Source organism: Eleutherodactylus coqui, chromosome 2 (genome assembly GCF_035609145.1).
Source record: "Eleutherodactylus coqui strain aEleCoq1 chromosome 2, aEleCoq1.hap1, whole genome shotgun sequence".
NCBI classification, from domain to species: Eukaryota; Metazoa; Chordata; class Amphibia; order Anura; family Eleutherodactylidae; genus Eleutherodactylus; species Eleutherodactylus coqui.
Window position 1 is genome coordinate 291,344,339 of NC_089838.1, and position 144,179 is coordinate 291,488,517.

General features: G+C 46.1%; 1 protein-coding gene across 1 annotated transcript; it reads right to left on the reverse strand.

Moving 5' to 3' along the window:
• Nucleotides 1-226: 226 nt before the first annotated feature.
• LOC136610194 (adhesion G protein-coupled receptor E1-like) lies at nt 227-70,632 on the reverse strand. Its single transcript, XM_066589436.1, has 14 exons — nt 70,569-70,632; nt 69,561-69,628; nt 63,538-63,621; nt 56,048-56,216; nt 55,288-55,398; nt 55,017-55,204; nt 27,125-27,292; nt 12,233-12,427; nt 5,661-5,896; nt 5,006-5,066; nt 4,818-4,909; nt 3,401-3,569; nt 3,217-3,286; nt 227-603 (listed from the first exon to the last, which is right to left on the reverse strand). The coding sequence occupies exons 1-14, from the start codon at nt 70,630-70,632 to the stop codon at nt 503-505; spliced, it is 1,776 nt and encodes a 591-aa protein (XP_066445533.1). The 3' UTR covers nt 227-502.
• Nucleotides 70,633-144,179: the final 73,547 nt, after the last annotated feature.

Consider the following 144,179-nt stretch of genomic DNA (forward strand, 5'->3'; position numbering starts at 1 on the left):
TTAACCAATCCTGTATGAGCACAATAACTCTTTTTGTTTACTCCTCTTTTGTGATGTAACGTTTGTCCATAAAAGCGTTTGTATTCCTTTGAATAAATTAGAAGGGTATTGGAGCCTGACGGATAACATCAGTCAGTTCAAATACATTATCATGCATGATGCTTCTCATTATAACCAATTTGGAGCAGACTAGTGGAATCTTCTGGAATATGATTTATTCCCATAACAACCTATTGGAACGTATTGATGATATGAGTGTACAAACAACATAATGCAAGTAAAAGTTAATGTGCGCATGTTCTGTACAGATGGAGGATGATCTGCTGAATCATTTCCTTTGGTGGACCCAATTCTGACACAGCTTCCCTGTCTTCACCAACATAATACCAGCTGAGATGAATCCAATTTTGTTCTTGTCTCTGTTAAGGTGGTAATTTGTTTTGGGCGCCCTAATGTCTTAATATTGTTCATGCAGGCCTCGGAGGACTTGAAACTATAATTTTCATGTGCATGGTGCAGAAGAGTTGAGTACATTCATTCTCGTAATTCCTTGTTCTCCCAACTGCATGAAGGCTCTTCTTTTGAGGACTTTGAGACTTGACTCTGTAAAAAAATTGTCACAATTCATTACTGGGTAATCTGGGTAACTACAACAATGTATATGTAATAATGTAAAATATATTATAGGCTAGTGGTATATATACAAAATGGACACAAACAGGGAGAGTCCTGTCAGTCAACCGAGCTGGGCAGAGAAAGGCCTTATGACTCCAAAATTCGTTTTGAGTGGATTTTCAAAGTATGTTTCAGAATATGGGCCCTTTTACATGGAATGCCTATTTTCCAGTCTATGGGTGGATCGTGCAAAACTGAACAAGAATTGTTTAGTGTAAACGCTGCAGACTGAATGACGAATAATAATTTGTTTGCTTATCATTCATCGTTCAGTTCATGCTGACGTAAAAGTCAAAGGATGATCGGCCGGTGTAAACAGGCAATCATTCATCTATGAATGACTGCCTGTGTACTATGAATGGACGTGGGCGGGCCAGACGAGATCTCCAGGGTGCTGCGCCTCCATTCACTAAAGGGTCATCATTATTCCTGAGCGAAAGGACCCTAAGGCACACATGCCTGCTATGCTGTGTCCATGATGCCCGTGGTTAGGACAGCATAAACCTATAATGACAGGTTCACCTTAACCCCTTAAGGACATAGTCATTTTTTATTCATTTTCTTTTTTCTTTCTCTATTTTAAAATAATCTGAACTCTTTTATTAATGCATCAACAGAGCTGTATGAGGGCTTGCTTTTTGTGTGACGAATTGTATTTTTCAATAGTACTATTTAATGTACCATATAATGTGCTGGAAAACCTATTAAAAATTCTAAGTGGAGTGAAATGGAAAAAATAGTGCAATTCCACCATCTTGAGGGGGGGGGGGGTTGTCTCTACAGTGTGCACACTACAGCACAAATGACATGATAGACATCGTTGTGTGAGGACTCGTTTTTGCGAGATCTACTGTAGTTTTTATTTGTATTTTGGAGTACATATAACTTTTTGATGGCTTTTTGTTTCCTTTTTTTTCTTTTGAGAAAGGGTGAGGGAAAAAAGCGCAATTCTGGCATTGTTTATTTTTTTCTGAGGATATTCACCGTGCAGAGTGCTCACCTTTTAGGTGTTTTTGGGTGCTATGCATCCCCCGACCTACTCACCCCCTAGGTGTCTCCCCACACTTTTTAGGTGCTCTCCTTAAGGAGACACAACACCCCTCCTGACCCGAGTAATTTAAGTGTAACTTTGATAGATCAGACTTTTATGGATGCAGTGATACCAAATATGTTTTTGAGTTTTCTTTAGATTTTTTTATTATAAGTATGGCAAAAGTTTTTTTTTCAAAACTTTTATTATCTTTTATTTTCTTAAATAATTAATAAAACTTTTTTAAACTGATTTTTACATGTTACTTTTAGGCCCTATAGGGGTCATGAACTTTCGATGGTTTGATCACTCCTACAGTATGATGTAATACCAAAGTATTACATTATGCCACAATATGACAGGCAATCTGCAATGGCAGCCCTGGGGTTTTTCAGAAAGCCCCAGATGCCAAGGCAACTGAACAGCACCCCACAATCTCAATGCTCATCACGGGGGGCCATTTGGGACCACCAAACTCCGATCGGGGTGTTTAAAGGGTTAACAAATGTGATCAGCGAGAGTGCTGATCGCAGCTGTTGTGGACAGGTGTCAGCTGTAAGAAACTGTATGTCATGGAGCATTAAGAGGTTAAAGAGGACCCTTCAGCTCTCCATAATATCATTGATTGGACCGTGTCAGTGCAAGGACATACCCCATTGACAAGAGGAATAGTAACAGTTAGTATTTGATTTATTCATACATTTTCTGTAGTAATAACAGAGGAACTGCATAGCACAGCATTATAAAAGTAGTGCTTCAGAATTCCTATTTCATAGAGTTATCCAGTTGCATGTTATTGATTGTCTATCCACAAAATAGGCTATCAATAGTAGTTTGGCAGGACTCCACCACCGAGGACTTCCACAGAACAGCTGTTCACTGGATTGGGGCGCCTGTACACTCAGCTGTTTTCCGCAGGAGGCAGACAGCTCCATTCCCACTGCAGTGGTCAGACTTGGTATTACATGCAGAGCTCCTATTCACTTCAATAGGAACTTTGGTTGTAATACCAAGCCTAGCCACTGCAGTGGGAATGAAGCTGTCTGCTTCCTGCAGAAATCAGCTCAGTGCACAAGCACATTGCGCCAGCGATCAGCGAACCTCTGTCAATCTATTATTAATGGCCTATCCTGAGGGTAGACCATCAATAGTTTACAACTGGAGAACCCTGAAAAAAAGTATAGCATAAATAAATGCCAGAAACCTTGATGGAAGCAGACAATGCAAGGTATTTAGTGAGTATTTGAATTAGGAGGGAAAAGGCACAAAAATGTAAAAACTAATTTTTGAGTCTGGAATATATAATTAGGGTTGTATGGGTAAGGTGACCCTTATAGGATGTGCTGAACACAATTTATGGGACATGAGATTATGGGATAAATTAATGCAGGAGACTCTGTAACTATGAAAATCTAGCTAGAAAACACTAATGCTATACCTCAGCATAGAGTAAGATGTTAGACAATACTAAGACTTACCTGTTTTATAGTCATGGGTATGGTACTACCTACCAGACGCGGTCTCCGACACGGGCTGCTTAGAGTAAAGCCTGCGGTATGCTCTGCTGTACTGTTCCCGTACCTAGAAGTAAAGGTAAGAAGAACAGAGTTATTTTCAGTATCCCTGATTGAGGGAAGCATATTGTGATAATATTGGAAAGACAGTGGAAATAGCGGGTGATGAAAGTCACATGACCTGGTGGTTGAGTAGACAATGTACAATGAAGAGGTACACTCCTTGGAGACTGTTGCAGATGGTGAAGACATAAGACGTAATAATTGATCCAGATCCGAACTGAAAAAAGCCAATGATCCATGTACAGCCTAGTATGAAGAGCTGGGAAAAGGCCTTGAACGTCAATAAGCTGCGGGAAGGAAAGGGTTACATTGTGCTGTTATATTGTCTGACTTTAACCCTGAAAATTAACCCTTAATTGGCATTACTCTGTATCACACAACCTTTTCATGTGAACTTCGAGCACCACCTGACTTGAGTACTCGTTTTTTATATCTTTCCACCCACATGAATATGCCCCAGACCTATGCCCTTGCCTAATTTACTTCAGTTCCATAAAATTTTATCCAAATTATATTAGGGGGTCAGCATAAATATTAATATATAAATAGAGATGAGCGAGTATACTCGCTAAGGCACATTACTCGAGCGAGTAGTGCCTTAGCCAAGTATCTCCCCGCTCGTCTCTAAAGATTCGGGGGCCGACGCGGATGACAGGTGAGTTGCGGCAGGGAGCGCAGGGGGGGGGGGATAGATCTCCCCTCCGTTCCTCCCCGCTCTCCCCCGCCGCTCCCCGCCGGCCCCCGAATCTTTAGAGACGAGCGGGGAGATACTCGGCTAAGCCACTACTAGCTCGAGTAATGTGCCTTAGCGAGTATATTCGCTCATCTCTATATATAAAGAACGCTCACCTCCATGACAAGTCTGTGCTTCCTCATGTTTCCTTTGCTACGATAGTTTTCATTCAATCATGGAAGTGTTTCATGTCCACCGTCACTCGATCCAATGGGCCATTCATTTCAGAAAAATAAATACAGTAATTCTTGGGAGCTTGGACTTCGTGAAAAACACCTTCCATGCTTTATTATAAAATGTGCTCAGCACATCATGGTTACTATGTGCCTAGTACCCATGATGTACTGAGCACATCTTATAATAAAGCATGGAAGCTGTTTTTCACGAAGTCCAACCTCCCAATAATTATTTCTTTTTCGGAAACGGTCAGCATGAATAAATCGCTGAAACCTTCCCATTACTGTATAGCACAGTGATGTCCACAGTTAGGGCAGCCTCACACAAGTGTATTTTTGCACATATTACTGTACTTTTCATGCTTACAGGGCCAGTTAACATGGGCGCTGGACACTCCTGCGCCATGATTTTATTTAGCCTACTGAGCTTCAGATGTGTTCTTTTTCCTAAGGAATTGCACAGCGTATTGACTGCGCTGATATGAAGATAGCCTAAAATGTCAAGTTGACATTTCCTACATCTATACTTATATATTTGGTAACCTTATAGCCAAAATTGGAACTTTCCCACTAGTGACTTCTGACTGGCATCCAACCAGATTTTATTTTTTCCATCTTGGACTCACCGGGTATGTTTTAAAGTGGAGACATTAGAGTTTAGAGATGACAACTTCTTCCTAAGGAGCCAGAATGTGAGGATCAAGAGAATGAAATTGACCTAACGAAAGAGTCATAGAGAAGAAGTAGGGAGTGATATATGTGAGTGATCAAGGTATACCAGGAGGGGATGCTGAGGCTGATACTATATACTCACAACGATAAACATGCAGACCGGACCAAGGAAACTCCAGACATAATCAATTTTGAGCCAGCAACTAAAGGCAAAAAAGAAGAAAAACCCAAGTGGTCATCATAAGTTTTTCATTAAAGAAACCCTTTAGTCCTGGACAAACCAAGATGGCCGCACAACTTCTTGGACTACCCAACACTCTGCATTAGTAGTTTAAGACACTATATGCTGTGATGATTGGCCGACCTTGCTCATATGAGCAGCACTGACCAATCATCGCAGTGTCTTAGACTACCAATAGACGGTGTGCATCAGGTAGTCAGAGAATTTGTGCTGCCATCTTGGCTTGTCTAGGGCCAGAGAGGTGCTTTACTTCACCTGTCTTGTCTAATACAATGCAATTCTAATGAGTTTTCCCAGGAAGGGTCACCAGAGAAGATGGTAAAAAGACAACTCTAGTACGGCACTCTGGGGTAGGGTGAACTAAGATCACCTTGAATTAATAGTCACTTCATAGCCTCTTCAGCAGTTAAGTTTTAAAGAATCTACCCCATCTATAGTTTTAGTGGTCTCATCAGGGCTTTGCAAGCTTCAGCTATTACCCAGTTGACCACTGGAGGTATTTAGGAGGGTTATTGGCTTTACTGAACCTAAATTTTGATTTGATGATGGAACTTACTGTGTCTCCTCTCCATACATATCTGGATGTATTGATGCCGAGACAATTATTATAATAGAGGGTATTCCAAATCCAACCAGGCAGACATATGGGAAATGAGAGCGTTGAGAGTTCATATAATTCAGAGCTTGTAGGTTTCGGACAGTCAAAAAGAGAAGGATGCTTTCAAGAGACATCCAGCAGAATGCACAGAGGAAGAAGAATTCCAGACTGCCTGCAATCACCGAACAGAGGATCTGAAATAAAGATAATAGGGACGAGAGAGGGAAAAATGAAATCCGAATGAGGTTTAAATCAAGCTTAGATAAGAATGTGTGAGATCTTAATAGGCTTTTCCAGAATTAAGATATTGATAATCTTACCTCAGGATAGGTCATCAATATCAAATCGGACCCCATCGATCAGCTGTTTGAAGTGGCTGCAGCACTCGTGTGTGCAAAGGCAACTTCACTGCATATCAGACCCAGCACTGTACATGGTATAGCACCTCAAGTCAATTAACAATCATAGAATAGTAGAGTTGGAAGGGACCTCCAGTGTCATCAGGTCCAACCCTCTGCTCAGTGCAAGATTCACTAGATCATCCCAGACAGATATTTGTCTAGCCTTTGTTTGAAGACTTCCATTGAAGGAGAACTCACGACCTCCCATAGTAACCTGTTTGACTAATTAATCACTTTTACTGTCTGCAAGTTTTTTCTAATATCTAATCTGTGTCTGCTCCCTTTCAGTTTCATCGTGCAAATGCGAATAGGCCTGATCCCTCTGCACTGTGACAGCCCTTCAGATATTTGTAGACAGCTATTAAGTCTTCTCTCTGCCTTATTTTTTGCAAGCTAAACATTCCCAGATCCTTTAACCCTTCTTCATAGGACATGATTTGCAGAATGCTCACCATCCTAGTAACTCTTCTCTGAATTTGCTCCAGTTTGTCTATGTCTTTTTGAGGCTTCTTTCACATGAGAACATATCGGCCGGCCTTTTCATGGCCGGCCAATATGCGCTGTGATCTGATGCATTGGATTCCAATGCATCAGATCACATGGGCGTATTTGTGAGACGTAAAAACACCTGGCCAAGCCAATATAGCGTTGGGAGTTTTTACGTCAGATCCAAAACATAGTTCTGGAACCTTGTTTTGGTCCGGATGTCACAGTGCTTGAGGGGATTCAAAGAAGGGCAACTAAACTAATACATGGAATGACGGGACTGGAATACCCAGAGAGGGTATCCAAATTGAGATTATTTACTCTAGAAAAAAGACTGCTAAGGGGTGATCAAATAACTATGTATAAATACATGAAGGGACAATACAACGATCTCTCCCAAGATCTGTTTACACCCAGGACCACGACGGTAACAAGAGGACATCCGCTACGATTAGAGGAAAGTAGGTTTCATCACCAACATAGAAGAGGATTCTTTACTGTAAGAGCAGTTAGACTGTGGAACTCTCTGCCGGAGGAAGTGGTGATGGCAAAATCCATAGAGGAGTTTAAAAGGGGACTTGATGTCTTTCTGGAGAGGAAAGACATTATAAGATATAAATCTTAGGTTAATTGTCAATCCGGGTATACAGGCAAGTAGGAACTATTAGGGGTTGATCCAGGGAACAGTCTGATTGCCATTAGGGAGTCGGGAAGGAATTTTTTCCCCAAAATGGCTAATTGGCTTCTGCCCTTGGGGTTTTTTGCGTTCCTCTGGATAAACACAGGAGGATAGACAGGCTGGACTAGATGGACATTGTCTTCATTCAGCCTTACATACTATGTTACTATGGAATACGTCAGCCGCTGCATGGGCTCCAATGGGAGCCCATGGCAGCGGCCGTAAGTAAGAGGGAGTTTAGCAGTGTGGCTGCTAAGCTCCCTCCCTCTGTTCTCCTCCCCCCATGCAGGCTCACCTGTCTTCCTCCCCGCTCGTTCAGTGCAATGGGAGGGGGTGGGACAATGGTGGGGCCAAGTGCCGGTCTGCCCCGCCTCCTCCCATTGATGCTATTGACGAGGGGCAGGGTGAGGGGCGGAGCTAAGCATTCACCCTCTCCCCGCCCCTTGTCCATAGCCATCAATGGGAGGAGGTGGGGTGGACTGGCGCGTGGCTCCACCCTGTCCTGCCCCCTCCCATTGCACAGAAAGAGCGGGGAGAAGACAGGTGAGCCTGCGATGGGGAGGGAAAATGGGCGATGGCCTGGTGAGCTCGGTGCATTTGCACAGGCCTCACCAGGCAATCTGAACGGGCGCACAAACGTTTGATTTGTACATCCGTTCACCAAATATTTTTCAACCGTTGTAGAGTATATCCGCTCATGTGAAAGAAGCCTTAAAGTGCTGTGCCCAGAACTGGACACAGTATTTCAGATGAGGTTTGACTAAGAAGGAGTAGAGAGGAATAATTACCTTAAGTGATCTAGACTCTCTACTTCTCTTAATACATCCCAGAATTGTGTTTGCCTTTTTTGCTGCATCACATTGTTGACTCATGTTCAGTCTATGATCTATTAGTATATCTAAGTCTTTTTCACATGTGCTGCTGCTTAGCCCAATTCTTCCCATTCTGTATGTGCTTTTTTCATTTGTAGTGCACAGATGTAGGACTTTGCATTTCTCCTTGTTAAATACCATTCTGTTAGTCGCCGCCCACTGTTCAAGTTTTTCTAGAACTTTTTGAATACTCTCTCTTCCCTAGTGTTATCTATCCCTCCTAGCTTTGTGTTATTGGCAAATTTGATCAGTTTTCCATCAATTCCCTCCTCCAGATGATTTATAAAAAGGTTGCACAACACTGGGCCTAGGACAGAGCCTTGTGGTACCCCACCTGATACATTCTTCCAATTGGATGTGCAGCCATTTATGACCACTCTGAGTACGATCACTCAGACAGTTGTGAATCCACCTATTAAATACCTATTTAATCCCATATTTGGTCATTTTTTCAATAAGGATAAAATCTTCAAATAAAATGAGAAAAGTACCTCACCTTAAATCTTGCTTGTTAGTTTGTCTGTTTATCAGCGCAGAGAAGTTATACTAACATTCACAATACCATTCGGTCATATGGTTCACATGAATTGATGATAGTAGATACGTGGAAATATGAACATACAGAGTACTTTCTCTGCTTTTATTCTTTATTCATGCTTGCACAGTCAGGTACATAATAGAAGAATGCGTCTCACCTTGAACAAGGCTGTGGAAGCTGAAACGCGTTCTTCTATTATGTACCTGACTGTGCAAGCATGAATAAAGAATAAAAGCAGAGAATGTACTCCGTATGTTCATATTCCAACGTATCTACTTTCAATAAGGATAGTATGAGATACTTTGTCAAATGCCTAACTAAAGTCAAGATATACTATATCCACCGCATTTCCCTGATCAACCCAGTCAGTGATTCTGTCAGAGAAGAAAATTAGATTTGTTTGCCTTGACTTGTTTGTTACAAACCCATGCTGTATCTGGTTAATTACTCCATTCTTTATCCAAGTACTTGTATACATGCTGTTTAATAATTTGTTCAAAGATTTTTCCTAGTATGGAAGTCAGGCTCACAGGCCTGCAGTTTCCTGGATCCACCTTCTTCCCTTGTTTGAAGATAGGGACAACATTTGCCCTTTTCCAATCTTCTGGGACTTCTCCTGTTCTCCAGGAATTTTCAAAGATTATGGTGAGTGGCTCAGCAATTACCTCTTCTGCTTCCTTTAGTATTCTAGGATGTAATTCATCTGGACCTTGAGACTTGAATTCATTTAAGTTAGCTAAGTGTTCCCTCACAATCCCTCGGCTTATAGATAGCCTGCATTCTTTTATTCCCCCCAAATCACAGGGAGGATCAGTTGATGTTCCATCTACTGTCTGAGAGAAAACAGATACAAAATAGGAATTTAAAAGTTTGGCCTTCTCACCATCATTCTTAACCAATTCACCATTTTCATCTTGTAAGCATCCAATAGCATATTTGACTTTTCTTTTGACATACCACCCAAATCCTTTTTTAATGCTTTTGGCCTCAGTTGCAAGCATCAATTCATTATTAGCTTTAGCTTTTCTGACACTATCCCTACAGTTTCTGCAGACTGCATTATATTCTTCTTTAGATATCTCCTCTCTTTCCATTTGATAAACATACTTTTCTTTGTTTTTAACATGTGTACAAGTTCTGTGTTCCTCCATCCTGGTCTCTTTAAATGTTTCCCATTCTTTCTTCTTTTAGGGATTGTTAATGATTGTGCTTTGAGAATCTCATTTTACAATATTTCCCAACCTTCTTGGACATTTCTGTCCTTAAGAACATCCAGCCATTGAATTCTTCCTACCCACTTTCTGAGTTCATTAAAATCTGTCTTTCTGAAATCCAACATTGACGTTTGAGTTTTCTCAGGTCTTCCTCCCCTTTTTTTCCAAAATTCAAGGAAAGCATGATCACTGCCTCCTAAGGTCCCGGTCACCCTTACTTCCTCTACCATTTCCTCCCTGTTGTTAAGAATTATGTCTTCATTACCTTTTGGAAAATAAAGTTGTCAGCAAGAGCGGATAAGAATTTGTTGGATCCATTAATTTTACCTAAGAGAGGTTCCCCACAAATGTCTTGATAGTTAAAATCTGCCAAGAGCACTATGTCATGCTTTTTGAGAGCCATCTGATGTAGAAAGAATTCATCCATATCTTCTGCTTGACCAGGCGGTCTATAATAAATGCCCACAGTGGTGTCCTTTCTGTTGTTCTCTCCTTGTATTCTTACCCAAACAGTGTCTACAGAACTACCTTGGTCTGAAGCTTGAATCTCTGTAGAGGTGGATGTTTTCCTAACATACAACGCAATACCTCCTCCCCCTTTTTTTAGGTCTGTTTCTTATAAATAAGTTGTATTCTTCAAGCCCTGTGTTCCAATCATGTGCATCATTCCTTCAAGTTTCTGTGATGCTTATGACATCATATTTCATGTTTGTTTCCCATGCTCTGTGCATTTGTGTAGAAACATTTTAGTTTGTGATTGGTGTCTCTTGCTCCTCTACTTTCCTTCTGTTCTTTTTTTCCACTTCTAATAGCAAGGTTCTCAAATGTATTAATTAGCTGTATATTTTTACCTGGCCTTTCACTTCCCATCCCATATTGTTCTAATGTAAATCTCTCCTAATAATTGAAGCAAGGCACCCACCAAATATATGCTTACCTGTCTTTGTAAGGTACAACCCGTCTCTAGCAAGCAGTCCATCATATAGGTAAATCACTCCATGGTCTAGAAATTCAAAACTTTGCTGACGCACCATCGACGTAGCCAGTTGTTCACCTCTAGAATCCTGTTCCATCTTATTCCATGGCAATCCACTGGGAGGATGGATGAGAAGATCACCAGTGCTTCTAGTTCCTTCACCTTCTTTCCAAGGTCTTTAAAGTCTCTGCAGATAGTTGCAAGGTCCTTTTTTGCCGTGTCATTTGTCCCTCATCGTATTCGTAGGAATAATGGTGGTGTTCTGTAGAACTGAAGAGTCTTAACAGTCTATTAGACACATCTTTGATTTGTGCACCTGGAAGGCATCACACCTCTCGTGAGGTGTCAGGTCTGCAGACGGCGGCCTCTGTTTCTCTCAATAGGGAATCCCCCACAACCACCACTCTCCTTTTCTTCTTTACAACAGCACTTCTTTTTCTCTATTCAAGAGGACTCTGTGTGCTTACTACGCAGTTCTTTGTGTAAGAGTCATTTCTTGCTGTACCTCTTTCTCCTCTGCTCTGTTCTTTTTGGGTACAGTCATTTCTTGCTGTATCTTTCTACTCGGCTTTGTTCTTTTTTGGTAGAGTCATTTCTCCTTCTGCTCAGGAACCAGTACCAGATCCCCCTACATGAGAACCTGGTGCTGGTTCATGAGCAGCATGGGTGCTGGTTGACTCCTGATCCACCTGCTTCTTTGGGTCACATGCTTTCATTCTTCTGCTTCTGCAGGTACACTGGACATGTCTTTTCCTTTAACATTTTGAAGACTTTCTTCTACTCTGTCAAGGAAATCTTTACTTTCCTTAATTAATTTCAATGTAGCTATTCTCTCTTGAAGACTATGCACCTTTTCCTGCGGTAGAGACAAAAGCTTACATTTCTGGCATCTCAAGTCTGAGCTGCTCTTAGGTAGCATGGCTGATGAATGTAATGTCACACGTCTGAGAAGATGCCTTTTCAAACATCTGAATGGTGGAGGTCCCAGGCAGTAGAACCCCACCAATCAGATATCTTAGTCCCAGAAAACCCTTTTAAGATCTTTAGGATTGTTCAGTGTTAGCAAAAGGTTGTCCAGCATTAGGAAAACATGGCTGCTTTCTTCTGTTTGTGTCTGGTATTGCAGCTCAGTTCCATTGAAATGAATGGTCTAAGTTGAATACAACACACAACCAATGGACTGGCCTGGCATTCTTTTTGGAAGACCTCAGCCATGTTTTTCTAATCCTGAAAACCTCTTCAAAGTAACTATAAACAGACAATAAACTGATGTCTTACTGAGACCTGAAGGAGAAAAAACTGTGACACCACGATTGTTTGAAGAAAACTTGCACAAATTCAAAAATAGTTGAAACCATAGTTACCTTATTTGAGGTTTGTTGAAGACCCACCAAGACGAGAAGTTGGCCCAAGAAGAGACATACACAAAGAACTGTTAGGACAGAAGTGTGAGCACTTCTCAATGACTGACAGAGGATGAAGGTGAGAAAAGAAAGACACAAGCAGACAAGAGATAAACTGAGACCAATAACAGAGAGAAGTTTTAAGCCAACATCCTCCTGTAATTGAGAAAACAACAAGGGGTTAGACATGGCAGTACAAGCTACAGTACTCCACCTGATACGGAGAATTGTACTTAAACAGCCTTGCAAATGCTGGTCATCTATTCTGTAGGACATTATATCATTTTCCTATGTGTTCATCATATTATAATGAGTTTATCGACTCCAAGTAGTACATGATTTATACTTGACATATATGATCTTCAACTAGATCATGTGTGAGGGCTCAGTCACACGGGCGCATCGGCGCACGTGTTACTGCAGCTAGCAGACGGCCATACCTGAAGACGGACGTGTCTCTGCAGCGCCGGGAGGAAGAACATGTGACTGGCTTCATTGCCAGTCATGTGTTCTTTCATCAGCGCTGCAGAGAGACGTCCGTCTTCAGGTACGGCTGTTCTCTAACTGTCAGTCACACGGACACATCGGCGCCGGTGTACGGGTGCCGATGCGCCCATGTGACTGAGCCCTAAGAGTGGTGTTAGTCCTTATTTGAAAATATTTCTATATATTTTGAACCTCATATGTGGTAATTTTTTTAGCTCATGAATTCTTACTAGAAGGACATGTACATTGTTTTTATCAACTATAATAATAAGCTGACCATAAACATAGGATAGGTGGTGAAGGATTATTAAATCCCCAGTTCAGATTACATATACTTGGGTGATTTGGCTAAGGAAGTATTTTAAAGGTAAACAAAAAAAGGTGGCCCTATGAGAAGACAAGAGAATGATTGGTTGGTCATGCTGGAGGGTCTATCCAAGGATAAAACTTACAGTTCCTGGGTGCCCTACCTTCCTGGTGCATTTATGGTGTCTTAATAAGTGGCGGAGAGTCGTCTCAGAAACCAGGGACCAACCAGGTAGACTCCCTATAGCTATGCCCCTGGATCCTGTACCCCATTACATATTATTTAGAGATGAGCGAGCACCAAAATGCTCGGGTGCTCGTTACTCGGAATGAAATTATCGCGATGCTCGAGGGTTCGTTTCGAGTAACGAACCCCATTGAAGTCAATGAGTGACCCGAGCATTTTTGTATTTCGCCGATGCTCGCTAAGGTTTTCATGTGTGAAAATCTGGGCAATTCAAGAAAGTGATGGGAACGACACAGCAACGGATAGGGCAGGCGAGGGGCTACATGTTGGGCTGCATCTCAAGTTCCCAGGTCCCACTATTAAGCCACAATAGCGGCAAGAGTGCCCCCCCCTCCCAACAATTTTTACTTCTGAAAAGCCCTCATTAGCAATGCATACCTTAGCTAAGCACCACACTACCTCCAACAAAGCACAATCACTGCCTGCATGACACTCCGCTGCCACTTCTCCTGGGTTACATGCTGCCCAACCCCCCTGCCCCCCCCCCCCGCACGACGCAGTGTCCACAGCGCACACCAAACTGTCCCTGCCCAGCCTTCAGCTGCCCTCATGCCACGCCACCCTCATGTCCATTTATAAGTGCGTCTGCCACAGGAAAAGCAGGCACACACTGCAGAGGGTTGGCACGGCTAGGCAGCGACCCTCTTTAAAAGGGGCGGGGCGATAGTCCACAATGCTGTACAGGAGCAATGAGAAATGCAATCCTGTGCCACCTCCATCTGGAGTTGCACACGTGGGCATAGCAATGGGGAACGTATGTGCCACACACTATTCATTCTGTCAAGGTGTCTGCATGCCCCAGTCAGACCGCGTTTTTTTATAAATAGTCACAGGCAGGAACAACTCCGCAATAGGAATTCCGTGTGCACCCACAGCATGGGTGGCTCCCTGGAACCCACCGGTGGTACATAAATAAATCCCATTGCAGTGCCCATCACAGCTGAGGTAATGTCGTGGTTAATGCAGGTGGGCTTCGGCCCACACTGCATGCCCCAGTCAGATTGGGGTTCTTTACAAGTGGACAGATGTAGGTTAAACTCCGTGTGCACCTACAGCATGGGTGGCTCCCTGGAACCCACCGGCGGTACATAAATATATCCCATTGCATTGCCCATCACAGCTGAGGTAATGTCGTGGTTAATGCAGGTGGGCTTCGGCCCACACTGCATGCCCCAGTCAGACTGGGGTTCTTTACAAGTGAACAGATGTAGTAACAACTCCCTGTGGACCCACAGCATGGGTGGGTGCCAGGAAGCCACCGGCGGTACATAAATATATCCCATTGCATTGCCCAACACAGCTGAGGTAATGTCGTGCTTAAAGGAGATGTCCCGAGGCAGCAAGTGGGTCTATACACTTCTGTATGGCCATAATAATGCACTTTGTAATGTACATTGTGCATTAATTATGAGCCATACAGAAGTTATAAAAAGTTTTATACTTACCTGCTCCGTTGCTAGCGTCCTCGTCTCCATGGAGCCGACTAATTTTTGGCCTCCGATGGCCAAATTAGCCGCGCTTGCGCAGTCCGGGTCTTCAGCAGTCTTCTATGGAGCCGCTCGTGCCAGAGAGCGGCTCCGTGTAGCTCCGCCCCGTCACGTGCCGATTCCAGCCAATCAGGAGGCTGGAATCGGCAGTGGACCGCACAGAAGAGCTGCGGTCCACGAAGGTAGAAGATCCCGGCGGCCATCTTCAGCAGGTGAGTATGAAGACGCCGGACCGCCGGGATTCAGGTAAGCGCTGTGCGGGTGGTTTTTTTAACCCCTGCATCGGGGTTGTCTCGCGCCGAACGGGGGGGGGGGTTAAAAAAAAAAAAACCCCGTTTCGGCGCGGGACATCTCCTTTAATGCAGGTGGGCTTCGGCCCACACTGCATGCCCCAGTCAGACTGGGGTTCTTTACAAGTGGACAGATGTAGGTTAAACTCCGTGTGCACCTACAGCATGGGTGGCTCCCTGGAACCCACCGGTGGTACATAAATAAATCCCATTGCAGTGCCCATCACAGCTGAGGTAATGTCGTGGTTAATGCAGGTGGGCTTCGGCCCACACTGCATGCCCCAGTCAGACTGGGGTTCTTTACAAGTGGACAGATGTAGTAACAACTCCCTGTGGACCCACAGCATGGGTGGGTGCCAGGAAGCCACCGGCGGTACATAAATATATCCCATTGCAGTGCCCTACTCAGCAGAGCTAACGTCAGATACAATACAGGTGGGCTTCGGCCCACACTGCATGCCCCAGTCAGATTGGTAATATGTACCTTAACAGTAACCTCGTTGGTGGTAATGTGGTGGTGACTGCGGACCTAGTAGCGCGGTTTTATGTAGTTGGTTTTCGGAATGTGGCCATGATTAAGTGGGCCGTGGCGGGGGGATGGTGGTGGTGCTCTCTTGTTGTGTCGTTAAAGGGGAAATTCTTGGACTGCCACCAGACGGACCAATGCAAAGGTATTTGCCAAGAATGTTTTCATTGTTGGAGGAGGAGGGGGATGTTTTGGAGGCACTATGTGTCCTCTCCACGTGTCCGTGGTTATATGCACCTTAACAGTAACAGCGTTGGTGGGAAATGGCCTCGCCACCATCATGTCTTTGTGAAGCCTCTGTTTCCACACCCCAGTGACATACCATTAGCTGCGGTATAGGCAGAGCCCAGAATTATTAACATTTCAGCGGTAGCATTAGGACAGGCCCCACTAACATATCACTAGCAGCAGTATAGGGGGAGCGCAGTCTTAGTTCCATTTCAGTAATAGTAGCACTCAAGACAAGCCCCAGTAACAATTCCCATTGCAGCAGTTTAGGGAGATAACAGTCTCTTTCACATTTCAGTAGCTGCATGTTACGGCACTCTGCCCCCCAGAGCGCCAGGTGGGGTGCCCTGATCTTCCCGCACCCCACTGTCCCTGCCTACTTGCCTCGGTCCTGGCTAACCCCAGGCGGACAACTGGGCGGCGGTCCCTGCGCTGGCTAGGGACCTGGCGACTACCTAGATGGAACTACTAACAGGGGACAGAGTGCCGACAGAAGAGGCAGGTGGAAGAAACCAACAAAACTTAAAAGCAGAGTACGTCTGGAGATGGAGCTCACAGGTAAACAGACAGGCTACTGAGGAGCAACTAGCACAGACTGGAACAGACCTGACTAGAGGCTAGCAGAACCAATAACTGGCAGTGAGCTCAGGTCACTGCCAGCCTTTTAACTAAAAGCCTCCGCCCAGGGGCGGAGAGTGGGAGGAGCTGACTCTCCCACTGTTGCATAAGGAAGGTGGAGGAGAGCGGGCGGCACCCTACGGGCGGACACGCCCACGCTGCTGCACGCTGGCTGCTCCACGCCGCTGCACGCTGGCTGCTCCACGCCGCTGCACGCTGGCTGCTCCCCGCCGCCGGGGGAGCCCCGACAGCAGAGCTCTGGGACGCCGGAGCCGACATCGGAGCGCCGCGCGCCGGCCGTGGGAACCAGCGCCGCCCTGCATGGTAACATTACCCCCCCTCTGACGGGGGACCTCCGGGCCCCCGGAAACTCGACCAGGCTTATACGGAAAACGACGGTGGAACCGCCGTACCAACACGGGAGCGTGAACATCACGTGCGGCCACCCAGGAGTGATCTTCTGGTCGAAACCCCTTCCAGGCCACCAAATATTGTAGGGTTCCTCGACACCGACGAGAATCCAGTATCTCCTGGACCTCGTATTCAACTTCATCCCGGACCAGGGTGGGCGGAGGGGGACCGGAGGTGGGCATCACCGAAGGGACAAAAGGTTTCAATAGCGACTTATGGAATACCCTGTGAACCCTCCATGTGGGTGGCAGCCCCAGCTCGTAGGCGAGAGGGTTCACCACACGTGTGATGGCAAACGGCCCTACGTAACGTGGCGCCAGCTTCAAGGACGGAACCCGCAATTTGAGATTTTTAGAAGACAGGTATACCTTCTGTCCCACCCTGTAAGGTTCAGACACAGACAGACTCTTCCCACTACGCAACTGCATACGGGCCCCCGCTGCCTCCAAGTTCCTCTGTACCTCTTTCCATACCCCCTGAAGCGTATCTGTGGTGACATCCGCTGCAGGACAGACCGACGGGGTAGGGACTGCTGTAAGGAATCGAGGATGCTGACTGTATACACAAAAAAATGGAGACACCCCAGTGGAAGAACAACGGCGGTTGTTTAGTGCAAACTCTGCCAAGGGCAGGAACTCTGCCCACTGATGAGCCTTTTCGCTAGCAAACAACCGTAAATATTGCACTAAATCTTGGTTCTTCCGCTCAGTCTGACCATTAGTCTGCGGGTGGAACGCTGAAGAGAAGGAAAGCGACGTTCCCAGGTTTCTGCAGAAGGCACACCAAAACTGCGACACAAACTGAACCCCGCGATCAGATACAATATTTTGGGGAACCCCATGTAGGCGAATTATTTCCTTTACAAAAATCGTGGCGAATTCTTTTGCCGAGGGTAGCTTTTTTAACGCCACAAAATGTGCCATCTTGGAGAACCGGTCGACCACCACTAAGATAGTGGTGCACTTCTGGGATTCTGGAAGGTCAGTGATGAAATCTACTGATAGGTGCGACCATGGGGTGGAAGGAACCGGTAGCGGTCTCAGAGGACCCTCCGGAGGACGCCGCCGACTCTTATTGCGAGCACAGACCGAGCAACCCCTCACAAAGTTGCGGATCTCCTGAGACATGCCTGGCCACCAGAAGTGTCTGGGACAAAGCTCCAGGGTCCCCTGGAACCCTGGATGCCCGTCGAGAACCGACGAGTGAGACTCATCCATGACTCTAGGGCGTAGGGTCTCAGGCACAAACCATCTGCCCTCCGGCACCCCCGAAGGAGCGTCCTGCTGAGCATCCTGTAGTTGAGGGACGAAGTTAGACTCCACAACTGCCACCACCACGCCGGGGGCTAAGATATTCTCGGGAGTCATGGTCTCACTATCCGGTACCCCGAAACTCCGTGACAGGGCGTCCGCCTTCACGTTCTTCTCTCCTGGGATATATGTCACGACGAAATTAAACCTGGCGAAGAACAGCGCCCACCTGGCTTGACGAGCTGTGAGTCTTTTAGCATTGGCGAGATATACCAGATTCTTGTGATCAGTATATACGGTAATTGGGTGTCTAGCACCCTCAAGATGGTGTCGCCACTCTTCCAGGGCCCATTTGATAGCCAATAGTTCGCGGTTACCCACGTCGTAGTTGCGCTCTGCTGAATTGAACTTCCGCGAAAAGAACGCACATGGGCTATACCCAGACCTCCCACTGACTTCCTGCGACAATACTGCTCCTGTCCCCACTTCAGACGCGTCTACCTCAATAAAAAAGGGTAGTTGTGCGTCCGGCTGTATTAGCACCGGGGCAGTCGTGAATGCCTTTTTTAGACGGCTAAAGGCCTCAAGGGCTGCAGGCGACCACTTACCCAAGTTGGCCCCCTTCTTAGTCAGGTCGGTCAGAGGTTGAGCAATAACTGAGTAATTCCTAATGAATTTGCGGTAAAAATTTGCAAAACCTAAGAACCGCTGAAGAGCCTTGAGGTTGTCTGGTCTGACCCATTGGGAGATTGCTGCTACTTTATCAGACTCCATCTGAATCTCTGTGGGTGAGATTACATAACCAAGGAAGGATACTTGTTTAGAACCAAACATACATTTCTCTAACTTGACGAAAAGTTGATACTCGCGCAAACGGGTCAGGACCAACCTCAGGTGCCGCACATGTGAGTCCCAGTCAGGCGAGTACACCAGAATGTCGTCAAGATAGATGACCAGAAATACCCCCAGAAAGTCGTGGAAGACCGCGTTCATAAAACCCTGAAACACAGCGGGGGCATTACAAAGTCCAAAAGGCATGACCAGACATTCAAAATGTCCTAACGGGGTGTTGAACGCCGTCTTCCATTCATCTCCCTCTCTAATGCGAATTAAATTGTAAGCCCCCCGCAAGTCCAGTTTGGAGAACCAGTGGGCCCCTACCACCTGATTCAACAAGTCAGGAATTAGGGGCAAGGAGCACTGGTTCTTCACAGTGATTTTATTCAGGGCCCGATAATCCACACAAGGCCTTAGTGTCCCGTCCTTCTTCTCTACAAAGAAGAGACCCGCCCCGGCGGGGGACCTGGACGGCCGGATATGCCGGTTGGCCAGAGCCTCCGAGACATAGGACTTGAGGGCTTCATGCTCACGGCCTGACAAATTGAAAATGGCTCCCTTAGGGATGGGGCTGTCGGGAATCAGATCAATACCACAGTCCCACTCCCTATGAGGAGGCAGAGCCTTAGACAGTTTTTTGGAGAATACATCCTGAAAGTCTGACAAATACTCCGGAATGAGCACCGTATCTGCGGAGCACACAGCTATGGTAGACAGGTGGTCATGACAGGATGATCCCCAATGAGTCAATTCCCGGGTGGACCAATCAAATTGGGGATTGTGCAGTGCCAACCAGGGCATACCAAGCACCACATTAACCGACATTTTCTCCATAACCAGGAAGGACAGTTCTTCCGAGTGGAGGATCCCCACCGTGAACTGTAATCTTGGGGTCCTCCATCGTACCAGGCCTGTAGAGAGGGGGTAGCATCGATACTGGTAAAATGAATTGGCGTCTTCAGCGCCACAAATTCCGCTATCAGAGTACGGACAAAACACAGACTTATCAAGTTGGCGGCTGCTCCAGAATCAATAAACGCCCGCCCTGATCGGGAAAAATCCCGGAATTTAACATGACACGGTACCAAAAGTTTAGGAAGTACCTGAAGTCCTAGGCGATCCTCCCTGCAATCGCCTAGGACTCGGAGTTTTCCGCCGGTTCCGGCTGCGAGCGTTGAGCCCTCAGTGGGCAGGTTATCACCCGGTGTCCAGCTTTCCCGCAGTAGAGGCAGAGACGGTGCAACAAACGGATCCGGCGTCGCTCTTTGGGGTCCAGCGGATCCACCTCCATCGGCTCGGACACAGGGACTGGTAAGGAGGAAGAGGGACCAGGACAACCGACCTCCCTGACTCTACGGGTTTGCCTGTCCTGCTTCCTAGACCTGAGCCTCCTGTCTGCCTTCACTGCTAGCTCCATAGCCTCCCTTAAGGACCCGGGAACGGGATGGGAAATTAACAGGTCTTTAACTGCGTCCGAGAGGCCCTGCAGAAAAACGTCTTTCAGCGCGCTATCGTTCCATGCCGTTTCCCCCGCATAGCGTCTGAAGTTGGAGCAATAATCCTCCACACAAGCCGACCCCTGCCGCAGCGCCAACAACCGCGAAACCGCCAACCCTGCTCGGTCCGGTTCATCGAAGATACCCCCGAGTTCCTGAAAAAAGGAGTCCACAGACTGCAGGCAGGAGGAACCCTCGGGGATGGAAAAGGCCCATGTCTGGGCAGAGCCCCGCAGCAGGGACATTATCAGCCCGACCCTCTGAGCCTCTGACCCGGAAGAACGGGGACGCATCCGAAAAAACAGGCGGCACGCCTGTCGGAAAACAAAAAACTTGTTCCTCTCCCCAGAAAACGCCTCGGGAAGAGGGCACTTGGGTTCGGGGCTGGTTGCGGCGTCCGATCCCTGCAACACCCCCCGCTGCTCCTGGGCCACCATGCGGGCAGATAAATCCTGGATCACAGGCCCCAGGGCCTGCAGCTGGTTTGTGAGGGAACTGATTGCCTCCATGACAAACGGATTTTAAGGGCCACTTATTATGTTACGGCACTCTGCCCCCCAGAGCGCCAGGTGGGGTGCCCTGATCTTCCCGCACCCCACTGTCCCTGCCTACTTGCCTCGGTCCTGGCTAACCCCAGGCGGACAACTGGGCGGCGGTCCCTGCGCTGGCTAGGGACCTGGCGACTACCTAGATGGAACTACTAACAGGGGACAGAGTGCCGACAGAAGAGGCAGGTGGAAGAAACCAACAAAACTTAAAAGCAGAGTACGTCTGGAGATGGAGCTCACAGGTAAACAGACAGGCTACTGAGGAGCAACTAGCACAGACTGGAACAGACCTGACTAGAGGCTAGCAGAACCAATAACTGGCAGTGAGCTCAGGTCACTGCCAGCCTTTTAACTAAAAGCCTCCGCCCAGGGGCGGAGAGTGGGAGGAGCCGACTCTCCCACTGTTGCATAAGGAAGGTGGAGGAGAGCGGGCGGCACCCTACGGGCGGACACGCCCACGCCGCTGCACGCTGGCTGCTCCACGCCGCTGCACGCTGGCTGCTCCACGCCGCTGCACGCTGGCTGCTCCCCGCCGCCGGGGGAGCCCCGACAGCAGAGCTCTGGGACGCCGGAGCCGACATCGGAGCGCCGCGCGCCGGCCGTGGGAACCAGCGCCGCCCTGCATGGTAACACTGCAGTATAGACAAGGCCCCAGTTACATTTATGTAGCTAAAGTGTAGGCCAACCCCACACACCTTTCTGTGCCATGAGTGCAGGCGAAGAACATAGAAATTACAATGATTACACTGTTGGTGAGGGCCCAAAAAAATTGGTGTAGCAACAGTACTAATGTACCTCAGAAAAAATTGGCCATGCCCAACCAAGATGGCAGGTGAAACCCATTAATCGCTTTGGTTAATGTGGCTTAAGTGGTAACTAGGCCTGGAAGCAGCCCAGTTTAACGAAAAATTGGTTCAAGTTAAAGTTTCATCGCTTGTAAGAGCATTGAAGCGTATAAAAATTGTTTGGAAAAATTATATGAGTGAGCCTTGTGGCCCAAAGAAAAATTGCCCGTTCGGCGTGATTACGTGAGGTTTCAGGAGGAGGAGGAGGAATATTATACACAGATTGATGAAGCAGAAATGTCCCCGTTTTGGATGGTGATACAGAACGATGCTTCCATCCGCGGGTGCAGCCTACGTATTGCTTAGGTATCGCTGCTGTCCGCTGGTGGGGAAGAGAAGTCTGGGGAAATCCAGGCTTTGTTCATCTTGATGAGTGTAAGCCTGTCGGCACTGTCGGTTGACAGGCGTGTACACTTCTCTGTGATGATTCCCCCAGCCGCACTAAACACCCTCTCTGACAAGACGCTAGCCGCGGGACAAGCAAGCACCTCCAGGGCATACAGCGCGAGTTCAGGCCACATGTCCAGCTTCGACACCCAGAAGTTGTAGGTGGCAGAGGCGTCACGGAGGACGGTCGTGCGATCGGCTACGTACTCCCTCACCATCCTTTTACAGTGCTCCCGCCAACTCAGCCTTGACTGGGGAGCGGTGACACAGTCTTGGTGGGGAGCCATAAAGCTGTCCAGGGCCTTAAAGAGTGTTGCAGTGCCTGTGCTGAACATGCTGCTCGATCTCCGCACCTCCCCTGCTACCTGGCCCTCGGAACTGCGCCTTCTGCCACTAGCGCTGTCGGATGGGAATTTTACCATCAGCTTGTCCGCCAGGGTCCTGTGGTATAGCAACACTCTTGAACCCCTTTCCTCTTCGGGAATGAGAGTGGAAAGGTTCTCCTTATACCGTGGGTCGAGCAGTGTGTACACCCAGTAATCCGTAGTGGCCAGAATGCGTGCAACGTGAGGGTCACGAGAAAGGCATCCTAACATGAAGTCAGCCATGTGTGCCAGGGTACCTGTACGCAACACATGGCTGTCTTCACTAGGAAGATCACTTTCAGGATCCTCCTCCTCCTCCTCCTCCTCCTCAGGCCATACACGCTGAAACGATGACAGGCAAGCAGCATGGGTACCGTCAGCAGTGGGCCAAGCTGTCTCTTCCCCCTCCTCCTCATCCTCCTCATGCTCCTCCTCCTCCTCAACGCGCTGAGATATAGACAGGAGGGTGCTCTGACTATCCAGCGACATACTGTCTTCCCCCGCCTCCGTTTCCGAGCGCAAAGCGTCTGCCTTTATGCTTTGCAGGGAACTTCTCAAGAGGCATAGCAGAGGGATGGTGACGCTAATGATTGCAGCATCGCCGCTCACCACCTGGGTAGACTCCTCAAACTTTCCAAGGACCTGGCAGATGTCTGCCAACCAGGCCCACTCTTCTGAAAATAATTGAGGAGGCTGACTCCCACTGCGCCGCCCATGTTGGAGTTGGTATTCCACTATAGCTCTACGCTGCTCATAGAGCCTGGCCAACATGTGGAGCGTAGAGTTCCACCGTGTGGGCACGTCGCACAGCAGTCGGTGCACTGGCAGATTAAACCGATGTTGCAGGGTGGCAGCGTCCGTGTGGGACTTGCGGAAATGTGCGCAGAGCCAGCGCACCTTTACGAGCAGGTCTGACAAGCGTGGGTAGCTTTTCAGAAAGCGCTGAACCACCAAATTAAAGACGTGGGCCAGGCATGGCACGTGCGTGAGGCTGCCGAGCTGCAGAGCCGCCACCAGGTTACGGCCGTTGTCACACACGACCATGCCCGGTTGGAGGCTCAGCGGCGCAAGCCAGCGGTCGGTCTGCTCTGTTAGACCCCGCAGCAGTTCGTGGGCCGTGTGCCTCTTATCTCCTAAGCTGAGTAGTTTCAGCACGGCCTGCTGACGCTTGCCCACGGCTGTGCTGCCATGCCGCGCGACACCGACTGCTGGCGACGTCCTGCTGCTGCTGACACATCTAGATTGCGAAGCAGAGGTTGAGGAGGAGGAGGAGGATGCTTTAGTGGACGAAGCATACACCGCTGAACATACCACCACCGGGCTGGGGCTCGCAATTCTGGGGGTGGGTAGGACGTGAGCGGTCCCAGGCTCTGACTGTCCCAGCCTCCACTAAATTCACCCAATGTGCCGTCAGGGAGATGTAGTGGCCCTGCCCCCCTGTGCTTGTCCACGTGTCCGTTGTTAAGTGGACCTTGGCTGTAACCGCGTTGGTGAGGGCGCGTACAATGTTGCGGGAGACGTGGTCATGCAGGGCTGTCATGGCACATCGGGAAAAGTAGTGGCGACTGGGAACTGAGTAGCGCGGGGCCGCCGCCGCCATCATACTTTTGAAGGACTCCGTTTCCACAACTCTATACGGCAGCATCTCAAGGCTGATAAATTTGGCTATGTGGACGGTTAACGCTTGAGCGTGCGGGTGCGTGGCGGCGTACTTGCGCTTGCGCTCCAACACTTGTGCTAGCGACGGCTGGACGGTGCGGTGCGAGACATTGGTGGATGGGGCCGAGGACAGCGGAGGTGAGGGTGTGGGTGCAGGCCAGGAGATGGTAGTGCCAGTGTCCTGAGAGGGGGGTTGGATCTCAGTGGCAGGTTGGGACACAGGGGGAGAGGCAGCGGTGCAAACCGGAGGCGGTGAACGGCCTTCGTCCCACCTTGTGGGGTGCTTGGCCATCATATGTCTGCGCATGGTGGTGGTGGTGAGGCTGTTGGTGGTGGCTCCCCGGCTGATCTTGGCGCGACAAAGGTTGCACACCACTGTTCGTCGGTCGTCAGGCGTCTCTGTGAAAAGCTGCCAGACCTTAGAGCACCTCGGCCTCTACAGGGTGGCATCGCGCGAGGGTGCGCTTTGGGAAACAGTTGGTGGATTATTCGGTCTGGCCCTGCCTCTACCCCTGGACACCGCACTGCCTCTTGCAACCTGCCCTGCTGCTGCCCTTGCCTCCCCCTCTGAAGACCTGTCCTGAGTAGGCGTTGCACACCAGGTGGGGTCAGTCACCTCATCGTCCTGCTACTCTTCCTCCGAATCCTCTGTGCGCTCCTCCCTCGGACTAACTGCCCTTACTACTACCTCACCGATAGACAACTGTGTCTCATCGTCATCGTCCTCCTCACCCACTGAAAGGTCTTGAGACAGTTGCCGGAAGTCCCCAGCCTCATCCCCCGGACCCCGGGAACTTTCCAATGGTTGGGCATCAGTGACGATAAACTCCTCTGGTGGGAGAGGAACCACTGCTGCCCAATCTGAGCAGGGGCCCGAGAACAGTTCCTGGGAGTCTTCCCGCTCTTAGCATGTGTCATTGTAGTGGAGTGAGGAGGCTGGGAGGAAGGAGGAGCAGCAGCCAGAGGATTCGGATTTGCAGCACTGGACTGCGCAGAACTGTGGGTGGATGATAGCTTGCTCGAAGCACTTTCTGCCATCCATGACAGGACCTGCTCACACTGCTCATTTTCTAATAAAGGTCTCCCGCGTGGACCCATTAATTGTGCGATGAATGTAGGGACGCCAGAAACGTGCCTCTCCTAATCGTGCAGCAGTTGGCTGTGATACACCTGGATCAGGAGCTCGGCCAGTGCCCACACCCTCACTTGGGCCTACGCGTCCTCGGCCGCATCCACTTCCTCTAGGCCTACCCCTACCCCTCAGCATGCTGTATTACCAGTGATTTCCCAGGAAATCCAGGAAATAAATTGGCGCAAGCCTGCAGGCCAAATAGAATTTTTGCCCTTTTTTTTAAAGGAAAGGCACACTGACTATATTCAATCAATAATAAATGTGTTCTGTGGCCCTGCTGTGTGTCATAGAAGTGCAGTGTTATTAACTGCAGCAGAGCGGTGATTTCCCAGCCAGGAAATAAATTGGCGCAAGCCTGCTGTTAAACTTAGCTGGCTGCGTATGATTTTTTTACGTTCTCCACCCACCACACACGTACCCAGAACGCTGAGGACTGTCAGAGGCAGGTCAAATAGAATTTTTCCCTTTTTTTTAAAGGAAAGGCCCACTGACTATAATTAATCAATAATAAATGTGTTCTGTGGCCCTGCTGTGTGTCACAGAAGTGCAGTGTTATTAACTGCAGCAGAGCGGTGATTTCCCAGCCAGGAAATAAATTGGCGCAAGCCTGCAGGCCAAATAGAATTTTTCCCTTTTTTTTTAAAGGAAAGGCCCACTGACTATATTCAGTCAATAACAAATGTGTTCTGTGGCCCTGCTGTGTGTCACAGAAGTGCAGTGTTATTAACTGCAGCAGAGCGGTGATTTCCCAGCCAGGAAATAAATTGGCGCAAGCCTGCTGTTAAACTTAGCTGGCTGCGTATGATTTTTTTACGTTCTCCACCCACCACACACGTACCCAGAACGCTGAGGACTGTCAGAGGCAGGCCAAATAGAATTTTTCCCTTTTTTTTTTTAAGGAAAGGCCCACTGACTATATTCAATCAATAATATATGTCTTCTGGCCCTGCCTACACAATTCTGTCCCTGTAGTATTACCGCAGGGCGCAATGCTCTGCACGGCCGATTTGGAAAAAAAAAAATCTGCAACACTGCTAACAGCAGCCTGCACAGTACTGCACACGGTTAAATGTGGCCCTAAGAAGGACCGTTGGGGTTCTTGAAGCCTACACTCACTCCTAACACTCTCCCTGCCTAACCACCACTTCTGTCCCTGTAGTATTACTGCAGGGCGCAATGCTCTGCACGGCCAATTTTGAAAAAAAAAAAAAGTGCAACACTGCTATCAGCAGCCTCCACAGTACTGCACACGGTTAAATGTGGCCCTAAGAAGGACCGTTGGGGTTCTTGAAGCCTACACTCACTCCTAACGCTCTCCCTACAGCAGCTCCAGCATGATAGCACTTTCCCTCAGCTAAGTCACAACGCATCTGAGGCGAGCCGCGGGAGGGGCCGATTTTTATACTCGGGTGACACCTGATCTCGCCAGCCACTCACTGCAGGGGGGTGGTATAGGGCTGGAACGTCACAGGGGGAAGTTGTAATGCCTTCCCTGTCTTTCTATTGGCCAGAAAAGCGTGCTAACGTCTCAGAGATGAAAGTGAAAGTAACCCGAACATCGCGTGGTGCTCGTTAAGAGTAACGAGCATCCCGAACACCCTAATATTCGCCCGAGCATCAAGCTCGGACGAGTACATTCGCTCATCTCTAATATTATTGTCTGATTTCCAAGGTCAGCCAAATTACTTCTATATAGGATTAAATAGGTAATGAGTCAACATCATATGTACTTCACCTGAATTTTAGTGGGTGCCATGATGACAGCAAAGGTGGAGAGATGTGTGCAGATACAACGTGTGCGGTTCTCTCCGTTTAACTGCTTAGTTCTACAACCATGGGTTGACCAAACTTCCTTTTTTATGTCATAAAATACACACCGCAAATCGTGGAATGGTTTTACAGCCTATATGTGAAAATAGATGTAAAAGGTTAGACAATTTTTTTTAAATCTCACAACTGTTATTAGTGGATTATAGTTCGATAATAGTCAGGAAAATAATTTTAGTGCACCAGATACATATGTACGGAACTTCGTTGTACAGCAAGAGTTTAGACATAGGCCCAGTTAATATATGTAGCTACTGAGGGGACCTTTGCCTCTTTTCTATGGATTGCATGAACCTCCACAAGTGATACTTTTGCTCCCATTCAATGACCACAGCTAGCTCCAAGACAGAGAATCCTTTCCTCATTGCAATATCAGCATGTTGTCCTGTCCAGACTATTAAGATACCAACACCAATTACACTGGTCAACATGATTCTTCAGAAGAAAACTAAATACTGATTCTAGTGCAGTTTTATGTCCTGAATTCAAATATGTAATCGGAATTTATCCATCAGACATAGTTTTTTTTACAGTCTCTTTCATTTTTTCCAAACTTTAGTGTTCTTTAAAGCATGCCAAGGGATGAATTAATTTTATATTTTCTGTTTTAAATAATGTGTACTCAGAAAACTATCTTCTGTTATGCAAGCTTATTCTTGTTCAGACATGTTTCAATATATTTAGATTCTGTTTGCTACAGTAAGCAGACCGTCAGTAGTGAACTTGTGAGTCAGTCAACATAAGTATTTGTTTCTCTTAGGCTGCCTGCAGGTGGGCGGAAATTCTGCGGCGGGATTTCCCGCAGAATTTCCGCCCCTGGAAGCTGCCATAGGATTGCGTTAACAAACTCAATCCTAGGCAGATGGCCGCGATTTGGCTGCGCGAAATATCGCGCAGCATGCTCTATTTCTGTCCGGCCCCCGGCTCCGCTCTGCACATGTGCCAGCTGCCCAGCAGCCGGCACATAAAAGAGACGGGGCCGCAGGATCAGGTGAGTGACACGCTGCTCTCTGCAGACGCTCGGGTCGGGTCCCGCTGCGAGAATTCTCGCAGCCAGATCCAACCCGGTCGTCTGCAGGCGGCCTTAAGACGTAGTGTTTTGTGCTGTATATTGTTCTTTTTTATTTTATTTTATTAGTTTTGGAAAAGTTTCAATATGCCAAGAAAGTGTGTTAGTCATCTAGACACTTTCTGCTAGGTGGGTAGTGAAATAACCTTCCACTATCGGAAGCGAAATTTCACACCACTTGTAGAAAAGTATTATAAACTTTATTTTGGGTGTAAAGTTGGCAATTTTGATAAACACTGGGCCACAAATATATGCTGTGTATCATGTGTTAGGCTTCTCACTGGATGGAAAAATGGTACACCCTATGTCATTTGCAATTCCAATGATTTAGAAGGAACAGAAGGACCATTCAACTGATTGTTATGCTTGCTTTGTTTAACTAATATTGAGGAATCACATCTAAAACAAAATATACAATTACCTATCCCAATTTGCCATCTGTAATGAGGCCTGTATTACATAGTGAAGAGTATCCTGTACCAAAATGTCCAGATTTTATGACCTTACGGAATAGTCCTGACTCTGACTCAACTCATACTGAAGAAGAGACAAGAGAAGTGCTCCTACATTCGAAGTAAGTTGTTCATCAGAACCCCACTTTTTAACTTATTCACCCATTCGAGATTTAAACTTGTCTAAACAACAATCTAAACTTTTATGTTCCAGGCTTAAAGATTGAAATCTACTCCGCAAAGTTACAAGGATATGCATTTATCGTGGTCGCCATAGTGAATTCAAGGACTACGCCTCTAAAGAGAATAGTGTCATTTCTTTGGAATAATGTTTGTTCAGTCATAGAGGGTCTTGGAAATCAACACCAGCCAAATGAGTGGGGATTGTTCATAGACTCGTCAAAAGTTAGTTTGAAGGCTGTACTTCTGCATAATGGCAATGAATTGCCATTAATACCTGTGACGCATGCAACTGATATGAAAGAGATATATGAAAATATGAAACTACTGTTAGAGAAAATCCAGTATACAAAATCTGGAATATCTGTGGAGACTTGAAGGTAATAGCGTTATTGCTGGGTTTGCAACTTGGATATACTAAATTATGCTGCTTCTTGTGTGAATGGGACAGCAGGGATAGGAAGCCTCACTACATTAGGAAACAATGGCCTAAACGTGAATCTCTTCTTCCTGGGCACAAAAATGTGTCAAATACCCTGTTAGTGAATCCTGAAAAAGTAATATTACCCCCCCCCCCCTTCATATAAAACTGGAACTAATGAAATAATTTGTGAAAGCAATTGATAAAAACTCTGCTGCATTTAAACATTTGAAATCTACATTTCCCAAAGTTAGTGATGCAAAACTGAAGAATGGAATTTTTATAGGACCACAAATAAGATCACTTATATTGCATGATGAAAAGTTTGGGAAACTGTTAAATCCACTAGAAAAAGCAGCGTGGAAATCATTTAAGAATATCCGTTGTGGTTTTCTTGGAAATCATAAAGCAGAGAACTGCTGTGAAATAGTGAGGGAATTCATACAAAGCCATGGGATGCAACATGTCTTTAAAAATTTATTTCTTGGACTCCCACCTAGACTTCTTCTTCTCTTGGGGCTGTCAGTGAGGAAACATGGTGAGCATTTTCATCAGCAGATTTCTATGATGGAAAAGAGGTACCAAGGCAAATGGAGATCCAGTATGTTGGCTTGACTAATGCTGGACTAGGAAGAGAGACATCCCAAAGCAAAATATAGCCGGAAATAATCATTTACAACTTCTTAGGTAAGCCAAAATGAGGTACATATTTATCATTTAGTACTATTTTGATAAAACTTTAAACATGTGTCACAAAAAAACCCTGCCTGAAGGGAAAAATCTGAAAGCATATTTGAACTCAGGATGAAAAATATTCTTAGATTCAGTTAATTTTGTTCTTGTGAAAGAAAAAAGGTTTTATTTTGTTGACCAGGGTTATTTATGATCACCTACAGGAGATCCTCATTGAAGACCATCTAAATGCTCTGGGCTAAATTGGACAGTTGTTCCATGTGATTATACGTCAAACATGAGGGCAGGCTTTAATTTAAAAGTAATTAAGCATTAAGGCTCATGTAGTGTACACGAGCGAGTTATGGCTCTGTTCAACCCCAGAGTTCTGAGGAGCCGTAGTACGGCACCCCTAGACTTTTAAGTGGGCCTTCTGAACCTTTCCTGACATTTATGTAATGTTTGCATTGGACATTGCCGCACAAAAAATTGGTGCAGTAAGAAATTCAACAGGCGACGTAAGGGGGTCACATTGTAGAAATACAACTTAATTAACGCAGAGGTTCACAGGCCTATTAGTTACAGTTTCTTGGTGGTTACACTACTTGACACCTCACTTGTCAGTTTGGCCAATATTTGCTTGCACTTTACTTACACTGACAAAGAAAGACTATGCTTGTTGGTTACACTTTAAATGGTGGTGTTGGACTCTGGATTCACACAGTGGGTGGGTCAGTTGTGTCTAAGCTTGTGGTGTGGGCGATATTCATCCACCTGTGATCGGTACAGAGTTCCCCTGAAATGGTGATTCGCCACTCGGTATTAAATCACAGAATCAGTCGTGAGGAGCACTGGCAGTTTCACGATCGGATATTCCTTACTAAGGTGTTGTTCCTAGCTCACAAAACGATAGCCTTACGCTGGATGTATAGGCGTTCCCTAACGCTCTCAATATGGCAAAATTTTGTTAATTCCACTTTGCCGTATGACAACACAGTCTTTAAAAATAAAAAATACCTTGGAAAATTCCATAAGGTGTGGGGGAGGTGGTGTGGCTTGACAGACACAACTTCCACACAGGTTTATTGAATAGAGCTGTATCTAGGACTGGTCGATATTGTACTTATATGTTGGTTGTAAACAATGTACCTGTGTAATTCTCCCTAAGCTTGAAAAAATGATGACGTATGCTAAGTTTTCTATTCATATACTGTATGGTATATTGTTCAATAAAATTAGTTTAAAAAAAATAAATCACAGGATCTCGCTAGTGGCCTCTTGGTAGCTTGCACTCTTCTTCACAACTCACTTGTCAGTTTGTGCATTATTATTTGGCTTGCCATATTCTCAGAGCCTTCCATGATCAGCAATTCACCAGCTGTGCCTGATTCCTCTTTTGATAAGGCATAAAGCTCTTTTCTTGCAACAGCAGCTCTCCTCTCTTCCAAGCTGCTGGTCATATCCCCTCAATCAGCGTCACCCCACGTCAGACTATAGTGGTGCTAACAAACTTGTATAAGTAGACTAAGCTTCTCTCCTGCTAAAGATGTATTACAGTGTCTGGACACATATTGCATCCGACCCTATGTGCACTGTAAGTGGGATCCAACAATAGGTATGTTTCTACGTTAGGAAGTCAGGCGGCAGCAGAGGCAGGTGACGGTAATTCAGGGTGGTTTATTGCCAAACTCTCAATCATAAACAAAACACAGGCTTTCTCCAGCCATATAATGTCCATAAGGCACACAAAAAAAACAGTCCTTGCAATTTTATGCAGAGATTCTCACCCAACCCTTCTCCTCAGGGTTTAGCTTCCCTCAGCTCCCCAGGTTAACTCCACCGGGTTTCCAGGGACTCTGCGCAAAGTCTGATCTCACTTTGGTCTGGCTGAACACACTCTGCAACCATTTCTCTCTTACTGTGCTTTCCTGCTCCTTTTTCAATTAGGTTTCAGCCTTGTTCCAGGTTCAGGTACTTCCTGGACTGGAATATACGTGTGACCCGGACAGCCCCTATCTCATGCAAACTCCGGAGTTATGTCCCAGAGTCTAGTGACCTCCGTGGTATATACACACCCTCCAGGACTTTCCCCCTTACTCCACTACAGCACACATACATAGCATGCATATAGTTGGCATAGTAGAATAATTATCACAATACTTTTTTAAGTTGCAGTGTCCTGTTAATATAAACAGCTTACTCAAGTCCTGGGTTTATGGGTATGACCCAGAAACCAAGTTGCAGTCATCACAATGGAAGCATCCAACATTCCTAAGGCCAAAAAAAGCATGTCAGGTTTGCAATAATGTCAAAGTCATGCTGATCATCTTCTTTGACTCCAGTGGCATAGTTCATCATGAGTAGCACCACAAGGCACAACCATCACTTACAAGTACTAGCAATCGGTTCTACGTTGCCTTCTAGTGCTGTGAGAGACAAGCAGCCGGACCTGTGGGCAGTGGACAATTGGCAGCTCCATCATGATAATGTGCCTTCCCATTCTTCACATTTGATACAGAGTTTCCTGGTCAAACACAACACACCTGTGCTTCGTCAGACTCCCTACTCTCCCGACATGGCTCCATGTGACTTCTGGCTTTTCCCTAAGCTGAAAATGCCTCTGAAAGGAACCAGATTTCAGTCCAGACATCATGCTGAATGCAATGGACCAGCTACGTGCCATCTCAAAAGAAAAGTTTCAGCACTGCTTCCGACAGTGGCAGAAGCATTGGGAGAAGAGTGTGGCTGCCAAGGGGACTACTTTGAAGGAAATTAGTGTAAGATTTTTGTATCTGAATACAATTTTTTTTTAATGGATAAAGGTTGTATACACCCCTCATATACTTGGCATTGCCCAGATTACTCATCTATTTTGTAAATTTGTAAAAATCCTGGGGAAAGGTAACTAAGATCTCTTGTGGGATACCTAACCTTGCACTTGTTGTTGGAAATCTACTTTCTTCAACTATAGATGTGGCACCAAATGATGTAATCTGGAAACGTGCGTTTTATCTTCTTAAGTGCTTTAGGAAGTGCTTTGATTCTGAAGTAGTTCCAGATATATAAGAAAGAAGATCCTGTGGTGGCGTTTTTCGAGAGGTGGAAGTTTAACATTTCCACTCCTACAATACCTTTCAAGAGGCTCCACTTAAGATTTCTTGGCATGACAGTGGCTAGATATGTGCTCCACGGGGAATATTTATTTCTCCCATTTTCATATTTTGCATTTATGTTCAGAACAGGTCCCTACTAGAGATGAGCAAGCACCCAAATGCTCGGGTACTCGTTATTCGAGTCGAGCTTTTCGTAGAATTCGAGAGCTCTACTCGAGTAACGAACCCCATTGACTACAATGGGAGACTCGATTTTTTTTGTATGTGGGCTGCCGGATGCCAACCTTTTTTTTTTGGTTCGTGTGTGTTCTCTCTCTCTCAGCCAAAAAATTTGCTATTGACGTGCGCTGCGTCACAGCGGGGAGGGGCAAAAAACTGGGTCGGGGTCGAAGACGGCGTGATGCTCGTTCGAGTAGCGAGCACCATCGAGTATGCTAATACTCGAACGAGCATCAAGCTCGGAAGAGTACGTTCGCTCAACTCTAGTCCCTACCCATATGCGGATTGACATCACGACAATAAACATCTTCCTCTCCCTGACTCTGCAGGTAGCCTCTTACTGGGGATTAACATTTCCTAACTTCATAGGTAGCACCCTAAATGTAGGCCGCCAATTACTACTGTGCAACACTGAGCTAGGTCATGGTCTTTCACTGAGAGGAGCAGCCGTGCCACCGTGATAACCATCTTTTCGCTGCCCCCACCTCAGTCTGGCCCTTTCTAGATGGAGCCAGATCAGGAGAAGAGTATGCTCTATACCCAGTGGCTATAAGCTTTTTCTGATACTTGGCAGCCATCAGTAACTGCTGCAAGCAGAGTTAGTTCTGATTGCAGCAGTTAACTCTATGTGCCGTAGCCAAAGATAACCACGTGTCTAAACAGGCAGCAGTAGAGGGGGGACCCATTTCCACACACTATCGGTAGCCCCCACATCCTGATTAGAGGATGCTGATGGGCTACCATGGCAGCCCAGAGCCTACTACAGCTCATAGGGCTACTATGCAAAGATGTCTGTCAAGCCCTGCAGGAGGCAAAATAAAAAATCATTATGTACGGTAATACTAAAGTATTGCAGTATATAGTACAAGTCAGGTTTCCTGTGGGGACTAAATAAAAGGGAAGTCAAAAAAGATTTTATAAAGTTTTTTAACAGTTAAAAAAAGTTAAATGCCAAAAATACCCCTTTTCCTATTTAAAAAACCCACATATTTGGTATCGCTGTGTACATAGAAGTCCAAACTATTAATCCCTTAGTGACCAAGTCTGTTTTTGCCTTAATGACGAGGCCAAATTTGGGAAATCTGGCATGTGTCACTTTAACATAGAATAACTCCGTAAAGGTTTTGCATATCCAAGTGATTCTAATATTGTTTTTTTGCCACATATTGTACTTGATTTTGTTGGTAAAAATAGACCGATAGAATTTGTGTATGATTATTTTTTCACATTTTCAACTGCAATATCTCAAATATGTGCAAACATACAGTACAAATTGTTGATAAGATATATATTCCTATCTGTTTACTTTACTCTGGAAGCACATTGGGAAAACAGTAGGCTTTTTTAAACTATTTAGGACACGTACAAATTTAACATTAATTATTAACATTTTGAGGAACATTTTGTTTTCCTACACCAAGCCAAGATTGCAAAGGCTCATAGGTGTCAGAATGATAGATACCCCCACAAATGACTGCATTAAAAAAAATCCCCTTAAACCCCTAGTTTATTCACTGATGGGTGTCATGAGTATTTTGATCCCACAGTTGTTTTCAAGAGTTAATGCAGTTTAGGGGAGAAAAAATAAAATGTCATATTTTTTCTATAGTGCACATAAAAATGAGGATTTTCACCCCATAATGGACATTTGTCCTGTGTTCAGAAAACATACTCATTGTGTCCCTAATCTTATGTCTGTATGCACAATGGGGCTCAAATGATAAAAAAAGAAATGGGGAAAAAAGAAAAAAAAGGGTCATGTCATTAAGGGGTTGAATAATGTACTAACTTCCTTCTCTGGGTCATTATGATGCAGGGATACCACATGTGAAATTTTATTTTTAATTTTTTACAAAGCAAAGGGAGACAAGAGTTTTTGTTTTTATTTTTTTTTAAATAATTTTTTAACTTTTTTTTTTGTCCCTCTAGGTGACTTCCACAGAGACCCATCAGGACCCCCTGATCCCATTCCGGGGGTCCAATGGTGACAGTCCTTTACATGCTGCAGTCACATAGACTGCAGCATTTAAAGGGTTAACACAGCAGAGATTGGAGGTTTTCTCTGATGTCTGCTGTAAGCCAAGCACCAGATCTCTCTGCCACAAAGACCATCGGCTTGCTTCTGACTAGGCCTGTAATTCAGGGAACACCCATTGGATTTCAGGGCACAACTGAATAAATTCCTGGCCCCATTGCTCACTTGTAGCTCACATGAAACTGCCAAAATGGTAGAACTCCCCCACAAGTGACCCCATTTTGAAATGTAGACCCTTTAGCCCATTTATCTAGGTGTGTACTTAGCATTCTGAATCCACATTTTTGTGCAAAAATTATTACAAAACAAGTGAAAATAAACAAAATCAATTTGTTTTTCACAAATTTGTCACTTTTATAACAGTTTTCTTTCTATCAGGCAGGAAAAACAGATTTTATAGCACTAGTTCTTCTGTGTTTACCAAAACCCTTATTATAACCCCAATCTGCTTACAAGACACATGGCTAGGCCTATAATGGAGGGAAGACCCATTGGATTTCAGGGCATAACTGAAAAAAGGTCAGGCCCTATTGCACACTTATGCAGAAAAAAATTGACTCTCTAAAAAGACCGCCTCCCTTTTATTTGGCATTCTCTATATATTAGATAAAATTAATAATGTAAGATTGTGTGCTATGTATCAAAATGGGTAATTATGGAGGCCTGGTTGGGATGGGCACATGAGGCAATAAAATCGGGTTTCCTTCCTCTCATGCTTGCTGCAAACCCGGCACTTTTTTGGGAGGTATTTTTTTATCTCAGTGGCAGTGATGGGGAGTAAAAAGTGACAGTGTGTGTGCCTTCATGCCTCCTTTTACTGGAGGCCTACTAGATAATAGCAATCACAGGCCTGGGGACCGCTCATCGCGGTCCACAGTGACAGCTCCAGACTTTCAGCTACCTCCAGCAGCCAATAGCAGGGAGCTGTCACATACACGGACCCCGAGGCTTTACTCTGCAGGGCTGACGTGTTTTCACGGCCCTTTAGATTAAAGCCCAGACACCCAGGACGTGAAAACACGTATGGATGGTCACTAAGGGGTTAAAATACAACATTTATTATGCATGGTGAGGATCGTAAACAAGAAAGGATGGAATGCCAGGATTGTGATTTTTTTTTAAATCCAAAAATGTGAATAAAAAATGATCAAATGGATATATGCACCCCAAAACACATATAAAGCTAATAAAAACTACAGCTCACTCCTCAAAAAACGAGCCCTCACACAGCCCAATCAGAGAAAAAATAGAAAGTTAATGGTCTCAGACTGTGATGAAGGAAAGCAATTTTTGTTTAAGAAAAAATATATTTGCATTGTTATTCATTATAAAAATGTATTTGTTTTTTTTTTTAAACACAAAAACATAAAAAATAATAAATTCTAGAGATGAGCGAGCACCAAAATGCTCGGGTGCTCGTTGCTCGAGTCGAACTTTCCGCAATGCTCGAGGGTTCGTTTCGAGTAACGAATCCCATTGAAGTCAATGGTCGACTCGAGCATTTTTGTATATCACCGATGCTCCGCTAAGGTTTTCATTTGTGCAAATCTGCAAAACCCACGAAAGTGATGGAAACGACACAGATACGGATAGGGCAGGTGAGGGGCAACATGCTGGGCTGCATTTCAGGTTCCCAGGTCCCACTATTAAGCCACAATAGCGGCAAGAGTGCCCCCGCCCCCTAACAATTTTTACTTCGGACAAACCCTCATTAGTAAGGCACACCTTAGCTAAGCACCACACTACCTCTAACCAAGCACAATCACTGCCTGCGGGACACACCCCTGCCTCTTCTCCTGGGTTACATGCTGCCCAACCCCCCCACACGACCCAGCGTCCACAGCGCACACCAAACTGTCCCTGCGGAGCCTTCAGCTGCCCTCATGCCACACGCTGGCCTCATAGCCACACCACCCTCTTGTCTATTTATAAGTGTGTCTGCGATCAGGAGGAACCGGAGGCAGACACTGCAGAGGGATGGCAGGGCCAGGCAGCAACCCTCTGTAAAAGGGGCGGGGCGATAGCCCACAATGCTGTACAGAAGCAATGAGAAATCCAATCCTGTGCCACCTCCGTCAGAAGCTGCAAACGTGGGCATAGCAATGGGGAATCCATGTGCCCACACAGTATTCATTCTGTCAAGGTGTCGCATAGCTCAATCGACACTGCAAGGGGAAAGCCGTCTGTGCTCTGCCCCCTACCCAAGTCAGTCAGTGTCTTTATGCCAGACAGGTCAAACACCGCAATGGGAACTAAGTTTGCACCAACAGCATAGGTGGGTCCTAGGAAACCAAAGACATGAACAAAACATTGATCTGAGCGGTCAAACATGGCAGATTTGCACCGCGCCCACGACATAGGCCTCGGCCCACAGCTTCAGCAATCCTAGGCAGGAAGCGGACTTTCACTGCACCCAGGACATAGGCCCCTGCACAAACCCACAGCAATTGCGGGCCTACAGCGGACTCCAATGCTAGCGTAGCTGTGCACGTCTCATTAGCGCTGTATTGCTCCTGTAGTTTGTCCCAATGCAGTGCCCTTAGATAGTAGAGCTAACGTCAGATTAAATACAGGTGGGCTTCGGCCCACACTGCATGCCCCAGTCAGACTGGTTTTTTTTATAAATAGTCACAGGCAGGTACAACTCCGCAATGGGAATTCCGTGTGCACCCACAGCATGGGTGGCTCCCTGGAACCCACCGGCGGTACATAAATACATCCCATTGCAGTGCCCTGGACAGCAGAGCTAACGTCAGATTAAATACAGGTGGGCTTCGGCCCACACTGCAGGCCCCAGTCAGACTGGGGTTTTTATAAGTAGACACAGGCAGGTACAACTCCTTGTGGACCGACAGCATGGGTGGGTCCCAGGAAGCCACCGGCGGTACATAAAAAAATCCCATTGCCCTGCACAGCTGAGGTAACATCAGATAAAATGCAGGTGGGCTTCGGCCAACACTGCATGCCCCAGTCTGACTGGGGTTTTTAATACATAAACATAGGCAGGTACAAATCCCCTATGTGAAGTCCCTGTGGACCGACAGCATGGGTGGCTCCCTGGAACCCACCTGCGGTACATAAATAGATCCCATTGCAGTGCCCTGGACAGCAGAGCTAATGTCAGATTAAATACAGGTAGGCTGCGGCCCACACTGCAGACCCCAGTCAGACTGGGTTTTTTTATAAGTCGACACAGGCAGGTACCACTCCCTAATGTGAAGTCCGTGTGGACCGACAGCATGGGTGGGTCCCAGGAAGCCACCGGCGGTACATAAATAAAACCCATTGCATTGCCCTGCACAGCTGAGGTAACGTCAGATAAAATACAGGTGGGCTTTGGCCCACACTGCATGTACTAGTCAGACCGGGGTTTTTAATACATAAACACAGGCAGGTACAAATCCCTAATGTGAAGTCCCTGTGGACCCACAGCATGGGTGGCTCCCTGGAACCCACCGACAGTACATAACTATATCCCATTGCAGTGCCCTGGACAGCAGAGCTAACGTCAGATTACATACAGGTGGGCTTCGGCCCACACTGCATGCCCTAGTCAGACTGGGTAAATTTGTTTTGGGCCATGTACCTGGAACACCGCGATGGGAACACTTAGTGCACCCATAGTATGCACCGACCCCTGTAATACTCCTGTAGCTAAGGTATACGCACACCCCACTAACAGTTATGTTGCAGAAGTCTAGGGAGACCGTATTAACACTTCTGTAGTGTTAATAGACGGACCCCAGTTACATTTCAGTAGCTGCAGTATAGGCAGAGCACAGTATCAGTTACATTTCAGTAGTAACGGTATCGACATACCCCTGTAACATTTCCGTTACAGCAGTATAGGCAGAGCCCAGTATTAGTGGGATTTCAGTAGTAACAGTATAGACAGATTGACAACACCTATGTGGAAAAGCTAGTATTTTCTAAGACAAGAGAGGGGCATTTGATTGCAATGAAAAAGATACTCAAGGTACTGAAAGTCTGCACTCCTTCTCATCTCAAGCTGGAAAATGGAAAGGCTACATTCCTATGGTTTCCGTTGTCCATTTCATTTACAGCAGTATTGACAGACCCCAATAACATTTCAGTAGTAGTAACAGTATAGACACACCCCTTTAACATTTCCGTTGCAGCAGTGTAGGCTGAGCCCAGTAACATTTCATTTGCAGCAGTATTGACAGAGTGCAGTAATTTTTCAGTTGTAGTAACAGTATAGACAGACCCGCAGATTCACATTTCCCTGGCAGCAGTGTAGGGAGAGCATATTTTTCTTAACATTTCAGTAGTAGCAGTATAGTCAGACCCCAGTAACATTAACGTAGAAGCAGTATGGACAAAGCAGCAATTCACAATTCCCTTGCAGCAGTGTAGGGAGAGTACAGCATTTGTTACATTTCAGTAGTAGCAGTATAGTCAGACCCCAGTAACATTTACGTACAAGCAGTATGGACAAAGCAGCAGATTCACAATTCCCTTGCAGCAGTGTAGGGAGAGCACAGCATTTGTAACATTTCAGTAGTAGCAGTATAGACAGGCCCCAGTAACATTTACATAGAAGCAGTATGGACAAAGCAGCAGAAAAACATTTCCCCGCCAGCAGTGTAGGGAGAGCTTAGTATTTGTAACATTTCAGTGATAGCAGTATAGACAGACCCCAGTAACATTTACGTACAAGCATTATGGAAAAAGCAGCAGATTCACATTTCCCTGGCAGCAGTGTAGGGAGAGTACAGCATTTGTAACACTTCAGTAGTAGCAGTATAGACAGGCCCCAGTAACATTTACGTAGAAGCAGTCTGGGAAAAGCAGCAGAAAAACATTTCATTGGCGGCAGTGTAGGGAGAGTACAGCATTTGTAACACATCAGTAGTAGCAGTATAGACAGGCCCCAGTAACAAACGTAGAAGCAGTATGGGAAAAGCAGCAGAAAAACATTTCCCTGGCAGCAGTGTTGTTACGGCACTCTGACTCCCGAGCGCCAGGTGGGGTGCCCTGAACTTCCCGCACCCCACTGTCCCTGCCTACTTGCCTCGGCCCTGGCTAATCCCAGGTGGACAACTGGACGGCGGTTCCTGCGCTGGCTAGGGACCTGGCGACTGACAAGAGAAGCTAACTGATGGGGGGACAGAGTGCCGACAGAGAGGCAGATGGAAAAGACCAACAGAACAAACAAAGCTACAGGCAGGCGGAAGGAAACTGACTGGCAAACTAGGGCTAGCTGAGAGTAGCTGCAGACGGACTAGCTAGTAGCAGACAGAATCAGAACAGACTGACTAAAAGGCACACTAGAAAGAGACTGACTAGCAACTAGTAATGACTGAGACAGACTAGACTAGAGGCTAACAGAACCAATAACTGACAGTGAGCTCAGGTCACTGCCAGCCTTATAAACAAAAGACTCCGCCCCGGGGCGGAGAGTGGGAGGAGCCAGCTCCCCCACTACTGCACAAGAGAGGTGGAGGAGTGCGGGCGGACACGCCCACGCCGTCGCACACCAGCCGTTCCACGTCGCTGGGAGAGCCCCGACGTCAGGGCTCCAGGACGCCGGAGCCAACGCCGGGGTGGCGCGCGCTGACCGCGGGACCCTGCGCTACCCTGCATGGTAACAAGTGTAGGGAGAGTACAGCATTTGTTACATTTCAGTAGTAGCAGTATAGTCAGACCCCAGTAACATTTACGTACAAGCAGTATGGACAAAGCAGCAGATTCACATTTCCCTTGCAGCAGTGTAGGGAGAGCACAGCATTCGTAACATTTCAGTAGTAGCAGTATAGACAGGCCACAGTAACATTTACGAAGAAGCAGTATGGGCAAAGCAGCAGAAAAACATTTCCCCGCCAGCAGTGTAGGGAGAGCTTAGTATTTGTAACATTTCAGTAGTAGCAGTATAGACAGGCCCCAGTAACATTAACGTAGAAGCAGTATGGGCAAAGCAGCAGAAAAATATTTCCCTGGCAGCAGTGTAGGGAGAGCTTAGTATTTGTAACACTTCAGTAGTAGCAGTATAGACAGGCCCCAGTAACATTATCGTAGAAGCAGTATGGGCAAAGCAGCAGAAAAACATTTCCCTGGCAGCAGTGTAGGGAGAGCTTAGTATTTGTAACATTTCAGTAGTAGCAGTATAGTCAGACCCCAGTAACATTTACGTAGAAGCAGTATGGGCAGAGCCCAGTATTACCGTGTTTCCCCGAAAATAAGGCACCCCCGAAAGTAAGAAACATAAAGAAATTTGCAGAAATCGCAAATATAAGGCACACCCCGATAATAAGGCATACTAAAGTGTGCAGGCAAGTCGAGAGGCCTGTCCCCTGCTGCCATCCCCGTTGTCTCCTACCTCCTCCTGTGCTTGTATGAGTGTGCTGTTGTGAGCTCCCCTTGCTGGCTGGAAAACTCCATACTGTCGTTCTGTTGCTGCTGTACATGTCTGTTGTGATGAGCTCCCCCTAGTGGCCGGAAGCTGCAATACCATCCCTGCTTACAAGAGGAACTGTCTGCAGACAGGTACGTTACTTAAATTACAGCCCTTATTTTTTTTTATTGCTCTGTGTGTGAGTCAGGCAACCATATGTGTGATTCCTAAGGCTGGGTTCTCACAGAGTGTATTTCCAGCCTTAGGGGGTGAGCATTACAGTCTCCAGACAGTGTGTGGGAGACAGGTACTTTACAGCTTTTATTTTTTGTGGCCCTGTATGTGAGTCAGGCAAATTTTCTGTGCCAGAAGATGATGACATGACTGTCATTGAGTAATTTTTGCTTTGTTTTCACAGTTTGTCTAGCTATATTGGTTTGTGGTGACAGTATATACGGTAATAAATGTTCATTTTTTTTGTTAAACAATAAATGGGAATTCTTCTTCATTGAAAAATAAGACACCCCCTGAAAATAAGACATAGCGCATATTTGGGAGCAAAAATTAATATAAGACGCGTCTTATTTTCGGGGAAACAGGGTAGTTACATTTCTGTTATAGCAGTATAGACATGCCCCACTAACATTTCCGTTGAAGCAGTATGGGCAGAGCCCAGTATTAGTAATATTACAGTAGTAACAGTATACACCAACCAAGGTAACATTTCAGGAGCAGAAATATCGGCAGACCGAAGTAACATTTCTGTTGCTGAAGTATAGTCAGACCCCTGTAGCATTACTGTGGCAGAAGTATAGGTAGGCATAACAGAATTACATTTCTGTAGCAAAAGTGTAGGCCAACCCCAGACACAGTGGTGTAGCATGAGTGCAGGCGAAGCCCATAAAAATTACTTGGATTACATTGTAGGCGAGGGCCCGCAAAATTAGTGTACCGACAGTACAAATGTACCCCACAAAAAATTGCCTATGCCCAACCCAGAGGGCAGGTGAAACCCATTAATCGCTTAGCGTACTGTGGCTTAATTTTTATCTAGGCCTGGAGGCAGCCCAGTCAAAATAACAATTGGTTCAGGTGGAAGTTTCAATGCTTTGATATGAAGCTGGGGACCCCAGAAACTGTCCTCTCTCCTACTCCCGCAGCAGCCGGCTGTGATTCGCCTGGACCAGGAACTCGGCCTATACCCACACCCTCACTTGGAACTCCGCGTCCTCACCCTCGTCCACGTCCTCTACCCCTACCCTTCAGCATGGTGGATTAAGAATCGAGCAGACACTGAGCGATATGAAATTTTTTTTGAATTATTGCCGCGCAGTTGGTGCCTGCCAACGGTTATACAACGCAAAAAGAAGCCTGAGCTAAATTATAAGGAAGGATGCAAGCAGGACTAGCTGTGCACTATGCAGATGAGATTCACCTGCAGCTGACTGGTAACACAGAGCGGAGAAAAATGTTTGTGCTTTTTAAACGTGCACTTGGAGGCAGAGAGCGCTTACGTTACACTAACTGCCCCAAGCAAAAAATGACACTAAAGGCTGAACTGAGGCCTTGCAGTGCACTATGCAGTAGAGATTCACCTCAAGTCCCACAGGCCACGCAGTAATGTGCACTGGGTTACAAGCAGACATACAAAAGGATTCCTTTTTTAAAATTACTTTTTCTGCAATGCAATGCAGGCAATTGAGCGTGTATTGGACTTTCCTCTATGGCTGTCTGGCACCGTACACAGCTGACTGGTAACACAGAGCGGTGTAAAAAATTTGTGGTTTCTTGGCGTACACTTGGAGGCAGATAGCGCTGATGTTACGCTAAGTGCGGACAGAAAAATATTTAAATGAAGGCTGCACGCAGGCCTTGCTGTGCACTATGCAGTTTGGATGGACGTGAAGTCCCACAGGCCACGCAGGCAAATGCACTGGGTCACTGGTAGCCGTAAAAAGGATTTCGTTTTTAAATTTCCTTTTTTTTCTATGCAATGCAGGCTGAGGCTATGCAGTGTGTATTGCACTTTCAATCTATGGGTGTCAGACACACCGTGCACTTGTAAGACAGCTGGCGTGTAAGATAGAGCGGTGTAAAAAATTTGTGGTTTCTTGGCGTACACTTAGAGGCAGACAGCGCTGACGTTACACTAACTGCTAACTGAAAAATATTTACATGAAGGCTGCATGCAGGCTCTGCTGTGCAATACTGAGGTACTACAACTCCCAGCAACCACAGAGTTAAATGCACACGGTCACAGGTAGCCCTAAGAAGGACCGTTGGGGTTCTTGTAGACAAGATTCTACACTACCACTGTCCCTGCCTGACCAATACTGCCCCTATACTCAAGTACAGACTGCAGCCTGAGAACGCTATAGCCTGCACGCCCGATATATATAAAAAAAAAATTGTGCAAAACTGCTCACAGCCGCCACAACAGTAATGCACTAGGTGAGCTGTGGCCCTAAGAAGGACCGTTGGGGTTCTTGAAGACGCTAACACTCTCCCTATAGCAGCAGCAGCACTTTCCCTATACTCTCCCAGTGTGCGTCTGAGGAGAGCCGCGGGCGGGCCCACTTTAAATACTCGGCAGTCACTTGATCTCGCCAGCCATTCACTGCAGGGGGGTGGGATAGGGCTGGAACGTCACAGGAGGAAGTTGTAATGCCTTCCCTTTGTTTCTATTGGCCAGAAAATGGCGCAAATTTCTCAGGGAAGGAAATGTAATTGACTCGAGTGCCGCGTGGTGCTCGTCTCGAGTAACGAGTGTCTCGAACACACTAATACTCGAACGAGCATCAAGCTAGGACGAGTACGCTCGCTCATCTCTAATAAATTCAGTATCACCATAATCGTACTGACCCACAGAACAAAGTTCATATGTCATTTCTACTGCACTATGAACGCTTTATAAGCTAAATCCATCAAAAATGGTGCTCTAAGGGGGTTCCACCAGAAAGACCTGTTAATGCTTAGGTCCACGATTAACTCCTCAATAGAGATGAGCGAACACCAAAATGTTCGGGTGCTCGTTATTCGGAACGAACTTCCCGCGATGCTCGAGGGTTCGTTTCGAACAACGAACCCCATTGAAGTCAATGGGCGACCAGAGCATTTTTGTATTTCGCCGATGCTCGCTAAGGTTTTCATGTGTGAAAATCTGGGCAATTCAAGAAAGTGATGGGAATGACACAGAAACGGATAGGGCAGGCGAGGGGCTACATGTTGGGCTGCATCTCAAGTTCACAGGTCCCACTATTAAGCCACAATACCGGCAAGAGTGGGCCCCCCCCCCTCCCAACAACTTTTACTTCTGAAAAGCCCTCATTAGCATGGCATACCTTTGCTAAGCACCACACTAGCTACAACAAAGCACAATCACTGCCTGGATGACACTCCGCTGCCACTTCTCCTGGGTTACATGCTGACCAACCGCCCCCCCTCCCCCCCACAGCGCACACCAAAGTGTCCCTGCGCAGCCTTCAGCTGCCCTCATGCCACGCCACACTCATGTCTATTTAGAAGTGCGTCTGCCATGAGGAGGAACCGCAGGCACACACTGCAGAGGGTTGGCACGGCTAGGCAGCGACCCTCTTTAAAAGTGGCGGGGCGATAGCCCACAATGCTGTACAGAAGCAATGAGAAATAGAATCCTGTGCCACCGCCATCAGGAGCTGCACACGTAGGCATAGCAATGGGGAACCTATGTGCCACACACTGTTCATTCTGTCAAGGTGTCTGCATGCCCCAGTTAGACCGGGCTTTTTAATTCATAGACACAGGCAGGTACAACTCCCTATTGTGAAGTCCCTGTGGACCGACAGCATGGGTGGGTGCCAGGAAGCCACCGGCGGTACATAGAAATATCCCATTGCATTGCCCAACACAGCTGAGGTAGTAATGTCGTGCGTAATGCAGGTGGGCTTCGGCCCACACTGCATGCCCCAGTCAGACTGGGGTTCTTTACAAGTGTACAGATGTATTAAAAACTCCGTGTGCACCTACAGCATGGGTGGCTCCCTGGAACCCACCGGCGGTACACAAAAATATCCCATTGCATTGCCCAACACAGCTGAGGTAGTAATGTTGTGTGTAATACAGGTGGGCTTCGGCCCACACTGCATGCCCCAGTCAGACTGGGGTTCTTTAGAAGTGGACACATGTAGGTTAAACTCCCTGTGGACCCACTGCCTGGGTGGGTGCCAGGAAGCCACCGGCGGTACATAGAAATATCCCATTGCATTGCCCAACACAGCTGAGGTAGTAATGTCGTGCGTAATACAGGTGGGCTTCGGCCCACACTGCATGCCCCAGTCAGACTGGGGTTCTTTACAAGTGTACAGATGTATTAAAAACTCCGTGTGCACCTACAGCATGGGTGGCTCCCTGGAACCCACCGGCGGTACACAAAAATATCCCATTGCATTGCCCAACACAGCTGAGGTAGTAATGTCATGCATAATGCAGGTGGGCTTCGGCCCACACTACATGCCCCAGTCAGACTGGGGTTCTTTAGAAGTGGACACATGTAGGTTAAACTCCCTGTGGACCCACTGCCTGGGTGGGTGCCAGGAAGCCACCGGCGGTACATAGAAATATCCCATTGCATTGCCCAACACAGCTGAGATAGTAATGTCGTGCGTAATACAGGTGGGCTTCGGCCCACACTGCATGCCCCAGTCAGACTGGGGTTCTTTACAAGTGTACAGATGTATTAAAAACTCCGTGTGCACCTACAGCATGGGTGGCTCCCTGGAACCCACCGGCGGTACACAAAAATATCCCATTGCATTGCCCAACACAGCTGAGGTAACGTCAGCTGGAATGCAGGTGGGCTAAAAATTAATTTGATTACACTGTAGGCGAGGGCCCACAAAAATTGCTGTATCAACAGTACTAATGTACATCCCAAAAATTGGCCATGGCCAGCCAAGAGGGCAGGTGAAACCCATTAATCGCTTTGGTTAATGTGGCTTAAGTGGTAACTAGGCCTGGAGGCAGCCCAGTATAACGAAAAATTGGTTCAAGTTACAGTTCCAACGCTTTTAAGCGCATTGAAACTTATAAAAATTGTTCAGAAAAATTATTTGAGTGAGCCTTGTGGCCCTAAGAAAAATTGCCCGTTCAGCGTGATTACGTGAGGTTTCAGGAGGAGGAGCAGGAGGAGGAGGAGGAATATTAGACACAGATTGATGAAGCAGAAATGTCCCCGTTTCGGATGGTGAGAGAGAACGTAGCTTCCATCCGCGGGTGCAGCCTACGTATTGCTTACGTATCGCTGCTGTCCGCTGGTGGAGAACAGAAGTCTGGGGAAATCCAGCCTTTGTTCATCTTGATGAGTGTTAGCCTGTCGGCACTGTCGGTTGACAAGCGGCTACGCTTATCTGTGATGATTCCCCCAGCCGCACTAAACACCCTCTCCGACAAGACGCTAGCCGCAGGACAAGCAAGCACCTCCAGGGCATACAGCGCTAGTTCAGGCCACGTGTCCAGCTTCGACACCCAGTAGTTGTAGGGGGCAGAGGCGTCACCAAGGATGGTCGTGCGATCCGCTACGTACTCCCTCACCATCCTTTTACAGTGCTCCCGCCGACTCAGCCGTGACTGGGGAGCGGTGACACAGTCTTGGTGGGGAGCCATAAAGCTGGCCAGGCCCCTAAAGACTGTTGCACTGCCTGGGATGTACATGCTGCTCGATCTACGCACATCCCCTGCTACCTTGCCCTCGGTACTGCGCCTTCTGCCACTAGCGCTGTCGGCTGGGAATTTTACCATCAGCTTGTCCGCAAGGGTCCTGTGGTATAGCAACACTCTCGAACCCCTTTCCTCTTCGGGAATCAGAGTGGGCAGGTTCTCCTTATACCGTAGATCGAGCAGTGTGTACACCCAGTAATCCGTCGTGGCCAGAATGCGTGCAACGCAAGGGTCACGAGAAAGGCATCCTAACATGAAGTCAGCCATGTGTGCCAGGGTACCTGTACGCAACACATGGCTGTCTTCACTAGGAAGATCACTTTCAGGATCCTCCTCCTCCTCCTCCTCCTCAGGCCATACACGCTGAAAGGATGACAGGCAATCAGCCGGTGTACCGTCAGCAGCGGCCCAAGCTGTCGCTTCCCCCTCCTCCTCATCCTCCTCATGCTCCTCCTCCTCCTGTACGCGCTGAGAAATAGACAGGAGGGTGCCCTGACTATCCAGTGGCATACTGTCTTCCCCCGCCCCCGTTTCCGAGCGCAAAGCAGCTGCCTTTATGCTTTGCAGGGAATTTCTCAAGATGCATAGCAGAGGAATGGTGACGCTAATGATTGTAGCATCGCCGCTCACCACCTGGGTAGACTCCTCAAAATTACCAAGGACATGGCAGATGTCTGCCAACCATGCCCACTCTTCTGAAAGGAATTGAGGAGGCTGACTCCCACTGCGCCGCCCATGTTGGAGTTGGTATTCGACTATAGCTCTACGTTGTTCATAGAGCCTGGCCAACATGTGGAGCGTAGAGTTCCACTGTGTGGGCACGTCGCACAGCAGTCGGTGCACTGGCAGCTTAAAGTGATGTTGCAGGGTGCGCAGGGTGGCAGCGTCCGTGTGGGACCTGCGAAAATGTGCGCAGAGCCGGCGCGCCTTTACGAGCAGGTCTGACAAGCGTGGGTAGCTTTTCAGAAAGCGCTGAACCACCAAATTAAAGACGTGGGCCAGGCATGGCACGTGCGTGAGGCTGCCGAGCTGCAGAGCCACCACCAGGTTACGGCCGTTGTCACACACGACCATGCCCGGTTGGAGGCTCAGCGGCGCAAGCCAGCGGTCGGTCTGCTGTGTCAGACCCTGCAGCAGTTCGTGGGCCGTGTGCCTCTTATCGCCTAAGCTGAGTAGTTTCAGCACGGCCTGCTGACGCTTGCCCACCGCTGTGCTGCCACACCGCGCGACACCGACTGCTGGCGACATGCTGCTGCTAACACATCTTGATTGCGAGACAGAGGAGGAGGAGGAGGAGGGTGCTTTAGTGGAGGAAGCATACACCTCCGCAGATACCACCACCGAGCTGGGGCCCGCAATTCTGGGGGTGGGTAGGACATGAGCGGTCCCAGGCTCTGACTCTGTCCCAGCCTCCACTAAATTCACCCAATGTGCCGTCAGGGAGATGTAGTGGCCCTGCCCGCCTGTGCTTGTCCACGTGTCCGTAGTTAAGTGGACCGTCAGGAATAAGGAAATAGTGACTGGCAGCATTCAGCAATGTAGAAAAATACAAGATTTATTTCCCCATTACAAAAATTACGGCAACGTTTCGGTCGTAATAGACCTTCCTCAAGCCAATGAGGAAGGTCTATTACGACCGAAACGTTGCCGTAATTTTTGTAATGGGGAAATAAATCTTGTATTTTTCTACATTGCTGAATGCTGCCAGTCACTATTTCCTTATTCCTGACTGCACCCTTGGAGCCTCTCTGGTTTAGGCTTCCTGACTGGCTTTTGCACACTGTTTTGCCTGGCTCTATGTGAGGATATATGCTGTGCTGCTGGGAACCTCTTTTTTCTACTTAGTTAAGTGGACCGTGGCAGTAACCGCGTTGGTGAGGGCGCGTACAATGTTGCGGGAGACGTGGTCATGCAGGGCTGGGACGGCACATCGGGAAAAGTAGTGGCGACTGGGAACTGAGTAGCGCGGGGCCGCCGCCTCCATGATACTTTTGAAGGACTCCGTTTCCACAACCCTATACGGCAGCATCTCAAGGCTGATGAATTTTGCTATGCGGACGGTTAACGTTTGAGCGTGCGGGTGCGTGGCGGCGTACTTGCGCTTGCGCTCCAACAGTTGCGCAAGCGACGGCTGGACGGTGCGCTGAACTACACTGCTGGATGGGGCCGAGGACAGCGGAGGTGAGGGTGTGGGTGCAGGCCAGGAGACGGTAGTGCCTGTGTCCTGAGAGGGGGGTTGCATCTCAGTGGCAGGTTGGGGCACAGGGGGAGAGGCAGGGGTGCAAACCGGAGGCGCTGAACGGCCTTCGTCCCACCTTGCGGGGTGCTTGGCCATCATATGTCTGCGCATGGTGGTGGTGGTGAGGCTGTTGGTGTTGGCTCCCCGGCTGAGCTTTGCGCGACAAAGGTTGCACACCACTGTTCGTCGGTCGTCAGGCGTCTCTGTGAAAAACTGCCAGACCTTAGAGCACCTCGGCCTCTGCAGGGTGGCATGGCGCGAGGGGGCGCTTTGGGAAACACTTGGTGGATTATTCGGTCTGGCCCTGCCTCTACCCCTGGCCACCGCACTGCCTCTTGCAACCTGCCCTGCTGATGCCCTTGACTCCCCCTCTGAAGACCTGTCCTCCTGAGTAAGCGTTGCACACCAGGTGGGGTCAGTCACCTCATCGTCCTGCTGCTCTTCCTCGGAATCCTCTGTGCGCTGCTCCCTCGGACTTACTGCCCTTACTACTACCTCACTGCAAGACAACTGTGTCTGATCGTCATCGTCCTCCTCACCCACAGAAAGTTGTTGAGACAGTTGGCGGAAGTCCCCAGCCTCTTCCCCCGGACCCCGGGAACTTTCGAATGGTTGGGCATCAGTGACGATAAACTCCTCTGGTGGGAGAGGAACCGCTGCTGCCCAATCTAAGCAGGGGCCCGAGAACAGTTCCTGGGAGTGTTTCCGCTCCTGAGCAGGTGTTATTGTAGTGGAGTGAGGAGGCTGGGAGGAAGGAGGAGCAGCAGACAGAGGATTCGGATTGGCAGCAGTGGACGGCGCAGAACTGCGGGTAGACGATAGGTTGCTCGAAGCACTTTCTGCCATCCAGGACAGGACCTGCTCACACTGCTCATTTTCTAATAACCGTCTCCCGCGTGGACCCATTAATTGGGCGATGAATGTGGGGACACCAGAAACGTGCCTCTCTCCTAATCGCGCAGCAGTCGGCTGCGACACACCTGGATCAGGAGCTTGGCCTGTGCCCACACCCTGACTTGGCCCTCCGCGTCCTCGGCCGCGTCCACGTCCTCTAGGCCTACCCCTACCCCTCAGCATGCTGTATTACCAGTGATTTGATTTCACAGGCAGCTAATAAATTGGCGCAAGACTGCAGGCCAAATATAATTTTTTCCCTTTTTTGAAAACGAAAGGCCCCACTGCCTCTAGTGAATGAATAATCTAAGTTTAATAACTGTGCTGTTTTCCTGCTAATGTGTCACAGAACGTGAGGGTAGCAGAGTTATTAACTGTGGCAGAGCAGGTATTTTTTTTCCCAATTAAGGAAAGCAAATGGCGAAGCCAGGAGTAAAACGTAGCTGGGTGCGTCTGATTTTTACAGGTTGCACACGCAGCCGACACGTGTCCACCGCCCTTAGGACGGACAGAGGCAGGACAAATAGAAATATTTTCACTTGTTTTACAAGCAAAAGGCAGCACTGCGTATATTCAATGAATAATAACTGTGTTGTGGCCCTGCCTATACAATTCTTTCCCTGCAGTATCAATGGAGGGTGGAATGCTCTGCAGAGGCGATTTTGAGAAGCAAAAAAAAATGCAGCACAGCTAACAGCAGCCTGGACAGTACTGCACACGGATAAATATGGCCCTAGAAAGGACCTTTGAGGTTCTTGAAGGCTACACTCACTCCTAACACTCTCCCTACCTATGCAGCACTTCTGTCCCTAATGCCGGGTGCAATGCTCTGCAGAGCCGATTTTGAGAAAAAAAAAATTGCCACTGCTAACAGCAGCCAACACACAGCTATCAGTGGCCCTAATAAGGACCTTTGGGGGGTCTTGAAGCCTACACTAACTACCAATTCTTTCCCTACAGCAGCTCCGGTACAAACAGCACTGTCCCTCATCTAACTCACACGGCATCTGAGGCGAACCGCGGGAGGGGCCGACTTTTATGTTCGGGTGACACCTGATCTTCCCAGCCACTCACAGCAGGGGGGTGGTATAGGGCTTGAACGTCACAGGGGGAAGTTGTAATGCCTTCCTGTCTTTCAATTGGCCAAAAAAAGCGCGCTAACGTCTCAGGGAAGGAAGTGAAAGTAACCAGAACACCGCATGGTGTTCGTTACGAATAACGAACATCCCGAACACCCTAATATTCGCACGAATATCAAGCTCGGAAGAACACGTTCGCTCATCTCTACTCCTCAATCATCGCATTGGGAAACAGAGTTGACAATGTAGACCACATAGAATCCAAAATAACGGAGTCTTATCAAGTCCATTCTTCAGCAGTAATGGTACGACAAGGGCTGTCCGCTGCCCCATCATTGTTTATACTGACAATGGAACCTTATGCCCACGTGTGCAGCTCCTGATGGCGGTGGCACAGGATTCTATTTCTCATTGCTTCTGTACAGCATTGTGGGCTATCGCCCCGCCACTTTTAAAGAGGGTCGCTGCCTAGCCGTGCCAACCTCTGCAGTGTGTGCCTGCGGTTCCTCCTCATGGCAGACGCACTTCTAAATAGACATGAGTGTGGCGTGGCATGAGGGCAGCTGAAGGCTGCGCAGGGACACTTTGGTGTGCGCTGTGGGGGGGGGGGGGGGGAGGGGGGGCGGTTGGGCAGCATGTAACCCAGGAGAAGTGGCAGCGGAGTGTCATCCAGGCAGTGATTGTGCTTTGTTGTAGCTAGTGTGGTGCTTAGCAAAGGTATGCCATGCTAATGAGGGCTTTTCAGAAGTAAAAGTTGTTGGGAGGGGGGGGGGGCACTCTTGCCGGTATTGTGGCTTAATAGTGGGACCTGTGAACTTGAGATGCAGCCCAACATGTAGCCCCTCGCCTGCCCTATCCATTGCTGTGTTGTTCCCATCACTTTCTTGAATTGCCCAGATTTTCACACATGAAAACCTTAGCGAGCATCGGCGAAATACAAAAATGTTCTGGTCGCCCATTGACTTCAATGGGGTTCGTTGTTCGAAACGAACCCTCGAGCATCACGGGAAGTTCGTTCCGAATAACGAACACCCGAACATTTTGGTGTTCGCTCATCTCTAATTCCGACATATTGAGGTGTTGAAATATTTTGTGGATGAGCTGGAGATGGGTACTTTGAGGGAAAGATGAATATCCTTAATTTTGAATCTGTTCCTAAACAGCAAAATAAAATTTTTCAAAGTTTTGGGAGAGGAGTATGTACTAACTACAAGGGACTTCTTGAAATACTCCCAAATTAAGAGTATCTTAAAGATCCTTGTCTCACAAGAAATTTCCCTGCCAGTATTTCTATATCTATCCCCCCTCCCTTCCCTAAAATTTATAAAATATCTTCATTACAGCGAGGCAACCAGAACATACGGAGTTTAGAAAAGCAAATATACTAAACTGGGAGAAGGAATTAAACAAATCCTATGCTTTCACAAAGGGGTGTAATGCGTTCACATGGGCTATTAAGTTTATGCTTTGTGCTATCTTACTTAAAATCCACTAAAAAATGATAACAAGGTGGTACTACTCCCTCTACAGGCCGGCTACTTTATTCCCGGGTACTTCTAGCACCGTGATGGCGAACCTATGACACGCGTGTCAGCACTGACACGCGTGGCCATAGTCGCTGACACGCGGCCGCTGTCGGCCGTTCCCCCCGTTGGTGAATACCAGCAGGGGCCGCCGCGGCTCCCCTGCTGGTATTCACTAACCAGCACTGATCCCGGCACACACTGTGATGTCAGTGTGCAGCCAGGAACCTCCTCCCCCCGTCCCCCGACGTCTCTTACCTGTTGGTTCCGCGGGAGCGTCCGGGGGAGAAGGCGTCCTGCAACACACTGACGTCACAGTGTGTGCCGGAGATCATCGCTGCTGGAGGGCGTGGAGGCCAGTGGAGGAGCGGAACTTTCAGGACGTGGATGGGGTGAGTACGCGGGTCTCGGGGTCCGTTGTCGCTGCTCGGGGGGTCCACTGTGGGGGGCCTCTATCGCTGCTGGGGGGGTCCGCTGTCGATGCTGCGGGGTCTCCGGTGGCTGCTGGGGGGGTCCACTGTCGCTGCTGGGGGGTCCGCTGTCGCTGCTGGGGGGTCCACTGTCGCTGCGGGGGGGTCCACTGTGGGGGCCACTGTCGCTGCTGGGGGAGTCCGCTGTCGCTGCTGGGGGGGGGTCCGCTGTGGGGGCCACTGTCGCTGCTGGGGGAGTGGTCTGCTGTCGTTGCTGGGGGGGCACTGTCGCTGGTGGAGGGTCCACTGTCGCTGCTGGGGGGTCCGCTGTCAGGGTCCACTGTGGGGGCCACTGTCGCTGCTGGGGGGTCTGCTGTCACTGCTGGGGGGTCCACTGTCAGGGTCCGCTGTGGGGGGCGTTGTTGCTGCTGGGGGGTCTGCTGTCGGGGTCCACTGTCGCTGCTGGGGGGTCCGCTGTCGGGATCCGCTGTGGGGGCCACTGTCGCTGCTGGGGTTTTTTTTCTGTGGGGTCTGCTGTCGCTGCTAGGGGGGCCGCTGTCGCTGCTAGGGGGCCGCTACTGGGGGCGCTGTCCCCGCTGGGGGCTGCTGTGGGGAAGCACTGTCACTGCTGGGGGGGATCATTACTAAGATGAGTGAGGGGGAGGCTGGGAGAGGCGAGGGCCTGTGCTATGGGTGTTTTAGGTTTACTAAATACAGTTATATATTACAATTATACTTTTTTGTTATTTAAACTATAAATATCACGAATTTATGGATTTTTTCTCGAAGTGACACACCACCCGAGTTATGCTCGGTTTTTTGGCGAATTTTGGCACACCGAGCTCAAAAGGTTGCCCATCACTGTTCTAGCACATGTTGAAAGCCCGTGGACACAGGAGTACGATCCTTAACTTCATGTGCTGGAGCTTCTGTTGTCTAAAGCTCTTATGGAACTCAGTGTTCCATTTAATAAAAAAGATGACCAAGATAGGTATAACACCCAACCCACACATCGCTGTTCTTTTATTGGACATAGAAGCTATCCAGGCTAGGAATAGAAAACTGGTGGCCCATATCCTTCTCTCAGTAAAGCTTTCCATTGCAAGAAAATTGAAATGCAATAACCCTCCATCCCTACAGTCAATAGTCAACATGATTTTGCATTAGTTCATTTGTGAAACTATATGTACTAATAAACAACTCAGTACCAGGATTTACAGAAATGTGGCAACCTTGGCTGGATTCACAAGCTGTAATAGCTAAAGGAAGGTGGGCCAAAATCTATACAGGTTAAGCTAAAGATGAGACTTCATGCTGCATACTGATTGGAAAAGTGGAACTTATTACATCCTTAAGTTTGTACTCTATATGAAGTTTGCTGCTTGTAGCTTTTTGCTCTAGTACTGATGACATACAGTATAAGTGCTTTTAAGTCCTTTACTGACCATCAGATGTTGCAAATCGAAGGTGACTGGAGCGGGCAGATTCTCTGTATTGTTCCTTGTGATAGCTCCACCAATCACCGAGGAGATCACTTCTTCTTTATTTGTATGATCTGAATCCCCGAACGATGCAAGAATGCTGCCATTTAACTTATCATTGAGGCCTTTATAGGAGATAAACATGGCTCCACCTGATAAACACAGATATAATACAGAATAAGTATATGATGAAGTAATAAACATGTATAGCCAGTACAGTAGGCTTAACACTCACCACCCGTGAAGTTCACAAGTGAACACGGTACTTCCATTTCATTGTCATCAATGGTTAGGATCATGGAAGAATTATCAACACAGAAGTCCTGAGCAACCTGCATTTTAGCCTCTATAGGAGATAGAAAAGAAGATTACACATGATTATTTGGGTATACAGTGATCCCTTCATATATAGCGGTTCAATGATCGCAGCTTCAGTGCATCGTGGATTTTAGATAGACCATATATGATTCTGTTTTTGCAGAGTTCTTCGCTATATCATGGAATTTTGTGGTACATACAGAAAATACAGTAAGCCACTATCGCTTGCCAACGCAGGATTGTACACCGCACTATTGTACTATTGGCTGATGGAATGTGTTCTGTATCGGTGCTGATTGGCTCACTGATCATAGCATCAGTCTGTTTGTTTCCTTGATTGATTTGTGTAAATATAGTGCCGCTACTTCGCTGATTTTCACGTATCGCAGGGGGTCTCTGGAACGTAACTCCCACGATAGATGAGGGATCACTGTATAGTGATTAATTGAGCATTCATATGAGTGTTACGGTACACCCTCCCAGATATTGCAATGCCTCATGCCCTTGCTGGAAAGGCCATGAGGTATTTATACCAGGATGTTGCAATGTAGGAGATCAGGAATCGGTAAGTCATACTTTTTAAGGTTAGCTACATTCACAGTGCCCCCTTTTTCTCACATCGGTATATATTCTCTGCCTATAAGAAGTTTATTGATAATACAAATGTATCTACTCACCAATTTCAGAGGTGTTTATATCTTGGTTGTTGAGCTCTACAGTAAAGGATGCCAGTAGTGAGGTTTCCACATTTTCTATTACGACAATAAAAACGTCTTGGAGGTCGGTGATGTTGAGCGTTGTCAATGAAGTTTGATTGAGAACGTTAGTGATCTGAGTTGCCACTGCCTACGGAGATGAATGCAGGATATTCCAAAGCAAGCCCAATGACATAAGGAGAAGAAAAGCAAAAAAAGTTCACCAACAATACTAGTGTTGTCTCCATCACATCTAATAGCGGTATTTCTGTCAATGTTGAGGGTCTATTTTACCAAATGTTCATCTCGTCAGTGCTACAGAATGATCTTAATTTGGATGAGTGAAGAACAATCACAAACAAGGAGTCTTCAAATTTTTAATTAGTCATAAAAAGAACTAGAATGGCAGAAATTGTCTTTTGTTGAAGTATTTCTCATACAGAGGTTGAAAAAGAGGGAAAAAATTATGCATATTTAAAAATAGTCTTGATTAAAAATTTCCTACAAGGAGGGAACTTTGAAGACATTCACTTTCCCCCACGGTCTACTTCTTATCATATGATTTATCAGTAAGACTTTATTGATGATATGTCCTATATGTACAGTGATAATAACAAAGTAGTGCAGTAAGGATTGCATGTTTAAGTTCCTTTGCGGGACTAACAAAGATTGAAAAAAAAACAACAAAGAAATAAAACCAAAAACTTGTTATTTCAAACTAAAAGAAAAAAAAACTACACATATTTGGTATCACCACCTCTGCAATGGCCAATAGTACTGTATAAAAATAATGTGTTATTGAGTTGGTTAATACGTTAGAAAAATAAAATAGTACCAGAGTTGCTGTCTTCATTCTACCTCCTAAAAAATAGAATAAAATGATCAAAAAGTCACATGTACCTCAAAGGATGATACAAGTAAAACATATAGTTTGTCCGACAAAAAACAAGCTTTCTCTCAGCTCCATTGGCAAAAAGATTAGCACCATGGTGACATCCACCATATATGTGCGATGGATGTGTCCGGTGTTTGTACAGAGCCGAGCTCCATACACATAGTGTTGGCGGTCTTTGAGAGCTGACCCAACTGCAATGGCCATGATTGGTGATACTCCAATTGCTGTCGTTAACTACTTAGATGCCTCTGACAATTTTTATAGTGGTATTTAAATAGTCCTCCCTGACATTGCAAGGTGCTCATGGTAGCCTAGAACCTTGTCAAAGCCCCCAAGGGTGCCATGTATTTCCTGTGGCATGTGGCACATCTTAAAAGAATGCCTTCAGAAATATAATTTATGGCAATACTGAAGAAGTCTAGTATATTTTATAAGTGATCACTAATTTAGGTTCCCAATGGGACCAAAACTAAAAAAGTGAAATAAAGTTTTTTCTCTTAGTACAAAAAGTAAAATATTATTATGTTAAATCCCCTCTTACCTCATCTTTAAAATAAAATAAATAAAAAATGTTGTGTATTGCCACATCCATAAAAGTCCAATCTATTAAAATAAAGCATTATTTATCTCAACTGGTGACTGCCATTAGAAAAAAAATACACAACATCAGAATGGTACTTTTTTGTTCATTTGTCTCCAAGATAAAATTTAATAAACAATCAAAAAGTCACATGTACCGCAAAATGGTACCGATGGAAATCATAGGTTGTCTCTCAAAAACAAGTCTTCGCTCAAGCCCATCAATGGAAAAATATAAAACTTATATTGGCCCAAAAATGGTGCCAGAAAGTAAGTTAAAAAATATATATTTTATTATTTAAAAACAGCAGAACAAAAAAACGATATAGATTTGGTATAGCTGTAATTGTACTGATCCACAGAATAAAGTGAATGTTATTTTTGCTGCAATGTGTATGCTTAAAAAACAAGATGCTAGCGCACTTTTTTTTACATTTCACCCCACTTAGACATTATAAAAAAATTTTCAGTACATCACATGGTATTTTAACCCCTTAGTGACGAAGCCTGTTTGCACCTTAGTTAAGGAGCCAAATTTTGGAAATCTGACATGCGTCGTTCAACGTAGAATAACTCCGTAAAGGTTTTGCATATCCAAGTGATTCTGACACAGTTTTTTCGCCACATGCTGTACTTCATTTTGGTTGTAAAAAGAGACCGATATAATTTGTGCATATTTATTAAAAGTGTCAATATTGGAAAAATTTTGAAAAAATTGTCATTTTTTCACATTTTCAACTATAATATCTCAAATATGTCCAAACATACTGTACAAATTTTTGCTAAGATATATATTTCCATCTGTTTACTTTATTCTGAATGCACATTTGAAAAACAGTTGTGTTTTTTTAACCATTTAGAGGACGTACAAATTTAACATTACTTTTCAGCCTTTTTGAGGAACACTTTGTTTTCCTGCACCAAGCCAAGTTTGCAAAGGCTCATGAGCGTCAGAATAATAGATCCCCCCAAATGACCCCATTTTAAAAACTACACCCCTTAATGTATTCACTGAGGGGTGTCATGAGTATTTTGACCACACCGTTTTTTTTCAGGAATTAATTCAATTTAGAGGAGAAAGAATAAAATTTCATATTTTTGCAAATATGTCATTTTAAAGACATAATTTTTTCCTACAGTGCCCATGAAAATGAGGATTTACACCCCAAAATGGATACCCCTGTTTCTCCCGTGTTCAGAAATATACCCATTGTGGCCCTAATCTAATGTCTGGATGCACAATGGGGCCTAAAATGAAAGGAGTAGTCAGTGTCTTTCAGAACATAAATTTTGCTTGAAGGCGTTTTAGGCCCCATAGCACTTTTGTAGAGCTCTTGAGCGGCCATAACCAAAGAAAACCCCCACAAATGACACCATTTAAAAAACTATACCCATTTATGAATTTACCTAGGGGTGTACTGACCATTTTGACCCCACAGTTTTTGAATGAATTCAAGCAAAGCAAAAGGAAAAAATTGTGATTTTCATTTTTTGTCAATTCTGTCATTTTAAAAACAGCTTTTTTTTGTACAGCACACACATGAATGAAGACTTGCACCCCAAAATAGATACCCCTGTTTGTCCCGTGTTAAGAGACATACCCATTGTGGCCCTAATCTTTTGTCTGGATGCACAACGGGGCCTAAAATGAAAGGAGTAGTCGGTGGCTTTCAGAACAGAAATTTAGCATGAAGGTGATTTAGGCCCCATTTCCCACTTGTAGAGCCCTTGAGCGGCCAAAACGACAGAGAACCCCAACAAATGATCCGATTTTGAAAACTAAACCCCTTAACGAATTTATCTAGGGGTGTACTGTGTATTTTTACACTACAATTTTTGAATAAATCTAAGCAAAGCAGTAGGAAAAAAATTACAATTTTCATTTTTTTGGCTGTTCTATCAATTTAAAAACAGTTTTTTTTTACAGCACACATAGGAATGAAGACTTTTACCCCAAAATAGATACCCCTGTTTGTCCCGTGCTCAGAACCATACCCCTTGTGGCCCTAATCTACTTAAAGGACACATGGCTAGGCAAATACTGGAAGGAGCACCCGTTGGATTTTAGGTTACAACAGAATAAATTCCAGGCCCCATTTCCCACTTGTAGAGCCATGGAGCGTCCAAAACGATAAAGAACCCCCACAAGTGACCCCATTATAAAAAATAGACCCCTTAACGAATTCATCTAGGGGTGTATTGCGTATTTTGACCCCACAGTATTTGAAAGAATCTAAGCAAAGCAGAAGGAAAAAATTTCGATTTTCATTTTTTGGCAATTTTGTCAATTTAAAAACTGTTTTTTTTTGTACAGTCTACATAGGAATGAAGACCTTCACCCCAAAATGGATACCCCCATTTGTCCCGTGTTCAAAAACATACCCCTTGTGGCCCTAATCTACTTAAAGGACACATCACAAGGCCTGTAATGCAGGGAACACCCGATGGATTGCAGGGAACGACTGAATACATTCCAGGCCCCATTGCCCACTTATACGGAATAAAAATTGACACCTTAAAAAAATTCCCCCCCCCCCACACACACACACGCACACTCCGCGCCCTTTTCGTCGTTCCCCAAATCTTAGATAAAAGTAATAATGTGAACTGTGTAGTATTTCCAAAGACAGGGGTAATTACGGAGGCTGGTTGGGATGGGTACATGGGGCAATAAAGCCGTTTATCCCCACTCCTCTCCTCTTTGGGGTATTTCGTGACCTCAGTAGCGGGTATGGGGTGTAAAAAGTGGCGCTCTGTGAGTCTCCGTAAGCTTGATGAGGTGCGGCGGTCTCACACAGAAGACGCTCGACAAGCTGCTCCTGGAACTACAGGAAGGCGAACATTCCCGGGGCTTCTTGTAAATTGCGTATTACAGGTAGCGGTCTGAATAACGCCGGGCTCACGGAGCCGTAGGTGGAATCCGCTTGCCAGCTCCGGATCCGGATCGCAGCTGTGACCCCGGCTGTGACCCTGCGTACGGCTGCGTAATGTACTGCGCATAACTGCCTACTCACACAGGCGGTCATGCGTAGTACATTTTTTTGTTGTTTGTATTTCCCGCACCGTCGCTTAGCGATGACGCGGGTACCCGCAGCCCGTACACAATGTAGTTGCGTATGGGCTGCAAGTATATCCACGACCATGGAGCACAATGGGCTCTATGTTGCGGATATCCGCAGTAAAATAGAACCTGCTGCGCTCTCTTTTCTGCAAATGGATTACGCAATTACGACCCACTAATGTGAGCGGAATTGTGTAATCCAATGCGATTGATCTGCGTATTACCGCGAATCAGACGCATGTGGAATCCGTAATTCTTATCTGGTCACGTGAGACCAGCCAAAGGTACATCGCTACCTTTTTATCACGTGACTGGCGACCGCTCAACAAGGTCACTGCTCCAGGCTCTCGGCGAGTGTTGGTCGCTGGGAGTAAGGAGATTTTAAATTTCCTGGGCTCCTCGACTCCTGTGCATGTGTCCCGATTTTGCCGGCGGTCGCATGTGCAGAATCCGGGAAAGTTCACAGAGGAAGATCACGTCGGGGTGCAAATACGGAGGCCTCCGGTAAAAAGTTTCATCTCATCTCACCGATCGCATCGGTGAGGGGAGATGAACCTTCACCTTTCTTTTACTTTTACGTAATCGCCACCGGAGCTGTCCCGTCCTCAGGCAAGTGGGCATTAATCCTAAGAGGACGCATAATACTACGTCCTCTAAAATTAAAGCCTACTTACTGAGGACGTAGTTTCCCGATGGTGCTGTCACTAAGGGGTTAAATGGTAAGCCCTCACATCGCTATTTGATGGAAACATAAAAAAGTTATGATTTTTTTGAAAGTGGGGAGGATAAACAGAAATGAAAAAATGGCCAAGTCATTAAGGGATTAAACAGTTTTGGCTCTCAGAATAGGGGGACAGAAAAAATAATTTTTGTGCAAAAGTAGTAAAACAAAAAACTATTTAAATGTTGGTATTGCTGTAATTATATAAAGTTAACACGTAATTTGTACCGCATGGTGAACGTTATCAAAAAGCAAAAAGAATTACTGAATTGCTGTTAATCAGTAAGTTACAGTGTATGTAGACCAAAATGGAGCTGCTGATAAATGCAACTCGCCCTGCAAAAAGCAAGCCCTGATTCGGCTATGTCAATGGAAAAAGGTATGGATTTTGGACTGCAAAGATGAAAAAACAGGAAGAATGACCACGTCCAAACTAGGCCACATAGTTAAGGGGGATAATTTTATCATTTTCTGTAAAAAAAAAAAAGATGTCTCCACACACTTTTTGGGTGCTCTCCTTAAGGAGACACGACACCATTCTGACCCACGTCATAAGCCCCTCAAAGACTAAGCCAGAAGCCTGCTGCACACTGAGGAGGGAAAATCACCCCGAAACAGTCAGTCTGTGCATGGCTTTCTGGCTTGGTTTCATATTCCCAATCATTAAAACTTGTTATAAGTCACTTTGATTTGAAGGAATGCTGCCATCCAATAGATGGCACTGTAGAGGTATTTTTCCATTTTTCTTTTTTGCATAGATTTCCCAGAGGAGCTAGCATCTTTTGGGTGCTCTTCTTGGGGAGAGACTATACCATCCCCTGACCTACTCACTCCCTAGTCTTCACACACTTTTTGGGTGCTCTTCTTAAGGCCTCCTTCCCACGAACGGATTTACGCCGCGTAAATTCGTGGCAAAAATCCGCTGCGTTGCACCCTGCTATTAGGTTCTATTGAACCTAATAGCATAATGCTCACGATGCGTAATTCCACCGCGGAATTACGCACCGCGATTTCTCCCGTCCTCACCCGCAGCATGCTCTATTTTCTGCGGGTGAGGACGGGCTGTACGCGCTGACGGCTTCCATTGCAGTCAATGGAAGCCATCCGTTCACGCTATCTCCCGCTGTAACCAGCGGGAGATAGCGTGAAAAAACGCTTTCCCGCCCACCTCCGCGCGTCATATGACGCCATATGACGCGGCCGGCCGCGTCACGTGACACGGCCGGCCGTGCACGTGACACGGCCGGTGACACGGCGGCGGTGGGCGGTGACGGGCGGTGACGCGGCGGCGGTGGGCGGGGAAGCGATTTCACGCTATCTCCCGCAGGTAAGTATAAGGGCTCTGGGGGGCGCCGTGACGGGCTTCACTGCGTAATATTACGCGGCGGAGCCCGTCACGCTCGTGGGAAGGAGGCCTAAGGAGACACGACACCGCTACTGACCTAAGGCTTCATGCACCCGGCACGTCCGGATTCTGCGTATCTGTCTATTGGCGACCCTGCATACCTGTCATTCTCCTGCTTTTCTGTACTGCGGATGGTCCACATGGCTTGTAGTTGAACATGTGCAATACAGATTCTTTTTTAAAACTCCTGCTTCTACCGAAGAATCTGCACCCCGTCCGCAATGTCAATTCTGGATGGGCCGCGGATTGAGCAGTTTCCATTGACGTCAATGGAAGCCCTCCGTGCGGACACCGCAGGAAATTGAAGCATGCTGCAATCTTTCCTCCACTCATGTGCAGGAATAATCAATTTCCCATAGCATGGTATGGGCGGTATTTGCTGCAGCACCCGGAGGCAGCCGCGAACCCCAGATTCCGCAGCAAAAATCTGCCTGTGTGCATGAGGCCCATAGGGGGAGCAGAGATAGCAGTTGTATCCAGCTGATTTTGTGTCAAAATCTGCACCAATGCTGTGGATTCTGACTCTGTTTTGGGTGCAAAAATGCTATGAAATTTGCTGTGGAATTTTCCGCTGCAGAAATTCCACAGCCTTTCAGTTATATGTAAATGTATCCTTGGGGTACGATTACACCTAGTGGGCTTGCTGCAGACTTACCACAGCAGAAGATTCCACTGCAAAATCTGAAGCAATTCCACAAAAGACACAGAGTCAAAATCAGCAGCATCAGAAGCTCTGTGTTACATCTCTGCTCATTGGATGGACAGAACAAAGGACAATAAGAGGTTCCAAGTTTTCTTAGTTTTTTCTTACCTGGACAGAAGTATTGGTGTTGTTTTTCTTACAAGCATTTTCTGTAATATACCGCAAGGATTCCAGGAGAGCGCACTGCGGTTTCTAGAGGAGAATAAACCAGACGGTCTTAAAATACTTCTACACAAAATGATCTCCATCTTTTCTTCTGCCGTGTTATTTGCTGCCACGTTAAGCATCTTATTATTAACAAGGTGACTCCTGCTTGTACAGTGTAACCGCTCCGGCATGCAGCCATATTATGGACCCGTACCACGACTCCCATAGAAAACTATGGGCATGTACTGTAGCTTCATATGCCTCAATGTTTTGTATACCTTTATTCAGGGCATAGGAAGGCACATAATGTGCCCATAGTTTTCTATGGGAAGGTATACAAATGTAGTGGCCCAGAACATGCTTTCCTAACCCCTCTATAAATGTCACACATGTATGTCTTTTGTAGATGCGCTGTGCAAAATGTCTTCTCGTTATGTTATGTGTATTGCACAGCTGCAGCAAGTGAAGGGTTAAGTGTTTACAGTGCTTGGAGTCTACCTGCAAATGTATCAGTATGTCATGTCATGTGCTATGACAGAGGCTATAAATGTGAATGACTAAGAGCAGGAAGAGGGAGTCCATGTTTTTAGGAGTGTTGCTGTTCAGGAGGTCCAGACATATGGGGCACCTTCAGTCCTCATATGTTGAAGTATGGAAAAGGAGGAGAGGTTTTCCAGACCGCAAGTGATCGGGAGAGAGCATTAGTAAGTGACAATCAGTGTTTGTGCAAGGCCAGTGCAGAGGTACTCTATTCTTCTACACGCCTAAGTGTATCCAAAGCTGAGTGGAGGTACTACAAGTCCAAAGCTGGGTGGAGGTACTGGAGGTGGAGGTACTACAAGTCAATAGACTCTGTCTACACACATGCGTCTGCAAGTCTATGACAGCCGCATGGAGGTACTGATCATTTCTGTGTGTTTACTCTACCTGCACTGTGAAAGTCTTCAACTGAATTTGCCTTGTATTGTTTGACTATTCTTAGTAAAGTTTATTCTGGGCTATGACCGTTCCCAGAGACCCGTGGTACTACAGCACTGTCTGAGACTGAATTTATTCCCCGCCAAGGTTCATACCGGTGTATGTGTGTACAGGAACAGTGGCGTCACCCGTAACAACCTTATACCCCAAGTGCCCAACTATTGGTCATGTCTCTCTTAGCGGTGTCTGGGGAAGGGGCCAGCGCTACTCTGGCCTTGGCTATATGTATCTGTCTGGGATGGAGCATGGTAAGTGCCACCATGACGGGCCAGCACTCTACCCCCCTGACGTATGTCAGGTGTCCAGGGTCTCTCTCTCTGGGACGCTGCACAAACGCAAAAAAATAATCATTATTTATATAGTGCCAACCTATTCTGCAGCACTATTGAGACACAGAGGGTACAACAGTTACATGTGGTAATCAGATAGTAAAAGACAATAGCGGTGGGAGGTCTGCTCCAGGGTGATGCAGGAGGTACAGGGGAATAGGGTGTACAAGGTAGGCAAAATAGAGAATATGGGTGCCGTAGGTAGATCATAGTCCAGACATGTATTAGGAGGGGTGGGGCATTTGATAGGTGGTGAGGGTTAGTTCAGGAAATTAGGTATGCTTCCTTGAAGAGGTGCATTTTTAAGGAGTGTCTGAAGGTCTGTGCATCAGGCATTGCCCGGATGTTTTAGGAATGAGAGTTTCGAATTAGAGGGTTGTTTGGTTTGAAAGTATTAGCAGATAGAAGTGCACGAGCTGGGTAATATATGGACAGGAGGGAAATGATTTGTGGTGGTGCAGTGCCATGGAGAGCTTTGTGGTTGAGGGTAAGGAGCTTGAATTGAGTTCTATAGTGGATGGGCAGCCAGTGCAGTGACTGGCATAGTGCAGAGGTAACCAAGAAGTGGCTGGATAGGAAGATGAATCTAGCTGCCGTATTTAGTATGGATTTGAGAGGGGAGAGTCTGGTGCTGGGAAAGCCAATCAGCAGCGAATTGCAGTAGACTACATGGTTTGCCAGAGAATATAGTCTCCGATCGTGGCGTACAATTTGTTTCCAGCTTTTGGCGAATAGTCTGCTCTTGTTTGGGTGTCCAGCTCTCGTTTTCCTCGGTATACCATCCAGAGACCAACGGGCAGACTGAGAGATGTAATCAGAATCTGGAGCAATATTTACGCTGTTATGTCTCGGAAAACCAGGAGGACTGGTCAAGTTCTTACTACTAGCTGAGTTTGCTCTAAACCAGGGGTCCCCAACTCCAGTCCTCAGGGAACACCAACAGGTCATGTTTTCCGGATCTCCTATAGTACGAACCCCTGTGGCAATGTCTGAGGCACCGACAATAATTATATCACCTGTGCAACACTGAGGAAATCCTGAAAACATGACCTGTTGGCGGTCCCTGAGGACTGGAGTTGAGGAACACTGCTTTAAACAATAGACCACTGGTGGCCACGGGGACATAGCCGTTCTTTTGTAACTACGGATTTCACCCATGTTTTGGCCTCCTTTCCAAGAGGGTTTCTGAGGTACCAGGAGCAAATGAGTTTTGTTCTGATATTGCGGCCGGGTGGGCTGAGGTCCAGAGAAATTTACGGCGATCAGTTCTGCGGAGCAAGCGAGTTGCAGACAGTCATCGCTCTGAGGGGGCGGAATTCTGTGTTGGAGACTTGGTTTGGTTGTCTACTTAAACAACTTAAACAACCGTCCGCTAAACTTGGCCCGCGATTTATCGGTCCGTTTAAAATAGTTGAGAAGATTAATGCGGTCGCTTTTCGGTTGGAAATTCCCAGTGCGATGAAGATTAACAATGTTTTCCACAAATCTCTGCTCAAAAGATTCATCGATTCTGGGAATGATACACCACCCCCGGCTCCTGTGCTAGTGGATGGGGAGGTGCCGTTTGTAATAAGTCGCATTTTGGACTCTCGTTGAGTCAGGAATAGAGATGAGCGAACGCGTTCGTCCGAGCTTGCTATTCGTGCGAATATTAGGGTGTTCGGGATGTTCGTTATTCGTAACGAACACCATGCGGTGTTCTGGTAAATTAAACTTTCTTCCCTGAGACGTTAGCGCTTTTTTTTGGCCAATATAAAGACAGGGAAGGCATTACAACTTCCCCCTGCAACGTTTAAGCCCTATACCACCCCCCTGCTGTGAGTGGCTGGGGAGATAAGGTGTCACCCGAGTATTGAAATCTGCCCCTCCCGCTGCTCGCTATGGATGCATTCTATATGCGCTCAATGGGGCCAGCGGCAGCAGCGCTGACCCCATTGAGAACATATAGAAGACAAATCCTTCTTCTCTGGCACAGCTGTAACAGCTGTAGCAGAGAAGAACGATGTTTGCCCATTGAATTCAATGGAACCGGCAATACAGCCGACTCCACTGAATGCAATGGGCTGCCGGCGATCGCAGGATGAATGGTCGGAAAGGGGTTAAATATATAACCCCTTTCCTGCAATTCATCCAGAAATGTGTTACACTAAAAATATATACCGGCGTATAAGGCGACGGGGCGTATAAGACGACCCCCCAACTGTCACCTTATACGCCGGTAATACAGTGGAGCAAAGAATAAAAAGCATTACTTACGTTTTTAGATGATCTGCGGCGCTCCTGCAGGCTGTCACTCCCTCCTGGTCCACGGCAGACAAGCTTTCTCCACGAAAGACTTTAAATCCCTGCCTCCAGAAGCACATGTGCCTTCAGCCAATCACAGCCAATGACAATGATGTCATTGAATGGCTGTGATTGGCTGTGTTTCTGGAGGCGGGGATTTCAAGCCTTGAAATCCCCGCCTCCAGAAACACAGCCAATCACAGCCATTCAATGACATCATTGTCATTGGCTGTGATTGGCTGAAGGCACATGTGCTTCTGGAGGCAGGGATTTAAAGTCTTTCGTGGAGAAAGCTTGTCTGCCGTGGACCAGGAGGGAGTGACAGCCTGCAGGAGCGCCGCAGATCATCTAAAAACGTAAGTAATGCTTTTTATTCTTTGCTCCACTGTATTACCGGCGTATAAGGTGACAGTTGGGGGGTCGTCTTATACGCCCCGTCGCCTTATACGCCGGTATATATTTTTAGTGTAACACATTTCTGGATGAATTGCAGGAAAGGGGTTATATATTTAACCCCTTTCCGACCATTCATCCTGCGATCGCCGGCAGCCCATTGCATTCAGTGGAGTCGGCTGTATTGCCGGTTCCATTGAATTCAATGGGCAAACATCGTTCTTCTCTGCTACAGCTGTTACAGCTGTGCCAGAGGAGGACGATCTTTATGCTGACAGTGGGGGGGGGGGGGGGGGGCACTCTTGCCGCTATTGTGGCTTAATAGTGGGACCTGTGAACTTGAGATGCAGCCCACCATGTAGCCCCTCGCCTGCCCTATCCGTCACTGTGTCATTCCCATCACTTTCCTGAATTGCCCAGATTTTCACACATGAAAACCTTAGCGAGCATCGGCGAAATACAAAAATGTTCCGGTCGCCCATTGACTTCAATGGGGTTCGTTGTTCGAAACGAACCCTCGAGCATCACGGGAAGTTCGTTACGAATAACGAACACCCGAACATTTTGGTGTTCGCTCATCTCTAGTCAGGAATTCTTTGCAGTATCTTGTACATTGGCGCAGTTATGGCCCAGAAGAAAGGTCATGGGTTCCTGCAGTTGATGTTCATGGTAAACAATTTTCACAGATCTAACCCTGGTCGTCCTGGTCCTAAGGGTCCTGGGGCCCCTTCTAGAAGGGGAGGTACTGTTGCAGCTGTTCTGAAGTCTTCACCTTGCTTTCAGGCCGGACCAGGGTTTAGCAGTGTCTCTACTTTTCCTGGAGCTGAGGGGTGTGGTGGTTGAATGAGTGATGTCAGTCCTCACCTGTTTCTGAGCAGCTCTGCTTCTGTATAAGCCATGCAAGAATTGACCTCAGTGCTGGTCAATTATCAGTTGCTACCTAGACTGCTGCTGGGGAGCACAGCCTGTTACGCCTCCACGTTTAAGTTAAGTATCTTTGAGTTTATGGTGTTCTGTTCCCTTTTTTGTATTAGGGCTTCCTGATAGGGAATATTTAGTGGCCCAGGCACGCGTTGTGGGTCCACACCTGTCGGAAGCGATCGGCCCACCGAGCAGGCAGGACCCTCTCCCGGGTTAGGGGTTTGCAGGGAAAGGCTTTCCCTTAGTTTTGTATTTATGTTGCACAGTTGTGCCTTTTTCTTTTGTTTTTGTATATTGCTTGTCCAGTAAGGATGCAACATTGACTTTTATGGGGCTTAGGAACAGATTGTTGCTCAGTCAAACTTGACTATTTATGTCAGCCTTGCTACTTCAAATTCAGAGGTGTGCTGAGATTAGAAGACCCCCTTAACAGGTTGTACCACAATAGACTTGTATCACTTATCCATAGAATAGGTGATAAAAGTCTTATCAGTAGGGGTCTTACCACTGAGACCCCCATCCATCCTGAAAATGAGGATCCCGTGTCCCCCTCTCCTCACACAGTAAAGAGAAGGTTAAATAGAGCAGCAGTCATGCATGAATGGTGCTACTCCCTTGATTTTCAAAGTTTTCATATCCTTTAAAGGGGTTGTTCGAGTTAAGGAAACCCCTTTCACCAGGTCCTCCATGCATTAAAATACCAAATAAGAAATCTGTGGTTACTCACCTCTCCCCGCTCGTCACCCACCACTGGCCCTGGTGTCTTTGTTTACAGGCTGCTATAACATTCCATAAAACTGCTCCAGCAGCCAATGACAGCCATGATCGTTGAGTGCTGTCATTGGCTGATGCAGCTTGTTTGTTGATGGGATCAGGCTGACTGCAGCCTATAAAGTGATGTCACAGGGAGACCGGAGCCATCAGCAAGGGACAAGCAGGGGAGCTGTTTTATTATTTTAATGTATGTGGGACTCGGTGACAGGGGTTTCCTTAATCTAGAAAACGTTTAAAAAGTTTTTTGTTCTTCTCTAATCTGTATATGGCTATAGGTTTACGCACATATTTAGTAGTATCACATACCGTGTGACTCTGCTCTTTACATTCCTTCCTCCTATTAGTTCTGGAAGCAGCATTACACTTCTCAATCACTGGGAAGAGAGAAGAGACAATAAGAATATGTACAAATGCAGCACTGCAGAAAACCTGCAGCGTATTACACTACACCGATGGGGCTGAGAGTTAAAGATCTCTTGTCTACATACGGTGTAAAATATCTTTTGAAAGGCCCACCTGGTTGTGGTGTTATAGTTCCTGGTTCTTCTGTGGTTTTTTGAGAAATGCTGTGTATCATTATGGATGTTGATGTGGTGAATGGGTAGAAGGTGGTTTCTTTGATCCTCTGATGTGTGTATGCCAGTGTGTCTTTCATATTCACACTTGATGTGAACCATTGACTAGTGGTGGCATTTGGGGCTGACGAAGAATATGTTTAAATAAGATCTGAAGAAATGAAATGTGCCAACTCAGATATAACGTGTTTACCGCCAAATTTCCAATTAAAACTTTTAAGGAATTAGGGGGCGTGGCTAAGCCGGCAGAGAGTGAGGTCGCACTGAATTTGCGCTCCCGAGCCATAGAAGACTTTACAGCTTCTTTTGGTGTTCCAAAACGAACAGCTGCACCTCACACCGTCTCCAACAACTTCTCTGCAGCGCGGGGATCACCCGGAGAGGTCCCACAAGAAAATCGGTGGAGCGGGAGATCGGGAGACCTGTGCCTGCACGGAGCCGCAACATCATCAGCAGGAGAAGAGGGAGAGCCGGCGCGCGCAGGGGCTGAGCGGAGAGGCAGAGGTCCGCAGCGGTTCTTCAGCTGGGAAGCCCTGACAGCTCCGTTAGAAGCAGGAGGAGGAGGGAGCCTGGCGGGCACTGAGCCAGTGCATAGAGATCCCGCACCGACAGACCAGCGAGCAGGAACGGCGGCACCCGGTCCAGAGGAGAGACGCTTCCACTTCAAGGGCAGTAAGTACCTGATGCCCCAGGGAAGCCCCTTAGACAAACAGCCACGGGAGCTGCACTGATAACGGACCTCCCTGCTCTACTCGGCAAACCACATTTTCCCGCCTGAACTCCCCGCCATTTTCATACCACATTCTCCCGCCTGAACCCCCCGCCATTTTGCTCCCGCCCCCCTCCCTCCCCCACAGCTCTGCTGCGGTGAGCAGAGGGTGAGAACTGAAAGATAAAGAGCCTGCAGCAATTAACTAACAGGTCACCAACTCTGCAGAAGAGAAAAAGAATATAAAGGGCACTGCCCTAACTTTTTCTGGAGCTGGCTTAGCCAGCTTTACAAAATAACTAATTTTTCAAGGACCAGAGGTGTGGAGATATTTAAGCTATATACCAGCACTACCCCTGCCCTCTGAAGCTGCAACAATAAATCACAGGCAGCTACCTATACTGAAGAGAATAAGAAGCCGCATACAGAGCCCTGCTCTAATTTTTCTGGAACTGATTTCTTCAGCTCTATCAACAATATAATTCTCTCAGAACCAGCGGTACAGGTCGGTCACGACTACAAACCTATAGTCCCGCTAGGTACACCATAATAATACCTGATCACCGGCAGACGATATCTGAAAAGATGACTGATTAACCACTAAATAGTGTGGAGAGAGAGGCATCCCACCCCGTGAAGTGTGTCATATTTAAAAACCTCTGTACCTCAAGACTCACTCATTAACTGAAGACGTTCTGCGTGCAATCAGTTAAAGAACAAAATGGTTAAAGGCAGCAGGGAGCGCAGCTGCGACCCACCAGAAACACCAAGACGACAAAAAAATCAAGCGGACATGCACAAATTCCTAAAAAAGAAATGCGCACAAAGCCCCACGGCAAAAGCACTACCTCTACAAAACGAATCAGACTTCGCACCTCAGGACTCAGAGAATGAGAGCGAAATGGAAGAGGAAGAATGCAACCTCGGCACCCAAATCTCAAAATCCTTCCTACAAAAAGCACTCCTCAAAGTTACTCAACCAATAATGTCTGAACTGGCAGACATTAAATCCGAGCTGCAACAAATCGGACATAGAGTAGAGGACCTAGAGGGAACATGTTCCACCATCATCAAACATGCAAAAGCTACTTCGCAAGTGGTAGAAGTGCACCGTTCGTATCTAGACCGAGCCCTCATTCTAATCGAAGACCAAGAAAACCGCAGTAGACGCTGCAATGTCCGGATAAAAGGCCTCCCAGAAACCTGGGCAACAGAGTCCCTTCGCAAAGTGGCCGGAGAAATATTCACAGATCTATTAGGCAAAGAAAGAGCCACGCGAATTCAAATTGAAAGGATACATAGAGCAATCAGACCCAAACCCAAAGAAGGAGACCCGCCAAGAGATGTTATTTGCGGCTTACTCTCCTTCACAGACACAAGCGCTATATTGAATGCGGCAAGAACACATCACCCGCTAAAATACAGCGATTCACCAATCCAGCTCTTTCAGGACATTGCACCCTCGACTTTAGCGAAAAGACGACAACTACGTCCGCTACTAGAAATCCTTAAATCCAAAGGAATCCAGTACTCTTGGATGTTTCCGTTCGGCCTTGCCATTAATGACTCAGGACGCAGATTGTCAGTCAGAGCTCCAGAAGATCTCGAAGCGGTCTGGCATCATCTAAAGATTGATCCAATCGAAATACCTTCCAGGCTGCCAACACAATACGACTTAACCATCCCTCCACTTCCTACGAGTGAGCCGTGGAGAGCATCCACGAAATTTAAATCACCAAAAAGCAAAAAATATGGTACAAAACCATCGTCTTAATTTCCGGCAAGAGACTCACCTCACAGTGTGCTGAGCCTACCTGGGAACTGTATCTCGGAACGACTGGAGAGAGGCAGGATAACAAGTCTACTTAAACCTTGGACTAAAACTATAGCAAATCCGTAAAGGACGACGACCAAATCTGCCAATCCTAAAGTCTACTCCTTGGTCTGGCTAGCTAGAATTTGTACATCGAACTTATGACTGCATAGAAGAGGTGGAGAGCCTTTGGGGTCGCACGGGGGTCGACCCTCTGGGCTCCTCCGCCCGAGGGACTATACTTTAGCCAGACTGGAATGGTTCATAGCGGAATTTAAACCTATTAGCTATAATAGTACTTCAGGTCGCCAGAGGTTAACCTGGGATTAAGGAGAGGATTTGCACTGGTTATTTTGTTTAAATGTTTGTGCCTCTTTCTCTCCCCCCTCTCCTTTCCTTTCCCTCTTTACCTCCTCTCTCCACCTGTACACAGATCGGGGAGCCTCGGCTCCCACAACAAGATGATACATCCTCCCAGCGAGAAAGCAAGAGACCCCAAACGATGCAAATGGGATAGCAATCAACAAGCAACCCCGGGTCACCTATGGGTGCTACACACGTGAGTGAGACAACCACACACAGACACACTGGACACCCCTCACCCAGGGATTGTCCTTGGATGAGAAAGATACTGACAATAGTGTCCCTACTTTGGGGCGTCGGGATGCTTCTTATCCACACGACAACAAGTCTTTATTTCTTCACATACAGTTGACCAGACATCAAACACCTGGCCAAGACGTTAACGTTAAACTCAGTTCACACCCTTAACTTAACCTAAACTTAACCCTAGCCTACTCCCCACTCAGCCCACATTCATCATGCAATATTCCAAACCTGCTAACACGGAAACTGACAAAACCCAAAATATGCCTGCGAAACACCCACCCAGAGTCAACAGCAAACAAGGCTCAGAAAACAACAACCTCATACAACAACAACAAACTATATCCTCTCACAGAGGAAAAATAAATATCACTACTTTCAATGCCAAAGGGCTTAATTCTCCAAACAAACGACACCATATGTTATGGTTACTTAGAAAGAGTAAAACAAAAATCGCATTTCTACAAGAAACCCATTTTAAGAGTAACAAAATTCCAACCCTCCCGAAAAATACTTTACACAATGGTTCCACAGCTGTAACCCATCCTCGGCTTCCAAGGGCGTATCAATTGCCCTCCACAGAGATCTCCCATTTCAAAATGAAAAACAACTTACGGATGCAGAGGGACGTTTCATATTTGTAAAGGGCACAATAAATGGTTCAAATTACACCCTAGCTAACATTTACGTACCAAATACGAACCAAACCAAATGGTTAATAGACACATTACTTATACTAAAATCCTTTGCAGTAGGCCATATAATCCTAGGTGGAGACCTAAATATAACACTCAACCCATTTCTAGATTCCTCAAGGGGGAGGTCCCAGGTCTCACAGAGAGCCCTTAAAAGAGTCCACTCAGCGCTACAAGAATTAAACCTGATGGACTCGTGGAGATATAGTCATCCAGTAGAAAAAGACTACACCTTTTTCTCACACGTTCATTCCTCCCACCAGAGACTTGACTACATCTTTATATCAAATAAACTAGTGAAAGCAATCCATGGGGCCAAAATCGACAGCATCACAATCTCGGACCATGCTCCAATGCACACCAGTATAAATATACTATCTAACAACCTAGGAGAATGGAGATGGCGCCTAAATGAATCAGTCTTAAGAGAGGAAGAACATAAACAGGAGCTAATCAGAGATCTAACTGAATTCTTCGAAATTAAAGGGGTTGTCCCGCGGCAGCAAGTGGGTCTATACACTTCTGTATGGCCATATTAATGCACTTTGTAATGTACATTGTGCATTAATTATGAGCCATACAGAAGTTATCAAAAGTTTTATACTTACCTGCTCCGTTGTTGGCGTCCTCGTCTCCATGGTGCCGACTAATTTTCGGCCTCCGATGGCCAAATTAGCCGCGCTTGCGCAGTCCGGGTCTTCTGCTGTATTCAATGCAGCCGCTCGTGCAGAATGCCGGCTCCGTGTAGCTCCGCCCCGTCACGTGCCGATTCCAGCCAATCAGGAGGCTGGAATCGGCAATGGACCGCACAGAAGAGCTGCGGTCCACGGAGGGAGCAGACCCCGGCGGCCATCTTCAGCAGGTAAGTATGAAGACGCCGGACCGCCGGGATTCAGGTAAGCACTCTCCGGTTTGTTTTTCTAACCCCTGCATCGGGGTTGTCTCGCGCCGAACGGGGGGGGGGGGGGGGGGGGTTAAAAAAAAACAAAACCCCGTTTCGGCGCGGGACAACCCCTTTAACACAAAAGACTACACAAACGCTCCGATGGTGTGGGAAACACATAAAGCCTTTGTGAGGGGCCTCTTCATCTCTTTAGGCTCCAAACTTAAGAAACAGAAACAAAAGAAAATAGACGACTTGCTTACAAAGATTGCTAACCTAGAACAAAAAAGGAAACTCTCGGCAGTAGAAAAAGCACAACCCGAACTCAACTCCCTAAGAGACCAATTGAAGTCACTACTAGATAAAAAAAATACACCAAATCCGCTATATATTACAAACAAAAGATTTATGCCCATGGGGATAAGGGAGGGAAACTGATGTCCGCTCTTATAAAAATAACAAGAGAAAAGACACATATTAAAGAAATCAGGAAGGTCACAGGGTCAAAAACCACCTCCACTCAAGAAATAGCAACAGAATTCCACACCTATTATACGAAACTGTATAACTTAGAAGGGGAACTGTCACAAACCAATCGAGAAGAAAAACACAAAAATATGGAGAAATTCCTTAAAAACCTCACACTCCCCAAAATTAGCTAAGAAGAAGCCACAAACCTGTTGACCCCAGTGAGTCAGGAAGAACTAACAGAAATTATAAAGAGCCTCCCAAATGGTAAAAGCCCTGGCCCTGACGGTCTTACAATAGGCTATTATAAGACACTACAACATACACTAGAACCTCACCTTAGAACGACATTAAATGCGATCATGACAGGGGCCTCTTTCCCAAAACAATCACAAGAAGCACACATTACCTTAATACATAAAGAAGGGAAAGACCCAACCCAACAAAAATTTGGGCCAAATTAATAGCCAACCGGTTAAGTAGAATCATCCCCAAACTAATATCGGACGAACAGACAGGCTTTGTGAAGGGCAGGAAGGGCAAAGACAATGCCTCTATACTCCTCCATTCCATACAATATGCCAAGAAAAATATCCCACTAATATTCTTAGGGATAGACGCTGAAAAAGCGTTCGACCGCGTAGATTGGTCCTTCATGAGGGCAGTCCTCCACAAATTTAACTTCCCCACTCAACTCATTGAAGCCATCTTTTCTCTTTATGCAAAACCACACGCAAGATTGAAAATAAATGATACCCTGTCAAAACCATTTAGCATTACAAACGGCACACGCCAGGGATGTCCACTATCCCCCACACTATTCATCCTCACTTTAGAAATCCTCCTCCAAGCGGTAAGACAAAATCCAGAGATCAAGGGATTAGAAATTGGCAGTAAAAGCATCCAATCAGCAGCCTTTGCAGACGATGTGCTATTTCTGATTACGAACCCCATACAAGGCCTTAATAGTCTGAATCAACTACTAGATCTCTACGGTAGCTTCTCCAACCTAAAAGTCAATAAAAAGAAATCAGTTATTTTAAATATCTCGCTACCTCCCCACAGAGCAGAGGAAGTGAAGAAAACTTCCCCATATATATGGGCAGAACGCTACATAGATTATCTAGGTATCAAAATCACAAATAACTTAACAAAACTCTATGATAGTAATATGAGGCCGCTACTAACAGAGATAGAAACGCTTCTCTCTGCGTATAACTTACCGATTATCTCTTGGTTTGGAAGGAAAAATCTTATTAAACCTTACATATTACCTAAAATCCTATACAAACTCCAAATGCTACCAATACACATTCCCAATTCTTTTTTCAAGAAAATTAGAACACAATTCTCACGCTTCTTCTGGAAATATAAACGCCCGAGGATAGCATATTCACTAATGTCCAAGAGAAAGCAATACGGGGGGGGGGGGGGGGGGCTCCCCCTAATATGCTAGACTACTACAAGGCAATAAACTTGAACAGATGGTTAGATCTAATAGCCCCGTTAAAAAACCACAAGTTAAGGGAAATCGCACAGTTAACCTATGGTGACAACTTCCTCAGGGACATGTGGCTCCCCAACCCTAAAATATATCGCTCTAAAGGCTTTGATATACTGCTGAGAGGCATCTGCGAGACCTGGGACTCTCTATCACACGAATTAGCACCTCCACCATCCCCTTGTACACCCCTAAACTTACTTCCCCATGTCATCAAGAACTCTAAGCCTTGGATTCCAGAGAACCTCTGGAATACCTTTGAAGGATTTTCAATCCATGACCTACAAACACTCATGCACGAAGAACCCACTTCTATAATAAACACCCTAGGCGCACAAAAGAAGCTGCAAGAGCTACACATCGCACACATCTCAAATGTAATCACAATTTTCAAAAGAGAACATTTCTCAACAAGACCAACAACAGAATTCGAAAGATTAATAAAAAGCCCAAATACAGAATATAGGAGAATATCCCACATAACCAAAAACTTTATATCAACCCACAATTTAATTAGACCGGCCTTTATCACGTCCTGGGAGAAGGAACTAGATATAAAAATATCAGATGCTGAACTTAAAACAATATTTAAATCCGCCTACGGTATCTCACCATGTGTACGCCTCCAAGAAAACCACTATAAACTTCTGTCCAGATGGTATAAGACCCCCGAGTGGCTTTTCAACTACAAACTCTCTGACTCAAATAAGTGTTGGCGCTGTCAAGAGAGTGTAGGCTCATACCCTCACATATGGTGGAGCTGCAAGATAATAAAACCCTTCTGGACAGAGGTTGAAATGGAAATCACAATAATTCTCAAGAATGCCTTCAAGCTATCCCCAGACGTGATAATTCTAAGTAAACCAAATAAGACATTTAACCCTCAAAAAGACAAACTCATCTCTTTCATGTTAGCAGCAGCAAAAGCACTGATCCCCCTATACTGGAGGAGTACAACACCCCCCTCCATAAAAATGTGGAAAGAAAAGATGGCTCAGATACATCAGTTCGAGGAGATTCTGAGTTGGACAAACTCAACATACGTGTCCTTCCTAAACATATGGTCGCCTTGGGTTAGCTACCAATCCAACACCACAACAAATGATTAAGCTCTGAGATTCAGAGTTCCCCTCCAGACGAAACGTAATTAAGCCAAATCATACATGAATATACTATACCCACATACCCCCCCAAAAGAGTGAGGAGGGTGAAACACAGACTAGGAGGTAGACCATCCCCCCTAGCCACTAGCCAGTAGACAAAACCAGCTTACAACCCTGTACGAAATAATAGCCCTGAGGCTAAAGTAGGAACTTAGCTCATAAGACAGCGAATCGGGCGCGCCCCCTGAGGGCTGCCTCTCCGCTATCCCCCGGCGGAGACGCGGCAATCTATCCAGACTATCCTGGTCTAGCTAAGATCTCGCCAATGACTCTGGCATCCTCCAAACGGAGGGTGCGACGACTTGCAAACAGGGACTCGCGCAGAAAGACAAGGTAAATGGTCTCAGGAGCAACAGATCAAACGGAACGCAGGCAAAAGCTAACAACACAAACAGGGTGGGCCGGATACCCCGACTCCATCCTGTGGATAACAGCGCCACCCCCCCCCTGCCTTTTTCTCCCCGCCCCCTACTTTCCCCTACCCCCCTTGTTATTATTTTCCGATAAACATTAGGTATGGTTATTACAGATTTCCAGATGTATGAGTTAGCCTATGAAAAAAAAAAAAAGGTAGCAGCTCACTCCGGCCCAGCAAATAAAGCCTTTAAGCAAACAAAACTGGGCGGGAGAGACCTGCTGGTACTGACTTTAGGACATAGATGAAAACTCTGTCTGAACTAGCTGACAATTTCATATACAATATATCTGATCCTTGTAATGTCAAGCTATAAGTTTGTAAAGTGCACGTTCAAACTCATGCATACCTTGTATTTGAAAACCTTTTCAATAAAAAGGGAATTAATAAAAAAAAACAAAAAACTTTTAAGGAATTAGTCTGTTAATCTTCCGCACAAAAAAAATCTCCTGAACAAAAATAAAACTTTTTCCATCACGTCCATCCTGACAACACACATGGAGGTTGCTCCGCCTATGATCCTTGGGACAGGAAGAGGAGTTCTTTAAAAAGCCACCTCCCACTGCTTGACTCCAGTGTCTTCCTGTCCCAAACAGACACAGGAGGGAGTTCTCCGTGCTGTGGATGGAGGCTGCAGAGCGCTACTCACCAGGGCGTGGGGTATCCGGCCAGGGGAGGCAGTTCCACGGCTCCATCCGGATGTCGGCACCTTCAGTGGGGAGGGAGCGGCAGGTGCGACTGCTCTGCGCTCCTGTTCCCCGGCGTCTAGCGGCGGCCGGCTTCCGGGTATAGGGCGGCGCCGCGTCATGCACGATGATGTCAGACGTTGGCGGGGTGATGTCAGACGCAGTGCTGGTGCTTAAAGGCGCCAAATTCAAACCTCATTTGGAAAAATCCTCCTTCATGTTCCCAGGCTCCTTTTTTCTGCAGACAAGTGTCATGGACAGCGCCGAGGGAGAAAACGAGATTGTGCCAACCGTAAGTAGTCCACTTGGACAAAAAAATGGGAACATTTTTGTGAGTAAGGCTTTCACACCTTGTATTAGTAATGGCTTCTCCTTATAGGAGAAAGCATTAAAAACTAAACAGGAAAAAAAGAGGATTAAAAAAGGTGCGCGATATGCGCCAAAAAAGTGGACGATAACACCAAGACACCCATTTACTCGGACTGCGCTACAAAAATGGTAAAAGACGAACAACAAAACCTACTACAAGGTATTCGGGAGATGGTTCGTGAAGAAGTACAGGCGCTAAGAGATCAAGCCTTTGACTCCCAGCCAGGGCCATCCAGGAAAAGGGCCCGCAGCAGGGATTACGGGGTCTCTTCACCTAAGCACTCCGAGAGGGAAATTTCAAATGATTCATCGGAAGTGTCAACCCCTACGCCAGAAGGGGACAAAAAATATAATTTCTCAATTCTGGACCTGGAGGAACTAATTTCCGCGGTGTGCAATACTATGGAAGTGACGGATACACCGCAAGTGAGATCAGTACAGTACGAAATGTTTGGGGGCCTCAGAACCCGCCATAAGAAAAGCTTTCCCGTCAATGAAAATTTGCGGAACATGATTTTGGATGAGTGGCATAAACCCAGACGGGGCTCCATCATCCAAAAAGACTTTAGAGAGAGACTCTCTTTTACTACAGAAGATGCCTCTCTATGGCGTACGATTCCAAAAGTGGACGTACCGGTTGCAAAACTAACAAAGAAAACTGCGCTCCCATTTGAAAATTGTTCCCAGCTAAAAGACACAATGGAATGAAAAATGGAAGGATTTTTAAAAGGGAATATGGGAGTCAGCTACTACAGTTATAGAGACCAACATAGCGGCCACGTCCGTGGCAAGATCTCTATACCTGTGGCTCGACCAATTAGATTCCCACCTGCACTTGAAAACCCCTAGGGAAGAGCTCCTCAAGTGTCTGCCCCCGATTAAAAAAGCGACAGCCTTTTAGCGGATGCATTAGGGGAGTCCGTTAGATTCGCTGCAAGAAGTGCAGGACTTGGGAAGTCTGCTAGACGGGCTTTATGGCTCAGGTTGTGGGCAGCAGACCAAACATCCAAATCCAGGTTGTGTACGATTCCTCTCATGGGCGAATACCTCTTAGGACCAACTCTGGATAAAATTTTGGAGAAAGCGGCGGACAAAAAAACTAGACTTTCCGACCGATTACCTCCCCAAGAAGACCATGCCCGTCAGAAGAGATTATATCCCAAGGGGAAAAAACAAAGGGAAGTCGGGTAGGTGGTCCTACCCGAAAGGGGGTAGAGGGAGAACTTTGGGGTTTCCCTCTAGGCCCGACCCAAGAGAAAGAAGTTACTGTGGGGGGGTAGACTTCTTCAGTATTCAGAAAATTGGCTGCAGATTTCAAAAAGTCCCTGGGTACTGAAGATAGTCGCTTCAAGTTATAAACTAGAACTAAACTCAAAACCCCCCGATAATTTCTGTATAACACTTTTGCAGTCCCCCGGCCTCCAAGCACGATTGGAGGAGGGTGTATTTAATTTAATCAATATAGGAGCTGTTATTCCTGTCCCTGCGGCAGAACAGGGCCAGGGTTATTATTCCCGTTTATGTTTTAGTTCCAAAACCAAGCAGTGCTTTTAGAGTTATTTTGAACCTCAAAAATTTAAATGCGTACGTGAACCATACATTCAAAATGGAAACGATACGCTCGACAGTTCCCCTAAGAGGTCGGGATAATGTTATGTGCACAATAGATTTAAAAGATGCGTATTTTCATATCCCCATTCATGCGACATCTCAAAAACTTCTAAGGTTTGCGGTTTACATAAATAGCATTATTCGCCATTTTCAATTTATCTGATTGCCGTTCGGTATCTCCTCAGCTCTGAGAATATTTACAAAGGTAATGATAGAGCCAATTAGTTTTCTTCAGGAACAGAACATCAAAATTATCCCTTATTTAGATGATATTTTGTTAATCGCGAGGTCCCATTTAGAGCAGACGCTAGATCTACTCGAAAAGCTGGGCTGGATTATTAATTACGAGAAATCTAGTCTTGTTCCAGAGCACAGAAAGATATTTCTGGGGATCCTCTTGGATTCAAGTAAAAATCAATCCTTTTTGCCCGAACCAAAAAATTTCCCACATCTTGGAAGAAATACAGAAATGTAAAAAGAAATAAGAGGTGTCAGTAAGGGAAACAATGCACATCCTAGGCCTAATGACGGCCTGTCTTCCAGCAGTACCCTGGTCTCAATTTCACTCCAGGTCCCTGCAGCAAAAATTGTTGGCAACCTGGGATCGTTCCCAGGATTTCCTGGAGGAGACATTTAAATTACCACAATGGGTAAAAAAGTCCCTAGATTGGTGGCTCGTACCATCAAATCTGAGAAAGGGAGTCCAGTGGTCACTATCTCCGTGCGTCACAGTAAATACGGACGCCAGCAGTACAGGATGGGGAGCCCAAGTGGCAGGTGAAGCCTTGCAGGGTTCCTGGTCTAGGTTCACTAGCGCCCACTCCTCAAACCTCAGGGAACTAAGAGCAGTTTGGGAGGCCCTGATTAGATCGGAAGACAAATTGCGAAACAAACACGTAATAGTATTGTCGGATAATATGACTATGGTTTCCTTTCTCCGTCACCAGGGAGGCACCCGACATCCTCGCTTACAGCATATGGCGAACAAAATCTTGATGTGGGCAGAGGTCAACACTGCATCCCTCTCGGCAGTTCATCTAAAAGGGACTCAAAATCAAGTGGCAGACTTTTTGAGCAGGGAAAGATTGGATCCGGGAAACTGGTCCCTCAACCCAGAAGTATTCCAATATCTTACGGACGAGTGGGGTCTACCACAAGTGGACCTATTCGCATCAAGGAAAAATGCAAAATGCCGGGACTTCTCCCTAGATCCCGCGGATCAGCCACTAGCATTAGACGCACTATCCCAGGAATGGGAAATGTCCCTGGCCTATGCGTTCCCTCTTTTGCCGTTGATAGCCAGATGATTACAAAAAATCTCACGCAGTCGGACCACCGTAATATTCATTGCCCCGGCATGGCCGAAAAGGCCGTGGTATCCAATGTTAAACTGGTTGGCAATACAATCCCCGATAGCGCTACCCCTCAGAGAGTATATCCTATCCCAGGGCCCAGTTTTGTTTCAGAAAAACCACTGGCTAAAACTCACAGCCTGGCTACTGAAAGGCAGAGGTTAAAGACACAAGGGCTTTCCGACAAGGTGATTGATACTTTGTTCAAAAGTCGGAAGTTAGTTACTTCAAAAATCTATTACAGAATATGGGAAGTATTTTGTACCTGGTATAAACCAAAGAGTCTGGATATAGATTGCCCAGATTTCATTAAAATCTTAGATTTTTTGCAAGCAGGACTAGACAAAGGTCTCAGCCCCCAAACATTGCAGGTACAAATGCCAGCTCTTAGTGCCTTGTTTGATATTAAACTTATGGAAAATAAATGGATAAAAAGGTTCCTGAAAGGGGCAGATGGGTCAAAACCCTTTGTGAGGGGATTGCTACCCTCATGGGATCTTAATGTAGTCCTGGAAGGCCTCTGCAATCCCCATTCGAACTCATTAACCAGATTTCGGTTAGAAATTTATCCATGAAAGTCGCATTTTTGATTGCTATCACATCGGCTAGGAGAATCGGCGAGTTACAAGCCTTATGAAGTAGAAAACCCTACTTAAGAGTCCTAGAGGATCGTGTAATATTTAAAAACACCCCAGACTTCTTACCAAAAGTCGTGTCTCCTTTTCATATAAATCAAGAAATAATATTGCCCTCTTTCTGTCAAAATTTTAGTAACGCTAAAGAGTGACTACATAGTCTAGATGTCCGTAGAGCGGTAAACTTACCTGCAAATTACTCAAACCTTCCGGAAATCAGAGAGATTTTTCCTACAGTTCCAAGGTATCAATAAGGGCAGATCAGCTTCAAAAGATACCATAGCTAGATGAATCAAATTAGCGATCCAGGAGACCTACAAGACCAGAGGTCTGGTGGCTCCAGAGGGGACGAGGGCCCACTCCACCAGGGCTCTTGCCACCTCCTGGGCTGAACGCAGGGGGGCCTCGATAGATCAGATTTGTAAAGCAGCAACCTGGTCTAACATAAATACATTTGCAAGACATTCTAGATTAGATCTCCACTCAAATAGAGAACTGGCCTTTGGGCGAAAAGTGGTCCAGGCAGTGGTCCCCCCGAAGCCCCCCCCCCCCTAAATAGATCTGATGATTTGGTATACCTCCATGTGTGCTGTCAGGATGGAAATGATGGAAAGACAAGAATTATTTCTTACCGATAATTCCTTTTCCATGAGTCCCTCATGACAGCACATGCTTTCCCAACCTTGTTCGATTTATAATGCATGTATATACGATTGATGTCTTTCAGTGCTAATAAAAAAACTGTTGGACCTCGTATCCATTGTGATGATTTGGAAGTCACTGGAGTCAAGCGGTGGGAGGTGGCTTTTTAAAGAACTCCTCTTCCTGTCCCAAGGATTACAGGCGGAGCAACCTCCATGTGTGTTGTCAGGATGGACTCATGGAAAAGGAATTATCGGTAAGAAATAATTCTTGTCTTTTGCTCAGTTGAAGTCTGGTATTGTAAATATCTGGCATCAAGGGTCAGAGTTCAGGCATTGTGACATTATTTAGTGAATCACTTATTTTTAAAAATCTACAACAAAAAATATAAAACTAAAACTTTTTTGCTCATTTGAAGTCTGGTATTTTTCTCAAGTTACCAGGTGGGCATGTTCCTACAAGACCTTCCAAAAACATCCACTGAGTAGTTCCAAGATTTCCTAGATTCTAGGCTGAAGATTGATTCCTACAGTCCAGGGACTAAGTCTGAACTTTGACTGATAAAAGCAGAGGAATGCAGACTGTCTGTTAGAAGGGATGGTCCTCCACGGACATGGAGCTAGATACCCTAGGCATCCTCCAGCCAGGAAAAGGCTAGCTGCAACCTTGAACCAAAAGGCTAAGAATTATATATATATATTTATTATTATTTTTTTTAATAATCTTCTTCTATAAGGAAACTCTGTTCGTTATGGCATAGAAATTAAGAATACGGCAGCAGGTTGACAACTTGACTCACGGAGAAAAGTGATTCCATTACTGAAAAAAATAAGCAGACTGTTGCAGTTTGTCAGCCACAATCAGCATGAGGAGCTGGAGTGAAGTCACCACATCAGCACTGTCCCATGAGACTTCACCTTCGGTGCTGGGTGCCAATGAGTGCCTGTTGCCTGTCACTACAGAAGGACTCTTAGAAGTCATTTTGTTGGGAATCCCTCCACGTTTCCTGTCACTGCAGAAGTTCTCTTAGAAGTTGTCTGTGCTTTATGTTTCCTTCCTTCTCTTCCCTATTTCAATATCTCCTGTGGTGTATAGACTGATTGGCTGACCGGCAGATGTTTCCCCAGTCGGCCAATCAGTCATAATAGAAGAGTAATTATTATGGGCCTGCCTCTATATGGATGCTGGTTATTTTCCTGCCTGAAGTGTCTGATGTGACCACGGTTGTCTGGAGCTAACAGTGGTGATGCTTTTTATGTAGGTCTTATTCAACTCTGTCTAGCTCTGTTAGCATTTTCTTCTGATGTATATCCCTTCCTATCCTCCATCTAGCGACAGACTAGGTCCCCAAGGTTTGAGACTTGGGGCCTTCCTTATTGGGACGATTACCATGCTTTTAGGCAGTGTCCATCAAGCCATAGTTGATTAGAGAGTATGTTCCATCTCCCATATTTAGTGTTTCCCTTGTTTTGGTGATGTAATGCATTTATATGTTAGTCCACGGCCGACATTATTACTTGTTAGTCTGACATTTTGGTGTCATCCATGGAGGGCATCATAGTTGTACTCTACACGAACATAACACAGACTTTTATAGGGCTATATATGAAACAAAAAATAAACTGTCCCACCTTGCTTTCTTGCGCTGCAGTCTTGGTCCCATAAGCAGGTATACTCACAAGCCTTCACATTGCCATCCGGCTACTTTGGCTTTAGTTAGAGACATATATTTCAAATGCAGGAGTCCGGCTATTGTGAAGAACCATGCTTTTATTCCAATAACTTCGTGCTCATACAGACATATGGACAGGGGCGTAGCTAGAGGCTCATGGGCCCGGGTGCAAAAGTTTAGCTTGGGGCCCCCTTCCAGACCCGTCCACCCACCACTCCTTTTCACAGCTACTCCTGGTATATCACTTTTAGCTACATTACTGTTTTTTTTTAATGACCCATCAATGGATCATTAGTAATCAGGGGTTTTAGATTTTTAAAACATCCAGAACACAAGCCTCAAGGCACGCTTTGCTTCCCCAAGAAAGAAAAAAATAATTCTATATACACATACATAATACAGGCACACATACATTGGAGACAGCATGAGCTAACTTTTATAACATGTTAGGGCTCATGTCCACGACCATTATGCACACGTGGTAATCCCAGCATGCTCTCTTTCTCTGCGTACCACGTAACGTGAGCCCTGTACACTTGTATGATACGCTGCCCATACACATTACATTGTTTCCATACACATTGTCACTCTAAACAGAGTGGGGAATTAAAAAAAGAATCCCCCTGTGCATGTGCAGTGCCACACAAAGCCGTATGTGGTCCCTGCCGGCAGCGTGCATGGCTGGGAAATGTGTAAGCTGCTGGTGGTCTCCCACAGTGTTGTAGGCTTATGGCTGTGGCATTGAGCCCTTAGTCACCAATACAGCGGCTCGGTTCTAGCATACCTCTAATAGTGAAGTCAGGTGCCGGCTCGCAGAACCCCCCTCACTCACCCCCACTCCCCATCACACAGAACCCCCCTCACTCACCCCCACTTCCCATCACACAGAACCCCCCTCACTCACCCCAACTCCCCATCACACAGAACACTCCTCGTTTCCCCCACTCCCCATCACACACAGAACACCCCTCACTCACCCCCACTCCCCATCACACACAGAACCCCCCTCGTTTCCCCCACTCACCATCACACACAGAACACCCCTCCCCCCCTCTTAATCACACAGGAGGACGTTCCCTCTCACTGACTGCACTTACTTTCACTGTGGTCTCTGCGCAGGCAGGCAGCCTCTCCGGGCACATCGGTGTTTCCTCCCAGGACCTCCGCTCAGACTCCTCCCCTCTGATGATCTCTGTGCTGGAGAACCAGATGGGGGAGGGGTCTGAGCGGAGGTCCTGGGAGGAAACACCGATGTGCCCGGAGAGGCTGCCTGCCTGCGCAGAGACCATAGTGAAAGTAAGTGCAGTCAGTCCGTGTCGTGGAAAGTAAGCCCCGTGGGCCCCCAGGGGCTCAGGGGCCGGGTCGCAACCGCACCCCCAGCACCCCCTATATGTACGCCACTGCATATGGATCAATAAGTAAATTGCCTTAAATTCCCTAAAACTCTGATCCTTTCATTACAATGTCCATCAAGTTTATTTAAATATTTATTTTTTGTCCTACAATATATATCATTTACTATATACTATATATTCTATATACAAATAGACGTGTGTCATTTCCTGCAGGAGGAACTGACCATGACAACAAGGTTGAGATAATCAATGCAGGGGTTAACTACATGTGTTTTTAATTCACTAATTATATGTTAAGCCTTTAAAAAAAGTCCATGCAATGTCTGTTAGTTAGAGGTGAGCAAGGTTCTGCGAACCGAAACACATACTCTGTTTGTCTGTATGAGCACGAAGTTATTGGAATAAAAGCAAGGTTCTTCACAATAGCCGGACTCCTGCATTTGAAATATATTTTATAGGGCTGACCTGCAATACCAGACACTGCCCATGGGCAAGGACGGTATTCTTACCAAACAAGAAGAAATCAAAATGCAGAATTTATTTTAATTTGACAGTGACAGAATACCAGAAAGTAAGACTAGCAACTGAAAATAGGATTTTTTACCCTGCAGCAGCAGGTAAATATCCTTATTTTATTTCTAATATACAGAAGGTAAGTGGGTCAGTATTGGTCAGCACGTTTTTCATTAGATTGTCAAAGAAAATGAAATATGATGATTCTATGAATTTTAAATCTTAAGTTAATTGCAAGACACTTTGTAGTCATGTTGCATTTGGCATCTCGCCAATCAACTCGTTGTAAAATTAAGCAGTTGAAGAACTAAAATCTCACATCAAGTTGCTGGCACTTATAAAATGCCCACCTGGTTGTGTCGGAGGTTCTATGTTCACAGTTGATGTCAGCAGTGGATCGGCAGTGGTACTCGGTTCTGATGAAGAAGAAGATTTAAGAAGCCTTAAGAAAGTAAGTTCCCTTACGATAGACTATCAATGTATGTACAGTATAATTAAATATAATTTCTCAATTCTGGACCTGGAGGAACTAATTTCCGCGGTGTGCAATACTATGGAAGTGACGGATACACCGCAAGTGAGATCAGTACAGTACGAAATGTTTGGGGGCCTCAGAACCCGCCATAAGAAAAGCTTTCCCGTCAATGAAAATTTGCGGAACATGATTTTGGATGAGTGGCATAAACCCAGACGGGGCTCCATCATCCAAAAAGACTTTAGAGAGAGACTCTCTTTTACTACAGAAGATGCCTCTCTATGGCGTACGATTCCAAAAGTGGACGTACCGGTTGCAAAACTAACAAAGAAAACTGTGCTCCCATTTGAAGATTGTTCCCAGCTAAAAGACACAATGGAATGAAAAATGGAAGGATTTTTAAAAGGGAATATGGGAGTCAGCTACTACAGTTATAGAGACCAACATAGCGGCCACGTCCGTGGCAAGATCTCTATACCTGTGGCTCGACCAATTAGATTCCCACCTGCACTTGAAAACCCCTAGGGAAGAGCTCCTCAAGTGTCTGCCCCCGATTAAAAAAGCGACAGCCTTTTAGCGGATGCATTAGCGGAGTCCGTTAGATTCGCTGCAAGAAGTGCAGGACTTGGGAAGTCTGCTAGACGGGCTTTATGGCTCAGGTTGTGGGCAGCAGACCAAACATCCAAATCCAGGTTGTGTACGATTCCTCTCATGGGCGAATACCTCTTAGGACCAACTCTGGATAAAATTTTGGAGAAAGCGGCGGACAAAAAACTAGACTTTCCGACCGATTACCTCCCCAAGAAGACCATGCCCGTCAGAAGAGATTATATCCCAAGGGGAAAAAACAAAGGGAAGTCGGGTAGGTGGTCCTACCCGAAAGGTGGTAGAGGGAGAACTTTGGGGTTTCCCTCTAGGCCCGACCCAAGAGAAAGAAGTTACTGTGGGGGGTAGACTTCTTCAGTATTCAGAAAATTGGCTGCAGATTTCAAAAAGTCCCTGGGCACTGAAGATAGTCGCTTCAAGTTATAAACTAGAACTAAACTCAAAACCCCCCGATAATTTCTGTATAACACTTTTGCAGTCCCCCGGCCTCCAAGCACGATTGGAGGAGGGTGTATTTAATTTAATCAATATAGGAGCTGTTATTCCTGTCCCTGCGGCAGAACAGGGCCAGGGTTATTATTCCCGTTTATGTTTTAGTTCCAAAACCAAGCAGTGCTTTTAGAGTTATTTTGAACCTCAAAAATTTAAATGCGTACGTGAACCATACATTCAAAATGGAAACGATACGCTCGACAGTTCCCCTAATAGGTCGGGATAATGTTATGTGCACAATAGATTTAAAAGATGCGTATTTTCATATCCCCATTCATGCGACATCTCAAAAACTTCTAAGGTTTGCGGTTTACATAAATAGCATTATTCGCCATTTTCAATTTATCTGATTGCCGTTCGGTATCTCCTCAGCTCTGAGAATATTTACAAAGGTCATGATAGAGCCATTTAGTTTTCTTCAGGAACAGAACATCAAAATTATCCCTTATTTAGATGACATTTTGTTAATCGCGAGGTCCCATTTAGAGCAGACGCTAGATCTACTCAAAAAGCTGGGCTGGATTATTAATTACGAGAAATCTAGTCTTGTTCCAGAGCCCAGAAATATATTTCTGGGGATCCTCTTGGATTCAAGTAAAAATCAATCCTTTTTGCCCGAACCAAAAAATTTCCCACATCTTGGAAGAAATACAGAAATGTAAAAAGAAATAAGAGGTGTCAGTAAGGGAAACAATGCACATCCTAGGCCTAATGACGGCCTGTCTTCCAGCAGTACCCTGGTCTCAATTTCACTCCAGGTCCCTGCAGCAAAAATTGTTGGCAACCTGGGATCGTTCCCAGGATTTCCTGGAGGAGACATTTAAATTACCACAATGGGTAAAAAAGTCCCTAGATTGGTGGCTCGTACCATCAAATCTGAGAAAGGGAGTCCAGTGGTCACTATCTCCGTGCGTCACAGTAAATACGGACGCCAGCAGTACAGGATGGGGAGCCCAAGTGGCAGGTGAAGCCTTGCAGGGTTCCTGGTCTAGGTTCACTAGCGCCCACTCCTCAAACCTCAGGGAACTAAGAGCAGTTTGGGAGCCCCTGATTAGATCGGAAGACAAATTGCGAAACAAACACGTAATAGTATTGTCGGATAATATGACTATGGTTTCCTTTCTCCGTCACCAGGGAGGCACCCAACATCCTCGCTTACAGCATATGGCGAACAAAATCTTGACGTGGGCAGAGGTCAACACTGCATCCCTCTCGGCAGTTCATCTAAAAGGGACTCAAAATCAAGTGGCAGACTTTTTGAGCAGGGAAAGATTGGATCCGGGAAACTGGTCCCTCAACCCAGAAGTATTCCAATATCTTACGGACGAGTGGGGTCTACCACAAGTGGACCTATTCGCATCAAGGAAAAATGCAAAATGCCGGGACTTCTCCCTAGATCCCGCGGATCAGCCACTAGCATTAGACGCACTATCCCAGGAATGGGAAATGTCCCTGGCCTATGCGTTCCCTTTTTGCCGTTGATAGCCAGATGATTACAAAAAATCTCACGCAGTCGGACCACCGTAATATTCATTGCCCCGGCATGGCCGAAAAGGCCGTGGTATCCAATGTTAAACTGGTTGGCAATACAATCCCCGATAGCGCTACCCCTCAGAGAGTATATCCTATCCCAGGGCCCAGTTTTGTTTCAGAAAAACCACTGGCTAAAACTCACAGCCTGGCTACTGAAAGGCAGAGGTTAAAGAAACAAGGGCTTTCCGACAAGGTGATTGATACTTTGTTCAAAAGTCGGAAGTTAGTTACTTCAAAAATCTATTACAGAATATGGGAAGTATTTTGTACCTGGTATAAACCAAAGAGTCTGGATATAGATTGCCCAGATTTCATTAAAATCTTAGATTTTTTGCAAGCAGGACTAGACAAAGGTCTCAGCCCCCAAACATTGCAGGTACAAATGCCAGCTCTTAGTGCCTTGTTTGATACTAAACTTATGGAAAATAAATGGATAAAAAGGTTCCTGAAAGGGGGCGTGGCTAAGCCTGCAACGAGGTCAGGTGTGCAGGGAATGAGCACCTCAACTGGACTCTCTGGAACTTGATATTTAGAGGTGTCCCAGGCTCTAATTACTACTGAAGATAAGGTAGAAGATCTCCAGAGTTTGCCAAGTTACAGGGAGAGAGTCTCACAACCTTCCCCTGCTGCTCAGAACACCTGCAGCTCTGTGGGCCCAGCGTGGCAGGAAGCCGGGGGCTAAATTTTGGAGGAGGCAGAGGAGACTGCAAAAGAAAAAGCTGAAAACAAGCTGTGGAGCGAGCGCTGAGGCTGCGGATGGGAGAGGCAGCTTACTGAGGGAGAAACAGAGCCTCCTGTCCGGGCACTGACATCAGGCAGAGGTAAGGAGGCTAGAGGTGGTGTCCGTGATCCCCTGCATTGCACTGAAGCCCCGGGAGCACAGAGTGCGGTCACTACACAGACGTGCTGCTGCCGGCAAACTCGCTCAAGATAAGTGAGCTTCACACAGCAGGGAGGCTGACAGGAGGGAGACCGGGGCTGACTGCTGTGAGGGAGAGCAAGGGAAAGTGCACTGCCATTAACATCTGCAAAGCAGGCTTGATAAGATAAGCTCGGATGCTCCCGCTGCCCCCTCCTCCTCTCCCCTCTCTCACAGAAGTGTGCTGAGAAGCACTGAGTCTATCACACTCAGGACCCTGAGAGCAGACACAATCACAGCATTTACAGAGATGTCAGCAGCTAGGAGAGAGGGGAGAATAAGAAAGCAGTGAATAAAAGAGAATATCAAAGATTAAAACAAGAGGAGGAATAGGCTGGACAAACTGCTTACTTTATAACAAGGTGCAGGCTGACATTACCCTCCTCAGGGAGAAATAATGCAGTAATCAACATGCACAAGTAATCATCCTGCGACAACCACCGAGACAAAGAGATTCTAGCGTAGCTTAAACATAAACAAAGAAAAGATGGGCAAACCTGGAAGGGATAAGTGCAGAGACGCTGAAGACACACCAAAAAGAAGCAAAAGCCAATCAGAAATAGATAAATACTTAAAAAAAAGAAATTTCTCTCCAGCTGCACAAAAATTAAAATTATGCGCAAACCCCCCGGATCAAGACGCAACAGACTCCGACGCTGAGTGCGCATCAGTAAACTCTGACCAGGGCGAAGACCAAGACCGAGGCCCGATCTCCCGATCCTTTCTTAAAAAGATTTTGACACAGTCGCTCTCACCGGTCCTTAAAGATCTCGCCGATATCAAATCCGAAGTAAAGCATATTGGACGTAGAGTAGAGGACCTTGAAACCTCCTACCAAGAATTAACTCAACATAGTGAAGCAGTCCAAAAAAATCTTCTAACCCAACAAGAACACCTAAATCAAGCCCTTTTGATGGTAGAAGATCAAGAAAACAGAAGTAGGAGAAAGAATATTAGACTGAGAGGCCTACCTGAATCTATATCAAATGAAGCCCTTAAATCAACCGCCATGCAGATTTACCAATCCCTGCTAGGTAAAGAAAGGTCAGACAACATAGTAATCGAGCGCATCCATAGAGCTCTCCGCCCACGACCCACACCATCGGCTCCCCCTCGGGATGTGATCTGCGGACTACTGAGCTACGTGGACACAGCTGCTATTCTTCAAAAATCAAGAGAGACATTAGAGATTCTTTTCGAAAATAACAAAATCCAACTCTTCCAGGACTTAGCTCCCAGCACTCTGGCCAAGAGACGCATTCTAAAACCCCTCACAGACGCCATGAGAGCAAAGAAATTACCCGTTAAGTGGCTCTACCCCTTCGGTCTGGCCACTTTTAAAGAAGGACAGCAGATCACGATTAGATCCCCAGAAGACCTGGAAGCTGCATGGAAAAAGATGGGAATCCCTCCCATAGAGATCCCCTCCTGGATGCCCGTCCACATACAACAACAGATACCTCAACTCTCAAGAACAGAGGGATGGAACCTCAAATCAAAAGCCAAGACGCCCAGAAAAACCTGAATCCTGCCTGATGCGAGTTTGGGAATCTCTCATAACTCCCCTGGCGAGTAACTACGACTCAAGATCGAGATACTACACGGGAGTATCCTACTCTCAAAAGTTTATTACGATCCTCTCGCTTGTATTTCTTCTTTTTTATCTCCTTTTCTTTTTCTAATTTACCATCTCTACCAGTCACCGGTCAAGACAGAGATTGAAAGTCTACAGAGGAGAATTTTTTCAAGCAACGAGAGACACTGTACTTCTAACGGACCGGGTGACCAACAGAACTGTGAGTTGGGGGTACCCCCCCCAAGGGGCTGTGTTTCCATTGTTGCTGGTTTTTCTACCCCGATACACTCACCCCTGAACGGGAAAGACTTACCTTGCTAGGCGGGAGGATTGTTTGGCCTTCCCCTCGCTGGGATCCCTAGGTCCTGATTGGACATACATCCTCTATATACTCTGGAGGTCGGGGCCCTGGTGAGAGGGATGCATACACCTTAGCGAGCACTGGTACCCGCCTCCTGGACTTTGTCTTGTTGACTAGGAGAGGGTTAGCAGATAACCCCCTTCCTTACACATACGTCAGCTCGAATCTTCAGTACAATACGATATTATAGTTCTAACCAAGTCTCGGTGGCATGCTCGAAGGTTATGGAGTGTGCCCACCCCCCGTTTACACGAGCAGGGAGTGGAGCCCTCACTGGCCCCCTCTATTTAAGGCGCAAAAAAAGGCGCTGAGAGGTTCTTACCCCCGGTGTGGACCTTTCTCTGCTCGAGTTTTTCTACAATGTTCTACTTGCTGTCTTTTGAGGCAAGTACTGTATATAGTTCTTTTTTCACTGTCAACGAGCTGACCTGCCAATTAATACTACTGTCTGTGAGCAAATTAAGACACATCAACCATCTGACATACACTCAACATGGCTAACATTAAATACACATCCTTCAACGTCAGAGGCATGAATACACCTCAAAAAAGGAGCCAAATATTCTCTTTATTACAAAAATTAAAATCAGAAATAGTGTTCCTCCAGGAGACTCACCTAAGACACAATCACATACCCAAACTCCCATCCCAAATTTACAATCAATGGTTCCACAGCACATACTCCTCAGCTTCTAGAGGGGTCTCCATTGCGATTGGGAAAAATATTCCATTCACCCCCACACTCCAAATAACCGACCCTAGAGGCAGATACATCTTTTTAAAAGGCACAATAGCCAATAGTAAAATATCCTTTGCAAACTTATATGCACCAAATCAAAATCAGATCCCATGGCTAATCTGCACCCTGGGTAAATTTTCAGAACTAGCAGAAGGCCTGATGGTTGTAGGCGGTGACTTTACTGTTGCAATAGACCCCTCCAGAGACACTACCTCATCTGTGCAAACAATTCCGCACAGACAAATCCGCAAACTAAAAAGCACTCTAACGGAAATGAATCTCCACGACGCCTGGAGAATTCTACACCCTGAAGATAGAGAATATACTTATTTCTCCCACATTCATTCAATTTATCACAGAATAGATTACCTGTTAATTTCTGGGAAACACATTCAATCTGTTAGGGAGGCCGTTATCAGTCCCACTACAATCTCCGATCACGCACCAATACATAATCTCCCCCTCAGAGAGTGGTCCTGGCGACTAAACAACACATTAATAAGCAACGAAAAACACTGTTCCGAACTTTCCAGTAAACTCGAAGAATTCTTTGAAATAAACAGCACCCCAGACATCTCCCCCCCGATCCTTTGGGAATCACATAAAGCATTCATCAGAGGAGAATTAATAGCCCTGGGATCGGCGGTTAAAAAGCAGCGGGATAAGGAAATAGATTCCCTGTTAGCGCATATCGCAAGCCTTGAGAATTTACACAGAAACTCCTTAAATAAAGATACTCTCCAGGACTTCAAGGATCTTAGAGAAAAACTCAAAAATAGCCTTAATATAAAAGCTGCAAAAACCCTTCTTTCCTCCAAATATAAGATCTACATGCATGGAGACAAAGGCTCTAAAACAATGTCAAAACTAATAAAAAAACAAAAAGAAAAAACTTATCTACAAAATAAAAACGAAACTAAACAACACTGCAACTTCAACAAAGGAAATTGCCAAGGAGTTCGAGGAATTCTACAAAGGCCTATATAACCTTTCCATTGATAACTTAATGGAAGACAACAACCATATCGCTAAATCAACATCAGCTTTTCTGGAAAATCTCAGACTACCTACACTAACTGAAGAGGACAAACTGACTCTACTTAACCCTATCACTATCTCCGAAGTAGAAAAAGTACTCAATTCCATACCCAATGGAAAAAGCCCAGGTCCAGACGGCCTACCAATAAACTACTACAAAACATTCTCCAGACAACTACTACCAAAATTCACGAGTTTATGTAATTCCCTCCTGTCGGGCTCGGGTCTCCCCAAACAAGCTCTGGAAGCTTTCATTACCCTGATCCCAAAAGAGGGTAAAGACTAAGAGCAATGCAGCAACTATCGCCCCATATCACTACTAAACGTAGACCTTAAAATCTGGGCAAAAATCCTGGCCCAACGCATATCCCTGCTCCTAGATAAGCTTACACATCCAGATCAAGTGGGCTTTGTCCCACACAGAGAAGGAAAATTCAACACATCTCGCATTATAAATGCAATCCACTACGCCAGAAACAACAAAATACCACTAGTACTATTAGGGACTGATGCCGAAAAGGCATTCGATAGGGTAAGTTGGAACTTCATGGAAAACACGCTAATAAAATTTGGCTTTCCCAATCAATTTATTAAAGCCATTCTCACTCTTTACTCAAACCCATCAGCTAGAATTCAAGTAAATGGAACCCTCTCAAATCCTTTCCCGATTACGAATGGGACTAGGCAGGGCTTCCCATTATCCCCCACTTTATTTGTTTTAGTAATGGAGACCCTTCTACAGCAAATCAGACAAAATCCCAACATCCAAGGTCTGAAAGTAGGAAATACCATTCATACTACAGCTGCATTTGCAGATGACCTGCTCATACTAATGACCAACCCAAAAACGGCCTTTCCAGAAATATCTAAAATTTTTGAACAATTCGGCAAGATATCAAATTTTAAAGTAAACCTTGGAAAATCAGAAGCCTTAAATATATCTACCCCAACCAACATAATTACGCCCTTACAGAAACAATATCCTTTCAAATGGCCCCTTTCTAATATTAAGTATTTGGGTATTTCTCTAACCGCGAACCCCTCCCAACTTTTCAAAGCAAACTATATCCCGCTTCTCAAGAAGGTTGAAAGCCAACTGCAACACTTCAATGTCCCCTTGATATCTTGGATGGGAAGGAAAAATTTAATATCCACCTACATTCTCCCATACATCCTATACACTCTGCGGACGGTCCCAATAGATGTTCCCCATCATTTCTTTACCAAACTACATCAACTTTTTAGAAGCTTCATTTGGAACAAACGCAAACCCCGCCTGGCACTCATGTATCTAAAATTAAAAAAAAGCACAGGGAGGCTTCGGACTTCCGAATATATCCCACTACTACAAAGCAATACATATCGACAGATGGTTATCTCTAGTAGATAATAAAATAAATTCTCCCTCAATCGAGATAGAAAGATCCATGATAAACCAGCAGGGACAATATCTTCTTTGGTCCAATGACCCACCATCACCAAAAACTAAATTAATTAGCCCAACCACAAGGGGAACAATCAGAGTCATATGCCACCTAAGAAACGAAAAGGGAGGTCGCTCCAAACTGTCACCAATGACACCCGCAGCATTAACCCCTTCAATATTAGCCAACAAACCAAAAAGAATGTTAAATCCTTGGACAAAACTAAACACTACAATGATACATGATATTATCAAAGGGGATAAAATCACAAACCTAGATCATATCAGCACACTCATTCCGAATACTTCCCTAAATTCCTTAGACAGGCTAGGCTTATACACCTCACTAAAAAAATTACAAACACAACATAGAGAACGACTGAGAGACCCATTGTGGTTTGAAACATACCTTTCACTACCTGAACAACCCCGGAAGCTCATGACACGCCTATATAAGGGCCTGTTATTAAACACCTCATCTGACAAACCATGGTTCGTTAGAACCTGGGAAAAGGAACTCAGGATCAACCTGGATAAGGAAGACACCACAAGAGTCCTTAATAGCTCACATGGTTTCTCTCAGTGCGTTAGAATACAAGAAAACTCTTACAAAATTCTCACCCGTTGGTATAAGACACCAGTCACACTCTTCAAAGCAAAACTAACTCCAACAGATGTGTGTTGGAGATGCGAATCACACAAAGGAGATATGACGCATATATGGTGGCATTGCCCAATCATTAAATCTTTCTGGCAACAGATCACTACTCACATAAATAAAATATGCGGTACCTCACTCACACTCACTCCTGAGGAAGTGCTACTATGGCTACCTTCCAGACAGCTAATCTCCTCAAAAAGGCACCTTCCTACAACACTCATTACGGCAGCAAAACTTCTTATACCGCTACACTGGAAAAAGAAAACAGTCCCTACTATATCTCAATGGAAAGACAAAGTATCCCAAATATATCGGTTCGAAGAGATCGCTGCATGGGAATCAAGCACAAGAAACAAATTCCTACTGACCTGGACACCATGGATCTTATCCCAAAAGAACATACCATAAAGGTGTACTCCACTTAAGCTCACAGACCACACACTTAAATAGTGTAACGCAGTTAATTAGCGAAAGCAGTAACCTCTCGTTGACAGATCTACAACGTTTACACCCCCTCCCTCCCCCCCCCCCCTTTCCTTCTTCCCCTTTCCTACTCATTTGATTTGTTTATCTTACTATCTATGACTTCTTGTGGCAGTAACGGAGACACTAGGCTACACTAGAGATTCCTCATTCAACATTAAACAAAACCTATCAATCTACAATCAACAGTTTGGAACCGATCAAGACTTGGAAAGTCAATGCCAACCTCATACCACCTGGCACTCCCCACAGCTCATGCGATATGAGCTACTAGTTTAGCAACTCCGAACTCACTCAACCACCAAGTACACACAACTTGAGCCATTACTCACACAGCCCTTCTATGGAATAGAGCACATAATATTGTACACACACACATTCGAAACACCCCATAGATTATTACTTCCTCAAGCCAAATAAGCCTAGTGACTGCCAAACTGCATAAACACAATGTTCACAGAACCTGCGTGTCCTATATTTGATGATACACTGTACTGAGTATACTCTGTTCTCACCCACTGTTTCAACCCTTGTTTTAATGACTTTCAATAAAAAAAGATTGTTTAAAAAAAAGGTTCCTGAAAGGGGCAGATGGGTCAAAACTAGAGATGAGCGAACGTGTTCTTCCGAGCTTGATATTCGTGCAAATATTAGGGTGTTCGTGATGTTCGTTATTCGTAACGAACACCATGCGGTGTTCGGGTTACTTTCACTTCCTTCCCTGAGACGTTAGCGCGCTTTTTTGGCCAATTGAAAGACAGGGAAGGCATTACAACTTCCCCCTGTGACGTTCAAGCCCTATACCACCCCCCTGCAGTGAGTGGCTGGGAAGATAAGGTGTCCGCCGAATATAAAAGTCGGCCCCTCCCGCGGCTCGCCTCAGATGCCGTGTGAGTTAGATGAGGGACAGTGCTGTTTGTACCGGAGCTGCTGTAGGGAAAGAATTGGTAGTTAGTGTAGGCTTCAAGACCCCCCCAAAGGTCCTTATTAGGGCCACTGATAGCTGTGTGTTGGCTGCTGTTAGCAGTGGCAATTTTTTTTTTCTCAAAATCGCCTCTGCAGAGCGTTGCACCCGGCATTAGGGACAGAAGTGCTGCATAGGCAGGGAGAGTGTTAGGAGTGAGTGTAGCCTTCAAGAACCTCAACGGTCCTTTCTAGGGCCATATTTAACCGTGTGCAGTACTGTGCTGGCTGCTGTTAGCTGTGCTGCATTTTTTTTTACTTCTCAAAATCGCCTCTGCAGAGCATTGCACCCTCCATTGATACTGCAGGGAAAGAATTGTGTAGGCAGGGCCACAACACAGTTATTATTCATTGAATATACGCAGTGCTGCCTTTTGGTGCAAAAAAACGGAAAATATTTCTATTTGTCCTGCCTCTGTCCGTCCTAAGGGCGGTGGACACGTGTCGGCTGCGTGTGCAACCTTTAAAAATCAGACGCACCCAGCTACGGTTTACTGCTGGCTTCGCCATTTGCTTTCCTTAATTGGGAAAAAAAATACCTGCTCTGCCAGAGTTAATAACTCTGCTACCCTCACGTTCTGTGACACATTAGCAGGAAAACAGCACAGTTATTAAACTTAGATTATACATTCACTAGAGGCAGTGGGGCCTTTCGTTTTCAAAAAAGGGAAAAAATTATATTTGGCCTGCAGTCTTGCGCCAATTTATTAGCTGCCTGGGAAATCAAATCACTGGTAATACAGCATGCTGAGGGGTAGGGGTAGGCCTAGAGGACGTGGACGCGGCCGAGGACGCGGAGGGCCAAGTCAGGGTGTGGGCACAGGCCGAGCTCCTGATCCAGGTGTGTCGCAGCCGACTGCTGCGCGATTAGGAGAGAGGCACGTTTCTGGCGTCCCCACATTCATCGCCCAATTAATGGGTCCACGCGGGAGACGGTTATTAGAAAATGAGCAGTGTGAGCAGGTCCTGTCCTGGATGGCAGAAAGTGCTTCGAGCAACCTATCGTCAACCCGCAGTTCTGCGCCGTCCACTGCTGCAAATCCGAATCCTCTGTCTGCTGCTCCTCCTTCCTCCCAGCCTCCTCACTCCACTACAATGACACCTGCTCAGGAGCGGGAACACTCCCAGGAACTGTTCTCGGGCCCCTGCTTAGATTGGGCAGCAGCGGTTCCTCTCCCACCAGAGGAGTTTATCGTCACTGATGCCCAACCATTCGAAAGTTCCCGGGGTCCAGGGGAAGAGGCTGGGGACTTCCGCCAACTGTCTCAACAACTTTCTGTGGGTGAGGAGGACGATGACGATCAGACACAGTTGTCTTGCAGTGAGGTAGTAGTAAGGGCAGTAAGTCCGAGGGAGCAGCGCACAGAGGATTCGGAGGAAGAGCAGCAGGACGATGAGGTGACTGACCCCACCTGGTGTGCAACGCTTACTCAGGAGGACAGGTCTTCAGAGGGGGAGTCAAGGGCATCAGCAGGGCAGGTTGCAAGAGGCAGTGCGGTGGCCAGGGGTAGAGGCAGGGCCAGACCGAATAATCCACCAAGTGTTTCCCAAAGCGCCCCCTCGCGCCATGCCACCCTGCAGAGGCCGAGGTGCTCTAAGGTCTGGCAGTTTTTCACAGAGACGCCTGACGACCGACGAACAGTGGTGTGCAACCTTTGTCGCGCAAAGCTCAGCCGGGGAGCCAACACCAACAGCCTCACCACCACCACCATGCGCAGACATATGATGGCCAAGCACCCCACAAGGTGGAACGAAGGCCAATGAGTGCCCCAACCTGCCACTGAGATGCAACCCCCCTCTCAGGACACAGGCACTACCGTCTCCTGGCCTGCACCCACACCCTCACCTCCGCTGTCCTCGGCCCCATCCAGCAGTGTAGTTCAGCGCACCGTCCAGCCGTCGCTCGCGCAACTGTTGGAGCGCAAGCGCAAGTACGCCGCCACGCACCCGCACGCTCAAACGTTAACCGTCCGCATAGCAAAATTAATCAGCCATGAGATGCTGCCGTATAGGGTTGTGGAAACGGAGTCCTTCAAAAGTATCATGGAGGCGGCGGCCCCGCGCTACTCAGTTCCCAGTCGCCACTACTTTTCCCGATGTGCCGTCCCAGCCCTGCACGACCACGTCTCCCGCAACATTGTACGCGCCCTCACCAACGCGGTTACTGCCTCGATCCACCTAACTACGGACACGTGGACAAGCACAGGCGGGCAGGGCCACTACATCTCCCTGACGGCACATTGGGTGAATTTAGTGGAGGCTGGGACAGAGTCAGAGCCCGGGACCGCTCACGTCCTACCCACCCCCAGAATTGCGGGCCCCAGCTCGGTGGTGGTATCTGCGGAGGTGTATGCTTCCTCCACTAAAGCACCCTCCTCCTCCTCCTCCTCCTCTGTCTCGCAATCAAGATGTGTTAGCAGCAGCATGTCGCCAGCAGTCGGTGTCGCGCGGTGTGGCAGCACAGCGGTGGGCAAGCGTCAGCAGGCCGTGCTGAAACTACTCAGCTTAGGCGATAAGAGGCACACGGCCCACGAACTGCTGCAGGGTCTGACACAGCAGACCGACCGCTGGCTTGCGCCGCTGAGCCTCCAACCGGGCATGGTCGTGTGTGACAACGGCCGTAACCTGGTGGCGGCTCTGCAGCTCGGCAGCCTCACGCACGTGCCATGCCTGGCCCACGTCTTTAATTTGGTGGTTCAGCGCTTTCTGAAAAGCTACCCACGCTTGTCAGACCTGCTCGTAAAGGCGCGCCGGCTCTGCGCACATTTCCGCAAGTTCCACACGGACGCTGCCACCCTGCGCACCCTGCAACATCACTTTAAGCTGCCAGTGCACCGACTGCTGTGCGACGTGCCCACACGGTGGAACTCTACGCTCCACATGTTGGCCAGGCTCTATGAACAGCGTAGAGCTATAGTCGAATACCAACTCCAACATGGGTGGCGCAGTGGGAGTCAGCCTTCTCAATTCCTTTCAGAAGAGTGGGCCTGGTTGGCAGACATCTGCCATGTCCTTGGTAATTTTGAGGAGTCTACCCAGGTGGTGAGCGGCGATGCTACAATCATTAGCGTCACCATTCCTCTGCTATGCCTCTTGAGAAATTCCCTGCAAACCATAAAGGCAGCTGCTTTGCGCTCGGAAACGGGGGCGGGGGAAGACAGTATGCCGCTGGATAGTCAGGGCACCCTCCTGTCTATTTCTCAGCGCATACAGGAGGAGGAGGAGGAGCATGAGGAGGATGAGGAGGAGGGGGAAGAGACAGCTTGGCCCGCTGCTGACGGTACACCGGCTGATTGCCTGTCATCCTTTCAGCGTGTATGGCCTGAGGAGGAGGAGGAGGAGGAGGAGGATCCTGAAAGTGATCTTCCTAGTGAAGACAGCCATGTGTTGCGTACAGGTACCCTGGCACACATGGCTGACTTCATGTTAGGATGCCTTTCTCGTGACCCTCGCGTTGCACGCATTCTGGCCACGACGGATTACTGGGTGTACACACTGCTCGATCCACGGTATAAGGAGAACCTGCCCACTCTGATTCCCGAAGAGGAAAGGGGTTCAAGAGTGTTGCTATACCACAGGACCCTTGCGGACAAGCTGATGGTAAAATTCCCAGCCGACAGCGCTAGTGGCAGAAGGCGCAGTACCGAGGGCAAGGTAGCAGGGGATGTGCGTAGATCGAGCAGCATGTACATCCCAGGCAGTGCAACAGTCTTTAAGGGCCTGGCCAGCTTTATGGCTCCCCACCAAGACTGTGTCACCGCTCCCCAGTCAAGGCTGAGTCGGCGGGAGCACTGTAAAAGGATGGTGAGGGAGTACGTAGCCGATCGCACGACCATCCTTGGTGACGCCTCTGCCCCCTACAACTACTGGGTGTCGAAGCTGGACACGTGGCCTGAACTAGCGCTGTATGCCCTGGAGGTGCTTGCTTGTCCTGCGGCTAGCGTCTTGTCGGAGAGGGTGTTTAGTGCGGCTGGGGGAATCATCACAGATAAGCGTACCCGCCTGTCAACCGACAGTGCCGACAGGCTAACACTCATCAAGATGAACAAAGGCTGGATTTCCCCAGACTTCTGTTCTCCACCAGCGGACAGCAGCGATACGTAAGCAATACGTAGGCTGCACCCGCGGATGGAAGCTACGTTCTCTCTCACCATCCAAAACGGGGACATTTCTGCTTCATCAATCTGTGTCTAATATTCCTCCTCCTCCTCCTGCTCCTCCTCCTGAAACCTCACGTAATCACGCTGAACAGGCAATTTTTCTTAGGGCCACAAGGCTCACTCAAATAATTTTTCTGAACAATTTTTATAAGTTTCAATGCGCTTAAAAGCGTTGGAACTGTAACTTGAACCAATTTTTCGTTACACTGGGCTGCCTCCAGGCCTAGTTACCACTTAAGCCACATTAACCAAAGCGATTAATGGGTTTCACCTGCCCTCTTGGCTGGCCATGGCCAATTTTTCTGATGTACATTAGTACTGTTGATACAGCAATTTTTGTGGGCCCTCGCCTACAATGTAATCAAATTAATTTTTAGCCCACCTGCATTAAGCGCGACATTACTACCTCAGCTGTGTTGGGCAATGCAATGGGATATTTCTATGTACCGCCGGTGGCTTCCTGGCACCCACCCATGCTGTGGGTCCACAGGGAATTATAAATGCATCTGTTTCCACTTATAAAGAAACCCAGTCTGACTGGGGCATGCAGTGTGGGCCGAAACCCACCTGCATTAACCCTTTCCAGTCCACTGTCTGACCTGTGAAGACATTAGGGTTTAAGGCTGTACAGCTCCGTTGTTGGTAGACGTCCGTCGGGGTTCTCTTACTGTATATTGCCAGCCTCTCTGCTGTCGGAGCCTATCCTACGTGTCAGCTCATGCAGTACTGGCTTTAGCCAGCATATAGCGCCGTTGTATAACGGCAGAAAAAGAGTAAGCCCCCTAGGAAAACCATATACAAATTGGATTGGAAAGGGTTAAGCACGACATTACTACCTCAGCTGTGTTGGGCAATGCAATGGGATATTTCTGTGTACCGCCGGTGGCTTCCTGGCACCCACCCATGCTGTAGGTGCACACGGAGTTTTTACTACATCTGTACACTTATAAAGAACCCCAGTCAGACTGGGGCATGCAGTGTGGGCCGAAGCCCACCTGCATTAAGCACGACATTACTACCTTAGCTGTGTTGGGCAATGCAATGGGATATTTCTGTGTACCGCCGGTGGGTTCCAGGGAGCCACCCATGCTGTGGGTCGACAGGGACTTCACAATAGGGAGTTGTACCTGCCTGTGTCTATGAATTAAAAAGCCCGGTCTGACTGGGGCATGCAGACACCTTGACAGAATGAATAGTGTGTGGCACATAGGTTCCCCATTGCTATGCCCACGTGTGCAGCTCCTGATGGCGGTGGCACAGGATTCTATTTCTCATTGCTTCTGTACAGCATTGTGGGCTATCGCTCCGCCACTTTTAAAGAGGGTCGCTGCCTAGCCGTGCCAACCTCTGCAGTGTGTGCCTGCGGTCCCTCGTCATGGCAGACGCACTTCTAAATAGACATGAGCGTGGTGTGGCATGAGGGCAGCTGAAGGCTGCCCAGGGACACTTTGGTGTGCGCTGTGGGGGGGAGGGGGGGCGGTTGGGCAGCATGTAACCCAGGAGAAGTGTCAGTGGAGTGTCATGCAGGCAGTGATTGTGCTTTGTTGGAGGTAGTGTGGTGCTTAGCAAAGGTATGCCATGCTAATGAGGGCTTTTCAGAAGTAAAAGTTGTTGGGAGGGGGGGGGGCACTCTTGCCGGTATTGTGGCTTAATAGTGGGACCTGTGAACTTGAGATGCAGCCCAACATGTAGCCCCTCGCCTGCCCTATCCGTTGCTGTGTCGTTCCCATCACTTTCTTGAATTGCCCAGATTTTCACACATGAAAACCTTAGCGAGCATCGGCGAAATACAAAAATGCTCTGGTCGCCCATTGACTTCAATGGGGTTCGTTGTTCGAAACGAACCCTCGAACATTGCGGGAAGTTCGTTCCGAATAACGAACACCCAAACATTTTGGTGTTCGCTCATCTCTAGTCAAAACCCTTTGTGAGGGGATTGCTACCCTCATGGGATCTTAATGTAGTCCTGGAAGGCCTCTGCGATCCCCATTCAAACTCATTAACCAGATTTCAGTTAGAAATTTATCCATGAAAGTCGCATTTTTGATTGCTATCACATCGGCTAGGAGAATTGGCGAGTTAGAAGCCTTATCAAGTAGAAAACCCTACTTAAGAGTCCTAGAGGATCGTGTAATATTTAAAAACACCCCAGACTTCTTACCAAAAGTCGTGTCTCCTTTTCATATAAATCTAGAAATAATATTGCCCTCTTTCTGTCAAAATTTTAGTAACGCTATAGAGTGACTACATAGTCTAGATGTCCGTAGAGAGGTAAACTTACCTGCAAATTACTCAAACCTTCCGGAAATCAGAGAGATTTTTCCTACAGTTCCAAGGTACCAATAAGGGCAGATCAGCTTCAAAAGATACCATAGCTAGATGGATCAAATTAGCGATCCAGGAGACCTACAAGACCAGAGGTCTGGTGGCTCCAGAGGGGACGAGGGCCCACTCCACCAGGGCTCTTGCCACCTCCTGGACTGAACGCAGGGGGGCCTCGATAGATCAGATTTGCAAAGCAGCAACCTGGTCTAACATAAATACATTTGCAAGACATTATAGATTAGATCTCCACTCAAATAGAGAACTGGCCTTTGGGCGAAAAGTGGTCCAGGCAGTGGTGTCCCCTCCCCCCCCCCCCCCCTAAATAGATCTGATGATTTGGTATACCTCCATGTGTGCTGTCAGGATGGAAATGATGGAAAGACAAGAATTATTTCTTACCGATAATTCCTTTTCCATGAGTCCATCATGACAGCACATGCTTTCCCAACCTTGTTCGATTTATAATGCATGTATATACGATTGATGTCTTTCAGTGCTAATAAAAAAACTGTTGGACCTTGTATCCATTGTGATGATTTGGAAGTCACCGGAGTCAAGCGGTGGGAGGTGGCTTTTTAAAGAACTCCTCTTCCTGTCCCAAGGATTACAGGCGGAGCAACCTCCATGTGTGTTGTCAGGATGGACTCATGGAAAAGGTATTATCGGTAAGAAATAATTCTTGTCTTTTGCTCAGTTGAAGTCTGGTATTGTAAATATCTGGCATCAAGGGTCAGAGTTCAGGCATTGTGACATTATTTAGTGAATCAGTTATTTTTAAAAATCTACAACAAAAAATATAAAACTAAAACTTTTTTGCTCATTTGAAGTCTGGTATTTTTCTCAAGTTACCAGGTGGGCATGTTCCTACAAGACCTTCCAAAAACATCCACTGAGTAGTTCCAAGATTTCCTAGATTCTAGGCTGAAGATTGATTCCTACAGTCCAGGGACTAAGTCTGAACTTTGTCTGATAAAAGCAGAGGAATGCAGACTGTCTGTTAGAAGGGATGGTCCTCCACGGACATGGAGCTAGATACCCTAGGTATCCTCTAGCCAGGAAAAGGCTAGCTGCAACCTTGAACCAAAAGGCTAAGAATTATATATATATATTTATTATTATTATTATTATTTTTTTAATAATCTTCTTCTATAAGCAAACTCTGTTAGTTATGGCATAGAAATTGGCAGCAGGTTGACAACTTGACTCACGGAGAAAAGTGATTCCATTACTGAAAAAAATAAGCAGACTGTTGCAGTTTGTCAGCCACAATCAGCATGAGGAGCTGGAGTGAAGTCACCACATCAGCACTGTCCCATGAGACTTCACCTTCGGTGCTGGGTGCCAATGAGTGCCTGTTGCCTGTCACTACAGAAGGACTCTTAGAAGTCATTTTGTTGGGAATCCCTCCACATTTCCTGTCACTGCAGAAGTTCTCTTAGAAGTTGTCTGTGCTTTATGTTTCCTTCCTTCTCTTCCCTATTTCAATATCTCCTGTGGTGTATAGACTGATTGGCTGACCGGCAGATGTTTCCCCAGTCGGCCAATCAGTCATAATAGAAGAGTAATTATTATGGGCCTGCCTCTATATGGATGCTGGTTATTTTCCTGCCTGAAGTGTCTGATGTGACCACGGTTGTCTGGAGCTAACAGTGGTGATGCTTTTTATGTAGGGCTTATTCACCTCTGTCTAGCTCTGTTAGCATTTTCTTCTGATGTATATCCCTTCCTATCCTCCATCTAGGGACAGACTAGGTCCCCAAGGTTTGAGACTTGGGGCCTTCCTTATTGGGACGATTACCATGCTTTTAGGCAGTGTCCATCAAGCCATAGTTGATTAGAGAGTATGTTCCATCTCCCATATTTAGTGTTTCCCTTGTTTTGGTGATGTAATGCATTTATATGTTAGTCCACGGCCGACATTATTACTTGTTAGTCTGACATTTTGGTGTCATCCATGGAGGGCATCATAATTGTACTCTACACGAACATAACACAGACTTTTATAGGGCTGTATATGAAACAAAAAATAAACTGTCCCACCTTGCTTTCTTGCGCTGCAGTCTTGGTCCCATAAGCAGGTATACTCACAAGCCTTCACATTGCCATCCGGCTACTTTGGCTTTAGTTAGACACATATATTTCAAATGCAGGAGTCTGGCTATTGTGAAGAACCTTGCTTTTATTCCAATAACTTCGTGCTCATACAGACATATGGATCAATAAGTAAATTGCCTTAAATTCCTTAAAACTCTGATCCTTTCATTACAATGTCCATCAAGTTTATTTAAATATTTATTTTTTGTCCTACAATATATAGCATTTACTATATACTATATAATCTATATACAAATAGACGTGTGTCATTTCCTGCAGGAGGAACTGACCATGACAACAAGGTTGAGATAATCAATGCAGGGGTTAACTACATGTGTTTTTAATTCACTAATTATATGTTAAGCCTTTTAAAAGTCCATGCAATGTCTGTCAGTTAGAGGTGAGCAAGGTTCTGCGAACCGAAACGCGTACTCTGTTTGTCTGTATGAGCACGAAGTTATTGGAATAAAAGCAAGGTTCTTCACAATAGCCGGACTCCTGCATTTGAAATATATTTTATAGGGCTGACCTGCAATACCAGACACTGCCCATGGGCAAGGACGGTATTCTTACCAAACAAGAAGAAATCAAAATGCAGAATTTATTTTAATTTGACCGTGACAGAATACCAGAAAGTAAGACTAGCAACTGAAAATAGGATTTTTTACCCTGCAGCAGCAGGTAAATATCCTTATTTTATTTCTAATATACAGAAGGTAAGTGGGTCAGTATTGGTCAGCACGTTTTTCATTAGATTGTCAAAGAAAATGAAATATGATGATTCTATGAATTTTAAATCTTAAGTTAATTGCAAGACACTTTGTAGTCATGTTGCATTTGGCATCTCGCCAATCAACTCGTTGTAAAATTAAGCAGTTGAAGAACTAAAATCTCACATCAAGTTGCTGGCACTTATAAAATGCCCACCTGGTTGTGTTGGAGGTTCTATGTTCACAGTTGATGTCAGCAGTGGATCGGCGGTGGTACTCGGTTCTGATGAAGAAGAAGATTTAAGAAGCCTTAAGAAAGTAAGTTCCCTTACGATAGACTATCAATGTATGTGCAGTATAATTAAATATAATTTCTCAATTCTGGACCTGGAGGAACTAATTTCCGCGGTGTGCAATACTATGGAAGTGACGGATACACCGCAAGTGAGATCAGTACAGTACGAAATGTTTGGGGGCCTCAGAACCCGCCATAAGAAAAGCTTTCCCGTCAATGAAAATTTGCGGAACATGATTTTGGATGAGTGGCATAAACTCAGATGGGGCTCCATCATCCAAAAAGACTTTAGAGAGAGACTCTCTTTTACTACAGAAGATGCCTCTCTATGGCGTACGATTCCAAAAGTGGACGTACCGGTTGCAAAACTAACAAAGAAAACTGCGCTCCCATTTGAAGATTGTTCTCAGCTAAAAGACACAATGGAATGAAAAATGGAAGGATTTTTAAAAGGGAATATGGGAGTCAGCTACTACAGTTATAGAGACCAACATAGCGGCCACGTCCGTGGCAAGATCTCTATACCTGTGGCTCGACCAATTAGATTCCCACCTGCACTTGAAAACCCCTAGGGAAGAGCTCCTCAAGTGTCTGCCCCCGATTAAAAAAGCGACAGCCTTTTAGCGGATGCATTAGGGGAGTCCGTTAGATTCGCTGCAAGAAGTGCAGGACTTGGGAAGTCTGCTAGACAGGCTTTATGGCTCAGGTTGTGGGCAGCAGACCAAACATCCAAATCCAGGTTGTGTACGATTCCTCTCATGGCCGAATACCTCTTAGGACCAACTCTGGATAAAATTTTGGAGAAAGCGGCAGACAAAAAACTAGACTTTCCGACCGATTACCTCCCCAAGAAGACCATGCCCCTCAGAAGAGATTATATCCCAAGGGGAAAAAACAAAGGGAAGTCGGGTAGGTGGTCCTACCCGAAAGGGGGTAGAGGGAGAACTTTGGGGTTTCCCTCTAGGCCCGACCCAAGAAAAAGGAGTTACTGTGGGGGGTAGACTTCTTCAGTATTCAGAAAATTGGCTGCAGATTTCAAAAAGTCCCTGGGTACTGAAGATAGTCGCTTCAAGTTATAAACTAGAACTAAACTCAAACCCCCCGATAATTTCTGTATAACACTTTTGCAGTCCCCCGGCCTCCAAGCACGATTGGAGGAGGGTGTATTTAATTTAATCAATATAGGAGCTGTTATTCCTGTCCCTGCGGCAGAACAGGGCCAGGGTTATTATTCCCGTTTATTTTTTAGTTCCAAAACCAAGCAGTGCTTTTAGAGTTATTTTGAACCTCAAAAATTTAAATGCGTACGTGAACCATACATTCAAAATGGAAACGATACGCTCGACAGTTCCCCTAAGAGGTCGGGATAATGTTATGTGCACAATAGATTTAAAAGATGTGTATTTTCATATCCCCATTCATGCGACATCTCAAAAACTTCTAAGGTTTGCGGTTTACATAAATAGCATTATTCGCCATTTTCAATTTATCTGATTGCCGTTCGGTATCTCCTCAGCTCTGAGAATATTTACAAAGGTCATGATAGAGCCAATTAGTTTTCTTCAGGAACAGAACATCAAAATTATCCCTTATTTAGATGATATTTTGTTAATCGCGAGGTCCCATTTAGAGCAGACGCTAGATCTACTCGAAAAGCTGGGCTGGATTATTAATTACGAGAAATCTAGTCTTGTTCCAGAGCCCAGAAAGATATTTCTGGGGATCCTCTTGGATTCAAGTAAAAATCAATCCTTTTTGCCCGAACCAAAAATTTCCCACATCTTGGAAGAAATACAGAAATGTAAAAAGAAATAAGAGGTGTCAGTAAGGGAAACAATGCACATCCTAGGCCTAATGACGGCCTGTCTTCCAGCAGTACCCTGGTCTCAATTTCACTCCAGGTCCCTGCAGCAAAAATTGTTGGCAACCTGGGATCGTTCCCAGGATTTCCTGGAGGAGAAATTTAAATTACCACAATGGGTAAAAAAGTCCCTAGATTGGTGGCTCGTACCATCAAATCTGAGAAAGGGAGTCCAGTGGTCACTATCTCCGTGCGTCACAGTAAATACGGACGCCAGCAGTACAGGATGGGGAGCCCAAGTGGCAGGTGAAGCCTTGCAGGGTTCCTGGTCTAGGTTCACTAGCGCCCACTCCTCAAACCTCAGGGAACTAAGAGCAGTTTGGGAGGCCCTGATTAGATCGGAAGACAAATTGCGAAACAAACACGTAATAGTATTGTCGGATAATATGACTATGGTTTCCTTTCTCCGTCACCAGGGAGGCACCCGACATCCTCGCTTACAGCATATGGCGAACAAAATCTTGACGTGGGCAGAGGTCAACACTGCATCCCTCTCGGCAGTTCATCTAAAAGGGACTCAAAATCAAGTGGCAGACTTTTTGAGCAGGGAAAGATTGGATCCGGGAAACTGGTCCCTCAACCCAGAAGTATTCCAATATCTTACGGACGAGTGGGGTCTACCACAAGTGGACCTATTCGCATCAAGGAAAAATGCAAAATGCCGGGACTTCTCCCTAGATCCCGCGGATCAGCCACTAGCATTAGACGCACTATCCCAGGAATGGGAAATGTCCCTGGCCTATGCGTTCCCTCTTTTGCCGTTGATAGCCAGATGATTACAAAAAATCTCATGCAGTCGGACCACCGTAATATTCATTGCCCCGGCATGGCCGAAAAGGCCGTGGTATCCAATGTTAAACTGGTTGGCAATACAATCCCCGATAGCGCTACCCCTCAGAGAGTATATCCTATCCCAGGGCCCAGTTTTGTTTCAGAAAAACCACTGGCTAAAACTCACAGCCTGGCTACTGAAAGGCAGAGGTTAAAGAAACAAGGGCTTTCCGACAAGGTGATTGATACTTTGTTCAAAAGTCGGAAGTTAGTTACTTCAAAAATCTATTACAGAATATGGGAAGTATTTTGTACCTGGTATAAACCAAAGAGTCTGGATATAGATTGCCCAGATTTCATTAAAATCTTAGATTTTTTGCAAGCAGGACTAGACAAAGGTCTCAGCCCCCAAACATTGCAGGTACAAATGCCAGCTCTTAGTGCCTTGTTTGATATTAAACTTATGGAAAATAAATGGATAAAAAGGTTCCTGAAAGGGGCAGATGGGTCAAAACCCTTTGTGAGGGGATTGCTACCCTCATGGGATCTTAATGTAGTCCTGGAAGGCCTCTGCGATCCCCATTCGAACTCATTAACCAGATTTCGGTTAGAAATGTATCCATGAAAGTCGCATTTTTGATTGCTATCACATCGGCTAGGAGAATCGGCTAGGAGAATCAGTGCTAATAAAAAAACTGTTGGACCTCGTATCGATTGTGATGATTTGGAAGTGACTGGAGTCAAGCGGTGGGAGGTGGCTTTTTAAAGAACTCCTCTTCCTGTCCCAAGGATTACAGGCGGAGCAACCTCCATGTGTGTTGTCAGGATGGACTCATGGAAAAGGTATTATCGGTAAGAAATAATTCTTGTCTTTTGCTCAGTTGAAGTCTGGTATTGTAAATATCTGGCATCAAGGGTCAGAGTTCAGGCATTGTGACATTATTTAGTGAATCAGTTATTTTTAAAAATCTACAACAAAAAATATAAAACTAAAACTTTTTTGCTCATTTGAAGTCTGGTATTTTTCTCAAGTTACCAGGTGGGCATGTTCCTACAAGACCTTCCAAAAACATCCACTGAGTAGTTCCAAGATTTCCTAGATTCTAGGCTGAAGATTGATTCCTACAGTCCAGGGACTAAGTCTGAACTTTGTCTGATAAAAGCAGAGGAATGCAGACTGTCTGTTAGAAGGGATGGTCCTCCACGGACATGGAGCTAGATACCCTAGGTATCCTCTAGCCAGGAAAAGGCTAGCTGCAACCTTGAACCTTGAACCAAAAGGCTAAGAATTATATATATATATATATATATATATATATATATATATATTTATTATTATTTTTTTTTTATAATAATCTTCTTCTATAAGGAAACTCTGTTAGTTATGGCATAGAAATTAAGAATACGGCAGCAGGTTGACAACTGTCCCATGAGACTTCACCTTCGGTGCTGGGTGCCAATGAGTGCCTGTTGCCTGTCACTACAGAAGGACTCTTAGAAGTCATTTTGTTGGGAATCCCTCCACATTTCCTGTCACTGCAGAAGTTCTCTTAGAAGTTGTCTGTGCTTTATGTTTCCTTCCTTCTCTTCCCTATTTCAATATCTCCTGTGGTGTATAGACTGATTGGCTGACCGGCAGATGTTTCCCCAGTCGGCCAATCAGTCATAATAGAAGAGTAATTATTATGGGCCTGCCTCTATATGGATGCTGGTTATTTTCCTGCCTGAAGTGTCTGATGTGACCACGGTTGTCTGGAGCTAACAGTGGTGATGCTTTTTATGTAGGGCTTATTCACCTCTGTCTAGCTCTGTTAGCATTTTCTTCTGATGTATATCCCTTCCTATCCTCCATCTAGGGACAGACTAGGTCCCCAAGGTTTGAGACTTGGGGCCTTCCTTATTGGGACGATTACCATGCTTTTAGGCAGTGTCCATCAAGCCATAGTGGATTAGAGAGTATGTTCCATCTCCCATATTTAGTGTTTCCCTTGTTTTGGTGATGTAATGCATTTATATGTTAGTCCACGGCCGACATTATTACTTGTTAGTCTGACATTTTGGTGTCATCCATGGAGGGCATCATAATTGTACTCTACACGAACATAACACAGACTTTTATAGGGCTGACCTGCAATACCAGACACTGCCCATGGGCAAGGACGGTATTCTTACCAAACAAGAAGAAATCAAAATGCAGAATTTATTTTAATTTGACAGTGACAGAATACCAGAAAGTAAGACTAGCAACTGAAAATAGGATTTTTTACCCTGCAGCAGCAGGTAAATATCCTTATTTTATTTCTAATATACAGAAGGTAAGTGGGTCAGTATTGGTCAGCACGTTTTTCATTAGATTGTCAAAGAAAATGAAATATGATGATTCTATGAATTTTAAATCTTAAGTTAATTGCAAGACACTTTGTAGTCATGTTGCATTTGGCATCTCGCCAATCAACTCGTTGTAAAATTAAGCAGTTGAAGAACTAAAATCTCACATCAAGTTGCTGGCACTTATAAAATGCCCACCTGGTTGTGTCGGAGGTTCTATGTTCACAGTTGATGTCAGCAGTGGATCGGCGGCGGTACTCGGTTCTGATGAAGAAGAAGATTTAAGAAGCCTTAAGAAAGTAAGTTCCCTTACGATAGACTATCAATGTATGTGCAGTGGGGGCCGACCCCAGGGATACCCGCTGTGCAGCAGAATAAATGAGGCTGAATTGTAAAGAATAATGTGGCCCACTGTTCTGCTGATCAGATGGGGTTCTGGGTGTCAGATCTCCACTGATCATTTGTTGATGGGTTATCCTAAGGATAGGCTATTAATTCAAAATGACAGAAAACTCCTTCAGTTAATATTAGAATATTATCATACAGCTGGTTACCTGGACAAACTTCATCCAATCTCACCGAAGTAATGCATCTATTTCCTTGGGATTTACAAACTTTACAATAGCAGTTTCCCGCAGTACAAGTGGCTTCAGAAGGACAGTCTGAGTTATTCCTACATTTATCTGCATGAAAAATAACACAAAAATGAATTATTGACTATTCAGAGGACTCAGAGTTATCAGCCCAACAGGGTACCAGATTCTAACATAATGATGGGTTCTAACAGTCTAGTAGAAAACAACCGTGTTTGGAGGTGATTGGATCCAGTCACTTGTCACTAGGCTCTATTTCTTGTGGGATAATTCACAAATAATCTATTATACCTTATGGATGATTTGTAGAGATGAGTGAACGTACTCGGTAAGGCCGATTTCACAATCGAGCACCGCGATTTTCGAGTAGCAGCGCGGAACAGGTGGGAGCTCTCTCTCTCTCCCTCTCCCCCCCACTCCCCTCTGCAACCCCCCGCTCACCCACGGCGCCCCTGAATCTTTTTACCCGAGTAATGAAGTACTCGCAAATCGCGGTACTCGATTGCGAAATCGGCCTTACCGAGTACGTTCGCTCATCTCTAATGATGTGTCCTTTGTGTGTAATGGTAACAGCAAAGGTCGAATTAAAACTGGATGTGCACATGTGCCTTATTGAAAAAATGTAGACTGTCAGAATCACCCCCTCAGATGGATGAAAGGAACCAGTCCAACACTTTCTGGAATACAGTCAATTCTGGTGCTGAAAATCTTCAGCATGTCCTCAATGTGTGAACAAACACAATAAAGGGTTTTTGTTCAAATAACCTTGAGCCAACTTTCTTAAACCATTATCCAGTGGTATGCATTCCTATAGGATCCTTGTGTGCAGCTGTAGGAAATTAATGCAGAGCTGTCAGGCATTCATGTAGCCCCAGTTACAATGAAAACTAAAAGGGTCGTCCAGTTGTAAACTATTGATGGCCTATCCTCAGGACAAGTCATCGATGGTAGATCATTAGGAGTTTGCTCATACACTGAGCTGATTTTTGCTGGAAGCAAAGAGCTCTGGTCCCACTGCAGTGGCCAGGCTTCCTACTGTAGACAAAGTTTCCATTCATTTTAGTGGGAAATTTTACTGTAAAACCAAATCTTGCCACTACAGTGGGAATGGAACTCTCTGCTTCTTGTAGAAATCAGCTCCATGCATGAGCACACTGGCCCTGCGGACAACTGAACAGTGAGCATCGCAGATGTCAGACGCCTGTTGATCTACAATTGATAGCTTATCCCAAGGATAAGCCGTCAATAGTTTACAAGTTGACAAATCCTCTAATTCTCTAGGTGTGCTCTCAAGAGGTTAGAGACTGAGAATTCATCATCTGTGGGTTCTATTGGTTATCTCTTTCGGAGACTACAATAAAGGGTCTAGCAAGCATGCTAAGGGCAGAGGACAAGATCCTTAAAATTGGTAGTTTTTTGGGCTTTTGCCTAGCTAGCAAGGCGGAAGGATGCACGGAGGGAGAGCTCTGACGGCAGATTTACAATCAGCAGAATCCAGCTTCCTGAACCTCTGAGGCTCTCCTCATCTCCAACAACATCCTGCACAGGCAGAGAGGAGCAAGAAGAGGGATCCCATGGCCAAAACAGCCATTATAAAAAATCACGGCCTAGCACGACCGGCAAATCTGCGGTCCCACGCAGCCAAATTCCGGCCAAACAACATTAACAAGTGGTCCGACTCCATCCGTTCACTAGAGGAAGGTAAGCACAGCCAAGAAGAAGCAGGGATTCCATACAACATCAGAGGCAGATCATCACCAAGACTTCAGAGACCCAGCCGATCCTGGACAGTTGTCAGAAGTCTTTATCCCAGCCTACCTCCTTCCTAGAACCCTCTGGAATCAGATATGCATACTAAATATTCTCTATAGCTTTCTGAGATTGAGGACCATTTGTTTTGACTCGGTATGTTTTTGAAACCTTCGAGAAACGCTATCTATGTGCAGTGCCGATGGCTTTAATTGGTACTTCTCATTTTTGTAGCGGCTGGTTCTCAAACTTTATATTTGCTTGATGAATTAGTTACCAGTTATCTATTCCGACCTGTTGGGTGATCTATTTTATATAGGATTTTTCTGTTTTCTAAAATTGTACTTTAGCAATAGGACAGGGCTGAGATACTTGATGCTCACCCCTCTCCAGACTTTGAGCATGCTACATAATATTATTGGGATGCGCAACCAGTCTGGGCTACTGGTTATGTCTTGTAACATACCCCAACATACAACTAGGTTTGAACTTGGGATGCCGATGCTTGTTGTCATTATGTTTTTGAATATTTGTGAATCCATGCAGTATGATATTGCCCATAGAAGCTCAGGTGTTTCCTATATTTCCCCAACATCCTATTACATTCAGCTCACACTTCCCCCTCCATTATGGGGACTATAATTTCACATAATGTCAAGGGATTTACCTCCCAACTCAAGAGACATAAAGCATTATTTCAATATATTAAAGGTAGGCCGGAAATAAATGGTCTGCAGTAGACAAACTATTGTTCCTCCTCTATGCCTAAATATCTCCATGCACATTATACTGAGTATATTCCTCAGTCGCTCAGAAGAAACACCAAGGGGTCACAATATTGTTTCATAATTCACTTCCCCTCTCTGTCAGTGATACTGCCATAGACCCTCAGGGTAGATGTGTAATTGTTCAGGTCTCCTACTATGATCAAAATATTGACATTATAAACTCATATGCCCCAGTCAACAACCTGTTTAAAATGTTTTCCATTTTCTGGATGGGGGATTTTAACATGGTCCTGGCTCCATCTTTAGATTGCTCTTCAACATGCCTGAAGAAAATCACTAAATTCCATGCTAGGAAAGCTGGCTTTGGCAGATGGTCGGAGGGAGACCCATGGCACGAAAAGAGGATACATCTTCTTTTCTGCCCCACATAAGTCCTACTCGTGTATAGATTGGATATTGGCTTCTACAAGCTTACTTTCTTTGCTAGTCCAAGTAAGACATATCCGACCATGACATTGTAATGGTCCGCTTCTTAAATCAATTTAACCTAACCAGCTCTAAGGGATGGAGACTTAATGAATCCCTTTTAAAAGACCCTGCAACCCTTGCTAAAATCTCTGAATGCCTTACTACCTACTTTTCCACGAACATAAATTCAGATTCACAAATTATCTGGGTATGGCTAGCCCATAAAGCCCACATGCGATATTATGCCAAATTATTTAAAACACTTTCAATAAGAAGAAAGAAAAATCCCAGGGTCAACTTACTCTTGAAAGATGATTAAATAGATTAGAAATAGCAAATCAACCGAGGCCTAATATTGCAATATCTAAAGATATTAGGGACACAAAGACTCAATTAAATCTTCTACTCTCCTCCAGAGCTGAAGGAGCCCTACAGTTGTCCCAGTACCAATCTAATATAAATAAGTCTACAGGCTTTCTCTTGCACCACACTTTGACCCCTTTGTATGACCTTTGGTAGACAAATATGGTATCATTAGATTAGTGACACCTTCACACTCATCATTAAATCCTAAAATTGGAGTTTGGCACAGAGAGTGACCTGTGAGTTCCTATGTGAAGTGTATGGGTGCGCTCTGCTAGGAAGAGGGAATCGTTGCTAAGCAGCGCAAGCAGGCTGTACTGAACGGGAGCAGCCGGTGCTGACAGGGAGCAGCCATTTCCGAACGGCAGCGCATGGTGCTGAAGGAAAGCGGGCGGTGTTGAAAGACAGTGGGGCGACGCTGAAGGAGAGCGGAGTGGTGCTGAAGGACAGTGGCAGCACTGAAGGAGAGCAGTGCAGTGCTGAAGGATAGCGGGGCGGTGCTGAAGGACTGCAGGCGGTGATACATGGGAGCAAGCGGGGCTGAAGAGAAGCGTGCGATGGCTGTGATTGGTTTGATGGGATTTGATCCCATAGAGGCGGACAGACATAAAAGAGGAGCAAAAAAAATTCTTCAGGAAATGGAAACCTTTCTTGATTTCTCACTCCACAGATTTGGATATAGCAAATATAGTGACGCCTTTTCAATACACATCGTGGTATCTTAGGGAAGACTTGAAGGGGTCCGTGTGCAGGTTAAGACTCCCTACAATGGGTGATAGAGAAAGTAGTGGCACTGAGTAAAGAGACAGGTTCTCCTGAAGTGATATCCATTTCCTCTCCCCTCTACCTCTCCTTTCTGCTTTCTTAAAAAGCAGTGTAAGCAAACAATGATTCACAATGGTTTCCTTCTAGAGATGAGCGAGCATACTCGCTAAGGACAATTACTCGATCGAACGTTGCCCTTAGCGAGTACCTGTCCGCTCGGAAGGAAAGGTTCGGCTGCCGGCGCGGGTGAGAGGTGAGTTGCAGCAGTGAGCATTGGTGAGCGGGGGGGAGAGGCAGAGAGAGATCTCCCCTCCGTTCCTCCCTGCCGCTCCCTGCCCGCTGCCGGCAGCCGTACCTTTTCTTCTGAGTGGGCAGGTACGCGCTAAGGGCAATGCTCGATCGAGTAATTGCCCTTAGCAAGTATGCTCGCTTATCTCTATTTCCTTCCAATCAGTGATGTTTTCACTGATGCGATGCTGAGAGGTCAAAAAAAATCGCAACGTGCTCTATCTTTCTGCGATGGATTTTTTTTTTGGCCCATGTTTCCCTATGGAGGCTTTTTTAAAATCACATCGCAACACAAGAAACGTGTTGCGATGCAATGTTAACATTAGAAAGTCTCATTGACTTTTGCGATAAAAATTTTTGATTGCAGGCGGCAGCGATGCGATGCAAGATTATTCTCCAAAAAAACCACAATGCAGCATGTTCTAGTTTACTGTAGATATCTGCGACATAAAGCCCATTGTGCTCTATGGTCACTGATATACCCACAGCCCATACTCAACTATGTCGTGTACGGGCTGCTAGTACCCGCATCATCGCTAAGCAACAGAGCAGCAAATATAAACAAAAAAAAGTGTACTGCACATGACTGCCTTTGTGAGTGCGCAGTTATGCACAGTACATTGCGCAGCCGTAAACAAGGCCATAGCCGGGGTCACAGTTTGGATCCGCTGCAGCTCCACAAGCAGATTTCACATAGCAGATTTCACATATGGCCATGTGAGCCCGGCATTATTCAGATCACTACCTGTAATGCCAATGTAATTTAGTTGAAGTCCCCGGGAACACTCGCCTTCCTGCAGTTCCAGAAGCAGCTTGTTGAACACCTTCTGTGTGAGACCGCCGCACTTCAGCAAGCTTACGGAGACTCACAGAGGGCCACTTTTTACACTCCATCCCTGCCATTGAGGTCAAGAAATACCCCCAAAAAAGTCTCAGGTTTGCAGTAAGCATTGGAGGAGGAGGTAAACCCGTTTTTTTTGCCCCATGTGCTTATCCCAACCAGGCCTCCATAATGACCTCTGATTTCAGACATACCACACAGTTTACATTATTACATTTAGCTAAGATTTAGAGAATGCCAAAAAGGAGGAGGGGGGGGGGGAGTATTTTTTGGGAGTCAAATTTTTTTCTGCACAAGTGAGCCATGTGTCCAGTAAGAATATTGTGGCTATAATGGGTATGTTTCTGAACACAGGACAAACAGGGGTGTCCATTTTGAGGTGAAAGTCTTCATTTATATGTGTGCTGCACAAAAAAAACCAAAAACCTGTTTTTCAAATGACACAATTGCCAAAAAAATGAAAATTGTAATTTTTTCCTTCGGCTTTGCATAGATTCATTCAAAAACTATGGAGTCAAAATACGCACTACACCCATAGATGAACTTGTTAAGGGATCTAGTTTTCAAAATGGGGTTCCCTGTCATTTTTAAAGCTCAATGGCTCTACAAGTGGGCAATGGGGCCTATATCACCTTCAAGCAGAATGTCTGTTCTGAAAGCTACTGACTGCTCCTTTTGGTTTGTGCCCCATTGCGCATACAGACATAATATTAGGGTCGCAATGGGTATGTTTCTGAACACAGGACAACAGAGTTTCTATTTTGGGGTGCAAACCCTCATTTACATGTGCACTGTAGAATAAAAGACTCTTTTTAAAATTACATATTTGCAAAAATATGAAATTTTATTTTTTCTCCTCTAAATTGCATTAACTCCTAAAAATAACCTCTGGGGTCAAAATACTCATGACACCCCTCAGCGAATATATTAAGGGGTGTAGTTTTTAAAATGAGGTCATTTGTAGGCATATCTATCATTCTGACACCTATGAGCCTTTGCCATCTTGGTTTTGTGTAGGAAAACAAAATGTTCCTCAAAATTTAATAACTAATGTTAAATTTGTATGACTCCTAAATGGTTAAAAAATGACACTTTTTTTGAATGTGCTTCCAGAATAAAGTAAACAGATTGAAATATATATCTCATCAAAAATTGTACAGCATGTTTGCACATATTTGAGACATTGCAGTTGAAAATGTGACAAAATGACAATTTTTTTTCAAATTTTTCCCAATGTTTGGCTTTTAATAATACATATATACACAAATTCTATCGGTCTACAAGACATGGCGGAAAAACAATGTCAGAATTACTTGGATATGCAAAACCTTTACAGAGTTATTCTATATCAAAGCGACACATGTCAGATTTCGAAAATTTGGCCTGATCATTAAGGCACAAAAGGCTTGGTCACTAAGGGGTTAACCAATCCCCACTATTCCCAAAACGGAATTCTTCGGATCCAATGCCAGTCTCTCAACAGGGTCATGTGACCTCTGCAGACAATTACTGTGACCAGGAAGTACAGGTGGGGAACCCAAAGTATTGAAATGGGAATGGAGGGTTAGCGTCTTTTTTTTTTTTTTTAATTGAAGTAGCTGGACAATTTCTTTAAGTAAGTGAACCATTATGTAAATGTCAAACTAGTGAGCTCTAAGAGTTCATGGGGGTCCATAGCTCAGCTGAACTAAACAAATATGTGTGCTCATCAAGGGTTTATCATGTACAAAAATTATTTTGATAATACCATATTGGGTCGTGTTTGTAAATGGACCCTACTGGAGTCGGAGGAATGTGATTCATTGTTTCACTTGATCCAAGGGTTTCTTAAACTCAAATGTAAACTTATTGTCATCTTCTGTCCAGATACTTACCTATACATTCATAGAGTCCATTTTTATTTAACCTATTGACAGATCCTCTTCCACAGGCACATGGGGAGCTGTTCTCTTCCGCATTACAATACTCTAGAGAATAAAACATAAGGATCAGTTGGAAAAATTTACAGATTAAATGCTCAGAAAAAAAAAGATCATTTTGCCCTTAAAGGCTATTTATTTTTTAAACAACTTCTTTACATCTGACAGACTGTATAATACATGTCATCTAATAAGTAAACAGATGTGGTCCTAATGTCTCTACGAGGCCTGGCCCTCCCGACACCATTAATTATATATTATATGTGTAGGGCTTAACTCTTCAATGTTGAATGACACTGATGAGAAGGTTATATGTGGGCTCCTGATTGGTGGTCAATTTACTCCTAGGTGAGGAAGAGACAGCAGCACAGGATTGTGAATGGGTAGGTGGCAGAAGTTGATGGGTAACATTATGGGGGGACTTGCTACAGCTGGGATTGTTCAGGGATCACTGATTGCATCCTGTGATGTAAGCAAGACACACACTGTGACTGGTCCTGTTATGGGGACACTCAATGTCAATGAAGAGGTTATGGAGTCACTGAGTGTGCCTTGGGATGTCATATGGGAACTGAATGTACCTGGCACTCTTTTATGCCCTAGTGAGGCCTTTCCAATCTGAAGATTTTCTTTAGGGCGGCTTCATACGAGCGAAAGTGCAAAAAATGCTTGCTGCAGCAATATGTATTTGCACTGTCAAGGGGGTTTTAGGGCGCATGCCTGCACAAATACTGTGTCCATTTGCACATGTACCACTTGTTGACATGGGTGGGCCAATCTCAACCACCCTAATTTAAATGGCTATTCAGTCAAATTAGGTGCTGGTGTTCACAGGTATGCACAGTGTTTTCTGCATACCCATGTGTATATATGTGTGAATTTGCACACTCCTATAGAGCATGTCACTTGTATTTTTGCGCATGCGAAATGCTCGAAAGAAAAAGGATGGTGAGAAGGTGCTGAAGTAGTATTCGCACTTGGGCCGTACTATGTAAGGGTGCTGAAAGACGCCAGTACTATAGATGGCACATGTTAGGTGGGGCCCTGTTACAGATTCTGCATTGGGGCCCAACAGCAGTTCATGGAGACAAAAATTGGTTCCAACTTACTACACAATAATTGGACCTTAAAAAGATCCTAAGGGCTATTTCAGATGACCATATATCGGCCACGTATGCATGCCGGCCGATATACGGCGTCTCTGCAGGGGGAGGAGGCTGGAAGAGCCAAGAGCAGTGCACGGAGTTCCTGCCCCCTCTCTGCCTCCTCTCCACCTCCGCTCCGCCCCTCTGCACTATTTCCAATGAGGACAGGCGGGACAGGGTGGAGCTAATTCCTGGAACTTAGCCCCACCCCTGTTCCGCCTCCTATCATTGCAAATAGTGCAGAGGGGTGGAGAGGGGGTGGAGAGGAGGCAGAGGGGGGGGGCGGGAGCTCGGAGCACGGCTCCCGGCTCTTCAAGCCTCCTCCCCCTGCAGAGAGAGATGCCGCATATCGGCAGTCGTGAATACCCGGCTGATATATGGTCATCTGTATGCACCCTAATTCAGTGCATATGTAATAAAACAAGGTACGGGGTGAGACGGTGCACATTACCTAGACACTCTCCACCCGGGTAAGTGATGGCCTTCTTGTCCTTTTCATTGTAGAAGTTGCGGTCACATGCACAGTAGTAGCCCTCGATTGTTTTCTTGCAGGTGGAATTAGCTGGACATTCATTCCGAGATGGATCACACTGAGGAAAATCAGCAGCTGCAGGAGGCAGGTAAAGAAGCATTTAACAAAGAGTTATCTGTAACACCACAGGAAGTACATTGTATATACAGTAATGGCCGCCTCTAGAATATGATCTCTACATACAGTGATTTTATAGTATGCCTCTCCCACATTGTATTAATCAACCAGAGGTGTAGCTTTGTTTTCCTGCACCCATGGCAAAAGATCCAGTTTGGCACCCCCACCTCCCCTCCCCTAATTGATATTTAAGGGCTTATTCACACAGGTAAGTGCAAGTTGCACCTGAGAATCTTGGGAGCAACTTTTATCAGTCAGCACATGGACACTTACTGTATCTGTGCTGTGTCTAATCTGCATGAACAGGGCACATTGCATGCTCTACTATCATCCGTGACATGGACCATAGTAGGATATGCAGGGATTTGTTTCACACAGACCTTCCATCCGTGTGAAAACTCGTCCATGTGAGTAGTGTCATAGGCTGTAATGGATCAGTGTGATATATAGACAACACACAGATGGGAGATATGTTCAAGTCAATAAGGGCTCATTCATATGGATGTAGGCATAATAGCATCCAACTCAGCTCAGTGTATTTGCACCGAGAACGAATCTTTTTTATGCGAGTATTGGCGTCTTTTTTTTGTACTACCTGTGGCTTCAGGGAATGTTTTTTTGCGCTAATGACACGACCATGCTAGATTTAAATGGCTATTTAGCTTAGTGAGTTCCAGATGTGTTGTTTTTCCAGTGGAATTCCAGCATATTGCGCATCGTATTTGTGCAACCCTCATAGACTTGGCGACTTTTAGTACGGAAATAAGCACAAAAGTAGAGCATGCTACGTTTCTTTTGCACGCGTGAAATGCGAGTGCAAAAAAGGAACTGTGAGCGAACCTATTAAAATCAATTGCCTCTATTCTCTGCATATGGCATGCGCAAATTTTGTGCATGCAAAATCACACCGAAAATTAAAAAAGTGTAGTACTGAGTTAGCCAGTAGAGCAAAATGTGACTGTTCTCAGTAAGAGAAACCAAGTAATCTTGTAGTTATGATACCTTTTAATGGCTAACAAAAATACATGATGTTACAGTAAGCTTTTGAAGCTACTCAGGGTCATGGTGTGAATAATCTGCACTTAGAAAAATACCCCAACAGGATGAGCAGAGGAGTAAATAATTACTTAGTCCACTGATAAGGGATGTGAAAGTTTTATGGTCTGTAAATTGGTGTTAGGGGGTCACGAGGCCAGCATGTTATCTCTGCTTCAGACTTCTCATATTCTCCACTGATGCAAGAAGCTGCCTCCAAGGTTCATTCTATTCTTGACGGTATCAAGGATAGTTAAAACTTGTACTCCCAAATTCTTCTGTGACATTGGAATTGGAAATTGCCTTTAATTATAATAACTTGCATATGTTCTATGTTGTGTCCATGAATAGAAAAATGCTCGGTCACAGGTAATTCTGTCTTTCTCTCTTTAATTGTGTGGTGATGAGTACCCCCTAACAGCAATTTAGAGACTATAAAACTTTCACATCCCTTATCAGTGGACTAATTAACTATTTATTCCTCTGCTCATCCTGTTGTGGTATTTTTTTAAGTTCAAATTAATCACACCATGTCTGTGCCTTTTCATATGTATATGTGTGTGTATATATATATATATATATATATGGATCTTCAGATCTAATTTTATTATGCCCGAGGAAGGACCCTAAGTTGGTTTAAAAATTCACTATAACATTATTTATTTTTGTTAACTATTAAAAAGTATCATATCTACAAGATTACTTGGTTTCTCTTACTGAGAACAATCACACAAAACACACGTAAATATGGTTCAAGGTTCCCTTTGTGTATATGGGTTTTTTCTTGCATGCATATTCATGTGTTTTTAATCTACGCAAAAAAAATACCAATTGATGTCCCGTTTCTTCTATACTATCTCCTGGATTCATGTGTAAAAACACCCGCACTGCGTTTTTAAAAAAATACTCCCATAGACTTTAATGGGCGATTTTTGGTTTGTGCATATGGACCTTTTCCAAAAGTTGCCTACTGCAACTTTTTCCTTGAAATGCGTTGTGGTGCTGCTGTGGCTCTCATGCTATAGCCACAGAGCTGCAATCCATTGCAGATGCATCCTCGTGGCCATTGAGAAGTAAGCTGCTCAAAATGCTTAACAGTCTGTCCTGACATGCTGCATTTTGAGATCCCTCTCCACTGCCGGAATGAGATTTGTCATTTTGGCCTTGTTGGAGTTTGGCAAGAAAAGAGAAGGAGGAGGAGGGGGAGGAGAAGGGGACAGACACAGATGAATGTCCCACAAGTTTTGGGGGTACTATGAAATATGGGCTACCCCTTTCAACTTCATACCCCACCTTCATGACATTTACCAAGTGTGTTAAAGATATGTAACACCCATGGCCATGCTTACTAGACCACGTATCTGGAAGTCTTCGTGGTGGTCTGGGACCAGATAGAGAAGAGAAAATAATACATTTATTTGGGCACAGTGTAGATTATAATTTATTTCTTTGGTCACATTGTATTCTATTTCTGTTGTACAGTGTATTCTACTTTTTTTTTAGGGTCACTATGGGTGTTATACTATTTTTAGTACCCACAGTGTGTGGTGGTACTGTTTTCAGAGAAGTCAAAGATGTTGGGGCCACAAACACTGCAGGGACAAAAATTAGCTGGAGAAGCCATAAAGATCTGGACCATGTTGAGAAGAAACCGAGAGAATCAAGAGAGTGTTACTTGTGGGTCACTTAGTGACATTGTGTATTGTGTCTCTGACTGTGTTACATCAGTATCGGTATTATGTTCACATGCAAGGCCCTCTGACTTCTAGTTTACAAAATTACAAAGTTCAGCATATCCTAACCATTGTTCAGGTCATACTAGGATCTATTCTTTTGCATGATAAAAACTTTTATAAGGCATGATGGGTTGCCAATAATACTTTGGTAATACTATGTAGAGCAATATATTATTAGCAACCCAAGTGTACAACACAACTTGACAGCACTGTCTTTCATTCTTTTCACCATTCACTCCTTCTCCCTCTTCTGCATTCTCTCTTTCTCTTGCTGTAGGTTAGCCACACTCCCTAGGTTAATCGTCTCCCCAAAAACTCCACTCCCATCAAACCGTGAAAGGCTCTCCTAGGTTGACTGTCTCTATATTACTTCTTCCATTAATGTATGCATTTGCAGCCTCTATAAGTATCCCCTCTCACACTAGTGCAGAAGGAGAGTACCCAAGTAGGTGTACATTCAAATATGAATCACGAAAGATGCCAGGGGATAACTATTTATTTATTTTAGAGCATACCTGTTCCGCAGTGCTGTACATCACTTGTTGTCACCTCTGTTCTTATCCTTGCTCTCAGTTTCAGAACTTCCTTGAAGTGCCAAACTCTGGGGCGCTCTATTCACATTAGCCCCTCTCACCTGTCCTCACCTATGCACAGCTCGAATGCACTCTTTACCTTCTTGCTTAGCCTCAAACCCCCTAATGCCACTAACAAACATAACAGTCATCCTTATAAATCTCCTAACTATCTGCTAACCCTCGCTATCCTGCTGATACTAGCAGCTGAGGATATCTCTCGCAATCCTGGTCCACTATCTCCTGGCTATCACCCCCTACCTGACTCGCTTATAAAATCCCCAAGCCCAACTGCTAGCCCATGCATACCCTCCCCTGACTCCTTTAACTGTGTGCTCTGGAACTGCCAGTCAACATGTAATAAACTCCCCACCATCTACGACTTTTTTACTGCTAAATCTTTAAATCTGCTCGCTCTCACAAAAACGTGGATACAGCAGTCTGACACGGCCTCCCCTGCTGCACTGTCTTACAATGGCCTGCAGTTGTCCCATACCCCGAGACCAGATGACGGGCGTGGTGGAGGAGTAGGTGCTCTTCTCTCCCCGAAATGTACCTACCAGGTCATCCCCCCTGTAGCCTTACTCACTTTTCCATCATTTGGGGTACATATGCTATGGCTTTTCTGTCTGTTGTCCATGTGAGTAGCAGTTATCTACTGCGCCCCAGGTGCTCCTCGCCTGTTTTTGGACTACTTTGCTGCCTGGCTCCCCCACTTCCTATCCTGCAAAATTCCAACCCTCATCTTAGGTGATTTTAACATCCCCAACTCCCCATCTGCCTCTCAGCTTCTTTCGCTAACTTCTTCCCTTGGTCTCTCTTAACTCACAGCCTCTCCCACTCACAAGGATGGAAACACTCTTGATCTGGTCTTCCTCCGTCTCTGTTCTGCTTCCAACTTCACTAACTCCCCTCTCCCGCTCTCAGATCATAACCTCCTCTCTTTCTCTGTAACGCTCCCTAACATCTCTCCAGACCCACCTACCTACCATACCTACAGGAACCTTAAGGCTATTCACACCCAGGACTTTGCTGAATCCCTACAGTCCTCTCTGTCCCTATGTCTCTCCTCTCCTGCCCCAACCTGTCTGCCTGTCTGCTGCTCACTACAACACCGCTGTCAAACATGCCCTGGATAAAGTGGTGCCCCCCATGACCCGAGCCATCCGATATGGAAATCTGCAACCCTGGCTCACGCCTCAAACACGCTTTATCCAGTAGTGCTCTAGAAGTGCTGAACAGCTGTGGAGGAAGTCGCAAACGTTCGCAGACTTCCTCCACTACAAATTCATGCTCAGAAACTACAACCTCGCCCTCCACCATGCCAAACAAGTCTACTTCACCTCTCGTGTCTCCTCACTATTGCACAGCCCTAAACTGCTCTTTGATACTTTTTACTTCCTTTTCAGCCCTAAACAGCAACCCCCTGTGACGGATCTCAGTGCTGTAGAGTTGGCTGCTTACTTCAAAAAGAAAATTGATGACATCCGTCAGGAAATAACTTCCCAATCCCAGACTAGCCCTGACCCTAGTCTTGTCAGCACTGCATCTAGCTCCTGCTCACTGTCTGTACTCACACCAATGACAGAGGAAGAAGTCTCCAAATTGCTCTTCTCTGCTTGCCCCACCCCTTGCGCTAGCGACCCCCTCCCCTCACACTTCCTCCGATCCCTCTCCCCAGTTGTCATCTCCCATCTCACCACTATATTCAACCTCTCTCTGACCCCTGGCATCTTTCCCTCTTCTTTCAAACATGCCATCATATTCCCACTGCTAAAGAAGCCAACTCTTGACGCGACTGATGCTGCCAACTACTGACCCATCTCTAATCCCCCCTTCATCTCCAAACTACTAGAACGCCTAGTTTACTCCCGCCTTGTAAGCTATCTATCAGAGAACTCTCTCCTAGACCCCTTACAGTCTGGCTTCCGACCCCAACACTCGAGAGAAACTGCCCTTACAAGGGTATCCAATGACCTTCTGACAGCCAAATTGAGGGATGATTATTCTCCACTGATCTTCCTTGACCTCTCCGCAGCATTTGACACTGTTGACCACAAACTCCTCCTCAGTATGCTTCACTCCATCGGCCTAAAGGACACTTCTCTCTCCTGGTTCCTATCTGACCTACTCTGATCTATCATTTACCCCCTACATCGAATCTCTCGCCCAAACATGTCAGCTGCACCTCAAGAATATCGCAAGAATCCGCTCTTTTCTCACTGTAGACACACTAAAAATGCTTATTGTTGCCCTCATCCACTCACGGCTCGATTATTCCAACTCGTTGCTGATCGGCCTTCCCTGCTCCAGACTCTTCCCCCTCCAATCCATCCTGAATGCAGCAGCCAGGCTCATCTTCCTGTCCAGCCGCTACTCTGACACCTCTGCCCTGTGCCAGTCACTGCACTGGCTGCCCGTTAAATACAGAATTCAATTTAAACTCACTACCTTCATCCACAAAGCCCTCCACAGTGCAGCGCCACCCTATATTGCCTCCCTCATCTCAATCCATCATCCAGCCCGGGCTCTTCGCTCTGCTAACAAAACCACACTGAGCGCCCCTTTAATTCGAACTTCGCATTCGCGCCTCCAAGACTTCTTCAGAGCAGCACCGGTCCTCTGGAACGCACTACCAGAGGGTACTGGGGCAATCCAGGACTCGCAGAACTTCAGGCGTGCTCTAAAAACGCACCTCGTCAGGGAAGCATACCGCATACCCTAAAGAATCCCCTCTGTACTACGCCTGATGACATGCTCCCAGACCTATTGACTGCAATCCCTGCTAGCCATCATAAACCGCTCCTGCAGTCATACCGATTCTGCCGTCACACGGCCAAATGTCTGACCATTGTCTGTGTATAGCATCCCTCACTCTCCACCTCGCCATACCATGCATATCTCCAGCCCTTTATCTTCTGTATCACCCCACTACTTGTAGTATGTAAGCTTGTTAGAGCAGGGCCCTCACCCCTATTGTTTCCATCAACTGATTAATATGTAACAGTGGTTCTGTAATTTTTGTATTTTTTTTGGTCTTTCTGTATTCTCCCAGTCTATGTGAGCGCTGCGGAATATGTTGGCGCTACACAAATAAAGGTTGTTATTATTATTACCTAAATCACATCCCCATATTTCAGCACTAGCTGATATACCTGGCTTCGCCCGAGTTAATTTGGTACTGGTGTTTATCTGGTGTTCACATGGAAAATCCTATGAAGTCGTGGATACTTTAAAGATACCAAGGAAAAAATATGTTCACCATTTTGCATGGTTCTTTGCGTTACCTAGGAAACACCACGTAGAGGTAACCAGGCGACGTTTCCTTTATATAAAATGACATCAGGAAGTGAGAGAATTAGATTACGTACATAAAATTTGGACGCTAATTCTTTTGCGCTTAGAATTGAACAATCGAGTTGGGACCCATTAACTTTTCCTATATATGACATATTCAATGCTTGTGCCAAATTTCAAATTTCTATGACATCGGGAAGTGAGAGAATTAGATTCTGTACGTACAATTTGGATGCTAATTCTTTTGCGCTAGAAGTGAATAATCGAGTTGGAACTAATTTACTTTTCCTGTTTCGGACATAATCTATGCTTGTGCCAAATTTCATGTTTCTACGACATCGGGAAGTTTGAGAATTAGTGGCGAGTGAGTGAGTCAGTCAGTGAGGGCTTTCGTCATTTTATATATATATTAGAGATGAGCGAGCGTACTCGTCCGAGCTTGATGCTCATTCGAGTATTAGGGTGTTCGAGATGCTCGTTACTCGAGACGAGCACCACGCGGCACTCGACTCCATTAAATTTCCTTCCCTGAGAAATTTGCGCCCTTTTCTGGCCAATAGAAAGACAGGGAAGACATTACAACTTCCTCCTGTGACGTTCCAGCCCTATCCCACCCCCTTGCAGTGAGTGGCTGGGAAGATCAGGTGACACCTGAGTATATAAACTGGGGCCAGCCGCGGCTCGCCACAGATGCACGCTGAGAGACATTAGGGAAAGTGCCGTCCTGCTGTAGCTGCTATAGGGAGAGTGTTAGGAGTTATCTTAGGCTTGAAGAACCCCAACGGTCCTTCTTAGGGCCACATCTGACCGTGTGCAGTACTGTTGAGGCTGCTTTTAGCAGTTTTCCCCCTTTTTTTTTTTGTATATTGGGCGTGCAGACCATAGCATCCACAGTCTGCAGTCATTTTACTGAGTATAGGGCAGTACTGCTGAGGCAGGGACAGTGGTACAGGGAAAGAGATATACTGGCTATATAGGCAGTGGGCTTTTTCAAAAAAATTGGAAAAAAAATCTTTGGGCTGCCTGTGACCATGTTCAGTTTACTGCGTGTCTGCTAGGGGTAGTAGTCGCTCATTAATACCCAGCCTTGAGCATAATTTTTTTCTGGCTGCACTGTGCTTTCAATAACCACAGTCATCCTCCAACAGGGAAATCCATATACAGGCTATATAGGCAGTGGGCTTTTCCCCAAATATTGGAAAAAAATACTATATTTGGGCTGCCTGTGACCGTCTTCAGTTTACTGCGTGTCTGCTGGGGGTAGAAGTCGCTCATTATTACCCAGCTAAGCCTGTGACCATCTACAGTTTACTGCGTGTCTGCTGGGGGTAGTAGTCGCTCATTATTACCCAGCTAAGCGTTACAGCAGGCTTGCGCATAATTGTTTCCTGGCTCTGCTGTGTCCGTTACATGATAGCCGTCATGCCGCCAGAGGGAAAGAGTATACATATATACGCTGCATACGGTGTCTGTCTGGTTTTTCACCTCACCATTTTAAAAAATTGAAGCAAAATACTTAAGGCCTAGCACTAGCCTTTGGCCACTTGACTGGTTCTGACCTGTGAATTCCAGTAGCTCAATCATACGCACCTAGGTCTGACTACAGGCTTGCGCATAATTGTTTCCTGGCTCTGCTGTGCGTTCCGTAAGCGAAGTCAGCCTCCAACCACAGGCCAATAAGCGGCACATTTAATTACAGCCTTCTGTTTCTGCTCTACTCGTAATACGCAATGCTGAGGGGTAGGGGTAGGCCTAGAGGACCTGGAAGTGGACGCGGGCGAGGACGCGGAGGCCCAAGTCAGGGTGTAGGCACAGGCTGAGCTCCTGGTCCAGGTGTATCGCAGCCGACTGCTGCGGGATTAGGAGAGAGGCAAGTTTTTGGGGTCCCCAGATTCATCTCACAATTAATGGGTCCACGCGGTAGACCTTTATTAGAAAATGAGCAGTGTGAGCAGGTCCTGTCGTGGATGGCAGAAAGTGCATCCAGCAAACTATCCACCGTCACCACCCAGTCTTCTACGCCGTCCACTGCTGCATCCCTAAATCATCTCGCTGCTGCTCCTCCCTCCCAGCAAATGACACATTCAGAAGAGCAGGCAGGCTCCCAGGAACTGTGTTCGGGTCCCGGCCTTGAGTGCGAAAAAATGGATCCTCTATCACCTGAGGAGTTTCTCATGACTGATGCCCAACCTTTGGAAAGTTCCCGAGATCCGGGTGAGGAGACTGGGGACTTCCGGTAACTGTCTCAAGAGCTTTCAGTGGGTGAGGAGGACGATGACGATGAGACACAGTTGTGAGGTAGTAGTAAGGGCAGTAAGTCCGAGGGAGGAGCGCACAGAGGATTCGGAGGAAGAGCAGCTGGACGATGAGGTGACTGACCCCACCTGGTTTGCTACGCCTACTGAGGACAGGTCTTCAGAGGGGGAGGCAAGTGCAGCAGCAGGGCAGGTTGGAAGAGGCAGTGCGGTGGCCAGGGGTAGAGGCAGGGCCAGACCGAATAATCCAGCAACTGTTTCCCAAAGCGCCCCCCTCGCGCCATATTAGCCTGCAGAGGCCGAGGTGCTCAAAGGTGTGGCAGTTTTTCACTGAGAGTGCAGACGACCGACGAACTGTGGTGTGCAAGGTTTGTCGTGCCAAGATCAGCCGGGGAGCCACCACCAGCAGCCTCACCACCACCAGCATGCGCAGGCTTACAATGGCCAAGCACCCCACAAGGTGGGATGAAGGCCGGTCACCGCCTCCGGTTTGCACCACTGCCTCTCCCCCTGTGCTCCAACCTGCCACTGAGATCCAACCCCCCTCTCAGGACACAGGCACGACCCTCTCCCGGCCTGCACCCACACCCTCACCTCTGCTGTCCTCGGCCCCATCCAGCAATGTCTCTCAGCGCAGCGTCCAGCCGTCGCTAGCGCAACTGTTTGAGCGCAAACGCAAGTACGCCGCCACGCACCCGCTCGCTCAAGCGTTAAACGTACACATAGCCAAATTGATCAGCCTGGAGATGCTGCCGTATAGGCTTGTGGAAACGGAGGCTTTCAAAAACATGATGGCGGTGGCGGCCCCGCGCTACTCGGTTCCCAGTCGCCACTACTTTTCCCGATGTGCCGTCCCAGCCCTGCACAACCATGTCTCCCGCAAAATTGTACGCGCCCTCACTAACGCGGTTACTGCCAAGGTCCACTTAACAATGGACACGTGGACAAGCACAGGCGGGCAGGGCCACTATATCTCCCTGACGGCACACTGGGTGAATTTAGTGGAGGCTGAGACCGAGTCAGAGCCTGGGACCGCTCACGTCCTACCCACCCACAGAATTGCGGGTCCCAGCTCGGTGCTGGTATCTGCGGCGGTGTATGCTTCCTCCACTAAACCACCCTCCTCCTCCTACGCAACCTCTGTCTCGCAATCAAGATGTGTCAGCAGCAGCACGTCGCCAGCAGTCGGTGTCACACGGCGTGGCAGCACAGCGGTGGGCAAGCGTCAGCAGGCCGTGCTGAAGCTACTCAGCTTAGGAGAGAAGAGGCACATGGCCCACGAACTGCTGCAGAGTCTGACAGAGCAGACCGACCGCTGGCTTTCGCTGCTGAGCCTCCAACCGGGCATGGTCGTGTGTGACAACGGCCGTAACCTGGTGGCGGCTCTGCAGCTCGGCAGCCTCACGCACGTGCCATGCCTGGCCCACGTCTTTAATTTGGTGGTTCAGCGGTTTCTGAAAAGCTACCCACACTTGTCAGACCTGCTCGGAAAGGTGCGCTGGGTCAGTGCACATTTCCGCAAGTCCAACACGGATGCTGCCACCCTGCGGACCCTGCAACATCGGTTTAATCTGCCAGCGCACCGACTGCTGTGCGACGTGCCCACACAGTGTAACTCTACGCTCCACATGTTGGCCAGGCTCTATGAGCAGCGTAGAGCTGTAGTGGAATGCCAACTCCAACATGGGCGGCGTAGTGGGAGTCAGCCTCCTCAATTCGTTTGTAAAAGGATGGTGAGGGAGTACGTAGCCGATCGCACGACCGTCCTCCGTGACGCCTCTGCTCCGTACAACTACTGGGTGTCGAAGCTGGACACGTGGCCTGAACTCGCGCTGTATGCCCTGGAGGTACTTGCTTGCCCTGTGGCTAGCGTCTTGTCAGAGAGGGTGTTTAGTGCAGCTGGGGGAATCATCACGGATAACCTGTCAACTGATAAAGATGAACAAAGCCTGGATTTCCCACCAGCGGACAGCAGCAGTACCTAAACAATACGTAGGCTGCACCCGTGGATGGAAGCATCGTTCTCTATCACCATAAAAACGGGGACCTTTTAGCTTCATCAATCTGTGTATTATATTCATCCTTCTGCTCCTCCTCCTGAAACCTCACGTAATCAGGCCGAACGGGCAATTTTTCTTAGGCCCACAAGGCTCACTCATATTAGTTTTGTAAACAATGTTTATACGTTTCAATTCTCATTAAAGCGTTGAAACTTGCACCTGAACCAATTTTTATTTGAACTGGGCTGCCTCCAGGCCTAGTTACAAATTAAGCCACAGTAACCAAAGCGATTAATGGGTTTCACCTGCCCTCTTGGTTGGGCATGGGCAATTTTTCTGAGGTACATTAGTACTGTTGGTACACCAATTTTTTTGGGCCCTCGCCTATAGTGTAATCCTAGTAATTTTTATGGGCTTCGCCTGCACTCATGCTACAGCAAGGTGTGTGGGGTTGGCCTACACTTTTGCTACATAAATGTAACTGGGGCCTTGTCTATACTGCAACTACTGAAATGTGAAAGAGACTGTTATCTCCCTAAACTGCTGCAACGGGAATGTTACTGTGGCCTGTCTTGACTACTACTACTACTGAAATGGAACTAATACTGTGCTCCCCCTATACTGCTGCTTCGGAATTGTTACTGTGGCCTGTCTTGACTGCTACGACTACTGAAATGGAACTAATACTGTGCTCCCCCTATACTGCTGCTTCGGAATTGTTACTGTGGCCTGTCTTGACTGCTACTACTACTGAAATGGAACTAATACGGTGCTCCCCCTATACTGCTGCTTTGGAATTGTTACTGGGGCCTGTCTTGACTGCTACTATTACTGAAATGGAACTAAGACTGTGCTCCCCCTATACTGCTGCTAGTGATATATTACTGGGGCCTGTCTAGACTGCTACTACTACTGAAATGGAACTAATACTGTGCTCCTCCTATACTGCTGCTTTGGAATTGTTACTGGGGCCTGTCTTGACTGCTACTATTACTGAAATGGGCGTTGGGCAGCATGTAACCCAGGAGAAGTGACAGCGGAGTGTCATGCAGGCAGTGATTGTGCTTTGTTGGAGGTAGTGTGGTGCTTAGCTAAGGTATGCATTGCTAATGAGGATTTTTCCGAAGTAAAAATTTTTTTGGGGGGGGGGTACTCTTGCGGCTATTGTTGCTTAATAGTGGGACCTGGGAACTTGAGATGTAGCCCAACATGTAGCCCCTCGCCTGCCCGTTCCCATCACTTTCTTGAATTTCCCAGATTTTCAAAAATGAAAACCTTAGCGGAGCATAGGTCCCATAAATGCTTGGGTCGCCCATTGACTTCAATGGGGTTCGTTACTCGAAATGAACCCTCGAGCATCGCGGGACGTTCGCCTCGAGTAACGAGCACCCGAGCATTTTGGTGCTCGCTCATCTCTAATATATATATATATATATAAGTGTTTACATATGATTGGTTTATGTTCTTCATCTACATTACTGCTTTCTGTTTCTTTTCATCTGTTTGTACAGCAGGAACATGAGCTGAGTAGTGCTGTAAAGGGGACAGTTCAGACCCCCTTATATATCAGACATAGTATAAACTTGCTTTCCCCATAAATTAATAATTCTGGTGCATATTTTCCTATAATTCTACATTGTGCTGTTTCTCTGTTATTCCTTCTGGTAATTTATTCATAAACTGATTACTGGGAGTTACAAACCAGCTTGTCAATGGGGCGTGTTCCTATAGGAGTCTGGAATTGTTCAATGGTCCTATGATATGTATATACACTCCGGTCACTCACATTCCATATACAGCCAGTGTCTCTCCTTGTCAATTACACCCTACAAATCCAGCCGACAGCTCACTCCTGTACACATCCAATGTTATTTTAATCAATTTTTCCCCTTGTGATTTACCTCTCGCTGTACAGCAGTTCAAGAAGAAGAGGAGACCTAAAGAGGAAATAATCTGTTAAATTTTGGTTTTATAGTCCAATAGGCAACATAAAAGCGAATATGTCATCAGAAAATGATCTATTAGGCTACTTTCACACGGGCAATCACGATTTTGTAGTGAGAAAATCACAGCAAAATCGCGTCTTTGTTCCTGCAATTTTTTGAGCATCAGCGATGCTTTCTTTAACTGATTTTTTATTTGAAATTTTTAAATTTCACAATAATGCAATAAACATTTCACTATAATACTTCATAGTCTCATTAATACACAACAAAAGCAGTAACTAGTTATGTAGATTGAGGGAAGAGAGAGAAGAAAATATGGCTCAAATTCATATTAAAAATAATTTTCTCCTTAGTGTCCCGGTCCAATCTTGAAGTTGGATTTCTATAAAGAAGAATCAGAATACTAACAGCCTGGCCAGGGCCTAACTTGAGTTGAGGGAGAATAGGGAAGATTTAGGTGTAGGTAGCGATGTGGGTAAGTGTAACTTCTGAGACAGGAGGCGCTTTCCCCGTGGGGTGGGCGCTGCAATAAACAGTTTAAGGCTGTAGATTGGCAGTTTAGTGGGCATTTTATGATATTCCTGCTTTTACAGGGAGGCTAGGGATTCATTATTTTGTGGGGGAAGAGTATATACTAGCAAAGGAGTTCATATTTTCAAGAATTTTCCATGCCTATCAGCTAGAATTGAGGTCAGTTTTTCATTTATTAGATACCAATCCACCCTGCATTTGACCTTGGGCAAGCTTTGCACCACGAACATGCAACATTGTGTTTTGTGGCCAGAAAAAGGAAAGAAATTAGTTTCCTGGAGTTGGGGGGTACATTACTTATACGTTTGTTTAATAGCACTTCCCAAGGGATTTTTACGTATCTTGTGGCCTTTGACTGAATATATTAGGGAGCAAACTCGAATCCATACCCTCCTAACCCGAGGAGAGGACCACCAGATGTGGAGCATTTCTCCCAAAGTCCAGCATCCATGGAAACATTTGGGAGAGTGAAACATCCGAGAAGCGGGCCACGGCCTAGGAGACTGTGGGGTAGAGTTTGGACCTTGTCACGGTGGTTTTACAGTCTCCCACCTGGTTGGGTAACCGGTGACACGTCCCAGGGCCGAGGGCAGGCTAATAAATAAGGGAATCCTGATCTGTATTACCTGAGCCCTGTTTGTCACTCGTGACGCCACCATTTTTTATGCAGTGGGAGAATCCTAGTTGGAGGAGTAAACCCTCTCTCATGCAGCTTCCTTGGGGGAATTCCTAGTTGGCAGAGTAAATCCACACACACATGGGTACTGCTGAAGACACAGCCTCCGGAAATAGATGAGCGACTGATCATTTTACTGGAACTTGTTTTCAGTAAATAACACTTTAACAGCGGCTTGACAAGTGACCAGGAGAACTCTTGGGATGCAGGAGAAACCGTAGCCACAGTTATCTGCAGGTCCTAGCCCAGTACCACTCTTTCCTCTCTCAGTCTCTACCGGTTCACACTCACAGACAAAAACACACTGTATACTTTCTGGGAGTAGTAGTCCCCAGCGTTCGCTAGGCCATCCTCTTGGCCTCCTCCATTCGGTGTCGGTTGGTTGAAGGTACCCACCGACAACTGCCTTGCACCTCTCTAGGTGGGGATCACTAGCAAAAAGCCCTGCTCTCACATCTTGCATACACATTAATAATACACCGTCATGTGATAGAGAGATACATAACCCTGATCCCAGACACTTAACCCATACAATGCTATAGTTATGCAATACACCCCATTCACACAGCACCAAACACACTGACAAATACAACATAGAGCATACACACTTTTTGGGGAGGGGGCCTGTTGTACTGGGTCACTACAGTTCCACCCTACTTAAAAACATGCTGAACCCAGCGCCTCTTAAACAGAGTGCAAAGTCCAGAGCAGACTACCTTTCAGTGTCCTACACAAAAACATCTGGTGAACTACCAATACAGTCGTTGAATGTGCAAGGCGAAACCTGTAAACACAACTCGCCCTACGGTGCTACTAAGAGCTCACCCACCTAAGTGTACGTTAGACTACTTATAATGTCACATTCTATATTTAGCATTACTTTTTATGATGGTGTGTACTGAAGTGGTATGGCTATTAGCACAAAAATCTGTTAGACTGGACGGAATCTAGGATACACTAACATTGCCATGGGGCACTAATACATGACTGTTCTCCCCAAGGACTAGTAAGAAAAGAAAGATGCAACACAGCGCGACTAGAAACAAAACAGAGAAAGGGCTGACAGGTAGTATTAGCACAGAAAAAGTGGAATCATTCATCACCTTCCTGGAAAACTATCTCATGAAGAGTAGTAACCTGGGGTATATACTCCCAACTAAGCTGAAGAAAAGATGAATATTCTGGCTGTCTCCCCTGGGACAGGTAAAAAAGCATGCTGGCACAAATATTCACTACAGAGGCACAGAAACGTTACTTAGCACTCGTGCTTTACCCTCCTGCATAACAGCTAAAAACGTTGCATAACCCAAAATTAATTTATTTTTTTTAGATAAATGCAATAGCAAAAAAAAAATCACATTTTGCAAAAATAAACACTTTGACTACATATGTTAGAGTCCTTGTATGAGCTTAGCAAAAAGAAAACAACCAAAATCCTTTTCAACAAAGTTCAGAAAAACAGAGAACAAAAGTCAATGAGAACACAAGAAGTCTCACAACACGGGAGTTTTTGCAATTACTCTTTCGAGTACAGGTGGGTCTACTGCTTCTTCTGATTCCAACTTGGTACTAAAGCCGGTAGGAGTAGGTATACTGCTCCATGAGCTAACGCTGATAGAAGAGCACAATGATGGGCTTGGGCACATGAAAGTCCTCGTTCTCCACTGAATGTCCAGAATCCCGGGCAGAAGAAACAATACGTGAAGGTCCATGAAGGGGCTGACGCAACACAGGAAAAAATGCCAGCATCCTCTGGTCTTGGCTATAATGCTGCACCTCGGGGTCCTCAAAGTCCCATATGTGTTTTCCCGGTGGACCACAATCCAAGGTACATAACTAGACTCCAGTTGTGGCCTAGATGTTCCCAGACTAGGAGTGGATATGGCCTCGTCTGATACAGTGGGAGTTTAAATTGTGGAAACAGGTGACACCAGGGGCCTTGCCAACCCTTGCAGCTCTGGCTCATCACCCCAGCAGAATCTGGGCTGGGGCAGTGGATATTCCTCTAGGACGCACCGTAGGGAAGTGTAAGTCACCATGTCTTCACCCTCTAGAAGTTGCGAGTGTTTCCCCTGTGATAAGTCCAGCGGCACACTGGAGGCAGAGGGTATCTCCTCCCCTGGGCAGTCTTTAGCAGCAGACTGTCGCTCTGCAGCGGGGGCGAACCACCCTACTTTTTCCTCAACCTTGGTGGGAACTGTTTGTTGGGAATTCTTCGCGGGCTTGGGACTCTCTGAAGAACATGAGGGATGGGCGCCATCTTGGTTCTGAATACAGTCCACATGTACCATTGGTTGCTCACTGTGTAACGCTGTCAATTCCAAATGGTCCAATAACACCCCACAGTCTCTTAGTAATTTGTAGTGCAACTCTGCCACATACACATCAAAGTTCTCTTTCTACATCTGGATCATGCAACTTACTCTAGCACCACTCTGACAAATGTCCGAGGCTCAGAGGACCCGCAATCTATTTATAAGAGTCAGAGGGATCTTGTCCTGGACAACTGAGAAAAGCAGAGGTCCTTGAAACTGAAAGTAACTTCGTCGAAGAGTTGCCCCGGCAAAAATCCTTCTACAACAAGGAAAATGGCGGGAAAACATCTCCCTTGGCGGGTTTTCACAGTTTCTTTAGAACAGGCACATAAGATTGATCCTGTTTGTGATGCCAAGTTAACCATGCCCTGCAGCATCCGAGAAGCAGGCCTCGGCCTAGGAGATGGCAGGGTAGAGTTTAGACCTTGTCACGGTGGCTCTACTGTCTCCCACCTGGAGGGTAACCGGTTACATGTCCCAGGGCCGAGGGCAGGTTAATAAATGAGGGAACCCAATTCTGGATTACCTAAGTCCAGTTTGTCACTCGTGATGCCACCATTTCTTCTGCAGCGGGGAATTTCTAATTGGAGGAGTAAACCCACTCTCGCGCAGCTTCCTTGGGGGAGTTCCTAGTTGGCAGAGTAAATCCACACACACATGGGTACTGTTTAAGATACAGCCTCCGGAAACGGACGGGCGACTGACAAAGACACTGACAAATACAAAAATAGAGCATGCACACTCTTTGTGGAGGGGCCCTATTGTACTGGGCCACTACAAGAGCATCCGGGTATTGCATCGGCCACTCGGTCTGGGGTTAAGTACCAGCGGACCAAGATTTTAAATGAAGTTTCTAGTATAAATATATTTCTGGCGCTGCTGTTAGTAGATTCCCATATCTGGGTCCAGTCCTCTTCGGAGAGTGTTTTGCCAAGGTCCTTTTCCCAACACGTTACGTATATTAATTGTGTGCGGTGGGGGGATGCACCAATCCCGAGTGAATTTTCGAAACGAGGCCTCTTGCGTGTGGGTATCTATAGCAATATCTCTCAAATGGGATTAAGGTCAATGGAGAACATGTATTTAGGAGAGAGGAAATAAAATGTTTAAGCTGTAAGAACTGGAACACTTCTGAAGGCAGTAACTTATATTTTTTATGTAAATTAGGAAAATGGAGTCCCAAATATTAAGGGAATGGCTGATAATGGGATTGTTGATTGGAAGCCTATGATTAAGTGGTATCCATAAAGTACAGTCTGTATTAAGGTGGTATATTTCAGTTGCTTCCAATGACACCCAGAGAGGGATGTTAGAGGAGGAGTGTAAGAGAGCTAGCTGAGCCACCTGGGCCACCTGTTAGTATTTTAAGTAATTAGGAACTCTAAAACTGCCTTTCTGTCTGTGCCTAAACAAGGTAGATTGCAAAACCCTTGCAACCGAGTTGTTCTATACAAATCGAAGGGACGTCTGCTGAAGAGCTTTCAGCATATATCCAGGTACTTCCATCGGGAGAGCTCTGAAGTAATATAACAGCTTAGGAAGGGGCGTCATCTTTAAGGCGATAACTCTCCCGATCGAAGAAATATGGTATTGGCTCGAACTTTCCAGGAGTACCCCCATTTTGCGGAGAAGGGGGATGTAGTTTTGACTATATAAGGATGCATAGGAGTTTGTCAAGTGGATGCCCAGGTATCCCAGTGAGCCTGTCGCCCGCTGAAAGGACAGCAAAGCTTTTTATTTTGAGTAATCTCATGTCACCACTGCCACCCCCATGATAAAGCGCACACTTTTTTATCACGTAAGTCAATAGGACTTTCTAATGTTAAAAATCGCATTGCAACAAAGTTTTGCTGTGTTGCGATGTGATGAAATATATAAAATAACAGATAAAATCAATAAAAAATATTCCTCCTTTTTTCAATGCTTTTAACTTTCAGTCACAATTAGAGATGAGCGAACGTACTCGTCCGAGCTTGATACTCGTTCGAGTATTAGCGTGTTCGGGATGCTCGTTACTCGTAACGAGTACCACGCGATGTTCGGGTTACTTTCGCTTTCATCTCTGAGACGTTACCGTGCTTTTCTGGCCAATTGAAAGACAGGGAAGGCATTACAACTTCCCCCTGCGACGTTCAAGCCCTATACCACCCCCCTGCAGTGAGTGGCTGGGGAGATCAGGTGTCACCCGAGTATAAAAATCGGCCCCTCCCGTGGCTCGCCTCAGATGCGTTGTGACATAGCTGAGGGACAGTGGTATCGTGTTGGAGCTGCTGTAGGGAGAGTGTTAGGAGTTAGTGTAGGCTTCAAGAACCCCAACGGTCCTTCTTAGGGCCACATCTAACCGTGTGCAGTAGTGTGGAGGCTGCTTTTAGCAGTGTTGCTCATTTTTTTTTTTTGGTATATCGGCCGTGCAGAGCATTGCGCCCTGCAGTAATAGTCCAGGGACAGAAGTGTGGAGGCAGGGAGAGCGTTAGGAGTTATTGTAGGCTTCAAGAACCCCATCGGTCCTTCTTAGGGCCACATCTAACCGTGTGCAGTAGTGTGGAGGCTGCTTTTAGCAGTGTTGCACTTTTTTTTTTTGGTATATCGGCCGTGCAGAGCATTGCGCCCTGCAGTAATACTCCAGGGACAGAATTGTGTAGGCAGGGCCAGAAGACACATATTATAGATTGAATATACGCAGTGGTTCTTTTCAAAAAATATTGGAAAAAAATCTATTTGGCCTGCCTGTCACTGTGCTCAGTGTTCTAAGTCCGTGTCTGCTGGGGGTAGTAGTTCTCCAAAATCATACGCAGCCAGCTAAGTGTTACAGCAGGCTTGCGCCAAATTATTTCCTGGCTCTGAAATCACCGCTCTGTTGCAGTTAATAACAGTGCAACACTGCAGTTCCGTGACACACTCCAGGGACAGAATTGTGTAGGCAGGGCCAGAAGACATATATTATAGATTGAATATACGCAGTGTGGTCCTTCTCCAAAAAATATTGGCAAAAAATCTATTTGGCCTGCCTGTCACTGTGCTCAGTGTTCTGGGTCCGTGTCTGCTGGGGGTAGTAGTTCTCCAAAATCATACGCGGCCAGCTAAGTGTTACAGCAGGCTTGCACCAAATTATTTCCTGGCTCTGAAATCACCGCTCTGTTGCAGTTAATAACAGTGCAACACTGCAGTTCCGTGACACACTCCAGGGACAGAATTGTGTAGGCAGGGCCAGAAGACATATATTATAGATTGAATATACGCAGTGGTCCTTCTCCAAAAAATATTGGCAAAAAATCTATTTGGCCTGCCTGTCACTGTGCTCAGTGTTCTGGGTCCGTGTCTGCTGGGGGTAGTAGTTCTCCAAAATCATACGCGGCCAGCTAAGTGTTACAGCAGGCTTGCGCCAAATTATTTCCTGGCTCTGAAATCACCGCTCTGTTGCAGTTAATAACAGTGCAACACTGCAGTTCCGTGACACACTCCAGGGACAGAATTGTGTAGGCAGGGCCAGAAGACATATATTATAGATTGAATATACGCAGTGGTCCTTCTCCAAAAAATATTGGCAAAAAATCTATTTGGCCTGCCTGTCACTGTGCTCAGTGTTCTGGGTCCATGTCTGCTGAGGGTAGTAGTTCTCCAAAATCATACGCAGCCAGCTAAGTGTTACAGCAGGCTTGCACCAAATTATTTCCTGGCTCTGAAATCACCGCTCTGTTGCAGTTAATAACAGTGCAACACTGCAGTTCCGTGACACACTCCAGGGACAGAATTGTGTAGGCAGGGCCAGAAGACATATATTATAGATTGAATATACGCAGTGGTCCTTCTCCAAAAAATATTGGCAAAAAATCTATTTGGCCTGCCTGTCACTGTGCTCAGTGTTCTGGGTCCATGTCTGCTGAGGGTAGTAGTTCTCCAAAATCATACGCAGCCAGCTAAGTGTTACAGCAGGCTTGCACCAAATTATTTCCTGGCTCTGAAATCACCGCTCTGTTGCAGTTAATAACAGTGCAACACTGCAGTTCCGTGACACACTCCAGGGACAGAATTGTCGTGGCAGGGCCAGAAGACATATATTATAGATTGAATATACGCAGTGGTCCTTTTCCAAAAAATAGTGGCAAAAAATCTATTTGGCCTGCCTGTCACTGTGCTCAGTGTTCTGGGTCCGTGTCTGCTGAGGGTAGTAGTTCTCCAAAATCATACGCAGCCAGCTAAGTGTTACAGCAGGCTTGCGCCAAATTATTTCCTGGCTCTGAAATCACCGCTCTGTTGCAGTTAATAACAGTGCAACACTGCAGTTCCGTGACACACTCCAGGGACAGAATTGTGTAGGCAGTGCCAGAAGACATATATTATAGATTGAATATACGCAGTGGTCCTTTTCCAAAAAATAGTGGCAAAAAATCTATTTGGCCTGCCTGTCACTGTGCTCAGTGTTCTGGGTCCGTATCTGCTGAGGGTAGTAGTTCTCCAAAATCATACGCAGCCAGCTAAGTGTTACAGCAGGCTTGCGCCAAATTATTTCCTGGCTCTGAAATCACCGCTCTGTTGCAGTTAATAACAGTGCAACACTGCAGTTCCGTGACACACTCCAGGGACAGAATTGTGTAGGCAGGGCCAGAAGACATATATACGCAGTGGTCCTTTTCCAAAAAATATTGGCAAAAAATCTATTTGGCCTGTCTGTCACTGTGCTCAGTGTTCTGGGTCCGTGTCTGCTGGGGGTAGTAGTTCTCCAAAATCATACGCAGCCAGCTAAGTGTTACAGCAGGCTTGCGCCAAATTATTTCCTGGCTCTGAAATCACCGCTCTGTTGCAGTTAATAACAGTGCAACACTGCAGTTCCGTGACACACTCCAGGGACAGAATTGTGTAGGCAGGGCCAGAAGACATATATTATAGATTGAATATACGCAGTGGTCCTTTTCCAAAAAAATATTGGAAAAAAATCTATTTGGCCTGCCTGTCACTGTGCTCAGTGTGCTGGGTCCGTGTCTGCTGGGGGTAGTAGTTCTCCAAAATCATACGCAACCAGCTAAGTGTTACAGCAGGCTTGCGCCAATTTATTTCCTGGCGTTCTGTAAGCGAACTCAGCCTCCAACCACAGGCCAATAAGTGGCACATTTAATTACAGCGTTGTGTTTTTGCATTCCTGGTAATACAGCATGCTGAGGGGTAGGGGTAGGCCTAGAGGACGTGGGCGCGGCCGAGGACGCGGAGGCCCTAGTTCGGGTGTGGGCACAGGCCGAGCTCCTGATCCAGGTGTATCGCAGCCGACTGCTGCGGGATTAGGAGAGAGGCACGTTTCTGGCGTCCCCACATTCATAGCACATTTAACGGATCCACGCGGTAGACCTTTATTAGAAAATGAGCAGTGTGAGCAGGTCCTGTCGTGGATGGCAGAAAGTGCTTCCAGCAACCTATCGTCCACCCAGAGTTCTGCGCCGTCCACTGCTGCAACTCAGAATCTTCTGGCTGCTGCTCCTCCTTCCTCCCAGCCTCCTCACTCCATGAAAATGAGACATTCTGAGGAGCGGGCAGACTCCCAGGAACTGTTCTCAGGCCCCTGCTCAGATTGGGCAGCAGTGGTTCC

What these genes read in the sequence shown, in the direction of transcription:
- LOC136610194 (XM_066589436.1), bottom strand. Translation starts at nt 70,632, where the DNA reads ATGTGGTATGAAAATGGCGGGGAGTTCAGGCGGGAAAATGTGGTTTGC. An exon ending in TCCACTTTAAAACATACCCG is followed by an intron (nt 3,570 to 4,817) that starts GTGAGTCCAAGA and finishes TCCTTCCCGCAG; the next exon opens with CTTATTGACGTTCAAGGCCT. An exon ending in CGTGTCGGAGACCGCGTCTG is followed by an intron (nt 604 to 3,216) that starts GTAGGTAGTACC and finishes ATTTTTTTACAG; the next exon opens with AGTCAAGTCTCAAAGTCCTC.